Source organism: Haemaphysalis longicornis, unplaced genomic scaffold (genome assembly GCF_048455015.1).
Source record: "Haemaphysalis longicornis isolate Haplotype H1 unplaced genomic scaffold, Haemaphysalis longicornis Haplotype H1 scaffold_10, whole genome shotgun sequence".
Classification (NCBI taxonomy): domain Eukaryota; kingdom Metazoa; phylum Arthropoda; class Arachnida; order Ixodida; family Ixodidae; genus Haemaphysalis; species Haemaphysalis longicornis.
Window position 1 is genome coordinate 26,319,477 of NW_027526204.1, and position 144,179 is coordinate 26,463,655.

The 144,179-nt window shown below is 46.2% G+C and overlaps 3 protein-coding genes across 4 annotated transcripts in view; all 3 read left to right on the plus strand.

The window, feature by feature from the left end:
* The first annotated feature begins 22,911 nt into the window (after window positions 1–22,911).
* Window positions 22,912–33,640, plus strand: LOC144158318 (uncharacterized). Of its 2 annotated transcripts, none has more exons than XM_077689139.1 (6): window positions 22,912–23,217; window positions 24,898–25,003; window positions 25,080–25,277; window positions 25,777–25,844; window positions 27,464–27,542; window positions 33,214–33,640. In XM_077689139.1, the coding sequence occupies exons 1-5, from the start codon at window positions 23,176–23,178 to the stop codon at window positions 27,509–27,511; spliced, it is 462 nt and encodes a 153-aa protein (XP_077545265.1). In that variant the 5' UTR covers window positions 22,912–23,175; the 3' UTR covers window positions 27,512–27,542; window positions 33,214–33,640. The 2 variants fall into 2 exon arrangements, with proteins under 2 accessions (XP_077545265.1, XP_077545266.1); XM_077689140.1 differs by having other exon boundaries at window positions 24,934–25,003.
* A 26,859-nt stretch (window positions 33,641–60,499) lies between these two features.
* On the plus strand, window positions 60,500–63,438 carry LOC144158321 (uncharacterized). The gene is made up of 2 exons (XM_077689142.1): window positions 60,500–60,542; window positions 61,748–63,438. Exons 1-2 carry the CDS (start codon window positions 60,534–60,536, stop codon window positions 62,315–62,317), a joined length of 579 nt encoding a protein of 192 aa, XP_077545268.1. The 5' UTR covers window positions 60,500–60,533; the 3' UTR covers window positions 62,318–63,438.
* A 79,243-nt stretch (window positions 63,439–142,681) lies between these two features.
* LOC144158320 (uncharacterized) overlaps window positions 142,682–144,179 on the plus strand; it is a 3,516-nt gene continuing 2,018 nt past the window's right edge. Inside the window, exon 1 of the mRNA XM_077689141.1 lies at window positions 142,682–142,735. Coding sequence (XP_077545267.1) covers window positions 142,727–142,735 — 9 coding nt within the window. The 5' untranslated portion in view covers window positions 142,682–142,726. The remainder of the gene's footprint in view (window positions 142,736–144,179) is intronic.

Below are 144,179 nucleotides of genomic sequence, written 5' to 3' on the forward strand. Positions count from 1 at the left end.
AAGTATATCTCGTCTCAGTGGGAGCCACGAGCTTCCACCCGTACAGATGTGTCGCGAACTGTCATTTTATTCTGATTTGTCTCCATCTTGATCCTGGAATATGTTTGAATGGAACAGTGTGAGCTCAACATCGAACAAAGAGAGAGCTCAAGCCAAGTAATCATGTTCTCATTGATCATAGACCGCCCGTTATACCTTGTGAATGCAGTATTGTGCACCAAATGTGTTTGGGGCAAGTAACTATCAAGGAGTGTGACCACCAGTTTCACACTTAAAGTAACCAGCGGCTGATAGTTCTAAGCATCATGAAGTTCCTGTTGGCTCATAGTGAGGACATCAATGTTTGCGTAAGTTGCCACTGTCCAGAGTATTTCCAGAAAATATAGTGAAGCCTGCTATCAACACATTGTTGAAAAACTTCGCAGATACCAGAAATGATGGCATTACCTGACAGGAGGGGCATGGTAAAGTTCCACAGCAAAGAAAAGTCAACAGAAATGTGCAATGCGTTAAAAGGCAAGTGCAAGGCATATGGCCTTCGCCTTGTATGTAGTACTGCCTGTGGAATGGGTTGCTAAATATCTCAAAGACCTGTAGTGAATGCTTATCTTTTTGTGAATTAATGTTAAGTTGCTTGCTCCTCGAATTTGCATGGTACCGAGGCTCCAACGCAAAACAATATTTCTCATAACACTTCCAACTGTCCAGCTGTGTGACCTCTTATCCCGAAAGTTTTGTTTTAAACTGACCCTCATGCTCATTTATACTAGTTACGCTACTGGTTCAATATTACTACTAGTACTACTACTACTATCACCACTACTAGTTCAATACTAGTTACCTACTATAGGAAAGCTGTAATGACGCCTTCATCTGTCATCAAAATAGCTTTAAAGCAAAACCATCACGCGCCTGCTCGCTCTCTGCAAGTGGCGCAGCGTAGAGGTTTGGTGGGGTGACTACACAGGAAGAGTGCAGAGACCTTCTCCTAATATGGGTGGCTGTGGAAAAGTGCGAAGAGTAGAAGGAAGAAGGTCGGAGGCACTTGATTACTATTACGAAGGTCGCTCGCCCTCTGTGAGCGGTGTCGCGACTAAAGTTAACAGCTTGGCACTTTGTTCTTAGCCGACCAAGCGGTCGACGTGCTTGGACCAATACGCTTGACAATGAATGGTGATTGGACACTCCGCGACACTGTGGTGAAAGCAATAGGTTTCCCAGGACGCCTGCGTTGTACCGAGAGTTTAATGTGGTTTAGTGAAACTGCGTGGTAATTTCCGACATCAAGTACATCAGCGTTCCTTGCTGTGATTCAGACGTCTGAGCCGTTGTTTAAAAGCAAGCCTGAAATATAGTTTAGGTGTAATTACCTTTCAAAGTTACCTAAAGCAGCAGCTATCTTTGGGAGGTTGAAGGAGCATTTGTTAATATTTTAGTTTTCATTTTAGCTGATTTCTAAGAAAGTAAAATATTAAAAAAATTCAAAATCATTGTATTATTTGTCCTTAGAATGGGTATAAAAGATTTGTTAATCGTCCATTACTTTTCAACAAGCTTGAAAACCTGGCCTCAATTGGCTTGGGTGTAAACGACGTTGTTTTCGGATACCCGCCCTGCCCTTACGCAACACTGCTATTATGCATAACTTTATTTCAGAAGGTGGCTTGGTTTTAGTTTTCCTAAAATAATTTTGTTGGAAAAAAAGTCGCCGAAAAGAATTAATATGGGGTTTGTTTTATACTAGCACATTTTCCGTTCATAAAGAAAAACAATGTCGGATGAAAATACGCTTTTATTCAGATTTTCTCTGTGACGCTGTTAGAGTGCTTGGCGCCATCGCAACCATTCATATAAGAAGACGGCAGTCGTATTTCTAATCGAGCGTAAAGAAAGAAAGGGGCAGTGTGATCTGATTTTTATGCGCGTAAATGATCTTCAAGGGGTTAATTAATCCGCAGCCTTGCGCTGCGACGCCTGATTGTCCAGGGGGTTTCGGCGTGTAAAATCCACGAATTTTCATACATTTAAGGGGGCCCTAAATAGGCTTCTGAAGGTCGCCATTTCAATCGCGCCATCACTTGAGTACCCCTTCACGACAACGTATACCAAATATTACACCTCTACGTAAGCGTGAAGCAGGGGCCCCAAAAACACGGAACAAAGATTCTTTCTTTCTTTTCGTGCTTACCAAGCGCTTCCTCGCCGCCACACGTACAGCAGATTGCTTGTGACGCAGCCTCTGTGACGCCCGAAGCACTGAACAGTACGGCGGCGCTATTGGTGTGCCATTTTAAAAGCTGTAGCCTATCAGCGTTCTCGGCTGTGGAGGAAACGCGGGTGCACGCGGCACTCTTGCGTCGGCGGCATGCCTTATCCACCGGCAGCACGGCGACCGCTCCTGCACCGCTGCGCCACGAACGAATGTCCATCGTCGCCATCCGTCCCACGACCTTAGCGGAGTTTGTAGATATACCGCATCCTTTAGAGGGTATTTATTTATTTATTTATTTATTTCAGTGCGAAGATGCACTAGGGAAAGGATGGGGGAGGAGGGGGGGGTACAGAACTATGACAAACAACAATGGTGGTACATAGGTGGGAGTGCATAGTATCACGACACAGTGTAACAAATGAAGTTTTGTGGGGCACTCTTGAATTGGGAATGTCTTGAGATGGAAGCAGTGGAGTCGGAAACGTGGTTCCAGTCAACGCTGGTTCGTGGAGTTAAATAATCATTATAAAGATACGAAGGAACAGCAACTTTGTTTGCAGGGTCTGAGCGGGATAAAATATGTGTAGGCGGAAGCATCAGCTGTTTTTTCAGGTGAATGATGTAGAAAAAAAGTCCCCTGCATTTCCCCGCGGGGGAGAATGTGAAAGTGCGAATGCACGGTTGTCGGCCCGCTTGCGGCGCTTGCGCTCGGCACCCGCAGCCCACCGCCTCGCCGCCTTCCCTTCCATCTCTTCCATCGGGTTTGTAGTATGACGTGTACACCACGCAGTTATCAAGCCGCTATAACGCCGCTGAGTCGCCAACGCAACGCCGCTGACGACGTAGTTTGAATGCGTTAAAGATATAAGGAGCGTTCCTAACTCTGAAATCAGCGTGGCTTCCGTGGCTTAGAAAAAAAATCATTCCACCTCTTGCCACCGTAGCGTGCGGACGCGGAATCATGAGCTCCGTTGGAGCGGCGACAGCGGCCCAGGCCGGCCGCGGAAACAGGGTAGATGCTAAGGGAGATAGTGAGTATCAAGTTATTTTGCCTCAGTTGCCTACAGGACGTATTGTTTCCAATACGGTGTTTCTTCACGGCGACGTGAAAGCCCGACCGTTTCGTGTAGAGGACTTCCGAGACATGCTCGCCCGTGTTGGTATGCTCCCCGACGTGATTGCGCTGGGGGCGTACCAAATCAACCACGTGTGCGCGGTGACCTTCAAGAGTGCCGAGGCCACAAAGAAAATGCTAGCGGCCGGCGAGCAGGAGGTGAAGGGACGTCGGTGTCTCGTCATCGACCCGCAAGACCACCAAGTGAGGCTTAAGCTACACTGGCTGCTGCACGGCGTTGATGACGAGGACGTCCGGGCAGCACTCGCTACCTTCGGCAAGGTCATCGAGATCACCAAAGAAAGATGGCGAGTACAAGGTGTCCTTGACAAAGGGTCTACGACGAGGGTGGTGACGCTGAAGCTAACATCTGGCGTGACTTTGGAAGATTTGCCCCATCAAATTCGGGTGGCTGGGGAGCTGGCCCTCCTCGTCGCACCGGGCCGGCCGATGCAATGCCTTCGCTGCCAGGGAACGGGTCACGTCCGCAGAGACTGCAAAGTGCCACGCTGCTCCCGGTGCCGGCGTTTCGGCCACTCGGAAGCGCAGTGCGTTCGCACTTACGCGGCGGTCACGGGGCCTGTGCAACGCGAGGAACTTGACGAGCACCTCATGGACGTGGTCGAGGCGGAAGCGGCCGCGGAAGGCACGGGACACCAATCGACAGCGGAGGAGACTACAAGCACAACGGACTTCTCTCAGAGCTCGGAGCCTAGGACGCAGGAGGAAGCCGCACCGGCGTCTCAGCCACCAACGGGGGACGCCGAGCAACCGGCCGCAGCGGCGTCTCAGCCAGCAACGGGGGACGCCGAGCAACCGGCCGCAGCGGCGTCTCAGCCAGCAACGGGGGACACCGAGCACCAGCCCGCGGATACGCTAGGTGGTACAGGAGGCACAGTCAAGCGCAGCCTTGACAAGTCGGGTGTAGGGAGCGGCCACGAAACCACAACCAGCAGCGAGGAGCCGCCACTGAAAACGAACCAGGGGCGACGGCTGTTATCCAAGCCTCGAACGAACGTCCATCGCGGTCGGGGGCCTCCATAGACGCAGCCATTGCAGCAACTTCCGCCAGATGCTTTGGTGCCGTTTAAGAACGCGTAGCGTAGTCCTCACGTGTCAGGTAAGCACCATGCGCCCGGTCTGTACGTAGCCTTCAAAGGTGAACGGTAATGAGTGGGTGCCTGAGCGTAGCAACATTAAATGTCCGGGGGCTGTCGACACGTCGAAAGCAAAGTCAGGTTTACCGTCTGTTAACAGAGCAGGACATTGACGTTGTAGCCGTTCAGGAGACGAAAGTCGAGGGGAAGGAGGAGACCGAGGCCATGGTGCGTCTTTTCACGTCGAGGTAGTATGCTTGCTTAAGTCATGCTGTGGGGATCTCCGCGGGATGTGTATTGTTGCTGAAGAAACTGCCGTGTCTGGTTGTGGAGGGTGTGACGTCGTGTCGTTCGGGCAGGCTTGTTGTGTGTGATTTTAGCCTTGATAATGTGAACTTTCGAATTGTCTGTGTATACGCTCCAAATGCTGTAATAGGGAGGGAAAAATTTTTTGGGACTCTCAGGCAACACGTCGATACAGACAGAATGCTCATTATAACAGGTGATTTCAACTGCGTACTTTCTAGGCGGGATAAAACAAGTAACAACGCGTATAGAAATGCTAGTACTAATTTGTTATCCGAAATTGTTGCGGATTATGGACTCGTTGATGTCGGGCAATGTCTAGACGGGAAAAAGACGTCCGATTCACCCACTTTCAAGGTTTCAGCCACGCGAGGCTGGATAGGATTTACGTTTCGCTGGATTTATTACAGAAATGCCAAAGCTATGATGTGCACGCGGTTTCCTTTTCTGATCATTGTTTGGTTAAGTGCAGGATTGGGGGCAAGAAAGAAGAGTCCCCCTTTACATGGGACCTATGGAAATTAGACTCTAAACTTTTGGAGGACGAAACATTTACGACATTTGTTAGAAAGAAAACTGCCGAACTAGATGGAACACATAGTGACATCGGGGCGCTGTGGGAGTTAAGCAAGCAAGAGATAAAAATAAAAGCCATACAACGGTGTAGCTGTATTAAATATGAAGAAACCAAAAAGGAAAGAATGCTTAGAAACATCCTACAAAAATTAACGTTAGAGGAGGGCAGAATGCCCGGGGTGTTTAAGGACGACATAGCACAGATAAAGCATAAGCTTGAACTTATTGACGAAGAACGCTATCGCGGTGCCCTAGTACGCGCGAGAGCAGAGCAATGGGCAGTAGGTGAGGCGCCCTCAAAGCGTGCGCTCGGAATAGAAAAAGCACATGCACGACGCAATCAGATCAAGGAGATAACTTACATGGGTAAAGTAACGAGTGAAAAAAGCGAAATTGATAATGCTTTTTATGAGTATTACCAAGCACTGTTCGCTCTTAAGGCGGTGGACGCAGAAAGCTTCAAGCGGGATTTCATAGACGGGCTGTCTCGTTTTGAAGACGAAATGAAGGACTGGCTTGAACGACCTATTTCGGAAGACGAAGTGAAATGTGCTATTGAAAGCCTGAACCCGGAAAAGTCGCCGGGGCCGGATGGGTTAAGCGCTGCTTTTTATAAGATGTTTAAATATGAAATGGTACCTGTGCTAACGAAGCTGTTTAATGCAGCGTATGATCTTAAAACACTGCCCCCATCATATTCCACGTCCCACAGAGTCCTCATTCCTAAGACAGATGAAGCGGAGAAACTTAAATTTGTCAAGTCGTACCGGCCAATATCATTAACAAACGTCGACTACAAAATCTTTATGAAAGTTCTGGCACAAAGGCTTCAAAGTGTTGTCCAACAAATAGTAGGGCCACATCAGACGTGCGGAATTAAGGGTCGCAATATTTTTACAAATATCCATAAAGCAAGGTGTGTCCTTGAGTGCTGCGACGCCCTGCACACGGGAGTGGCAGTCCTGCAGATTGATTTGGAAAAAGCGTTTGATTGTGTGTCACACGAGGTATTGTTTTGTATTTTGGATCATGTGAACGTTGGGTTTGTAATTAAAGAGGGCGTCGGCCTGGCGTACCGCAATTGCACTACGCGGCTGATCGTGAACAAAAAGTTGGGAGCCCCAATTGAAGTGCAGCGTTCGGTGCGCCAGGGCTGCCCCCTCAGCCCCCTATTGTTTTGCATATACATCGAAGCCCTGTGTATGAGTATAATCAGAAATAGTGTCATCGAAGGCTTCCGACTGCATAAGTCGGAAGTTAAACTTTTGGCTTACGCAGACGACGTGGCCGTTTTTTGTATGAACGAAGAAAGCGTTCAGTTGGTAGTTGACACTGTCAAAAAGTTTGGCATGGTGACAGGTAGCTTTGTGAACTGGGCAAAGTGCCTAGGATTTTGGCATGGGGAATGGTCATCAACACCGCCAATCTTCGCTAATATTAGTTGGGTCACCACTCCAGTGAAGTACTTGAGCGTTGAACTGGAATATTACAGGGATAGTGAACCATACTGGCGTAGCCAGACAATGTTGTTGAGGGAGAAGGCCGAGAAATGGAAGGCGGCAAGGTTGTCAATTTTCGCAAGGGCCACGGCATGTAACTTATTCTTTGTAGCGAAGATTTGGTATATTATGCAGGTACACCATTGTTCGCGAATCAACGTCCAAAGGCTTAACCGGGTATTTGCGGTGTTCGTTTGGGGCTCAACATGGGAGAGGTGCAGCAGAACAAACCTGTTTCGGAGAGTCCGAAATGGTGGCTTGGGGCTGGCGCACCTTTATGTGCGACAGCTGGTAAGCCGGTTTTTGTTTTGGCGAGATGTTCGTGACCCGTTCTTGCAGAGTGTCATGCAAGTACGGCTGGCGCGTGCTATGCCGGAATATGTAGTATCAACATGGTGCATGCCAGGTGGCGTGTATGGGTATTTTAAGGAAATAGTTATGACGGCCCGTTTTCTATTCGCGCGTTTTTCTGGCGAGTACCTGTCTTCTGTGACACGCAAAAAACTGTATAAGGACATTTGCGATGTTGTTTTCCCCGTCCCTATGTATAGATATAATTACCGTGCTGGGCCAGGCCAAAATGTGCTAAAGCGCGTCAAAAGAATGGAGGTTCACTCTGGTGTGAAAACCTTTTTCTTCAAATTACAAACAGGCACCTTGTCTGTTGGAACCTGGATGCAGGATAGAGGGATATCTGTGCCTTGGGGAACTCAGTGTTCAATTTGTAAACAACCAGAAACGATAGAGCACGTTTTTTCGCATTGTTGGGCTGCGGTATTTTTGTGGGATGTCCTCCAGAGGACCCTTCATAAAGACTTCCCGCTGAGCCCCCATGGCATACGCTATCTAGCGGTCGAAAACGATGAGGGGGCGCCCTTGGAACTCGTTATGTTGGTGGCCTTGCATAGCATATGGCGCTCGCGCATGGCCTGGCTCCACGGTGATGTGGACGCCCGCCCTACGCGGCAATGTTTTCGTGAGTCTATATCCCAGTACGTAGAAGTCCAGAAGGGCAAGGCATACACTCCTGAGTGGCTGTCAAGGATAGAACCCTTGACTATGCTTAGGGAATTTTAGAGAGACATCAGCCTCCATATAGGTTGGTGGCTTGTCGCTCGAGTTTCTCATGTGAATAAGTTTGTTTTGTGTTTCTGTGTTGTGTCGATGACCGGCATTAAAGAAAAAAAAAAGGCTTCCGTGGCTTAGTCGGTAGAGCGTCGCGCTGCGGCCGCGACGTCCTAGGATCGAAACCGGGCACCGGATGCTGTTATTTTTTTATATAGTGTAGTGGCCTGGCTGGCGCGCCGAGAGAGGGTGTTGCGAGCTGGAGAGTAGGCGAGGGGGGAGAGGAGGCGCTACACGAGCGCCCTCACGCGTCGGAAATCCGGCGCCGTTGCTAGGCACGCTAGCTAGCTCCGTTGCTAGGCTGCGGGCGGGCGGACGGACGGCGGCGGACGAAGTAGGCTCGACTAAGAAGTGCATTCGCACTTAAAATATTTTTTGTAAAAGGCAAACACTGATATTTGCGACGAGCCGAGAAATGAGGCGGGCCACGAGCCGATTTCATTGAGGTGGCACTGGCATTACAGCTATAGTTCGACAAAATGAAACTAGTCGCGCGATTCTCGATGGCTTCAATGGATTGGGCGAGCGTGATTTTTCCGGGGTCCCAGATAGCGCAGACGTACGCTAATTTTGAACGAAACAGTGACTTATAAAGTGGTAATTTAACATCCGATGGCCGAAGCAGAAGTTGTGGCGCAAATATCCAAGCATGCGGTTGGCATTGTTAGTTAGTTATTCTGCACGCATATTCCAAGGGAGATCTTTCGTGATATGACTCCCGAGATATTTGTAAGAGTGAACGGAAGAGAGGGGAATATTATTTAAATGATACGCATGCGGGTCATTATTCAGACGAGTTACTCGCATGGTTCGACACCAAACTCTTCAAAGGTGGCAGACCGTGTTGGAACGACGGATACGATACGTCTCGGTACCGTCCTGCCAAGTCACTCCGGATTACGGTAGGGCTCTCCGCGGTAGGCGGTACCGTACCAGGACCGTTTTTCAGATCTGCTATAACTTTCTGTTGTCGTAAACGAGCGTGGTTTGTTTGGAAGTCCTTATCTGGTCTTCAAGCGCTCGTTTCTGCTATTGTAAAACTGACGGTTAGGGTATTTTTTTTTGTTTCCTGCAGGAAAAAAAAATACCTTAACATAAATACCCCATAAAAGTGGTGCGGAAAGAGCCCCGCCGGTAGCGTAGTGGTTATCTCACCAGACCGGTATTCTGGAGGTCATGGGTTCAGATCTCACCCGGCGGGCATTTGTTCACCACTTCCGTTCTCACTCAAAAAATTCTTCTTCTGTTTCTATGACCCACTTTGCTTTCCTAGGTTTTCTTGACTGCCAATCCTTATTTTCTGATTTATCTACACACACACACACACACACACACACACACACACACACACACACACACACACACACACACACACACACACACACACACACACACACACACACACACACACACACACACACACACACACACGCACGCACACACATGCGCACACGCACACGCACGCACACACACACACACATATATGTGGGTGTGTATGTGTGTGTGTGTGTAGGGGGAGCAAAAAAACTATGAAGATTGTAGAGAAAACAAGAAAAGAAAACTTCGAACAACGTATACACCACGATTGTTTTCTGCGTTTCAGAAAAGAGACATGCCTTCGTCAGGGCAAACTCTCGCCTGGCTGGCACAGTTTATATAGGGGTAGGTCCCCAAGTGAGAGTAGAGAAGTACTGGAATTAAGAAAGTGGATTCGTTTGCGAGTATATAGGCGGAGATATTGAGGGGGAAAGAAGGTTGTATAGTCTGAGCGGCGAAGTCGATAAGAGGGAAGTAAGCGGGGGGTTGATATTCCGGGAAATTCTTGGAGAGGACGAATGAGAGGGGTTTGTTGCCCCTGCGCGCGGCCTACGCAAAGGTTCTCAGAAACGCCGGAAGGAGGACAGGCGGTGGATGGAGTCCTTATCATAAGCTATCTGCGAGCCCGAGGTGACAAGAAAAGGTGAAGCAGGGGGAAAAAACTAGATAACGATAAATACTAAACAACGGTAAACTTAAACCTACGCTTTTTATAAAACCGACAGGCGGCAGTATCTAGATTATAAAATCCATCACCCGAGACACTGCAAACAAGGCATCTTTGTAGGACAAGCCACCAGGCTTAGAAGTGTATGCAGTGATGACAGTGACTACGTAGAGCACCTAGACGAACTCAAGGCCACCCTTATGAACAGGAACCACCCCAAAAGCTCGCTCGATGAGGCGTACCAACGTGCATCTAATCTCAAAAGGGGTGACGTGCTCAACAATTCGCGACAAAACGAAAGCACCAGGCCGCCTGCCCTGATAACTAAATTTTCAAATGCCCTCCCTAACTGAAACAATATCCTGCGGAAATACTACCCCATTTTACCCAGTGACGACCGAATTAAAAAGGCGTTCTCGGAAGCACCAAAAGTTAGCTACCGGAAAAAATTCCCCGCCTTTCCCCGAGGGGAAGAATGTGAAAGTGCGAATGCAGGAGTTGAACTTGCGCGGTTCGGTAATGTTCGCGAAAGAGAGATCACACACACACACACACAACTACAAAGAAAGAAAGATGCATTTATTCACAGACACCTATTTGTGTTGTCGTTGTACTTGATTGCTAGAGCGGATCTCAGATCTCAGTTTTGAAATTTCGTGTCAGTACTCCTTTAAGCGGGTGCATTAGCCCTTCTCACGCCCGATTCCTGGCCAATCCCCCACGTGGGTATGTGCCATGCACAGACGCCTATTTGTGTTGTCGTTGTACTTGATTCCAAGAGCGGATCTCAGCTTTGAAATTTCGTGTCAGTACTCCTTTAAGCGGGTGCATTAGCCCTTCTCACGCCCGATTCCTGGCCAATCTCCCACGTAGGTATGTGCCATGTCAGCGGCCAGGCAGCGCGCGCCCATCTCCCCCGTTGCCAAGGAAGACGAGGAGATTCCTGGCCAATCTCCCACGTGGGTATGTGCCATCTCCCCCCGTTGCCAAGACGAGGAGCGCGCGCACCCGCAGCTGTTGCTATGTGGACGGACGGCGGTCAACGGAATTCAGGGACGCTTATAAAGTGCATTCGCACTTAAAATAGGAATATAAAAGATATTTTAGTGCATGCTAAAACGAACCTTCATAGCAACCAGTCATAGCCAGCTGCTCCCGCCCCAAATGCAAGACTTCAGGCACCTGCAGACAGAGTGTATTGTAAAAAGCACAGCCAGTAATTAGGTTTACAAGATAATTTAAAGTTTTACGTGCACTTCATTCAACATTGTGTTTATGTTGGAATGCTGAATGTGTCACAAACAGTATATTCGGAGAGTCCGAGATGGTGGCTTGGGGCTGGCGCACCTGTATGTGCGACAGCTGGTAAACCGGTTTTTGTTTTGGCGAGATGTTCGTGACCCGTTTTTGCAGAGTGTCATGCAAGTACGGCTGGTGCGTGCTATGCCGGAATATGTAGTATCAACATGGTACATGCCACACACTAAACTTTTTTACACCCTTTTTGGCCGAAAAGGGTGTAAAAACCTTGTCCTATGGCTAACACCCTTAAAAGGTGTTTTCGCAAAAAAAGGGTGTACGGACAAAAAAAGGGTGTAACAACAAAAAAAAGGATGTTGGGCTCAACACCTTAAAAAAGGGTGTTGAGGACGCTCAACACCCTAAATAAAGGGTGTTGAGCATCCTCACACCGTTTTTTAAAGGTGGTGGCATGCGCAGTACCATGGTGCTGCGCGTGTCATCACCAGGGCCTTGGAGGCTTGCGACCTATCACCATGGTGTCCCAATGCAATTCATGGCGACAGGTGTATGTCTGGAGGCTCTGTAAGTAAATGAAATGTAACAATTTATGACTAATGGCACAATTTTAAGTTATATATACAGTGATCCCTCGTGGCGTCAAACTCGGATATCTTGAAATATCGGTTAACTTGACATGACACACAAAAAAAACGTAGTAGTCTGAACCAAAAAAGAAGAAATAATAGAACTTCACAATTTCATGCACCTGACGATCACAACATTGGTGCACTAGAGGGACCACTGAAAACCGTTATCAGTGTGCTCACTACACATTAGCATTCAAGTGATACAACTAGACAGAACTGGACCCCCACTACAATTGCAATCATGTTTTCTGGTGGTACCTTCCAAAAACAATATCCCATGTGATGTGCACCCGTAGAGAACTTGTTGTGGTATTTGTCGTCACAACTTTTTTAAAAGGCAGACAACCACATTTATAAGTTCAATTGACCATAAATTGCACAATTTCTTTTGTGTCAAAAATCTTGAGACTCAAGCTGAACGAAACCACGTTTTCCGAACAAACTTTTACAATCGACAGTAAATGTCGCAACATAAAAAAAAGAAACAAGAATGTTTGCAGAATTCTGTGCATGAATCCTGAGACTAAAACTAATTCACAACCATAAACTATGATTGAGGTGTCTATTAATAAACATTTTGGCAACTTCCCTTAAAACTTTACAGCCAAGCACATACCAAATATCAAGATACAAGCAATTATGAACTCCCTTCCCTCCGAATGCAATGAGGTGGACACAGCATTCTGAACTATAAAAAACATTTATCTTTGACCCATCCTATAGCCGGTATTCATTGAAAAGTTTAGCTGTCAATTTCTTCGTTTGGCAACACTGAAATAGCCACGAACATGGCTGATCGCGCGGCTCGTGCCACTGCGGCCGCACGCCGAAGAGAAATATAACACCGACGTGTGTGGCCTGCTCCGTTTCAACCGATTCTCAACAGTGGTGTCATCAAAGTTGTTATTAAAAGCACTCGCGTTGGAGTCAAGGCATTTCTTTGCGTTCGGCGGGCTAGAGCTTGGAATGTCCAAACCATATCATGCGCTTAGCACGGACAAGTACCGCCAGAATCCAAGCACACCGTTTAGGGTGCTTGGATTCTGTCGCCGCAGGAGCATCCTTTTCTGCCCAAAATATCATAGGTAGGAGCTTTTCCTGCAAAAGCACCCACCTAAAGGGGTACAAAAAGGGTGCATCATCCTCGGTTCACAAATGGCGCTGCAGATGTGCAGCCACATATGGCACAGTATGACACACAATTACGGTATGAAACATTCGTGCTTTCCAAGCTCGGTTCTATGAGACATTCCATTAAAGCTCAATGTCAGCTGACAATTTACTTGAACTTTTTGACCCACCGATTTTTGAAACATCCATTTATAAAGTCTAATATTACAGCCAAATCGCAGTACAGAAGTTGTATCATTAGAGGATGTTGATTATTCGAAACGGTGTTAAAAATTCAATTTGATGTTCATTTTGCTAAACTGCAGCGCACATCCTTCGAGCTTCACTGCACAGCATAAACGTGTTATTCAGTGAAAGCAAGTAGGCGTGCAACACATCAACTGCACAAGAGTTTTTCGAACCTTAAAACCCTTGGCTTCTCAGCATTGCATCAAACTTTCAATCACGGTAGCTACTCGCAATGTTTAGTGCCTTATTCTTGAGCTGAGCAGAAAAGCTCAATATTAAGGCAGACCAAATACAATATGTATACTTCCCTACGTACTGTGGCTTTATTCTACCCATAAAAGTTGGGTCCCCACTGCCACTTATTTTATTTTACATTATTCTTTTTGCTTCATGAAAAATGACCCCACATAGCAATACCAAGAACTGTAAACATCACAGAACAAGCATATGAGTTCCCATGTTGAAATGTGATGACATTGTTGTTATAGCAGTATTTTATCATGAGTCTAGCTTGTGCATGGTGCCTTGCATTATGTCCCTGCTGGTGGATGTGGGGTCATTTTTCGTGTTGCAAATGAAAAGCGAACAGCCAGTGCCCATTAGTTTCGTCTAGTATTACGAGGTGCTTCATGGGAACCATCAAACCCGTCTATAGCCCTTTTTAGAGTTGACTAGAAGTTAAATCAGCAATATTATCGATAAAACGTTTAGCATCTTTTTTATTAGCAGCTTTAGTGTTGCTACTTTCCATATTTCTGCTTTTCTTAATGACATTTTTGTTTCGCTGAGAAGGTGCATAACCAATGAAAGCTTTTCTGTAAACCTTTGGTAGCTATGCAATTGCTAGAAAATATTTTACTAAATAAGGCAGCTTAAACTTAGAATACTTGCATTTAGAAACATTACAATCAATTTTATTTGATCATACATTTCTGGCTGTTTTTACACAAACCTGCACATGGGATATTAAGTGCACCGCAAGGAGGGCTCTGGATTAGCTTTGGCAACTTTGGGATATTTATTGTGGACTTAAATCTCCACACATGGGCATTTTCACTTTCTGCCTCCACCAGAAAAATGGCCACCAATTTAGAGAGCTATTCTTACTAGTATTTGACGTACATTTTAAAATTTTAAATTTGATGTACATTTTAAATTATTCTCTACAACAGCACCCAGCGGGTGCTGTTATAGAGCGATTGTGCACTACACCAGACAATGTACTACACTGTCGAGAACTTTGACATCTACAAAGCAAGCTAATACTGGTAAAATGTTTCATACCATGATTACTGCGTGTTCAAAGCTCACGTGTGAAGTACAGATACTGGTGCTTCAGCAAGAACTGAGGATGAGCACCCTTCCTGGTTCTGAAAAAAAATAAACATGGAAAAATGCTTTAAGCAGGATTAAGAAACAGGGTTGAAAGAAAGTGAGCAAGCAATTCTTTCAAAATATGTAAAGCCATGCAAACAAATATTTATTTCAACTTCATGTCTACAAAAGACAATCTCATTAAGGCTGGTAATGGGGTCGTGGGTAAAAAAAGAGCAGAGAGCACTTATATAACGGCTACAGGGAACCTTCAAGCCAAAAATTGCTTTAGCACTTAAACTAATCACTGTTCAACAAATTCATGAAAATTGAATGGATGAAAAACCAGCGGTAAACACAGGACACAGTTAAAAGAGAACAACGGGACAAGCTTATCCCATCGCTCTGTTCCGTAATCTGTGTTTTCCGCTGGTTTTTCATCCATTCAAACATGTACCAACTAGCACAGTCCGACGCCTTGGTATCATAAAAATACGAATTGTCACTCCTTACAGACAGTTGGAAAAAAAGAAAGTATAAAGCAGGTGACAAAATTAAAATGACAGGAGATTGGTTAACTTTTAATTTTAAGGGATAATATAAAAAATAATGGCATGAATGAAAGTGAGCAGCAACCAAAGGACCATGATGCTAGGCCGACATTCCACTTTGAACCAAATTTTCCGCTTTCAACGCTACATAGGCCAAACATGCAGTGAGGCAACCCTTTAGGCCCACAAAAACATACCATAATCTTTAAAAAAGCTACAATTTAGTTGAGAAAAACTGACCACAACAAATTGGAATTGACAACTAGATACAGTTGTCACACCCAAGCAAGCCGGCAAAAGATGAACAGGTATCTAGCTGTCTTACCCCCTATTTGTGGCCTAGCTTCTGATCCGCTGCAGCAAACAAAAAAATTGTTCATATGAAGAACGATTACTCTTGGTCAAACATAGACAGTTCTAAAGAAGGAGCCAAGTAGGTTCCGACACGGGAAAGGCTTCGGACAAAGTCCTTGGTTAGAGTATTATATTTGTTTCCATCAAACACAAAAAAATGCATGGTAAAGCGCTGACATTAACTTTCTCTACTGCGGTTCCTTCATGGTGACATCACTATAGGAACCAAAAATACAATAGAGTGCATTAAAGGGGCCATTGGGACAACATAGAATTTCGTTTCGTTCGATTGATTCATTGTGGGGTTTAACGCGCCGACGCAACGCAGGCGATGAGGCCCGCCGTAGTGGAGGGCTCCGGATTAATTTTGACCACCTGGGGATCTTTATCGTGCGCCGAAATCTCGCACACACGGGCTTTTTTCGTTTCGCTCGACATATTTCCCATTTTATAAGTGCCCCCACCACTTGACCAGCAGCAAATGATGCTGCATTCACTGAGAAATTAATTTAGTTTAAAAGTCTGATTCTCCCACCCTATCGTGTGTTTTTGGGATGTCAGCAATGAAGCCATAAGTGCGTGTAATCAAACAAACTACGGCGTCACTCGGGTCTGCAGCCTTGCTAGCCATCAGTCCTCTCAGGTGGAGCTACCATACTCATGCACGAACCGTTGTTTGCCATTGCTTTGTTTTTGACCGCGTCTGCACCTGGCTTGTTTTCGTTACTGTAGAAAGTAATGGTTTTGTGAAAAATGGGGTATCCTCGACAAACAGGGTCAGGTAAGACAACATCGCCTATGCCAATCGGCCAGTGCCGTGCAAGCCAACTCCAAAGCGGCGGAGTGCTGTCCAGCTAAAACAAGCATAGTGCACGCCGTACCAACAGCAGTGTGCATCGGTACTTGTATGTTTACTAGTATTTTTGTAACTTTCATTGTTTACTGTACCATTTTTACTGCTGTAAAATGAATATGCACTACATTTAAGCGCAAATAGCTCGTTCGGCATGCTTATAAGGCCTGCCCCATTTGAGTTTGCTTTTGCCGGCCACAGCCAATCGCACAGCTGGGGACATATGACATCATAGGTAGTGCTGTGGGGAATGAGCTAGTGGGTCGCATGGCCATTCCCTTTTTCCTAATTATATAGCTTATTCGAGTGAAGTGCGCGTTAAAAATGGTGTCAGTATGATTCTAACGAGGCAATGTGTCGAATGAACGAAACTTGTGTGTTGTCTGCATGGCACCCCTAAGCAAAGGCAAGGCAGCCAATTTTTTTATTTAGGCTGCCTTCATGCACACATTGGTGCTCTATTACTGCCAGAAACTCATTACGGGACTTCTGACATATTTACAGTTGCAATAAAAATCAGAAATAGAACGAAAAATCATTGGACACTCCACAATGTCCTAAAAACAAAGGAATAAATGCGAGTGAGCTACCTAAAACACTGCGACAGAAGATCATATTCATCAAGGCGACTAATAAAAACCTTGCCTAGTGCATAGCCACCACGCAGCTCATTTGTTAGGAGCTTATGTGCGTCCCCACAAGTTGGCTGTGTAAACACACTGACACCTAACAGAGTCCAAGGTTCGACGAAAACTCGTCAGGGGAGGGTGATTTATTGATGAAATACAAGCAGGCACTCGCGTGGTCAAAAACAAATACACAAATAAAGACGTTTTGGGGCCCCTACTGGTCCCTTCATCACAATGAAAGGGGGTAAAAGGTCGCGATTATTTATAGGTTCGGTGGCGCAGAGTGCGAATGTACCATATTTACCCTATTCTAACGCACCCCCGATTCTAACGCGCACCCAATTTTCCTGGCAAGAAAACCGAAAAAACTTGCACCTCCGACTGTAACGCGCACGGGACTTTGTGACCCAGACAAACGAATGCGAGAGAAACGGCCGATTTATTTCCCGAAGAAATCTTACTCATCTCACTCCTCGTCGCTCTCCGGTGACCACAACATCTCGGCCTCGGTGCCTTCAAGCGCGTTCGCGATGCCACACTTCTGAACGAACGTTCAACCATGGCCTATGGGATCGTGGCCCACGCCTCGCACGCCCATCCCGAGAGCTTCTCCAGAGGTGCACACTTCAGCCGACCGGTCGTTTTGAACGCGTGGGAGGCGCTGCTGCCATTGCTGTTATCAAGCGCGCAAGTTAAAAGATTTGACGATTTCTGTGAACACTGATAGAAAAACCTAGGTGCCTAGACTTGCTGCGTCCGAAAAATCGTTGCTAAAAGCTTTGGCGCCATCTTGAGATGGCGATGGGTTGGACGAAATTTCTGCTGTTTCAGCAGTTTCGATTTTGTATCCGATTCTAACGCGCATGCAATTTTTCGGCAAATTTTTTCGGAAAAAAAGTGCGCGTTAGAATCGGGTAAATACGGTATATCTCGGGGAGATTACCCTGCGACCGGTTAATCATGCTTTTAGTTGGTTGAATATGCACTGATTCTAAAAGTAGTCGTGTCGACAGGCGCTTCTCTGATGCGAATATAGTTGCGGAATTTCAATCGATGACGTGGTCAGTAGCCAGGTGACGATCCGCCAAGGCAATTCAGCTTGCATTGCCTTTTTTTGACATCGTTCTGGTGCTATTGAATTCTTTTAAAAATTTCCAGTTTCACCTACGTAGGATTAGGAACGGAAAAGAGATGCCGACCTGTCCAAACAAAACGTACTGACATTTCGGCTTTCAGCACGGAAGCCTTGTTCACAATAAATGCATCACCAGAAGTGGGTCGTTTAAGTGGGCTTGAATAATGGCTGCAAAGAGCGTGCGTAGATCGGGTTTAGATTTCAGTCGTTACGATTGACTGTGTTAGATGTGGTCTGAATGATTAGTGATTCCAGATGTAGCCGTGATGCTGTCACTTTGTCTGTAGCGACGATTCTTGCATTGTCCCAATCAATCTTGTGGTCATTCACGACGGCGTGTTCGGCTAAAGCATTGTTGCGGATGCTTTTATTCTTTACGTGACGTGCGTGCTGCTGCAGACGATTCTTATAAATTCGTGATTCTCCGATATACACGCCGCTGCAGTCTGCACAAGGTATCTCGTATACCACACTGAGGAAGCGCTCCTTGGGCAAGCGGTCCTTGACTCTCACGAGCTCATGGCGCATATAAGTATAAGTTGAAGGAGTGGGAAGCAGTGGAAGTCTAATAAATTTTCATAAAAAACGAGTTGCAACAACAATCAAGATAGCTCAGGTAGGGATATCAGTAACAGAAACTAGGTGAAACCACAACCAAGATAGTTCAGGTTGGCACATCAGTAACAGCAAGATTCAATATGATGTAAAGGGGAGGAAAAATACGGGGAAGGGGGGTCGGGGGAAGTAATCAGTTTCTGAGTTTTACAGAAGGGCTACCAGGACCCAAGGGACAGCAGGCAGGGGAAGATGTAGATCGGATCACGGCAGAGAACGAAGACGGCAGATCAAGACAGAAGATCAAGAAGAGTCAACGTTGAGCATGAAATTTCACCATCGAGGAAGCAGCTGCATAGGCATATGTTTGCATATCAAGATCACATGTATGAAGACCGACATGTTGACTCATAACCGAGCTTCCACATAATAGTTTCAAAAATGCCACTGATTGCCTCCCGTCCCCTCCCTTGACTTGGTTTCGCGTGATAGATCTCTCTTCTTTGTTCTGTCTTTCTTCTTTTCCTCTCGTAAAAACACTCTTTGACTTCGGTCCAGTTTTTTTATTTTTAATTGGCGTCACCCGTTATACATATGTGGTACGGGTTGGGCTTTTATTTTATTTTATAGCCCTTTATTTTGTCTGTCTGTCACCTGCAGACCTACCCCTATATAAACCATGCCAGCCAGGCGAGGTTTTGCCCTGACGAAGGCAAGTCTCTTTGCTGAAACGCAGACAACAATCGTGGCTTGTATCTTTTCCAAAGTTTTCTGATGTATATATATTTATATATATATATATATATATATATATATATATATATATATATATATATACAGTAATACCTCGTCAACTCGAAGTCATAAAAACCAGGGAAAATTTCGAGATAAACGGATTTTCGAGATAAGCAAAGTTGCCTAATCGCCGGGAAAAATGAGCGCTCTTCAGAAAAATCACTACTACTTACCGGCTCTTCAGCGGCAGCTTCTAATCTTTCTTCTCGTGCAGGTTTAAAGAGAAAAAAAATAACATACAAGAGACTTTAACCGGCTGGGTTTTGCCGCACTGCCATTTTATTTAGCAAAGAAAAACTGCCTAATGCTCGTCTGCTTTGCGGTCGTACTCGGGCCTAGGAAGGCGTCCTCCAGCTGCTTGACGCATCGCATCAGTCGATCTTCCCCACCGCTGCACTCGACCTCATTTCGAAGCAAGCGCAGCACATTTCTCGTCTCAGAAGATGTCGGCACCTCTCGAGGTGCTTCGTCATCACCGTCGTCTCCGCCGTCCCCTACGTTAGCGGAAAGCAGCGACGTATGGCAGGCGCGGCTAAATAAGAAAAAAAAGTTTACGGACTTCAGGCGTGGCAGCATCGCGCGAATCTTGTGAAATGGTCCGGCGGCGGAATTTTAGTTCCACTCCCAGTCAAGATTTCGAGTTACCCGCAATCCGACCCAAAAATACTTCGAGATAAAGAGAAAAATATACATTGGACGTATAGGAAAATGTTCGGTGCCGCGGAAAATTCCGACTTAGCCGATTTTTCCAGATATCCGAGTTCGAGTTAACAAGGTATTACTGTATATATATATATATATATATATATATATATATATATATATATATATATATATATATATATATATATATATATATTATATATATATATATATATATATATATATATATATATATATATATATATATTTATATATATATATATATATATATATATAAAATTTAGGGAGGAGTAGAACTTTGAAGATGGTAGAGAACACAAGAGAAGAAAAACTTCGAACAAGGTAAAAGCACGATTGTGGCCTACGTTTCAGCAAAGAGAACTTGCTTTCCTCAGGGCCCTGAGGAAAGCACGGAAAGCAAGTTCTCTTTGCTGAAACGCAGGCCACAATCGTGCTTTTACCTTGTTCGAAGTTTTTGTTCTCTTGTATATATATGTATATATATATATATATATATAACCGCTAAAATCAGCCCCATGGCGTAGCGCTTGCTGGCTCTTCAGTAACTACCGATATCAGTATTAAATACTGCTCGCAAGCTGCAGCGACGAGCATTGTAACACATACTTCGTCAAGAGATTAAGCAGACAAAATATCACAGCCACTGTCTTTTGTAACTTTGGCTGCCTCCCGATGTTTCTTCAAACATGACCAGAGGCTTTCATGCCGAGACAACACTTCGTCACCGGCTACCCCGTGCTGTGGTCACACGTTTATGCCGCCAAGCTCCGCTTGCTTTCGCGTTTTCAAGGCATTAATGTTGGCTCCGCTCTGTCTCAAAACTATACTATCTGGATAATCTTCCAATAGCGAGTGTTTTTATGCGCCATTTTGATACGTGGCGTAAAAACATACAAAGACACTATGTACAAAAGAATTTACAGTTATGACACACACAAAAAGGTTAAAAAGAAACAAAAAGAAACTTGAAATGATGCGGGTGGCTTTATACACTACACTCTAAAAAAAAAGAGAGTCCAAAGGGAGTCGTCGCTGCAATGACTCCCTTAGGCTCTACTAAGACTCTCTTTTACGCTCCACGACCCTCTTTAAAACAGGGAGGGGTCACGGGACTCTTGCACTTTGCAATGGTAGTCACGGGTCAACAGCATTTTTAGCATATATTTATTGACTGATTGAATTTCTACAGTGATACTTAGGTTTGTTGCTACCGTATTGCAAGATTTAGTGGCGCAGATACAAAAACATGAAAAGTAAGGGCACACAGGTGTGTGTCCCGTGACTTTGTCCGCTTCTGCGCAAACGGTACAAAATTTGATTTTCTAGGACTGTAAAGCATAAAAAATCTAACGCTGTTTATGGAACACACAAGGTTGAAACGCCAAGCTTTCTACGATACAAACGCAAAGTCCACAATGCAAAGTGCTGAGCAAAGCCAATGGGGGTGATTATGATTTTTAGAGTGTAATTGGGTCATCTGAATATGCTGCTTCGGTTAGCTCAGTGTTGTCATTGATTTGGACTTTGGCGGATAGGAGTGTGGACTTTTCATTTGTATCGGAGAAAGCTTCGCCTTTTTCATCCTGCTCCTCTTCGTCTTCTTATTATTCTTTTTCAATATGTGCCCTCCAAATTTGTAAAGTTGGGTTTCCTACTTCGCGTTTTATCAACGACACCACAATTTGCCCTCCCATTGTTTAAAGTTGGCTTTCCTGCGCTGAGTTTATCATCATCATCACCACCGTAAGCCCTCCCATTTGATAAAGCTGGCTTTCCTGCAGTGCGTACAGCCGTAAAAGCGCCATGAGTGGGCATAGAGAGGTTCACTTTAACAATATTTTTGAATATGTCGTATCAGAAAGCAATCATCTACAATACATACCATACCTGTGGTAGCCAAATTATTTTGTTCTTACAATTGTCGGTAACTATGGGCGAATGGAAATGCTAAAGTGCGCAAAGACTAGCAAATATTTTAACATTGCATAGAAACCACATGTAACAATAACACAATATACTTAATATATACGAATTAAAGTCTTTACTGCAATGCTGTTCAATGTTGATGAAATAAGCAGAAAGTATGATTGACATTGCTTCTGTATATGATTTAAATGGGTTGTCTATTTTTTACGTTAAAAACATTGCCAACTGTGCACCCGATAACGCTCTGCGAATAAGAACACGAATAAAACTATGCTTCGTAATATATATTGCTACGCAACTAAATGGCCTTCTCAGGAACCCTACAAAATAGGCGGGAGAATATCAGGACGTGTGGCGTGTACGTAACTAGCTTTTGCGCCACAATTCTGCCGCTCTACAATTCAGCCTCTCTATGCACGATGTTGCGTGCCTGCTTTCTTGCAAAGCTTCGTTGTCGTGCAACAAACCCTACTTTACTGCAGATGTTATTCTCATTTGCGTTTTACCAATTAAGCAGTATGTTCACTGCTTCATGTGCCACTAGTAATTTTGTACATTAAGTACATATCGATGTAAGGCATCGCACTTGCGCGCGTACAGAGCTCTGGGTTCAGATGTCGTGTAAACTTACACCAAGCTGCCCGACCAAAAAGCAGAATTCAAGTGTTAGTCATTCAAATCCTTACTTGTAGTTGCTTTTATTCACTAAAAACTACTTCATATTGCGACAATATTTTTATTTAAATGATTAATGCATGTTGCTCACAATTATTATATATTTGAACCTGTGTGCGAGCGTCGCCTCTTTCAGTGCGTTTAAAAAAGCCGCCAAGTAGTCACGTGACTGATTTGCGTTCGTTTTATAAAAACTTCTGTACATTACGTAAAACGTACATATATAAAAAAGTTCCTGCCAGAACCAGATTTATTTTGTCTAGCGTTTGCTTTAAAACTCAATAACAAGAATACAAATGCAAATATTTTAGACAACGCGAATCAATAGAATCCACTGCGAGCCAAGTAGAGTAAGCCAGTGAGTGGCGCGAAGGCAGCGGGGCGAGTTGACGCATTTTTGTCGAATTCGCGTATCAAAACCGCTGCGGGATGGAAACGGCGTGACACCGGTATGAAATTTCTTGTGCGGAATTCATTGCGCACCGCCTGAAATCGTCTACTAGAGTTCTTCAGTTCGGCAAGTCGACGGCGTGCTACGGTTGAATGCGAAGCCGGAACAAAGGCTGTGTCATCGTGTTTTTTCACGTGAGTACTGTCCCTACTAATGATACCAAGTGAAATAGTTGTCTCGGTTAGCTTTCCGGACACATGCCGAAAAAGTTGCATATGCTGTGCTTGTTTGCTTGCTGCCTGGCGCCTCGTAAGCATTGTGAAATCTCTCCTTCGCCCCCTCCTCCCTATTTGAGACTGTTCTAAGCTATCGCGCTCGCGAGACCGGCTGCCGCCGCCGCGACCGCCCTTCCTCGCGGCTGCTCGCGGTCTGCGGGCCGCGATATGCGTCGTGAAACTGCCGTACTCCCTGTTCTGTGGCCGTACTCGCTCGCCAACGCGCCCCTACAGCGTACGCGTTGACCGTGTGCTGGCGGCGTTGTCGGGAAAAAAAAGTTGGCAAGAGGTGAGGACGCAGGAAATGTAGTTAAACAGATGAGAATTTGCAATGTGCAAGGGGGAGAAAATAGTATGCAAATGCAGGACACGGAGAGAGAGTTCGGGCCGCGCGCCAGCGAGCGAGTACGGCAGTTCCACAACGCCTGACGTTGCCAAGCTTCACGAGCTAATGACGAAGCCCGTCTTTGAGTTCACGTAGAGTTCACAGGGGCACATAATTCATATACGTGGAAATTGGAGGTGAAAGGCGGACATGTGGCCTCGCAGGGAATTAAGTCTCGGGGTGTGTGTGTGGGGAGGAGGGGTATTTTACAGCGCCTACGAGGCGCCTGTTCTAACTTGTTCATGCCGTCCGTATTCTTCAGCACACCCTCCTTTTGCCCTCGTCCATTAGCCCACGTCAAGCTTGTCTCTAGCTCTACTGTTGTGTTCGCTGTCTAACGGCTGCTTTTTGCACCGTCGGTCGCAGAAAACCATTTGACTGTTGGGCGGAGCGGTACAATTCTGTAATACACGGCGCTAGTTTGCAATGGCAGGCTATTCAAAAGTGTGTCAAGTGTTCCCTTTTTATTTTGTAGTTTTCTTCTTTGACGTTTCGTGAAATAACAAACCGAACTACAAAAAAAAAAACAGTACATGGGGGGTGTAAATCGTTTTGAACCCTTTGGTGCAGCGTCATTTTTAACACTGGTCTGCCCGTATAGGCAAACTTGTTGGGACCGTTTAGTGTCCTTTTTATGGGGAAAAGCCATTATGAATGGCATATTGGCATGTATTGTCACGTTCGCGCGATATTTGCAGGTAAAGAAAATAGGCCGCAATGCAAAATGAATCCTTTAATATAGGCATCAAAAGAAGCCTGGAGCATGCTAAATATTCTTTTGAAGGTAGGTTGTGCTTTTTATGATCACATAGACGGACACAAGAAAACTACGTACAATTTCACGAGTAGACGGCGCCATCTTCTCGTGAAAGCGGACGTTTTTCTTGTGCCCGTCTCTGTGATCGTAACAAGAGCAATTTTCCTTCAAAAGCTTACACCAATTAGCTCGACATAAAGCTGTGCAAAATATTACATGTCCTGATCACACACTCAGAGTGTACTTTCTGTATTTAGTGAGTCGCCTGTTTGCATCATTATTGTCTGCCAGACATGTTGTCACTTGGGCATTACTCCAGCGTGCAGACCAGTGTTGCACAAGTAGACATGCTTCAGCGCTCTTCCTGTCACCCTCATCTTTTGCGCAGTCTTTCAACTAGCCAGCAACCAAGTCTTCATCTTCCCTCTCGTTATATTTTGTATGTACTGTATTTCAGAGCCATAAACACATCAGCTTGTCTACATTAATTAAGGAGGAGGTGCTCAAGCAAGGAACAAGGTTCGGGTGGAGGCCGATCGCGGAACCAGAGGACTCTGAAGCTGGTGAGCTAACCAGGACTGGAGATGGGCCTGCGGATTCTGTGTACCAGAGGTTCCAGACGAGCGAGTTGGCTTGCAGACAACCGGGCTCGGTTCTACACCTGGCCGCGGTTGGTGGCCACGGCCCAGGATGGATCACCACACCTGCCACGCAGGGTGTGGTGCTGCCTGTGCTGCTTTGTCCGAGCAGTACATGCATTCGGGGGCCAATGCTCTGCTGCAACCTGGACCAACGATGACCCGCGGCACACATCGCTGAATGGGGCTTCTCGTGTTGGTGAGAGCATTTCCGTTTTTCTCTTCGCTTGAACTGGATTTGGGGGGCTGCACGTTGACCCTTGTGTCCTTGTTTGGTGCTAAGTTTCCCTTTCACCGTTCGCCATTGTAACTCATTCTGTTCCCTTTCTCCCGAGTTCCGTGTCAACGTGTCACACTCCTGCAAGGCCAAGAGAATCTTCACATCAACAATTAATTTTTCCCGAAAGGTTAGAGTGTCAAGCACCATACACTTGGCTGTTTGGCATGGAAAGACCCAGGATTTGAAACATGTCATAACAGCAGGTAAAATCTTGCAGGGCTGCAGATTTTCATCGACATGGCTGTGTGAGGTTATGCGGGTTTCTAGTAGGTTTCAGGGGATATAAAATTTGCTTGTGCCTGCTTTGGACTGTCCCTTGAGACTTCGAATTGCTTGTGCGGTTGACGTCTGTGTAAAATTGTAATTTGTTGCAACTGCTCCTGCCCTTACTTTTTGCCTTCACCTTTGGCTCTATCAGGTATGGCTGCTCTTAATCCTCAAGTCCTGTGGATGTCCATGCTCACGGGGTACTTTGCCTTTTTGGAGGTTTGTATTACACTTGTCTCTATCTTAGTTCTTTCAGTTCAGCTCGTAACCACCATTTGCTCTCCTAGAGATCGCATAAATATTGTTGATTTCAAATTAATTCCAAATAACGGTTAGCTACTGTTATTGCAAGAAGGCATCTTTGGATGTTAAAATGCTGTGAAAATTGTTAAAAATTGAACCTTGGTGTCACTTCTTTTTTATTCCCAGAAAGGTTGTGTCAGATTTGTGCTTTTTGTTTACGCACCAAAGGCTTCACATAAAAAAACCAAAGCTTCATAATACTAATGGGTCATTCCACGCGAAACGTTCTGGCCCAAAAATTGGCCGCCGCCAATTCCGTTGAGAAAAGCAGGTGAAAGAATCCTGAAATACTATGAATACGTCGAAACCTTCATACAACAGCTGTAGAAACCCTAACGAAGATTTGAATATTCAGACAGATTTGATCAGTGGACAAAGCTTCCTCAAGGCAATATTACACTAAAATAATGCCGAGCACGGCAAACACTAGTTCGGAAAAGTTTTTTTTCCACCCTCCGGTTTTGTGAGCAATGTAACCAACATAAATGAAAACATGCAAACCAGTTATTCTCGATAGCACAAAGGCAAAGGAGACTGGGAGAGGGTAAAATAGGGGACAGAAGAAAAGGAGGGCTGGTCAGCCTTAAGAGCAGAAATTGACAAAGGGAGCAATAGAAGAATGGAAACTTGAAGGGAACAGTGCAACAACGCCTTCCCGGAGGGCTCAAATTGGTGCGAGGGGCCAAATATGGCCTACCGTCGAAACAAAATCTAAGTAAAATTATCAGGCTAGATAGAAGTTGTTCCAGACGGATTTCACTATGTGCGGTGCGGCTTCTGTCTTCACTTGCGGCAACTTTTGCTATGTATATTGCACATCTGATATGTTTAATCATTTTTGTGGGCCACAACACAGGAAGAAGCAGTTTTCCTCCCTTCATTGACCAGGGCAGTAGTCTGATGTGAAGTGAAGTTTAGAAGCGAACACATGCCCAGAAAATGCTAGGAAAACACCTAAGAGGACGTGGTGGAGAAGCGCCACTCTAATGTAGCAGGGCCGGCAGAAGACTCTTGTCTGTCGACATTTTTTAGTGCTAGCCCATATTGCATCTCTCATGCCAAATCCTCAGTGAGAAATTTGAAAATATTCTGTGTTGCTTGCATATTTCTGACTAATGTATTTCTGGCTTGGAAGGGAGCCGAGTGAGTACTGAAAAGCTAGTTCTTTCAAACTAAACAAAGCTGTATTCAGTCTTTATGGACCCTTTACTGCATGTGTTATTGCTTGCTTGCTGCAGAAACAGTGCTGACGTTGTCATCTGTGTGTTTACAGCAATTCCGCGTTTTTCACAAACTTGTAATCCAGTTCCACTTCTAATACTGCTAAATGAAAGTAGTGCGGAAGTAGAGACCCTGATAATAAAGCAATTGTTAATACACCGTGAAAATATGAGGAACGTAGCAATTACCACATTGCATTTGTTAAGCTGGAGCCCTGTGGATATTTTTCCTTATGGCCTCCTCTATACTCTTTTGTTGGTCCCCCACATCTTATTAATTTCCATGTCAGTGATATGTATTTTTTTTATCATTAGATGCAAGAGGGGTGGATACACTGTCCGGCGGCCTGTTTTGCTGAATGAAAGTGGTGTCGAAGCCTTCAGAGAAGCACTGGTAAGTACAGCAGTAATTACTTTTAATGAAATCACTTCGCAGGAGCTTTGGAAAAACTGAGTGTTGCTTCTTTGTGTGGTTTTAGAATTTTTAGAAAAACGGTTGTGTCAGCGAAATTGCTTAAATTTCTTGGAATCGTTCCCAGTCTTCAAAAATCATCTATCGATTTCTCTATAATCTCGCTCCGAATAATCTTCCAAAAAAAAAACCCGGAGAAGCAGACAAAAAAGGCATATTGTGAGCTACTAGCTACCAACCTTCAAAACAACTACCTGGTCTGATAACCACGCCACCACTGTGACACCGTGACACACCTCCTAAATTTCCCATACGGACCGTGGCATCAATGAATATCTTGATGTGTGGGTGGGTTTTGTATTTTTAAGTTATTTTGGCAGTGATAACGCTCGTTTCTCTTGAAATGGCCTTCCAGATCGGCCTAGTCATGCTAATACTACAAGCAATTAGGTTAAAGCTCCCATATTCAACTCATAAAAAGCTCTCACACTGTTGCAATTTCAACAACTTCAGCCAACGTAGTCATGAATAAAATGAGCCACTAGAAAAACAGTTGTCTTTAGTAACAGTTTTCTAAGAAAAATAGCTTGGTTGAATTTGTCTCATGACAGCTGATTAAAGCTAGAGTTTAAAGGTAATTCTTTTTCTGTGAACGAAGCGATGCTTCCTACTACTAAAACCTGTCCCGAACATCAAAACGCTCGAGACGGCCCGGAAAATCCAGAAGCTGCCGTATGCATTGCGATGCTCGCTAAGTACACTACTTCTGGCGTTGACGCTGATATGTGCTAAGAATAGACTTCGGAATATGGCACGCAGACAGGGCGGTAACTTTCTTTTTATCGCAGAAAGTCTACCAATTTTTGGGGTCTAACAAAACATTTTTGTGTAAACATATTGATTAGGCACATTCTGCATCAGCTCAAAATGCAGATTATACGATGCCCTTTCCAACAAGAGCAGATTCGCAAATTAACAAAATCAGTTTTTGGCCAAACGTTGCAAATATGGATAAGTTGTGTATTACAATTCGCAAATAGTTTAAAAAGTTTGGAGTATAATTTTTGCCAAACATAAAAAACACATCTTGGAAAAAAGTTTAGTTGCCCAGTACAATTTGTCAGATATGAAAAACATGTTACCATGTGTGGTGCCCTCGTTCTGCAGTGAAGCCCTACCTCTGTTTCAGAATATGCAATTTCGGATAGTTTACTGAAAAAAATCGGATGGTTTGGCATTATTAGAGGCACTATTTGTCCCCACATGATGTAGAAACATCTTGTCAATGGTTGACATCGCATTAATGGTAAGGTAAAAATTCGGGATAGGACAAAAACTGCTTGGGGCTGAAAACAAAACTCGTTCACTGTCAGTTTACTATCAAGCACCTGTTGAAGCTTTCACTTGCTGGTTGTTAAAATCTTCTGGCTCACTTTTCTAACCCTGCTTTCAGGAATGAGGTACGATGCACTGGAGCAGTGCCCAGCTAGCTATCCCCGAGTAACTGTTGCGTGACAAATGAAAAAGGCGTTCAGCTCTATGAGCCTCCTGCATTGCACCTCCACCTAACATTTTAGAAAACAAACAATACCAAACTTGTGGCAGACTGTCAGAATATGTAGTTCTACTGAGGAGCAACTCTAGACCTCCGAAAATATCCTCGTACAGAATCAAAACTGAAGCCAATTTTAAGCTCTCTCCTTGCCTTAAGTGATGTCCGATGACTTGAGGTTATCAATTGACTTTCAACTGGAACTCTTATTGCACAAGTAAGGCATGGGTGAAGTGAAATCACAAACGCCATGCTTTTTTTGAGGAAAAGTAGTGGGCAACGAAGGCGTTAAGGCAAATCGGGTTGAAGTTCTCTGTCTAGTAGTGCCAAATATAAATTGCGCAATGCAGAAATGAAACAAATGACAGGAAAAGAGCTGAAAATGCTAAATGCACTTGTCAGACATGCGGAGACATCCACGAATACTTTGACTGAAAAAAAGCTACCCGTCCTCTAAACCAAAGCTCACTAGTGCATACCTGGTGTCATTTTCTGGTAGTTCTCACCTTTAAACGCAGTCGGATTGCAAAGCTGACGACATCATTTGATACTTGACTTCTGTGAGCCATTTGATCAAAAAATCTAATGGTAATGCAGCGTAACCACAAGTGACATCCTTTTTTGTATAGCGCAGCAGCCATGGCACCTATCGAAACAACACATGCTGCTCAACCCTCAAAAACACCGTCAGAAATCTCAGTGTAGCCAGAGCAGGAAAATTAGAACTGATTCTAAAACTGCAGTGCCTAGACTAACCAGTGGGATGCGTTAGTTGCAAGAGAAATGACAACATGGATAGCAGGAATATACAGCATTGATGATCGGTGATCGGTGCTTTATATTGCCGATTTTGTGATGTTGTAGTTGTTTCTCATGTACCACGGTGGTTAGTCTAGACACTACACGTTTAGGCAACCTTGAGATTTTCGGCAGTTTTTTGCAAGGTGAGGTGTGCATGTTTTCTCAGAAGGGAGCGTTGCTGCTGCGCTTGATAAAAAAGCATGCGACTCGTGGTCATGCTGCATTACAATGGAATTTTCTTGACCAAAAGTCTTCCAGCAAGCCAAATACCAAATCATTTTGCCAGTTTTGCAATCCGATGGCAGTGACAGATGATAATTACCTGGAAATGACACCAGCTTTCCACTACTGAGCTTTGGTTCAAAGAAAGGGTTGTTTTATTTTGTGAAAGCTTATTTCTGAAGGTTCCCCGCATGTGTATCAAGTGGAGCTGGCATTTTGAGCCACTTTCCAGCAGTTTTCATTCTGATTGATTGATTGTAGGGTTTAACGCGCCGACGCAACGCAGGCGATGAGGCGCGCCGTAGTGGAGGGCTCTGGATTAATTTTGACCACCTTGGGGATCTTTAACGTGCGCCTAAATCTCGTACACACGGGCGTTTTTGCTTTTCGCCTCCATCAGAAAAGCGGCCGTCACGGCCGCGAATCGAGCAGTTTTCATTCTGTTTGTGTGTTGCAAACCTGATATTTCGTGCTACTACGCAGTTACCCAACTTCAAGCCGATTTGCCATAGCACCCCCGTCGCCCTCTACTATTCCTCGAAAAAAGAACGCCTTTTGTGATATCGCTTCACTCATGCCCTACTTTTGCGATAACAGCTCCAGCTGAAACTCAAAAAATAACACCAAGTCATCGGATATCAGCTCAGACAAGTAGAGATTTCCAATCAGCCTTGAACACTGCCAGCTGTTCACTGGCCAGTTTTGTTAGTACGAGGCTATTTTTGGAGGTCTAGTGTTGCTTCTTACTGCGACTGTCTATTCTGGCAGTCTCCAAAAGGTTTGATATGGTGCCTTTTTGAAAATGTTAGGCAGCACTCTTTTCGCCGTGCGAAAGCTTGCTGGGCACAATTCTAGTGCATCGCAAGTTATTCCTGCAAGCAGGGCTACCATAGCGAGTCAGAAGGTGACAATAAACCGCAAGTGGAAGTTCTGGTAGATAAGTGATGATCAGAATGTCAACAAAAATGCACCACTGAGATTGGTTTTAAATTCCAAGTGGATTTTTTGGCATCTCTTGCTTGCCGTGAATCTGGTGCTTGCTGTAGTCCTTAATAAGATGTTTTTACATCACGTGGGGACTAAGTTGGGCCCCTAATAATATCAAACCATTTCAGAGAACCATCCAAAATTGTGTATTTTGGAATGAATGTTCGGCTTCACCACGAGACGCGGGCACCATGCGTGCAAGCACCACGTGGGCACCACGGGGACAAATTAATTTTCAATAGTGAATTTTTTCTTGGACAGGATTTTTTAATGTAAACCTTCAAAATGCGTATTCTAAATTTTTTCCACTATTGGTGGTTTGTTATACACAACTTCTTTTTTTTTCATTTTTCTTTACGGTGACAAAATTTTGATTTGGGTTTTTTTTTGCGATCATTATTTATGCAAACATTACACAACTGGTGCTAGCAAGGGCGTTGAATCATCCGCATTTTTGCCACTGCACTATGTGCCTAACCAACACATTTAGCAAAAAGAATGTTTTCTTGGAGCCCTAAAAACTGGTCAATTTTCTGCGGTAACAAAAGAGTTGAAATCAACCCTGGTGTAAGCTTTACTGCATGACTATGAATTTGTGCAGAGAAGCCCCTCTAGTGCATGAGAAGTTCGAGAACAAAAAATTGGACATCCAAAGTCAATAAATTGGGATAGGGAAACTAATTATTGTGGCATGTCCCATCAAGGCTGTAGTGTCAGCTTTACTGCATCGCTCACAACTCGTGCAGAAAAGCCCATCCAGGGAATTAGAAACTTTGGAACAAGTTTTGTGCCAAATTTAATTATATGAGGAGTTAAAAAATCAGGGTACAGAAACTAAACGCGTTGACAATAATTCAAATAGACAAGTGGTTTAAAATTTTTTCTTGTGGCCACTAAAAACATGAAGAAACCGAGGCATGTAACAAGGCAGTGGTGCCCTTTGTACTGACAACTTAGGTTTCTTTTCCATCAGTAATAAGTGTGATCTAGATAACTACAACTGTAAGCATTATTTAGTGCTTCATGCTTTCACTTAAGCTAAAAACTGTTGAAGGAAAAAAACGAAACGGGGTGCAGACATTGCATGCAGAGTAGAAAATATAGTCAGCGTATTGAATAACTTTAAAAAAGCGTCAAAGTTAATCAGTGAAGCGTAGATAGAAGGTTCAGGCAAATTGCTATCAAGCCTAAAAGCAAAAGAAAAGCGCAACAAGCACCACACCCAGCGGTTTTTGCCCAGGGAATGGGGGGAATCTATGATGTGTCGTTCCCATCTGGAAAGTCGATGTATCCAATTTGTCCCTTGGCGTTTTGCATGTACCCACTCATTGCGAATCATGCAAGTACAAGCCTTTCTTGGGCCAAGTTTGACTTCTGCAAAGAAGCTAAAGCACTGATTTGGGAGCTTTTAGATGTTTATTACATAAAAAACAGGCGCACAGTGAACCTGTATTGCAATGTGCTTGAATATTTAGAAACTTCACTATGATTCCTTTGTTACCATTGTGCGGCCCACTAATAAAGGGTGTCATTTTAGACGAAGCACTCAATAAACTTAGTTGCAAGCAAGTGCTTGTCCTATCATCTTCTTTGTCATGTGCTATGGACTCGACTTTTTAAGAACTATGTACCAACTTGCCTCATGCTTTTTACTGAACAGTTTGAGTTAGACTTTGTACCCCTCCAGTGTTTTGCAGTGTGGAGCATGCCCTTTGTGCAGCAGGTGTCTCAGTTCACTTACTGCTTTGTTACTCGTGCTGCCTTTAAGCTTTACATACATATTTTCATACCATCAAAAGGGGGGAGTAGCAGCCTTTTGCACTCATAAATTCTTAGTCTCCCTCCCTGGAGCTTTCAGATCCTCTTTATGGATGCAATAATTTTTGAAGCCTTTGCATTTCTGGGGTGTCCATATGTGACTTCATACATTATACATATGTTCCCTCATACAAAACATTTCATAACAAAAGCCAAATGGTGAAGCAAGGCACTGGGCAGTTAGCCTGTTGTTGATGATTTTACTGTGCTGGCTACAATTTCATTTTGCTTTTGTCTTATCGTTCAATTTCTTTTCATTGATATTTCTGGCAGGTCCGAGACAAGGCCTGGTCCGAGACGCCAGGACCCGAGGACACCTTGCAACGCTTGTGCACGGCTTGTGAAGATTTCTGGATTGACTTTATGGACTTGTGTAAGAAGTCTGCCTTAGAAAAACAGCAACAAGGAAAGAAGCCTTTAAAAATTATTGCAATTTATTTCCACACCAGTTTAACCTTGCACCAGCAGGTATGTAAAGCTGGTTAACACAAAACTTGTTTTTGTTATTTAATATCATGCCTGTTAGTCTAGCAAACCTGCGTTGTGACAAGCCATAGCAAGCAGTAAAACATGCTTAGTGTATCTGTATTTTTAGGCTATTTGCTGGTTATTTTGTGGTTTAAAACAGCTGTGATACCCTAAGCTGGCTTTTCATTCAAATGTGTATCACTTTCGTCTTTAATAAAATAATTTTCAAATACTTTTGGTTTGCTTTGCTATACTTGTATAAAACTGCTCATGAAGCTGCATGCATGTGGGCTAAAATTGCACTTGCACGTATACTGCAATGATTCCACCAGCAGTATTACCGTATAAACCGGATTATAGGTCGACCCGGTATATAGGTCGACCCCCTACCTTGAGGTGGGAAAAGTTGACAAAAAAAATAATTTGGCACAGAAGCGCGCTCACAATGTCTATATTTATTTTCGACGCCCGTCTGTCACTGCCACTCACTATGCCTGCCGAAGTCACTCGTCCGAGCTCTCAGAGTCGTCCGAGGCTGACTGCTTCGCACTGTCATCTTCCATGCCATCAGGCGCGTTGCTGATGGAGCACTTCCTGAACGCTCGTGTAACCATGTCGTCGGGCAGCGACTGCCCATAGAAGGACACCCAGCTTGACACGGTCGCAACCGGCCCGTATAGGTCTTTTTGTTGTCGCCGGCTATCCACTCATTGTACAGTTCGCGGAGCCGGTTCGCGCATGGCCTCCGGAGCGATCGTGAGCGAAGTTCCCGGACGAAGTCCGCCACTTTGTTCTCCAACTCGGGGTGCACCGCTTGACGTCCACACAACGATCGGTTTCGGGGGTTGCACGCGCACAGCTTAGCTTTCTGGCTCCGCCAGTACCGCACACTTTTCTCTGAAACGCCTAAGTGGCGTTACGCCGCCATATTCCTATTCTGCTCGGTGACTCAATCGCCGTCAGCTTAAACGCCGCGGTTAACTGGCATCGACTGCCGCCACTCATCTCGGAACAGAGACGTACAGAAATGTACGCACGCACGCGTAATAGACGAGTAAAAGACGAAAAACTAGAGAAAAGCGAAATCAAACAAAGGCCTGATAGAGCGAGAGAGCAGTCCGACACGAATGGCGATTGGCGACGGACTACGCTTGCACATTGTTGCCAGATAAGGATTTGCATTCTGCCAATGACCGCTATATAAGACGAGGGGTGACTTTTGTGCGGATTTTTTTGGAAAAAAACTCGACCTATATTCCGGTTTATACGGTACTGACCATCTCTGGGAAGGTCACCCATACACTTCCACGACTCTGTCGCCATAAGCATCACGGGACTCTTTAAAAGGGGGCGTCCTCACAACTCTTGTTACAGGGTCGCGATGATCATCAGGCAGGGGTTCCGTGACTCTCTTTTTTCTTTCGTGGCAGTCAGTGCTGACTCTAAGGAGGTAGTCGCCCATATTCTACTGTGACTACTGCGACGGGGTCCGTGTGACCCCCTTTCAATAAGAGTAGCGTGACTCTGCCAAAGGGGTCGATGAAGAGTCAAATCTGTGGCAAGTAAATACCCCCCAAAGAGGGTCACAGGGACTCCTTTTTTTCTTAGTGTGTACCATTGAAAATCCTGGAAAATCTTTTTCAATCTTAGGATAGGAAGCGTCGGTTAAAACGCTACGTTTATTGGAATACCAAATTTGTTCTTGAAACACGGAGTATATTTTATCAGTGGCCTAATATCACGCCTTCGATACCGCCGCCACTATGCTCGCGTAGTCATATCGACGATGTCCCTGCTGCTCATCGCCGCACCGGTTATTCCTCCGCGCGGTGCAAATGGTGCCTTAATGTTTCGAACGTGGTTGGTGTCGTTTGCAAGGCTGTTCGCCCTTAATATGCTAATAAACTAAGGATGCGACGACAAACTGCATAAGAAAAACAAAGCATCTCATGTATTAAGAGCAACCTCAATTCGAAACACGCGCACTCATTCACGCCCGGTTGCGTAACTTCGGCGGAGTGACACAATACCTGAGCTATTGCCGTTCTTACCTATCACAAAAGAATGGTAACTAATGTGATTGATTGATTGTAGTGTTTAACGCGCCGACGCAACGCAGGCGATGAGGCGCGTTGTAGTGGAGGGCTCCGGATTAATTTTGACCACCTGGGGATCTCTAACGTGCGTCAACATCTCGTACACACGGGAGTTTTTGCTTGTCACCTTCACCAGAAAAGCGGCCGCCGCGGCCCGGAATCGAACCTTGACCTCATGCTCAGCAGCACAACGCCTTAGCCACTCAGCCACCGTGTTGGGTAGTAACTAATCTTGCACTAAGGCCTAACACATTAAAGAAGACTGCACTTAACTTACTAAATCTCCACTCTCACGAGTGCGGACGCACAACTCGTCCTCCTTCCCGCCTTTAGGGAACCAAAGTTGGTGACCCGTCGCGGTCACCTTTGAGTACTCGCAGCTTACCCGCCAAGGAAACCCCCGATTACCTGCAGATCCTATCGACTCGCAAGAGGAGACTACGTAAGGCCCGCCGGGCGACGTGACTCCACTAATAAAAGGCACCCGCTGCCGGACGGAGCATAAAAAGCAATGTGGCCATGCCGCCGACCGTCCACCGCCTCAGCGGGCGGCCAACTTCGGAGAGGCGCCGTAGACTCCGCCGATGTGGAAAGGGGAAGAAACGCGAGTGCGGCCGCTTTTCATTTCGCCTGAAAGGTAGGGAACCCCGTCACTGTGGAGCAAATACACTGGGACCGCCGCAGACATCCGCTGGGGAATCTCGCAGTGCAACCAATTTTCAGACCCGCTGCGGTGGCCCCGTGGCTAAGGCGTTGTTTTGCTGAGCACGAGGACGCGGGTTCGATTCCCGGCCGCGGAGGCCGTTTTCTGTTGAAGGCGAAAGGCATAAACGCCCGTGTGTACGAGATTTCTGCGCAAACCAAAGATCCCCAGGTGGTGAAAATTAATCCGGAGCCCTTTACCACGGCGCACCTCTTTGCGTGGTTGCATCGGCGCGTTAGATCCTACAATGAATTAACCGACCAATTTTCGGGAAAAGTGCTGACCGAGCGTCAGCGCAGCTGAGGGGCGACTAACACAAGAGACGCAGTGAAAAGTATAAACGCTTGTCAGGAAAAAAAGCGGCATCTACAAACCTGGGAATTAAGGTTTTCAACCTTATTTTGTGCTTAAGTGGATTAAAACCAAAACTTGATTGGTTTTAAAATTATCAAAGTGTGAAGTCTGTTCGTGAAACCGTTGTCCTTGCTCTGGCCCGATTTCTCAAGTTTAGGGTTTTGCTCGCCGAACCTACCCCTGCATTGTTCTGTGGCATGCCGCAGTGGAGGGGTCCAGATTAGCCCTGTTCGCATGCACATCGTAAGTGCACCAAAATATAAACACGCTGGTATTTTGGCGTTTTGGTCACCACAGGGGACTTTGGATGGTGTGAGCGGAAGCCAGCCCCGGCAACGTTGTCTACAGAATTTTGCAAAGACAGGGTGCGGGGCCCACGACATCGTAAGAACTATCGTAGGATAGCCGAAAGGTTGGGGCGAAATTAAAGAAATGGTGGTGTGTGAGCTTCAGAAAAAATTTCCGCGCGAAACACTCCTTTAGTCGCTTAGTGTGGTTACGATGCTCCTAACATGCGCAGTTTACCTGGAAGTATAGACCATACAACAGCGAAATGAAGTTTCAATACGTAGAAACGACAATTTTTTTGCTGCGTTGGTTTTTTGTGCCGCAAATTTTACATTGAATAAATGTACCCACCATATCATACCTGCTTTAGTTTTTTAGTTGCTGCTTTCGTGCGTTGAACTAATTAAAGACGAAACACCCTCTGGTAGCTTTACCATTGTATACAGCTTATTATTGTATTCCAGATCTAAATTGGCTGTCAATATACTTACCTAGAGTTAAGTTATTGCGAATAATTGGTTGATTACAAGGTTAAATACGCCGACTCTCCACAGGCGATTAGGCGCGCCGTAGTGGAGGGCTCCAGATTAATCCCGACCACCTGGGGATCTTTAACGTGCGTCGAAATCTTGAATACACGAGCGTTCTCTCTTTTCTCCTCCACCAGAAAAGCGGCTGCCGTGGCCGAAACTCGAACCCGCGTCCTTAGACTCAGCAGCAGAACGCCTTAGCCACGTAGCCACCGGGGCGGGCAGTTAACTTATTGAAAATAGAGTAACTTTAAAGAGACGAATATGAGAGGCCGGCATTGTTATTTTCAAAGCAACTGCACGTTTAAAAAAAAAGGATATGCCTTTTTTTGGACTGCTTGAGATTTTGTTCTTTACCATTGCTTTGGTTTCCATAATATTGCCGTCCATTCTGCGCCAGTAGTTTTATATCAACTAGCTTTTGCCGAGCAAGTCTGTGGGTGCAAGTGATTCCTTGAGGCAATTTTCACAGACTTCAAACTTCCATCAGCGTTCGTTTGTCTTTTGTGTCATTTTCATTAAGATGTTTTTTCCAGGCAGCTCTGGTTTGTGACTTTGACAAACTCATATTGGGTCGCTGGCCGCATCCTAGGCCCATAAATAGATAGATAGACAGGTAGAAACATTATTAGCCTCGGGTTGCTTGGACACGAATAAGCCACCTAGGCCCAGGCAGCCGCTGCGGACTCTGAGGATGTGGGCTGCCAGTTCCCGTTGTTCAAAAACAACCAGGCAGCCTACTATCCTTACCTCAAATAACGTATCTACATTGGGGGCTTATTCTTGCGTCAATCGCAGATTCGATTCCAGGCCGCAGCGGCCACTTTTCTGATGGAAACGGAAAGTAAAAAAAACTAACACCTCCCCTCGCGGGAACCCCTGTGTAGATGCGACGCATAGGTGGTTCACGTTGTAGCGTTGGACAGCGGAGGAACGGCGCTGGGACAATGGAGCGGAGCGGCGCAGGCACCGTGTTTTACAGCGCGCATAACGGTCAGGGGACGCGCCGGCGCCAGTGGGTCTGCCGCGGCTATGCCGCAACACAATCCAACACAATCCACTTTCATTCAATGCAATCCAATCCAAGCCAAGCCAAGCTGAGCCAAGCCAATCCAAGCCAATCCAATCGAATCCAATCGAATGCCCCTCGCGAGAGAGTGTTCGCTATCGGAGAGGAGAGGGGTGAGCGGCGGAGAGCGCAGCTGGGGCGGCGAGGAGAATTGGGGAGGGGCGAACGCCGACGACGACACCGGATGCAGGGACAAGGCGAGTGAATGAGATGCCTTCGCATCTAAAAACGCCGGTGTGTTCGAAATTTCAGCCCACGTTAAAGATGCCCAGATTATGAAAATCAACCCGGAGCCCTCCACTACGGCACGCCTCATCGCCTGTGTAGCGTGGTCGCATTAAACCATAATCAATCAATGTACACACTTTGTGAAAATACTGTGGGCCACGGCGACCATAGCCGGAGCAGGCCCGTGGGCAAAGGGGAGCGCTGTGGTTGCCGCTGCCTGCGGCTTGATCGGCTAAAGACAGCGAGGGTAACTTTTGCTTTTGCTTTTGTAGTGTGCCTGGAGCGATAAGTGCAGTATGTGGCCGGCTTCTTAGAGCAGGTACACTTCGCTTCAGCACCGGCAGTTCTGGTAGAACTCGCGCCGGAAGAACTACAATGGCAAGAGCGAAAGTTCTCGCCGCTCTCTGCAGCCGCGCAAACAGCCAACAGTGGTAACCGCTACGCCCCTGCTTGGCCACGTACCTGGTCTGGCCAGGGTCGCCGGTACCTACATAAGTTTGACAAAGGCTGTACACATGTAAATATGTGCTGATGCATGGTGGCTCGTCGGCACTAGTCGTCCAACTTTCTTATCCCTTCCAGTCCCCGTGTCTCCATATAGAGACGTGACTTTTGTCGTCATTTTCTTCGTGAAAACGAAACGCGTTCATGCTGCAGAGCGGTGCGGCTGATATTCTAAACCTACGGAAGTGAAAGGTAACACCATGTGATGTGGAATGGGAGACCCACACTCATAAACATCGTTTCAAAATGTACGCCACCACGTTTTGTGGGAGCTCCGGTGTGTTGCCGTCTTAGGTTCTCTTTTACTGCGGCGTAAATAATTTATAGAGGTTAAAAACACCTTTTTGGTGCGTAGAAATTATTAATTCACCTCCTTGATTGTAAACTTCTGCACGATATTTATTATTTTTATAGAGAAAAGCAGGATTCAGTAATGCGCTCTATTTATGAGGATGCGACGCCATTTGCATAATAAGTATTATAAGAGACTGAACTTTTTTTCTTACCTCTAGACACTTGACACTGCTAAACCTGCAAGTATGGAAGTTTTCTGCAGTGAATATAATAATTCGTCACCGAATGGGTTATAATCATAGGTCGGTAAGCTCACTCACGAGTACACTTACGTCCCCCAACCCACTCACCACTCATGAGTGATGAGTGAGCCTCACCATCGTTCTGCACTCGCGAGTGTGAGTTTGAGTGAATGCGAGCTCCATGCGCTGTGAGCGCCACTCACCACTTGCGAGTGCGAGAGGAACTCGCGCCATTTGCGTCTATTACAGCGGTGAGCGCTACTATTGCGCTTGTTCTCGCTGTTGGTTATTCGTCGCAGGAGCCTCTCGCTGTGATGGTTGTTAAAAGCGGGATTCCTTTTAGTTTCGTAAATATGCCGTCCCTGAGCTCCTGCTATGGTACCCTATAATTAATTATCTGTAGGCGCGTTAACTTGACAATTTGATTTGGATGGCCTTCTGTCGCTGTAATGCACTAATACTGTTCGGTTTCATGACTCATGAAGGGCGTGTTAAGGAAGACAACTATTGGTTAGTGCTAGCGCGAGTGAGTGAGTCTGGCGACGGTGAGCGGTGAGCGTGCGCGCGAATGGATGCGAGTGGTTGAGGGCGCGTATTTAGCGTGAGCGCGAGTGAGTACGAGTGGTGAGAGCGACTGGGGAGCGTGTGTGTGAGTGTGTACGTGAGGAAAATATATTTTTCGGTGGGAGTTTGAGTGAGTGGCGCCCTGTTTTGCTGAGGTATGCTTAAAATGAAGCAGAGCTATCTTAGCATGACCATTCTAGATTCGCAGGCCTGCATAAACGCCGTAAAAGCCCCTTCTCGCATTCAAGCCAATTCCGGTACTTTATTCGCTATCTTTATCACTAATATGGATCCTTCAAACTTAGTTTCTGGCGTCGTTGGCTGCCACATTAGCGATAGCTGGCCAACCTTTCTAGTGTTTGACGAACACTCTGCACAGAAAACGAAAGCGGAAGTGTGAGTATCGGCTTTCCAAGACATGTCAATCCCCTCACGCTTACGAATTTCCGCAGCGCTTTATAGCAACGTCACATGGAAAGACGTTTGCAGCAAACTGACCCTAATAAGGTTTACGAAAGCTTTAAGCTTTTTGAATATCTTTAAATCGATTTATGCAGAAAATTTCAGCCGTATTACAGCCCGTTCAAAAAAGGCCCGATAACCTTGGATAAGCAATGAAACATCTAAAACTGGTAAAAGAGGGGGTTTATAGGCGCTTTCGGTTTTTCAGAAGTCCAAATGATTTACATTCTTTCATGTCATTCCGTTGTAAAGTAAATATCTGCTTTAAACAAGTGAAAAATAATTGTTTTTATAATTTATATACCTTGAAACAATCAAATGGAGCGAAAAGCTATGGCATAATTTGAATTTTATGCTCGAACCAACCCGTAAGCAAAACGAAACCAAAATGAAAGTACTGCTTCACGGGGCGAGTTGGACCAGAGCTGAACTTGCAAACGCTTTCAATGACTTTGTCGAAGCCCTAAAAAACAGCACTCATTGTTCGCGCAGCTTAGATTGCATGCATTCACGGAATAGCAAACGAGCATGTTTAAGGCCAACAGACGCTCTAGATATTCACTCCACTTTCGTTTATGTGCGCATGACCAAATGAACCGACGCTCATGACTTGCCAATTTTACAACTGTTCTCTATATCGTCGCTTGAGGTCGTGCAGATGTGTGAAACATAACTTTCACACAGGCCATATTCCCACTTGAAGTCTGCGCTCAGTTCAAGGGCGCAAATCGAAATAACTTTTCAAACGACACACTCCTTTCAATTATTCCAGTCTTCCGAAAATACATCGAAAGGCATGTATAGGAAAGAATGACAAGGTTTTGTGACAAGCATGGAATAATATCGACAAGTCAATTCTGTTTCAGAAAAGGTCCGTCAGCCTAATTAGTAATATACACAGAAAGAATGAATTTTGCATCTGGTTGAAAGCAAATTACTGACACTTGGCATCTCTATAGATTTTCAGATTGTTTTTGATCGCATTAATCGTAACACCTTAATAAGAATACTGGAGCTTTATATTTGTGGAGAGTACTTTTAGACTTAACCACAAGCTCCTGGCAGCACCGAAAACACAAGGTTACTATTAATAATAAGACGGCCTGCACTCAACAATTAAAATGTGGCGTATTTTAAGGTAGCATTATTGGACCCCTGCTCTCTAACCTCTATATAAGGCTTACTCAATATTGCCGATTCAGCGGAATTTATAATTTACGTGGATGATACTAGCGTATTTCTCATGTCAGAAAAGGCTTTCAATATCTAGAGCCAATGATGTTCTAAATGAACTCCCAAATTGGAGTCTTGGAAATTCTGTAGCCGTTAACTTAAAAAAAATAAAATCTGCCGTTTTCATGGGGAGGAACAGGATAATTGAAGTACGTATAGAATAATGATTGGTAGCTTTTCTATTTAAAAAAGGCCGCGTATCTGGTCCCATCGTCACACATGTCGGCGAAACACGATGGTCGTTTTGTCGACATTTGCCAAGTAAATAACTCCCTTCGCTTTCCCGCTCAGCTCGCATGCTGTTCCTTTCCCGTCGATCTTCTCCCAAAGTAAACACTCCAGAGGTTTGCAAAGTTGATTTAAATCTACCCCGTTCCCCTGCTCTAGGCCGCGTGCCTCGATGCCAGCGCTGCCATACGGAGGCGACGCGTGCGCATTGAGATACCCTACTACAACGTTTGTAGAACCACGTTGCCCTGCTCCGCGAGTGTTCCAAGCGGAACGTCGAACCTAACCAGTGGAACCTTTCGGGCCTCTTGCCATTTGAGTTCTTAAATGACGCCAGAAGCTATAGTAGCGCAGTCAACAGAAGGCGACAATTTTCTGCAGTTGATGTAGTATTGCATTTGATAACGTAAAAACCAAGAATCCAGGAATTTTTAGCAAAGCAACGCTGCAAATATCACTTATGTATTGATTTTCAGCCTTTTATTTGCGGTAATGTCTTGCTCTTGTTCAACAGTGTTGACAAGAATGAACATTGACACCGGACTAAGATGTTCACATTTGGCTGTGGGTATATAAGACAATTGCGCAGTTTCTGGTTCACTTAGGACGGGTGGCTGAGTCGAGTCACAGACAGAGAGACAGGCAGCCAGATATACAGACAGACCAAAATTTCGGCGTTTAAGTAGCCCAAAAACGACTACTGTCTTTAATAGTTCCTATCGTGAAAAACCTGGGAGTGATTTTCTGGGGTCACCTAAATGCAGAAATTTTGGTCTGTATGTCTGTCTCTCTGTCTGTGACTCCATTCAGCCACCCGGCCAAAGTGCAAAAAAAAACTGCGCAATAGTCTTAATTCACACAGCCAAACCGAAACATCTTAGTCTGATGTCAATGTTCATTCTTGGCAACATTGTTGAACAAGAGGAAGACATTACGCAATTATAAGGCGGAAAATCAAAACATAAGTGATATTTGCAGTACTCCTTTTTTAAACGATATCCGGTTGCTTTGTTTTTGCCTTAGCAAATAAAATACTACATCAACTGCAGAAACTGTCGCCTGCTGTTGGCCGCGCTACCTGGCGGCGCGTAAAAAAATCACACGGCAACAGAAGCGAAAGGTTCTACAAGAGAGGTTACACATTCCACTTGGAACGCCCGTGGAGTAAGGCAACGGGGTTCTATAAACGTTGTAGTAGGGTGCCTCGATTCACGCGCGTCTCGTCCGTACGGTGGAGATGCGCGTAAATTGAGGCACCGGACCACGGCCGGTCTTGATTCAATGGAACGCGGTAAAGTTAAATTTACTTGAGCAAACCGCGTGTTATCTTGGGAGGAACGAGACGGGAGAGAAACAGCATGAGAGGGGAGCGGGAAAGTGAAGGGAGGCACTTATTTGGCATGGGCGCCGGCCGGCAATGGTCTTTCGTCGACATTTGGAAAGAAAGGATCAGATACGCGGCCAATTTTTTTTTTTTTTTTTTTTACGAAACTCTGCTGGGACAACCGTGTTAACTCAGTTACGAGCAAAATTCCTCCGGTTGCTGGCACTTCTTCAAAACTACGTTCAGTTATGCAAACGGGCATTAAATTGCTGATCTATATTTCCCGGTTTTTGTCGCATTTAGAGTACTGCCACCGTGTTTGAGTATCTACCACTACCTCAAACTTTACTATTCTTGCTTCAGAAAAAGGCCGTATGAGCGATTACTAATTCTACGTAAGATGGCCAAGGCGACATAGTTTTCAGGCAGCTAAACATTGTAACAGTGCAATGCATCTACAGCCCTTTATTAAAACAACGGCAGAGAACAGCAAATAGACAACATAAAAACATTTACCAAAAACTCTCTAACCTAACTTTAAAAGCGAACTACAACACACGAAGTACTAAAGAATGGCAAACTCCACTCGCATGCACTAAGTAAGGCTCTCAGATGTTGCGGCATACACTACCAACTCTTCTAAACACAGTTCTTATATTCCCACAAATTAATAATAGTCGACGCCTTCCACGTATTGGAGATGAAAAACTGCCCCACCCCGTTCACGTTTTCTTTCTTTTTGTTACCTTGGCTTTTTGCGTCTTTTTTATATTTTGCACTTAATGTCGTGTAAATTGTTTGTTGCCGTATAATTCAAAGTGTTTTGTTCAATTCTTTGGTCTATCTTTTGTTGGGCGTACACCGCGCATTTGCTGTGATTTTTTTTGTATTGCCTGTAAATAAAACGTTGCCCTCATTTCTTGTTCTTTACAATAATTTATTTGTTTAGGGATTCCCATCCTGCTAAGCACCCTTGTTTGTTTGACTGTAAAATAACACCCGACGAAGGTGCACGAAAACACGTCAAGCCCAATCCTTTGGAGCTTTTTTTCTCTGCCCGGACATTTGTAACACGCCTGATGTCGAATAAAAAAAATGATCGATTGATTAATCCACCTAGTGGCGCAAATCGCAAGTTTCCAGGCGAAGCGAGAGAAGCAAGCGAATTGCGGGTATTTCAGATAGCTCGTGGGCATAGCAATCCGTAGTGAAGAAAGCAAACGCAAGAAGACGCTTAAGAATCCGATAGACATCCCAAGCAAGCAGCTGGGCTCTTCCCATAACCCTCCACGCTCACATGAATCACTCTCTGGTATACTTACTTAAAAACTTCATGCGGCTGCGGAACACTACGTCATAACGTGGAAGTTATTCGTAGAGTTACTCGTCGGCGCCTTCGAACAGCACACAAGAAGAATGCGATGGTGTCAGTAGTGCCATGGAGAATTACATTTCATTTTAAAGAAAAGATTTACCAGTACTTTCGTCCAGAGATTTCATAGAGGATACGCAAATGACCACTTGTCCGGGGAGAGAGAGAGAGAGAGAGAGAGAGAGAGAGAGAGAGAGAGAGAGAGAGAGAGAGAGAGAGAGAGAGAGAGAGAGAGAGAGAGAGAGAGAGAGAGAGAGAGAGAAACAACGCTTTTATTGCCCCAAGGGCTAATTCGGGTAGGGGTGGTGACCGAGCGAGGAAGGTACCCGGTGACTTTGGCAGCAGGGGCGACGATGGCATCTTGCACCGCCGAATCCGAACTGCCCAACACCCTGGCCCAATGCTCACCGTCTCGATATGGGGGAATGGGTCGTGGGGTCATTCACTCCCCCGGCGGCACACCCCTCGGAGCGCATCGGGTGATTCACCAGGCCCGCCGTCGGCGCTGCGCACAAGGCCACGTTTTTAGTGGCACTGCGCCAAGCGATGAGCCGTCGGCGACGGCGATGCGGCCGAGGTAGCCGACCACTATCACAGTCTCCCGCGCCTGCACGCAGGGTTATCTCGGGTAGCGTGACTCGTCTCGCGCCCGGCGAAGACGAACGGTGTGTTCGCCGTGAATGAACCCCACGTTCGCTTCATTCGCCCCGGTGAACGCCGCGTTCGCCCGGCCTCGTTCTGCGCACGTTGTACGAAACCGAACGGCTTTGAGACGTGGTAGGCAATACAGCTAAATCAAAGGTTAACAAAGTGAAACCAAGACTCAACCAAACAACGCCAAGCTTTATCTTTGCATGTTCAAGGTTAGCTGAGCTATCAGCAGTAGTTTTTTAGTTATTTCATTTCTTGTTTTCTTGGGGCGCCAGGAGGTGATAAGAAAAGCCGTTCAATAGCAGCTTGACACGGCAAAAAGAAACTCTGCACAAACTGGAGCCCTTGCTTTTAAACAAAAGGCAAAAATAGTAAACCGAGCTATTATTTTTGAATCGCGGAAATGAACAGTGACAGTGACAAATGCGACTCTTCTCTGCATCGCTCTGTTGTAGAAGATATTCGGCTGGATCCTAACCACAGACAGCTTCTCCGTAAAAGTAACATTTGCTTTTTATGAATGCCTTTAACGCTCCTCACAACCAACCACAGGGGCGTAGCCTGTGGGAGAGGCACACCGAACCCTTGTCCTCCTCCGCGCCCCCCCCCCCCCACCCCCGAATCGTTTGGTGCCAGGCTGGGGTGCGGTTTAAGTAGCCTGAAAAACCGCCTGAAATCGCCTGCAGGCGTGGAACCTGCAGTTTTAAGGACATTCTTTTTTATATAAAGCTGAAAACAAGGGCTACGTCAACGTCTGATCCCTTTGCCCGCTGAAGATGCTGTGCATGTTAACATATACAGCCCGGCTGCATTTCGCGCCGGATACACCGAGCAGAGCCGGGAACCTGCCACGAGCCGATCGAGGCAGTCCCGCTGTTACGCTGGCGGAACAGCACGGCCCTCGAAATGGCGCAACAGCAGAAAAAAGCCTCATATAGGCATACGTGAGGTCTGGAATTTAGCGTGTCATTCCTTGCGTTTACACTGTTACAAAGTATAATCCCATGAAACAGCATGTCACTTAGTCAGAGTCAGAGTCAGTGTTCATTTCAACTTTGGATATGCTGATATACTAAGGGCACAGGCAAAAAGCCAACTTGGGCTTGAAGGGGCCTGTGTCCCTTATACAGTTCAAACAGCGGTTGCAATGGTCATTAATGTACAGTAGACATACGATTTGGCAGATTAATGCAAAGAAGATAAAAGGGAACTTTTTTTACAACAGCAGTTTTATGGTACAATTAGCCATAATTGTACTTAACGGAAACAGGCACAAGTACGTTCGGAGAAAAAAACAATTTTCTGGCACACTTAGTCATATTACATACATTGAATTGAAAACGTAATGAGTTCGAGATAAAAAAACAATTAAAAACACTTTAAAAGCAATTTCCTGGCATCCTTAGACCTATAAAATCTATTAATCCAAACCAAACAGGCATAGGTACATTCCAATAAAACAGCCAGTGACAGGGTAGCGCAAAGTCGAACAAAATTTCTCAATGTGTCTAGCAATAACAGTAATCATCATCACAATAGACAGGACTCTAAAATAAATCGGAGGTTTTTCAAGCGCGAAAGGAATTCAATGTGCTCGGTAGGGTATATTTAAGCATTTGTCGACCGTAGTTGGTGCGTGTGTAGGGAATACTCCATGTGTGCGTGCAGCGAGTATCGTAGACACGCGGACGGGTAGTTAATCCAGCGAGCTGCGTTAAGTATAGGTCGTTGTTTTTGATATATAGTTTGTATCGCGTGACCAATACTAAATTGTACAAGTCATGTATATGAATCATGTTTAGTTTGTCGAAAATGGGGCCTGTGTGCTCATCATATGCTACATTTTCACTTGCCCTTGCAGCCTTTTTTTGAAGTCTATGGATTTTATCCCGATTTGTAACGATTGTGGTGCCCCATACAAGAAAACAATACCGTATTGTTGAGCAGAAAAGAGAATTATATAGTAGTAATTTTATATTTTCTGGTATCAAAAACCGTAAGGGGCACAACACGCCAACACTACGAGAGAGTTTTGAATAGATGGCGTCAACATGAGCATTCTAGAACGTGTGTTCGTGAAAGACAACTCCAAGATTTTTTACCGTTTTAACGAGCTCCACATTACATGCCCCAATTGTTAAACGAACTCCAAGTCAATTGTTTTGTTCCTGGGTCAAAATAACACTGCTTTCTTTTTAGAAACGTTTTTGCTTAAGGAATTACTTATACTCCACGTATTTAAATACCTTAGAGTGGTGTTCGCCTTTATTTCAACTTCATGTAATGTTGGTTCTTGGAAATACAGACTGGTGTCATCAGCATATACAATTATTTTACAGCTTTTGTCAATGTTTACGATATCATTTATGCATAAATTAAGCAGCAGTTTCCCGAAGATGCTCCGTTGTGGTACACCACCTAGCAAAGTCTTAAAAGTTGATCTATAGTTGTTTATCATTACTTTCTGATTCCGTTCACGCAAATAACTCTTTATAAGGGAACGAAACGTACATCGAAAACCATAATTGCCAAGTTTTAAGAAAAGAGTTTTGTGATTCATTCGATCGAATGCTTTCGAGTAATCAATGAATACTCCCAAAGTATAAGTTAATATCTCGAAATATTCTAGGATTATATTATTCTGTAATAATAATAATTCTGTAATAGTATTTTGTTCAGTCAACTATCAACCCTTGATATGTTTATTGTTCTACCGAGATCGCATTTTATTGACTATTGCAGTTCTATAATTTCTGCTGTATGAAAAGCATTGCTCCTCCCATCTTGTATTTCCTCCACATCAACAAAACTGATTGATTGATTGTACGGTTTAATGCGCCGACGCAACGGAGGGAATAGGCCACGCCGCAGTGGAAGGCTGCGGATTAATTTTGACGACCTGGAGATGTTTAAAGGGGCACTGACACAAAATTTTAAAGGCGAGATAACTTCGGAGATAGATTGGTGGGGACACATATACATCATCTGCAAAATATCAGTGGTGAATACAGCCTAGAACATATTTAAAATCAATTTTGAAGTGTGCGAAACGCAACCGAGCGGCCAGCAGAGGACCACGCGCAAGTGTAAATAAACAACATCCAAACACGTCACGAGTTTGTGTTTGCCGCTTCCGCACTGCCGGCTCGCCGCTCCAATCGGAGGGCCGGAGGGCGGAGCTTCTGCTCTCGAGAACGAACGACCCGATCGTTGGCGGCGGAGGCGCCGTGATTTCGTCAGCTCATCGGGCAGCTGGCCGCGACCAAAGTTCTACAGCGATTCCAGGCACTCTGTTTCTATTACTGTTTATTACCATTGGATGCGGAAACGCGCCGGAGGCACGAAAAGCCCACTGAGCAAGCCGCATGGTCGCTGTGCAGGCGGCGGTTACGGCCGCGAAGTGGCCCACGCCGGCGCAGGTAGCTCGAGTGATAGCTTGTTACCGCTGCACGAAATTGTCCCCAAGTCCCGACCATGGTGGCTTACATGAGAAAGGAGTTAATGATGCCATAGCGGGTTGCATTAAAAATTGTCATCTGCACCGATTACGAGAGCGGCACTCGAATATCCGCCGCAGTGCTAAGCCAAACACATCTGTAGGCGGACCTGTAGGCAGACCGGCCGGCTGCTCCCAGCGCGCGTCTTGCCACCCACCGTCTCGAGTGTCGCGCGTCGTTCGTTAGCCGCAGTAGCATTTGCCCTCGCAGCGCCTACGTCACATCCACGGTCGCTTTTTAATTAGGCGCCTCACGAGATCAGTACGGGGGGGCATTCGCAGAAACTGCCGTCGATGCGGATTCGACAGTGCTACGGCGGCTCTGCTCTGTAACTGTGATATCCCTCCGACGGTCACGTGGTCAGCTTTGTTCACACAAAATCCATCGTTTCGCGGCACTCGCTGAAACCGAAACTGCGACTGGCCGCATTGAAAATGCCTCTAATTAAACAACCGTCGCACGCTGAAGCAAATGAGGTTTCTACAGGTTATAAGTAGGTCACTAGCTACTTATTGCAACAAAAAAAACAAGATGCAAAATTTTTGTGTCAGTGCCCCTTTAACGTGCCCCGAAATCTCGTACAAACGAGCGTTTTTGCGTTTCGCCTCCATTAGGAAAGCGGCCGCCGCGTGCTGAAATAGGACACATCAACAAAACTGTACAATTCTCTTTATTGCGGAGCTTTCTCTTTTTGGCCTTGACATTGTTGTTTCCTTGACCTCCCTCTTGGTTAGAATCTGCATTCTGTATTTCCTTAACCGGAATTTTGCTGAAGCTATATCTGTTCGATTTAACGGATAGAAATGAACTGAAATTTAAGAAACGTGGAACAAGCTCAACTTTCAACAGCAGTGCAATAAGGTGTTCCGATAAGCGTAGGTTTGCTATTCACGTTAGTAACACAAAAATAACAAAAAGGCGATTACTTAAGGACGAAGGCGCACGTTTGCTAGCTGCACCGCCATAATATACAAATTTGCCGCAGGCACATTCCAGTGCGATTTGAAGGTTATCGCGGGAAAGCTACTCTTTCAAATGAAGCCGACAGAACACCAGCTTTAGCAAATCTTCAATGTCAGTTTCGTTATCTCCGGTGTAGATAAAAGGCAACCAAGTCTGCGTTTGATAACAACGAATGTAAAGCTTGAAACCCAAAGGTTGCAAGTCAGTCGTGCGCGCCATTGTTGTAGCATGGAACAGCCAACAAGGAAGAGAAGAGTGCGAATTCTTGAGTTTCATGGTTCCGAAACGAAACCGTATGACGGTGGCATGCGTACGCCGCTCGATGCTGGTGCGATGACCTTCAAATTGTGCTCGACTGTACTTCATATTTAATAAGAAAACTTATTAGTCCCTTTCCTAAAGAAAAATCTAAAACACGCGAATCTTGATACTAAACACCCAGTGCTGGCCTTCACTTCCGCCTGACGAACTTCGGGGACCGCGTGCCACTCACGATCACACTCATGATCACAATAACGAGCGGGTGCCCGCATAACCGCCTGCTCTACGGACGAACGAATTAGCCGTGGCCTACCCATAGACCGGCGATCGAAAATTTCGGTCATCGTCATTATAGTCATCATAATTTAGGCTCCCTAAGGTGGGCTTTACTGGTAGCGTTCAGCCTACACAAATGGCATGGTAAAGTCAGTTATTTCAAGCTTCATTTGAAAAAATCCTCCGTCGCATGCCCCCGCGCGAGAGACACTAGTAAATGCAGAGCATTGGGGGTGGTCACGTGGCGTAGGTTGTGGTAGTTGGCGGTGGTAGTTGTAGTTCTTGTTGTCGTAGGGGTTGGGTAGTTGGGTTGCAAGACGAGAGAGAGAGAGAGAGAGAGAGAGAGAGAGAGAGAGAGAGAGAGAGACGAGAGACGTAAGTACGTAACGTGTTATTTATTGCCATCGTTTGCACCCCACCCTCTCTGCGGGGCAATCGGTTGGATCTTTGTTATTATTTTGTTTCTTTTCTTTTCTTTCTTATTATCCCTCTCGGGAGGACATGCGCCATCGTCGAAGTTTATAAGCGATGGAAGCAACACCTCCAACCAGTACCGCGACGCGAGCCAACGTCAGCGTTGCAGTACCAGTTCAAGACATCGTGCCACTATCTTCATCGACGGCGGCAGAAGACAAGGCGGCGAGACGGCGCGCTGTCGACGCCGAACGCAAGCGTCTGAAGCGCGCTGCCGACGCCGAACTTCGTGCACGAGAAGCCGCGGCCAAACGTAAACGTCGGGCCGCGGATGCTTCGCTCGGGCAACGAGTATATTCGTAGCGCGCGCAGTAGAGGGAGAGGAGATAGCACCTGCTGCTGCAACGCCTCTTTCAGCGCCGGACCACGCGCATGCGCGCCCGCACCTGTTGTTGAGAGCGAGGAGGAGCGGGGGAGGGGCGCACGTGCTGGCTGGCTGCGGACGCCGACTTACGGACGAATAACAACGTGAGTTAAAGAAATGCTCTGCATTTGAAACAACGCGCAAGTAGCCTTGCCTACATATTTCGTCGTCTCAAGTTTTGGTCGACCGCGGCCCCCCCCCCCCCCCCCCCTGCTAAACATTCCTGGCTACGCGCCTGAACAACTATCGGAAGAGCAAGAGCGGGTCGCGCGTCGAAGCCACGTGTAGCCTCTAGACGTCTCCAGTGAGCTAAAAACATTATAAATGAATTAGATAATTAGGCCAACTAATCAACCAATTCATTAGTTATGTTTAGTAATAAAATTGTAAAAATGTAATGGCAGAAGCAATACGTGTGGAAGGCAATATAAATGTTTCCGTTGAAACACTCTCGGCGAAAAAGGAAGGAAAGCGTGTTGACGGTGTAGTGAAGATAGCGCCCATAGAGGGACTACAAGCGTGCAAATAAGCCAATGTGTCCGGCTAACCGTTCCAGGACAGGTGCGCGTTTTCGTGGCAGAAATGCCTGAACGTTAAACATTGTCATCATCATCATCACTAGTATATCGGCGCCCACTGCAGGGCAAAGGCCTCTCCCATTAATCTCCAATTACCCCGCTCCTGTGCTAACTGCGACCAATTCATCCCCGCAAACTTCTTGATCTCATTTGCCCATCTAACTTTCTGCCGCCCCCTGCAACGTTTGCCTTCTCTAGGGATTCACTCTGTTACCCTTAATGACCAACGGTTATCTTGCATTCGCATTACATGCCCTTCCCACGTCCATTTCTTCTTCTTAATTTCTCGTAATATGTCCTTAACACGCGTTTGCTCCCTGACCCACTCCGCTCTCTTCTTGTCCCTTAATGTTACACCTATAATCTTCCGCTCCATTGCCCGCTGAGTCGTTCTCAATTTAAGCTGAACCCTCGTAGTGAGCCTCCAAGTTTCTGCCCCGTACGTGAGTACCGGTAAGATGCAGCTGTCACACACTTTCTTCTTCAGGGTCAATGGTAGGCTGCCATTCCCTAAACAAACAAAACTAAAAAAATATATTCATGTGGCTTTCTCGTATTCATTGTCGCTATACTTTCGCCTTCATTCATCTGTGGTAGTACTAGAGACTCAAGTAATTTTTTATTGTTACATCTCCATCGTCACTTGCCGCTAACTACAGCATAGCGAGAAGTAGCCGTCGTCCTTCCGCCGCCGCAGTCGGTGGCATACATAAGGTGGCGAAACTCGACTGCATCACTCGCAGCAAAAAAAAAAAAAAAAAGGCGAAGGGGCGGAATGTCCCGGACACAGGTCCAGGTTTTCTTGACGAGCGATTGCTTCCGAGCTTTAACAGTCATTGCAAGATGGTTTTTTTTTTCTGGTAATACCCCAACTAACTAGAGTGATTAAAGAGCCATCATCTGCTTTATTTGACGAGACGTATAAATAATCTCCCACACCTATTTTCCCGTTGATCACGGTTTTCCCAACATCTGCCCAATAAAACATTATGCATCCCTTCGTCTAACGACGACGCTGGTTGGACGCGAAGCTATGCATGAAGTCTATGGTTCTCGTCTGAGGTTTCTAAACCCCTCAATCTATGTCGAAATAGAGCAATCGGATAGACGCCGGCTTCAGAGCGCGGTGGACCCCAGGTTCGATTCCGGCCTTGGGAAGCGTTTTTTCTTCCACACCATCCTACCGCCGCCCCCCCCCCCCCCCCTCACTCCCCCCGATCCTTCATCATCGTGAGAGAAATTTGGCTTTCCTGCAGGGCGTATTGGCGTACTGCAGCACACGTGAGGACATTAAAGCTTAGATTTATAAAGCGCTTTTTGGGCACTACAGGCGCCAAGATTGTGTGTCTCAGTTTATTTTTTATTTGATGAGTTCCTGTTACTGCTGAATATCGGCACAAATAATAGTGCTGGCACTGATAGTATCCCAAACGCATTTTTCATACGTTACGCCGAAGCGAATGCTAGGCATTTAACTTTCATTTTTCAGAGCTCCATTGAAACAGGAATTGTACGTCCGAGTTTGGGCGAGTTGATACCCCATTGAAGGAATGCTTACAGCGTGAACTATTTGACGACGGACGAAAAAGAGTGGCTACACGAACAAGCGCTTGTCCGCGTAGCCACTCCCTTTGGTCCTTCGTTTAATTGTTCGTGCTGTAAGCGTTAAAGGAATTGTACCTCAGATTTGGAAAAATGCGAATGTTGTACGGTATTTAAATCTGGGGACAATCAATTAATTTCGAATTATCGACCCATTTTGTTAATCTGCACATGCTGTAAAATCCACATCAAATTATTCACAAACGTGCAGTAACATATTTAACTGAAAACAACCTCCTCTCCTGAAATCAACATGGCTTTCGCCCAGGCTTTTTGACAGTCACGCAGTTAATGGAGTTTACGCATGACATCGCTTCGACTTTAAAATGCCGTGGTTAAGTGGACGCCATCTTTATTGACCACTCAAATGCTTTTGATACTGTTTGCCACAAAACAACTTCTCAAGTTATAAGCCTTTCTGCACGCCACTCACGGCTTTCGCTTGTTACCTGGCTCTCACATTACCTAAATTTAAGGCAGCAGTTGGTCGCATTTCACAGTTCGCAGTCGTCATCTCTCCCTGTCACATTGACTGTGCCACAGGGCTCGGTCCTTGGCCCACTCTTTTGCCTACTTCATCTGAACAATATTGTTGAGATAACAAAAAACACACCAATCAAACTCCGTCTGCACGCCGATGACTGCGTCCTCTATTTTTTTTCCATTTTTATTACCCTAAACACCCTTGCGGGCATTACATAGGGGGGGGGGGGGGGGGACAACAGATTTGCACAATGCACTCTAAGCAGCAGAACGTACATTCACTAGAAGTGTTAAAAAAGTACACCGAAGATTACAATAAACAGGTAAAACGCATAAAAAAACACGCGGAAGCATTACACCCTCATTAACCGAACAAATGTCAAAATAAATACCAGGATGTCAAACTAAATACCAGGGGTAGGTCCGATCAAAAGTAGGACCTAGGCAACACACGGGAATAGTCTATATTTTATAGCACACACTGAAACAGTTGAACAATTTCCTCGGTGAATTTTTCGTGCTTAGTAATTGTGGCAATACGCTCTGGGAGGGCATTCTATTCACTAATGGCTAATGGTAGGAAAGAAAGGCGGTGGAGGTCGGTACGTGAAAATTCAGACTACACTTTGTTAGGGTGGTGTACACGTGCGGAAATATGTTGGGCTGGTTTTATTCTTGAGGCGGTGAAGTTGTTAGGGTGATAGTACAGCTGATGAAAAAATGTAAGCCTGGAAATTGTGCTTCTTGTTTCGAGCGACTGAAGACCGAAATTGCTTTTTATGAATGTAATGCTAGAATGGGGCGTGTATTTTCCTGATATGAAGCGGGCGCTCTTGTTTTGCAACGATTCTATTTTCGTGGCCAAGTACGATTGTAAGAATTCCAGATTATTCCAGCATATTCAGATTTTGATCCTATATAGAGGTAAATGCGAGCAGTTTTGTATCTTTATTGGCTTGACGTAAATAACGACAAATAAAACCAAATTGCTTATACGTGTCACTTAAAATTTAATCTATATGAATTTTCCAAGACAGGTTGCTTGTGAGGTGGACTCCTATGTATTTAAACGAATTGACAGGTTCAACAATCCCGCTTTTAGGTGTATAAGCAAATGAAACACCCTTTTTTGCGTGTGGTGAAGCGCATTAGTTTAGTTGTTTTAACATTATTGTTCATTTGCCAGTCGGAACACCCCTTTTTCAATCTGCACAAGTCGGTTTGAAGTTTAACGCAACTAGAATGGTTCGATACACGCCGATAAATTACACAATCATCTGCGAATAAAATAAGGGAAAAATTAATGCGAGCACAGATGTTTTATGTAAATTAAGAAGATTGGGGGAACAAGCAAAGACCCCGGCGGAACCCCTGATTTGACTAGCTGAAACGAAGAGTGTACATCCTCTATAGTAACTACCTGTCGCCTATTACGAAAATATTCCTTAGCCCACCTAATAACATTGCGTTCTATTTTAATATTTTCCATTTTATGAATGAGGAGATTATGTGGGACACGATCGAATGCCTTTTCAAAATCGATGAATATGGCATCCGTCTCGTCAAGTTGATGAAAGGAGTCATCAGTATCACTTGTAAGCTGAAACAGCCGGGTTTCACAAGAGCACCCGCGCTGAAATCCGTGCTGATTGGGGTAGAGAATGTTGTAATTTGTCACGTAATGCATTATTTGGGACGATAGGATATGCTCAAGAAGCTTGCATACTACGGAAGTTATAGATATTGGCCTGTAGTTACAGAATTCATTTTTATCCCAGATTGGTACCACATACGCTAGTTTCCAATCCTCAGGTATTAAACCAGTATCAAGAGACTGCTGGAAGATAAGTACTAGGATTAGTGCGGAGTACTCTTTTGTAACTTTGAGTAGTTTAGTGCTAATGCTATCAGGACCGGGACTTGAATACGTTGGCAATCGCTCAATCGCTTTTATAAGTCTTTCGGATGTAACTAGAATACAAGGCATGCTGTGCGGATGACTAGTGAATAGGCTTTCAGAATGTTTGGGACTCTCGTCCACAAAAACACTGCAAAAATAGGAGTTGAAGGTATTTGACACCACTAGACAATTTGAGTGAGATTCGGGGACAAGCTACGGCATTTCTTTTGAAGGTGGCGGAGAAAGAACCTTCCAAAATGTTTTAGGGTTGGTTTTCATGAAGTTTGGTAAGTTGACTTTGAGAAATCTGTTTTTGGCGTCTTCGATAAGCTTCTTGCACACTTTTGCATAATCAAGATAATCGCTCCAGTCGTTGTCTTTTTTCCTGCGCCTGGCCTGGACGTACAAGGGCTTGAAAAGGTAAAAAACGCGACTTGGACAACGACAGTAGAGAAGGACGACGGGACAAGCGCTCACTTTCAACTAACATTTATTGAGGCATCGTCTCATATTTATACATGTACCAGGAGCATGCGCACTTTGGAACACTACGTAGAACGAATCAACCAGAGAACATAATCACAGTGACATTTTCAAAAATTCACACTCACTGGCACGCAAAAGAACCGAAGTATCACTGACGCATTTATCACCTTTCTGCTTAATATGGAACGCTTCTAACAGCTCTCTCGCCACGGAATTTTTACTCCTACCGAGAATCCTAATCTGGTCAAACAGAGGTCTGCACTCTTTCAAGGGACTGACAGGCCTACAGTCTTTGCAGTGTGCGGGTAAATGCGCACGCGTATCATTGTTAAGAGAAGAACTATGCTCGCGTGCCCGGTCATTCACACACCTGCCCGTCTGGCCGATGTAGGCCTCCCCGCATAAAAGCGGTATCTCGTAGACTACACCGACGTCACACGCCACAAAGCGCTTGGCATGCTTCTTTTCGCACTTTTTCGGTTTTGGCTTGCCGGAAATTTGCGCACACAGGCGGCCAAGTTTCTGTGGAGCAGAAAACACCACCGGCACTTGGTACCGTTCTGCCACTTTTTTCAGGTTGTGCGTAACCTTATGTATATAGGGCAGAACAACAGGCTTCACCTTAGGTTGTTCTGGCCGCCTCGCACCTACTTGGCCTTTGGCTTTCCGCAGCAAGGCTTCGGCAACACCCACCAAGACATAGCTTGGGTAGCCGACCGACAGAAGTCTCTTCAATTGAGAGTCAAAGCTCTCTTGAACAGCATGTGCACACGACTTCTTCAGTGCAGATTCTAAAACCAGAGACGCTATGGCCCTTTTGACAGTCTTTGAATGAGATGATGAAAAAGGCAGGAGCTGTTTACGGGCACGCGGGCGATAGACCCAACAAACATGGTCGGAAGAAAATTTAAAATTGATATCCAAAAACTGCAGGGTGTCATCACTTGGAATCTCGTGTGTAAATGCAAGACCTTTCCCATGGCGACTAAAGTTCTCTAAAATCCCTTCTGCGGCTGCAATGTAGTTAAAAGAACACTGTTTTTTTAAAACCACTAAAAAATCGTCGACATATCTAAAAACACGCAGAACAACATCCTTGTCAAAACTTAAAAGCAAGTCCCGGTCAACACTAGCAAGAAAAATATTGCATAAGACTGGCGCAACGCATGACCCGATACAAATTCCTTGTTTCTGAATGTACGTGCGTCCTTCGAAAGAAACAAATGTTGCGTCCAGATAAAATTCCAACAACCGCATAAAACAATCCACCGACATACCACAAGAATTCTGGAACTTGACCACGCCGTTTACATCGATGCATTGCCTAACAGACGCAAACAGTTCCACGTGCGGGACAGAATAAAATAAATCTTCGACGTCAACCGAAAAGGCAAACCCTACCGTGGCGTCATTCTTAATATAATCTATGACTTCAAGTGAATTTTTGGTGATAAACGGGTCGTCGAGGTTAAGGCTACCAAGATGCCTTTGTAAAAACTGGCTTAAATGCGACTGCCAAGCACCGCGCTCGCTAACAATACACCGGAAGGGCATCTTATCTTTATGTGTCTTAGCAGTGAAAAACACGCTCAAACAATTATTGTTTTTACAACTAGTAATGGCCTTTGCTAAAACAACTTTGGTAACTTTGGTGACCAAATATATAAATAATGTTTTTTTCCTATTTTCGTACCTAGAGCTTAACGTCTCAAATGGCACTTAACATTGAGAAAACGGTATGCGTGGTATTCACAAACCAGAACGAGCCCCTGTGTTTTTCGTACGGCCGGAACGTGAAGCATGTTAACGAATTTAAGTACATGTGTGTAGCATTTTCACCGCACCTAAAATGGCGTAAACATATAAACCTAGTCTGCTCGAAAACACTTCGAAAATTGGGCGTTTCGAGCGAACGTTAAACGATGCAACTTGTGAATGCAAACTAACTGCATACAAATCCCTGATACGGCCTGCACTTGAATACACCTCCGTGGTCTGGTCACCTCATTGCGCGTGCGATATAGTATTACTGAAACTTGTTAAAAAAATCAATGAGGTTCACGTATCACCGTTATGATCAGAATGTTTCGCCTTCACACGCTATTCGTCTATCACGAAAATCACTTGAACCCAGACGTACTTGTGAGCGAATCGGCACTTTACAAAAAATACTGAAAAAGGTAATCACCTTTGATAGGCCCATTTCCTTTGCTAACTCCGGTGCGAGCACTCGCAGGCCAGACCCCCTGAACATCACGCCCTTCATGCCTTTTGTAGATTGCTTTAAGGTTTCATTTTTTCCTTTCACAGTCTCTAATAGAATAACCTACGTGTTTCTATCTGGACTTTGCATACCCACAGTTTTCAAATAAACTGCCAAACAATGTCTTCTGTTAGTTTAGAGTGTATTCACTGTTCAGGGCGCCTTCCTGCAATGTCTCGCACTGTGAGAGACCGAAGTACTTATAAATCAAATAAATAAAAAAATAAAAAAAACCTGTGATGCTCTAATCGGGTCTGGACAATGTGTTGCAGACAACGAAGTACATCGTCATTAATTGCAGAAATGTCGGTTTCAAATAGTGAGAACCTTGGTGCAGGTTCAGAAAGCTCTACGAGTTAAAGGAAATAAATTTTGTTGTCTAAGCAAGCCTCGACGCTAGAAACTGGAGAAGCACCGCCGCTTTCAGTTAGAACTGTCAGTGTTGTATACAGCGCGGCGAAGCCTACAGAACTGGCGACAAGCTAAAGCAGAACGGAATGTTTTGTAGTTAGCTTTAGTGTTCCTGGCGAGGACGGGCTGGTCGGTTTAGCTTCCGTCGAATAAGCCTGTCTCTGAAAGGGCAGGTACAGACCATTCTGAGTTTGATTGGCGAGAATCCTTCAGGACAGAAATGCCCCTGAGCTAGTTTGTCGCCACGAAGCAGCAAAAGCCGCACCGTGTTTCCGCCTTTCAAAGCAGTAGAGAACACGATCAATTTTAAAGTCGTCTCAAGCGACGTTCCACACTCATAATTGAAGGACCGCTGCTGAGCACGAAGTCGCGTGTTTGAATACCGGCCGCGGCTACAAGCAAAAACGCGAAAAGAAAACGCCCGTGCGTACGAGATTTCGGCGTACGTTACGATCCCCAGGTGGTCAGAATTAATTCGGAGCTCTCCACTACGGCGTGCCTCATTGCCTGCGTTGGGTCGGCGCGTTGAACGCTACCATCAATCGACGAATAATTGAAGGAATACTTTTCAGCATTTGCAGTATACAAACCATATCAGTCATTAGAATTGGAAAATTCCGGTCAATACTCCTGTAGTGCAATTCATTTAAACAAGGACTCAGGTTTGAAAGAACCCTATCCACAGATTTTAGAGAAGCTTGCAAACTCTGGCAAGTGCCATGTGGTAGGAACGGTTAATATACTTTCTCACTGAAGGTTGACAAAATACCTTCTGAAGTACATGGTACAAAGCAAACAGTTGCTCTCGATCGCAGCGAGACTGAGAAAAAACGTCTCGCGATCAGTATCAGAGCTTCGGAGACGCTTACTGCCCCTCTCTTCGAACGTCGTTTCATCATTGCCTCTCACTGCCACTACATGTCAGGACGGGCACAGATGTAGCGGCAGAATATTATTTTTTTTTTACTTATTTATTTTGTAGTGACAGACATATTATCTTGCCGAGCCTACCAAACACAGAAGGCTGAGTATTCATTTTTAAAGGGATATGTTTACTTTAAAATCTACAGCCGTTCCCCCAAGTAGTCAGTACCTCGTCAGCGTTTCGCACGTTGTTTTATTTTGTTTTCTCCGCGTGCACCTGCGCATTTTGCCAGGCTCTCAAACCAACATCAAATCGCGCAAAACGCGCAAACACGCAGAGTCGAAACGAGTTCTTGCACGGCATTCTTGAACGCGTTCTTTCCGTGTCATCAGCCCCTTTGAACGAAAGGTAAACACGCCTGGCGGAGGAGTTTAAGTGGATTGATTTTTTTGTTTTTTCAGTCAATATTTTTTTTTCTTTTTACGAGGCAAACATCCGCCATATATAAAGTGCCGGGGTTTTTAGAGTAGAACCAGTTCTTGGATTGACCACAGCCAGTGATGATCGCAGTGAGTATGCACAGCACATCTTTCCACGCTATGCAGTGTTCAGTGCATGGCAATGCTTGAAGCTGTCTTGTATTGAAGCCGCGTGCTTAAAGTTTTTGTAACTTTGCATGCCCCATGTTAAATTTGTCAGCAACAAACCAGTCAAAAGGCACTATCTATATTCACCCATTTTTCAACAACTTCTACTCAGAAATGTAAAGCCAGGACCTGTGGTTGTAACTTTGTTACTGTGAGGTTCGCAAACAAAATCCCTGCATAAAAACTGAAAATTGTTATGAGCACAGGTGACACTATGTTTTAAGCCAATTACCGACCAATTGGTAAACTGGACGGAATTTGCTACTTAGATGAACGCGTCTGTAAGTGTTATGCGGTGCTTCAAGCTGGCCACCGCTTGATTTGAGATTTGGCCATCAGGCTTCTGCAAGAGGTCATCGGGCGTCTCTACTCTGGACGATGATGCTGCCGCCATTGCCACCGGGTGCAAAACGTGTCCTTAGAAGATTGTAGTTATTCCTGTAGTATGACCGTATATGCAGTGTAACACCTCGTGCAGGGATTACTCTGAAATATCATGACAGCAAAAGTCTATAAGCCTTGCCTTACAGAGCCGCAATCTTTTTGGAACCCGAAATATTTCTTGCGATTATTGTTTGCCAAGTAATTTGCCGTTAATAAAATAAACGAAATGCGTCCCCTTTCATTATTAGGCGGCCCTGTATTGTAAATACGTCGTTTCATTGATGTATGTTTATATACAGCGGTCACAGCTCATCACTGAACCTAGCTAAGAAATTTTTCGGTTTAATTGTCCGAGCGCGCTCACGCAATTAAACGCATTTTTTTAGGAATTTTGTAAAGACCAGTGTTTTAAGTAACATATAGTTTCTGACTCTATGCTTTCGTTCAATTGAAGCCACCACTGTCGTGTAAGTTACACTAATAAAAATGATCACATGTATTTGAATGTACAAGCCACTAGGCTTGAATGTGGCTGCAATACGTGGCTTGAATACGTGTCGCTTGAATACATTCAAGCCAATACGTGGCTTGAATGTACAAGCCACGTAAACCAATTATGTACTATGCAGTTGGGGGAGCATTTGCGCTTTGCACTGTCATTGGTCTTGCACAGAAGCTTCTGATGGAGATTATAGTCTTGCAGGTATTTATCCTCGAATTCGTGCATACACTTCTCCTCCCAGATTAAAGCTACCCTGCTGTTGGTCTTGGCAACCAGAGCCTTCGCCGCTGCGTACTCGCCCTATTACGACTACCGGGTGAGCTACGGCCGGGGATCGCCCTTCGGAGCCTACCCCCTGCCTGGAGCACCAGCGGTCGTGTCAGCTCCAGTCACCGGCATCCAAGGATACCCCGCCGCTCCCGCCACCTTCGCGGCATACCACGCTTCGCCGACGGGGGTTCACACGTATCACTCCACGCCGGCGGCTGTCCGAGCAGTTCCTTCCTACTCAGCGTACTCCCCGGTCCCAGGTTATAGTCGTTTCCACCAAGGAGCACACACTGTGGTTCCTCAGGTTTTCCAACCGACCTCCCACGCCGTACCTGCGGCAGGTGTTACTAAGTTCGCTCCGACGTATTCCAACTACCCGTCAGCGGCTTTCCCTCCAGTGCCAAAGGTGAACAATGTGAACCCTTACCAGGCAGCCCCAGGTGTGGTCTCGCTTTCGGCTCCGCCTTCCGGCTATGTCTACCAGCCCACCCCGGTCCTCTCCCACCCGTATCACCCGGCATTCCTTCCGTTCCAGCTCTGACAGGTGTTTCTTAGGTAGCAGCCTACAAGGCTGGCCTTGCTTTCACCACTTGCACACCTTACCCGCTGTGACTCGAGTCTAACGGAGAGTCTTCCTTCACGCTGGACCATTATTTGAAGGCGGCCATGCAGAAGGCCCTTTGCAAATAGTTTTTTGAACGCTTTTTTAGTAGTGAAACCATCTTCCTCACTATACTGTGTGTAAAAAAGAAACTTCAAGCTTCAAGCAAATTTAAGCAGTCAATAGCGCAACCACAGTGGATGGGTAGAAAGGACGCACGCGTAAAGAGTGCTACTGTCCTTGGGCGTCCTCCCTGCTGTCGTCTTTATTACCGCTATTTACTCCTTAAATATACTCCAGGCACCTTAAAAACAGGAATTTTCTTTGTAGAAATTGCAACAGCCAATCTTAGGTGGGCTGCACTAACTTTAGGTGTGTACCTGTATTTGGTGTGTACGCAGACTCACGGAGAGCCTGTACGTAAACGACCGTACGATTGCCTAGAGATACCGTACTTAGGAAATGCGCACAAAAAATTAAAACATCACCAAGGTAAAGGTTTACAATGCCTTCTCATAAATACACCTCGTATCCGTAATTACTACGTAATGTTGTCTCTGCCACTGTGCCATTGTTTCAGCTTGGGCTGACCATGACGGTAACTGCACAATTTGCCGTGACGTACCCTGAGGCTTCTAAACCTCGTATCCCTGTCCAAGGGCAAAAAAAGACGCATGACATTTTGGCTTGCCCACTGGAACACGCTTGTAGGGTTGAAACGTCTAGTACCACTTAAGCGTGTTCAGCCGAATAAAAAAACAAAAAAACATACCTATGACTTGCGATAAGTACCAACGTCGTTCTTTAAATGAAATCGCCGACACACAGACAAAGAACGCTTCAAAAACCACTACAATAATTTCTGGCCATTCCGTGCTTCGAATGTGGAGAACCTGTGGAGTTGTAAAATCACCGGACCTTCGCAACGACGGTTACAATGAGTTTCTTTCCACTGTGATATACACTCAGTGCCATACTCCCAACTGTACGCAAATTTTCGCGTAATATGAAATCAACGCACTTGCGATGCTTGATCTTAGGTGGGGAAATATCGCAAGCTACGTCACCAACGCGAAGCACGTAAACCGGTGCATTTTAGTGGCGATACATTCACAATAAATCACACAGAACGACCAGGCGGGTAGTGTTATCCCAACTAACCCACGGTGCGTGAACAGACTGCGGACCTATACCAACTTCTTGTCGGTTTTCGAAGGTGTAGCCTCATTGTACAATTGAACGGCTGAGACACTTTGCTTACGCCCGATTTTCTCAATGGTCTTCGCGCTCATGTTGATTGATTGATTGTAGGGTTTAACGCGCCGACGCAACGCAGGCGATGAGGCGCGCCGTAGTGGAGGGCTCCGGATTAATTTTGACCACCTGGGGATCTTTAACGTGCGCCGAAATCTCGTACACACGGGCGTTTTTGCTTTTCGGCTCCATCAGAAAAGCGGCCACCGCGGCCGGGAATCGAACCCGCGACCTCGTGCTCAGCAGCGCAACGCCTTAGCCACTGAGCCACCGCAGCGGGTTCGCGCTCATGTTGTATGAGGCCATTTGCGTCTAGATCCGCTAACGCCTTATTCTTTCCACTGCCTTCGCTCTGCCTCCTACCTACTGCCCCGCGACGCATTTCGTTTCCATCTGCCGAGTTAAAACGTGAGGGCCCTGGGCTAAGGAACGCGTCACGCTTCGAAAGCGGGTGGAGCAACGGTAGGTTAGCTTTGAGTATACGAAAAAAAAGTGTTAAAGAGCGTAATACAGCTTCGCTTAAAGGGACACTGAAGTGAATTTGTCAAGCTCCCGTTTTTGCTTGCACTGCGTAGACTGGCTCAAATTAGCACACTTTTCATCGTTTATCCGGTTGACAAATCGGTAATTATTTTACAAAGTGTGAAAGAAGAAAAACTACCATGCGCGGTTTGCGGCGGCCGCACCAACTAAGCTGTGACGTTGGGAAGAGCGGGCACCGTGGTTGGACGATGCCCAAGGTGAGCAACCAAACAAGTTTCGGTTTAGGTTTCGGTTCTGTAAAATACAACCGGTGGCGTTGTTGGATGGGCATTCTCAATAACTCAGTAATCATCGTACCGCGCTTCTGCCATGTTGTCAGCTGTAAAAATGCATAAAGATAAGCCTCCCAGGATGGCTTGGAATCGTAGCATTCACTAGCCAAGACCTACGCAGTGCATGAACGGCCTCCGCGTACCCGTAGACGCCCAAATGTCATGCGGTTTTCCCCTATATTTAGAGCTTGCCTCCCTCATGCCTGTATCGTAAAAAGCGTGTTCGCACCAGGCCAAGGGTCTGTTCATTCTGGCCTGTGCCCACTGCCTGCAAGCAGTCGGTGCATATGCCAACAGCACGCCAACGAGAACTCGCTAGCGCGCCAGTGCCAGCCTGCGCGCGTTTTGGGAACTAGTTCGTGGAGCAATGAACGTTGTGGCCCAAAACAAGGTGAACTCAATATAGAAAACATCGGCGGAAAACCAAAAAGTTAACTTACAAAAAAAAAGCACGTACCCGAACTCGTGACTTGCAAAATACTTTCGATTGTACAGCTAGCGCCCCAGACAACTCGGTCACGGGGCGGGCTCCGTAGCCCTTGGTAATATAGGGTATATATTGTACAACCAGTTTACACTTTTATTTAGTTTTGGCATTTCAAGCTGCTTAGGTGACTATTTGTTGTATCGCGCTCGTGCAGTAAGCGTCGCCCGAGTTTCCACAATAGCTCACGTCTAGCAATTGCATTTCGTAGACGGAAAAGCGTTCGCAGATGCGTAGTCGTGCTGCTGACCGCTGTGCTTGTTCGCACAGCGCAAAAAAGTGCTTCCCGCACCCTAGTTTTACGCTGTACGGTAAAAATATCAGTTAATTTATTTCCTTAGTACCCATATTGACTTCGCTGACTCTTCTCCCGCCTTCAAGAGGCCTTATATTTTCCTACTGGCGTACCAGTCAGCGAAATGTCGCATGTGCGCTTGTGCAGCGCTTGTGTGAAGCGACCTTGACTTGGAGCTAGATACAGTGTACATACTAACCAAGTAAAGAAACGCCGATTATTCCATTCACAAACGTGTCCTGGCTTCGTTTCAACTGAGCGAACGAATGCGACGACCCGTCGGCGGCCGGCGGACTAAACGGTGGGCCGACTGACTCGGTCGCGGAAGGTCGGCGAGCCGTGCAGTACGGCAGCCAATTGTCAGCTCCTCTCCTGCTGACGTCACACGAAAACGCCACAGAAAATGGGCTAGCGTAAAGAGAGGTGGACAGCATTTTAGAATTAATTTTTCTACTAAATAAAATCGCGTAAATGCGCCCAGGGTGGTCGAAACATGGCCTGGGGACTCCGGACTACAATTTGCGCAAGTAATCCCGCAGTGTTTCCATATCACTTCAGTGTCCCTTTAACAACATGCGGAATTTTGGGTAATGTATTATGGTTACCAGCTCTTGGTATCCACTCTGTTACCCTAACTGTTCACCTGTTCTCGGTTCGTCTGACTACATGGCCAGCCATGTCCATTTCTTTCTCTTTCTTCGGACTATGATATTTTCTGCTCTAGTTTGCTCTGTAATCCACGTAGCTAACTTTCTGTTCCTGAGTGTTACTACTATTAACATTCGTTCCATGGCCCGTTCAACCGACCGAAGTTTGCTTCTAGTGGTTTAGTAAGGTGCCAAGTATCAGCTCCGTATGTCACTCACCGGAAGTGTGCTATGGTTGAAGATTTTGAGTGACAGAGGTAGCTCAGTTTTCATTATATGGGAGTGCTTGCCGAGTGTTCCCCAACCCATATCAATTCTGCGCCAGATTTGTCTGCCGTGGTTGCAGGCCAGCACTAACAATATCTACGAGGCAGTTATATTACTTCACTTCTAGAGTGTTATTTACTAATCTGAAGAGGGTGTCTTAGTCATGCCTATTCTTCATTACTTTTCATTTATTCATATTTATATTTATTTCCATGGCCATTCTTTCTGATTGTAGTTATCTCAATGGAACCGAATGCAACAAATCGTACCAAGACGAAGGGAGGTTTCTTGGCACCCACTATTCACCGCGAGATCGACATGTAGGTGGCGGCAGCGTTGTGCTTCTACTGTGGATGCTCTGCTGAGCGGCCCGGGAGAGTGCACGCTGTGGGCGTGCTTCGTGCCTTTCTCGCGTCGTATGTGGGCACGAAAGGCGCAGACAAGAGTGGTATGCTGTAGTTCGGTTCTTCAACGTTCAATGTAAACCATAGCAGCTTCAATAAGAGTTTTATAGTGCGCCAAAAAAGAGGCGACCAATGGAGAATCTTAGAATGGGCGAGATAATAGAAATGAACTTGTACGCCGTGGCTTTTAGCAAGCTTGATATTGGCAGACTATGGCTTTGAGCCTTCAAAAAATCAATAATAGAAACAGATCGGGAATCCTCGATCTCTGGAATTTAGTTTACAACAGCAGTTTTATTCGATTTCGTTGGTAGCATGGCTCATTCTTGCATTTGTGGAGTGCCCTGAAATGGTAACGCCACTTAACTGCCCCGACATTTTTTCAAAGAGTTTACAATATTTTAAGTGCGTTCTAAAGGCAACATAACGTTGATGAATTTTAACCAGTGCAGAGATATCAATGCAACCGCTCTAACAGGTCTTTGGCACGCAGCTTTAGTTTGAACTTTTGGCGAGTCTGAAGGCAGGTTTGATGAATAACGGTGTCGGATCACTTATTTAATGCTTTCGTCGCAAGTGACATTGCGAAATAAATTGCTACCGCGCGCAGTACAATCAACATCTCCTATTTAGCTAGACTTGCAACGATAAGGTTTAAGTACGCTTACAGGGCGGACCAAGCTTCTGGGATCTCCCAGTTAGCACAGATTTTCTGTTACTGCTGCACTGTTGACCATTTGCGTTCCTTTTAAAATCAAATAGGTGCCTAGAACAGCGAGATGTGTTTGCATTCGTGCGTAATTTCACAAACCATCAAGATGGCGGATGAATTTGCCCTGTTGTGAATGTAGTAAAACATTTCTATTTATTTCTCGTTACGAAACAGCGCAACGGGTTCCGGGTGACTACTTTGTGTTGTAAACTGAACGTCGTTTTTGTCTTGGTTTTTTATTTCTTGAGGATTGGTTAAAAAAGGCATGCATAAAAGTTCGTGCATTTGGGTTTTTTTTTGAGGTGGGGGGGTGGGACCGGGGGGGGGGTGGTTCAGCCAACGTACCAAACGCGGCGAGAAGAGAATGCATGTAACGCGAACAGCCAAACGTTAGTTATCAGTATTACTTGTAATTGAACATGCGCTAGGCGTCGTGTTCTATAGCGGTGAAAAAGCAGTACTTCAACAAGTAGACGCCAGTGTTTCAAAACTGATTAACCCCGCTTGAGGCCCGGGATTGTCCAGGAATTGTGGCTCGCCTTTTTCAAAATTGTATTAAAAGCGATCATTGTGGGAAAAATGAATAAATCCAGCTAGTCACGGTACACACCCTCCCCATATGTGCGCAACAACGTGCATTAAATTACGGGATATTTTCCCCTTCTTTAAACTTAGGTCCACCATAAGAGGTTCAGACGTGCCCATATTAGGCATTTAACTTATCCTGAATGCAACACGTTTCTGGACAAGGTGCCGAGTAAAAAAACAGCGCTAAAAAGACAGGACAAGAAAGGACACAGGACCACGGCGCTGACTAACAACCTTATTGCAGTGGACAAGGTGATTCACGTTGGAATTTCAAAATGGGATATTAAAAATGGCCCACGAAATGCCCCAAGACAGGGGCGAACTCACAACTGCTTAATTTTACCAAGAAATCCAGCCGAAATACGTTTGCGCGTGCAAAGAAAGATGTTTTAAATAATACGTAAAATTAGCAAAACAGTATAAGCAACGTCTGTCCAAAAATGGTACTTATTTCCGAGCACGTACGGAAAGAATCTGATCGGACAGGCGCTTGAGTGTGTAAATTACGTCACAGGTAACGTACGGGCGATATCGCACGGCTCTTGCGCACTGTAATTGTTTTCGTTTGTTTGCTCTTTCTTTAAGGACGCAGCGCCATTTTACAAGGGCGGGTATGAACAGGCCTTGTCGCTTCTTACCAGTTCCGTGCATTAAATTTTATCATTTAAATAACCACCTCGCCACTTTCAAAAAGCACCCTTTGACATTCCTGAAACGGCCGACGACTGCACTCATCAATAATAAAAGTGGGATTTGTCGAAGCAAGTTTTATAACAGCTTTCACTCGTATAATACATTTCACCACGGCGAAGATGTTTTGTGGAATTAAACCAGCGCATTGACCCGCAACTGCCCCTCAATATTGCGTTTCTAGAGGAAATACGAAAGTAGAGGTAAATATGTTATTAGTTACTGCAACACAAGTACACATATTGGTTGTTTTATCGGGTTCAGCACGCGTCTTGCGCCGAACAAGTAGTCGTCGCGAGAGCGCCATCCCCACTATGAGCGGTTCGTCCCGACTGTGTTCGATCTCCTGGCGAATAGCCACGGCTGCTCACGTCGCGTTGGCCGTAGCAGGTGACGCATTGGTGGCCTCTTAAAAGGTAGCACCAGCCGACAACACTGCTGCCGCCACCCGAGGCCGGTCCACCCACCGAAGGACTCCAGTTGCCACCCGGCACTGCACAAGAACACCTTGGCTGCGTCTGCTGTCTACGCCCTAGGAACCCTTAAAGGCGTCACCGAAGTGGTGACCCACCGGGCCGCCTCAGCGTATGCCGCTTTTACGCCACTTAGTGGTCCTCTTTTGTCTTCACTAATCATTGCTACATGTAAAGAATCATGGCCAGAGCTTTGCATGCAGCGCCTTCCATGAATGGTCTTACTGAGGCTTGAACCACACAGGCTGGGGCAGTAGTTTCATAGCAACTTACCCAATAGGGCCACTGCCTGCCGCCTTTATATTCTACACGCTTCCACAGCTGTAATCACTGCTAAACGGGTGCTACCACTTCCATAGTAGCGAGGTCTGACCCGTTACACTTTACGACCAGAGCACCGTCCAGACCAATAAAATTTTCGTTGCCTACACTGCACACTTCACTTCCCCGACCGCGTGAATGACAAACCTAGCCGCCTAGACGCATCCCACGTCAGCTTCTGGATGTCATGTCCAGTGTGTTTATTATGACAGTGTCTAAATCAACAATGTGTATTTAGATAAAGCGTTTATGTTATTATATATCGATTAAGCGTTTGATAGAGCCGATTAATGGCCTTGTAAATTTGCCGCCTCCGCTGTTATGGCAGCTGTACAAGCAAATGGCGGCGTCTTATTGTTACGCTGGGAGTGCTCGGCAGGCCCCCTCGGTCAGTATCGCCTTACTCCATACAATGAAGTCAGGCGTATCTGATCAACGCGTGAAACAGCGCGCTTTTCGGCGACGCCCCTCATTTCTCCTGAAACGTCGTGATCGAGCTGCTCACTGTTTATATTCGCGACGCGCTAGGCCCTGTCGCTGGAACAATTCGCCCATTTTGCTGGGCTTGTCAGTCTTCGGAGTGAGGCCCAGGCGTCCAGTTCACGCATGCGTAATCCCCTGCGCCTTGTCGGAAGCGGCTATCGTGGAGTGGTGAGTCCAACGGTTAGGCCCGCACAAACAGTTCTCGGGATGGCCTGGAAAGTCCGAACGAAAGGCACCAGGTACCAACATGTCCATTTGGTTCAGAACTTTGCAATTTTGCCATTACCCCGGACAAACCAAACAGCCCGTTAAGTAACTTACACCAACCGACAAGAGATACTCCATGAACACGCCTGCATACTTGCTAGCCAAGTCATCAGACGCTTGATACTCTGGCGAGAACATGCCTTTTTACAAATTCCTAAATATCTCTTCAGAACTTTTAAACAGATTTTGGTGTCTATGCTGCAAATGAGCTGTAGTGAAAGGTCCGGAGCACCTCCGGTGGGTGTATTACATTGCACCGATTTCCTAAATGCCTTTGTCATCCTCAAAGTCATTTTCGGCTCATCGTTTCCCGTTACCACAAGTACAGTGAAGTTCAGTAAAAGCGCGAGTGAAAATCTGAATCCATATTAAAGATCTTATTGGTCTATTCCTCCTAAATCTGCTACGGCCCGACAATGATATTAATCGTGTATGCTGTTAATAAGCTTGCTAGACTGAAAGAATAACTATCAATGTTTTCTCACCCTAAATAAACCACCATAAGCCTAAAGAAACATGACCTAAATAAACAACCATAAACGAAAATCACAATGTTCAGGCCGCAAGCTTGGTGAGGCACAGACCTCTCCTTGAGTTGATCAAGGTTCCTTCCGGTCAGCCAAAAGAAACAAGTAGCAACCAAGCATGGCCATTCACTCAGCGAAAGCATTCACAGGAACATAGCTGGTTCCAAAGCCATTGGGCTGAGAATTCTTTTCTTCTTGCTTTCAATGATGGCACAATACTGACGTGCGTAAATTTGAAAAAGTCCGACATTTAAATTTTGGCTTTATACCCCTAAGTTGCATAGTATAGGTGTGCAGTGAAGGGCCGCGCATATGTAACTGATTGATTGATTGTAGGCTTTAACGCGCCGACGCAACGCAGGCGATGAGGCGCGCCGTAGTGGACGGCTCCGGATTAATTTCGACCACGTTCGCTAAAATTTCGTACACACGGGCGTTTTTGCTTTTCGCCTCCATCAGAAATGCGGCCGCCGCGGCCGGAAATGGAACCCCCGACCTTGTGCTCCGGCAGCGCAACGCGTTAGCCACTGAGCCACAGTGGTGGGTAGATAATTTAACTGAATCCCCATGCTAATAAATTCGGACAGAGAGGACAGGCATGCAGAGCTCTTGTTAAAACATTTATATCACATTTTTCTTCCAGTAGTATGCTATAAAAATAAATTGAATAATAAGAAGTTCTCATGCTTCATCAACCTCGACCATGACAAGCGCTGCTGTTGGTTCCATGTCTGTGCCGTCCAGGCCTCGAATTACAGGCAGGAGTTTACTGGCAATCACTGTAGTAGAAGGCAGATATGGGGCCGCCTGTTCAAAAGGGAAGTTGGCCTTATCCCACCCAAATGCGAAGCCACGGCCCAACCTCTGGCAGCTGTGTGCAGAAGGCAAATACATGATCAGTGCACAATGCCGTCTCGGGTGCCTTTGGGTGCCAGGAAATGGTGGCTTTCTCTTCTGCAAAAACACTAAAAAATAGGGGGTGAACAGGGTTCTACTTTGTAGCCATCGGAATGTAACTTACAGCCAGCGGGTAGCAGCCTTGCAGGGAAGTCGACGAATGTTAAGAGGATTGGAGGCGCTGCGGAGAAAACTCCGTCTGTGCTGCTTGTACGCAGCTACCATTACTGTACGACCTAGCTGCTGATTGTGCGTCCGTTTTCAGTTAAAAGATTGTAAACTTGCTAGAGTATGTTTGACTGCACGCACAAGTGTACTGAACATGCTAGTCGACGGGCCCAATTGTCTCCTCGTACGCAAGAGCATGGCCACTCAATATCCCCTTTTGCTGTGGTCAGTGGTTTCTTGCTGCGAACAAAAGAAGGCGTATGAACAGAGAACTTGGGAGGTGGGGATGGTGCTTATCGGCACAGAATGAGCCTTACACATGTTTACACTACCTCTTGCGAAGATGGTATTATTTCTGCTCTGTGACACTTTCAGCTTGCCGTCCTCTGCTCAGCATGCAAGTAGATTTTTTTTCCGGGACTGCTGTTAGGTTTACCAGTCGGTGAACAAATTACATTGCACGCAATACCTTAAAACTGTCGCGTGCCGCTGTTCAAGTGGAATGCCCCATGAAACTCGGAACTGTGCTAATATGAGCTGCCGTCCAAAGAAGACCTTGAAAATGCCTTACTCTGGAACATTTTTCCGGCACTAGAGTGACAAGGGCAGATAGCAGTAGCCCAGCTTCAGGACCGTCGTGTGTTCACTTTACTTCACCACAGACGATTATAAGGTAAAAGGGAAACGCAAGTTTCCAGCAGCCGTGCCGACTCAGTTTCCATGCTGCCATATTGTTCCAAAGAGCACAAAACTCTGCTTTGCTCCCAACGTGATCCGTTCATGAAAGCGAGCACTTAGGAGAACCAGCGTTAGTGGCAAAAGAGAAAAAAGCGAAATTAATTGCAATGTTGGATGCACAGCCAGTGGATACTAGCGCAAAAGCAGCTTTGGGCGAGTATGCAGATGATTAGAAACACTTGGAAAATGGATCGAAAACGGAAAAATATAGGATGGAATTTGGCCTGATTGGATATATCGGAATGACAAAAGGAAACGAAAACCGTAATAAAGTGAAAGTACAGAGGCTAACCGAACGCTTGCAAAAACTTCAGCAAGCCGGTAATAATTTAGAAAAAAGCTCAGCAATATCGGGACAACTGAGCTGTGGGAGCTTTAAAGACCCTCTCGGTATTTCTGCATGGAGAAGATATGAATGCGGAATTTGTCATGCGAAAGATAATCAACTTTGATAAGGAGCGGTCGACTTGGCAGGAGCCCAAGCTGCATGAAGGTGTGATGGGGAAGGTGACATCTTGTAAAGGTTACAATCATAATTGGGGAAGAAAACTGCGGGGGCTGCTGCGTCGCAGCACACTACAAACGCTGGATCTACTGGAGGAGATACTGGAGTAACAAGTTTAATAAAGGAAAGGCTCCAAGCGGAGAGAAAATGCTTTCGGTCACAAAACGAGCCATACCAGCGTTACACAACACCACGTGTTCTGGCTACATGGCCTGCAATCCTTGTGGCTTTTGTAACTGCTGAAACGTTTATGCACTTATTCAAAGCGCCTTAACGCATGTATTTGTGTAAGTTTAAATTGCATATGTATTTTTAAACATCTTTTGAAAATTTTAGATCCGAAGCCGCCAGGTTGCTCTCAGTGTGGCTGACTGATCCTCCATGCCCAGAATCAACGGCAGCGTTCAGTAAACAGACAAAGTGATGGAGCTTCCTGTTTGTATTTTAATGATGGTTGGAAAAGCGCTACGACGACGAGGACAAGCGTGTACGTTGTTTGATAATTCTGCCCGAGTCAGGGCAGTTTCTGCTGCCGAGATATTTGTTTTCAGTTTCTAAAAACACCAACGGTAGCGTTAAAAACAGAAAGGAAGGACACGCTCGGGGAGAACTTAACCTCTGACCTCCACAACATGAAGCCAGCATTCTACCTCTTCCCATTCTAAACATGGCGCCTTCATAGAAAATGGGTATGTTGTATTATAATACCAGTGAATACAGCTTACTGCGTCTAGCTATTACGAAAGCAAAAATAGCCTGCAATTCACACATTTTTTAGTTGGGAAGAAGTTTTTAAGTACCGCTTTGTATCTTGCATATACACAAAATAAATTGCCGCGCTAAACTATGTCACTGTTGCCAGCATTATTTTTGGAAGGACACGTACGGCTCACAGATTTAAAAATTTTATTTAAAGAGCTTTAGGGCGCTGTCAGCAAAACTGTTTCCCGTTGAGGTGTTTTAAGGGATCTCCTAGCACTTGGGATAAAGAACATATACACGACAAAAATTCGTTGTCTGTAGCTTTAAACAAACAAATGCTCAAACATTTCCTACAATTAAGCAACACATCCTCAGGACAAAGCTTTGTGTTTTCACTGACATTCGAATCTTGCACACAATGACCTTGAGCATGATTTGTAAGATATTCCCAATCCCTACACCTCTGCATGCCCCACAGCCCAGGTAAAGCTTTGCCATAATTGCCATTGCTTTTCCTCTGTTCTCTTCCACTGGCAGAGTCTTTTTACTGTGCTTGTTCCTGCACTCGTGTACTAGCATTTTGGTGAGCCACATCCCAAGTTATCAAGGAGCCCGAATTTCAAGCTCGCTTAGTTTATCATTTTGTCTCATTCAACTAAAAATTATAGGAACAACAAGTAGTGAACTAGCATATGTTAGGGCTTTCTTGCACGGTGGTTTGGGTACAAATCCTTACGCGATTGTTTTGTTTTTGCCACTAGTGTTTTGCCGCAGCGTGCAGTTATCTTATTTATTCATTTATTCATACATACTCTTAGCTCGTGAGGGCTGGTAAAGGGAGTGAAAAAATAACGCTGGGATAAGCAACCGACAAGTAAAATACGCCACAGCGTATATCGAACGCCTTTTGCATTAACCAGTTAGGTGTAATGAAACTGTGGCAAAAGAACATAGCCCAGCAAACACACGGGACACCCACTGTAAAAGCATGACTGTCAAGTCACACTGGGACATCTGGTAACTTTACCTAGAGACAAACCTTGATGACGTTCAGGGTTACTTTATTTTAACATGTTTAGATTAATTAAAAACGCAGGTATCATTTACCTTTCTCAAAGCAGCATTTGGTTTTTATGGTACGGCCATTCACGCAGGCGGGCTGGGACACTTGCTTGAGTATTGAAGTGTTGGTTAGTTTTCCCTCTATAATATGCAAACAAGACCGATTTTATACACAAGAAGCCCTTGGCCTCCCCATTACTTGCAAAGGAGATGTGGCACACCAAAGTTAACATGGTTAAATAATTTCTTCTTTTTGCAGAAAATGTTAATTTTATTTACACTTACTTACACGCTGCCGCTAAATTCAGAGCTCTCTTATCAGGAGATAGCTGCTTGTATGTATTTGTTAAATCATGGACTTGTTTTTAAGGCAAAAACATTGTCAACATTTAGTAATGGCATCTGCATCGGCTGTATTGCCGGTATGTTTACTGCTTTACTTCCTGATACTTTAGTCGCCATTCTTTCCCAGCATAGTTGATCTTAAGTACAAATTTGTTTTTCAATACACAAGGATGTTAGCGTTGCCACAGTTTAGTAGTCCAGCTATTTTTGTTCTGTGTGTGTGTGCGCAGTACTTGACAGGGCGCAATCATAGCTACTCAGGTGTTGGACTGGTATCACCTAAACCTCAACAGACAAATGTTTTATCAAAATTACAGACTAGAGACGAGGCTTCCGAAAGTAGTGACACAATATTTTACTGGCTTTAAATTGTCTTATTTCCTGACGTGAGAACATAGCTGGCTGCTATCCTATTGACCACGTCGTCTAAGCACTGCCTCTAGATATCCACGGCTTGCTTGTACACGTGATCGGCTGAGGTACACTAAGGAAGATCGTCCCCACGTAGCCGTAGAATCCTGTTGTGTTGCTGTCAGAACCAACGGCACGCTGCTCATGATCAGCGTGTTTGACTGATATTCTGTGGCACACGTCAAGAGGCGTGATGGAGCTCTCAGGAATACTGAGTGTTAGGCTTCTGTGTACGGGATGCACATACAGTGAATTTTCAAAGGAACACTAAGTGTTTAGTCTATGCAGGTGTTAAAGTCATTGTGATGCTACGACCAAAGAGAAAGTGGACAGTGGTATGTTGGACATGTACACAGTATGAAGTGCATTTGTTTTTTCTATGAAGTGCAATTGACAACTTAGAAAAGGACGTTAGGCAATGACACGATAAACAAAATATTGCTGAATTGGAGACAATTGGCCAAATATGGCCCACTACTCTGGTATATGCAGCTGGATGTACTGGACACACGAACCACTCACGGTGTAGCAGAGGTCACGTGTGGTGCGATCGGTTACGGCATTCACCGAAGGGGAAGGTTTTCAGGCTTGGCAGCGCCTCGCACGGCGGGATCAGGCACAAGTTGACAGAAGACGCAAGGGAAAATCTCAAGGGCCAGACAGGACGAGCCAGAATGTCACGGACAAGTGTTAGCAGTAAGGCAGTTCGAGCCTTAGGAGCAAAAATCAACTGAGGCACGCCGAACACAGGTTTTGTCGCAACGGGAACGCAGGCTCAAGCCAGATTGGAATTACACGGCAGGGCCCTGAAGTCACTTGAGCGATCCGGGAGACCACGCCCAGGTGTTAAGATGCCTTGGCGGCTGGTGGCAAAAGCCTCGAACCCCGTGGCTCATCGCCTGCATGGCACAGATATATGCCACTCGAATTATGCCAAATTCAGACAAATGATGCATCACCTAATACGCTGTACTGAGTATTCAGCACTACCAGACTTTGACAGTTGCATACTCGGTCTTGAAATCTATATGTCCCATCCTGTCCACTCTTTGTAAGCACTTATGAAGGCTCGTGTTGCATAATTGCACTTAACAAGGGGTAACATACCTTACTCATGCCTGTGCCCCTTCAGTACCGTGAACATGAACACAGTGAACACAGCTCAAAGACGGGACGGAGAAAAAGACAAACGCGAGCAATGCCCGTCACAATCCTGTCTTTTTTGTCGTCCCGTCTTCGCACCGTATTTAGTGTGTTCAATTATTAATAACTAGCCTAACATAGCGCATAAGAACAATTCAAAATGTTTGAATTTGAAGTTTGAATATTTCTCACCCTAGTCTTGAGAAGGCATTGGTATGTATTTTACTGGCAATTTTTTTCCACTAGTGACACGTTCTGCAACAACAACATCTCCCAAATAAAAGCTTCCAATTCCCACTTGCATGGCTTGTTCAAGCGAAGACAATCCTTCCTTTGCCCAAACTCTGTGTCTGGGGAAAAACAGGGCAAGGATGGCATGTAAATTGAAAGAAAAAGTGCAAAATACCGCCCCTTTAAAGAAAAACAAAAGAAGACATGGTGGAAAATGCCTAAATAACAGGAATGAAGAAAGAAGCAGTCACCGCGTCTCTGTTTGAACATTTCTTTAAGCAAACTGGACACCAACTAGCCGAACTTTCCGTACTGCAGCAGAGAAGTTCCGAAACCACATGACCCACTGTGAGTACGGCGCAGCACCCTGACAGAAAACGTCAAGACGCTTCTCTGCATTCTGCCTGTGTGCCCATTACCAAAGCCTCATTGATATCATTCGGATACATAAATGGGACATTCACAGCAAAACATTTGCTCGTACGTTCGTGCGTACACCACATAATCCTTCACTGCAATTACATCATGCTCGACACGCCTAACGCAAAACAGCTAAAACAATACGGGACTAAACATTATTGAGAAGTACACAGTAAACTTTTATACACCGAAAGGGTGTGAAAATTGTGTCCAATGCCTAACAACCTTAAAAGGGTTTTGGCAAAAAAGGGTGTATAGATGAAAAAAGAGTGTGGAGTTCAACCCCCTAAAAAGGGTGTTGAGAATGCACAACACCCTAAAAGAAGGGTGTTGAGGATTTTCTGAGCCTACTTTGAAGGTGATGGCATAGGCAGTGGAAATGTGAATCGGCGGGGCGCGCAGAATTCAATACAAACAGTCAATACGCACAAGTTACAGTTGGAACAAAGCTTAATCGAGCAAGAACCCCAACGGGATGGAAACGTTACAGGGAGTGCGTACTTACTTAGTATTACATGTGCAATTTTTGTGTTTATATCCAGGCGAGGAAAGCCCCTGATCTAGCCGTGGGGTTGTCGCAAAAAACAGATATTTTAGCGCTAATTTTTGAAGTATGAGTTTTATATGAGAATACACAAATCAACACGCGGTTTAGAAAAACTTTTAAATCACGAGGTAGTTTCTGTGTACCATAACTTGTAGAATTTTATTAAATACCAAACAAGTCTTCCAGGCCACCTCAACACCCTTCAAAAAGGGTGTTCATTATTTCAACTCTCTTTTTCCCTGAAGGGTGTAAACCTACAAATTAAGGTGTTCGAAAGTAAGATAAAGGGCGTAAAGAAAAAGTGTGTAAGACAAAGGCTGTAAGAAAAGACCGCCAGCTAAGAAAAAAAGTGAAGAGACCTCCAAATTTAGAGGCATTTTGTACCGGTTTACACGTGCGGACTGAAAATTTTCTGGAAACGGAGGCTGTCTTGTACCTCACGGTGTTTAAAGCAATATGAATTGGCATCATTTATTACCAGATAAGCAGTTTAAGCTAGAGCTAGTATCTGTGACGTTAGCAAAAAACAATACAAAAAAAAAAGAACAGCGGCACCTGTACATGGTGAACCACCGCAGATACGGTGTTATAACATTGAAGTCGGCTTTCGAGCTTGTTAGAGCGTGAGAACAAGGGGCGTATGCGCATGCGCACCTCCTACTATAGCATTTCAAAGGTACTAGTCTTTTTTGATTCTAAATGGCAAAAAATTCAAGCAGCTTGCAATAGTGGCGCAAGGGTGGAGAAACAGCTTGGCTGGTTGTCGACCTAGCTGGTTTCCCTCTTGGATCCCCTGGCAATGCGGGCGGAAGGGGACACACGGGAACAGCCTTGTAAAATCCGGTTAAACTTGGCCTCACACCTCAGCGGTCATCCTAGCTTAGCAAGAAGATTGCAAAGTTTAGCAAACATAACAAAACTTAGCAACACCGAAAGAAACCAACTCGACCCTAGCTCCACTGTTCCTTTTTTTTTGGCAACTGAACACCTATTTCCCACCGTTTCAACAACCTACAGAAAGCCAAGCGTGTTGCAGTCGGTAAACACCCTTTTCGTCAAACGACTATAGGATTTTTAATTTCGAAAATTAAAATTTGTGTTTCACGGGCCAAACATAAACTTCGGGCATGAGGTGCAGCGCAAATGGAAACGAGCGATGACTGCACACGCGCAATTATTTTTTTTTTTGCGTTTGAAAAATGTCTTGCGAGTGGAGGAGTATATGAAGGGATGTCTTCCTCTTTACAGTGCTATTATGTATCCAAGCGTGGCGTTATTCGATGAACAGCTAAACACCTTTTCCACAGCGTTTCAACAGCTAAAGAAAAAGCAAGGGTGTTGAAGTTGATCAACACCCTTTTTTGTTACACAAAAGGGTTTAGAGCCAGGAAAATGGTGTTGAGATTGAAGAAAGAGGGTGTAAAAGCCTCCCAATACCCATTTTACACTTATGCTACGCTGTTTTTGGCTAAGAGGGTCTAAACAAGTTAAGTGTGTATAGTGTTCTCTCTCGCTCGCCCAACATACCATGAAATACAAGGTGTTTGATAGCTACCTGTTCGCATCGGCATTCGCGCACATGAAGATGGCAGGCAGCTAATTGCCTCGGGACTCCAAAACAAAAGCTACTTGCATAGCGTAGGTCCAAACACAGAAAACACGGCAACGAAGACTCCGAAGCCTGTACAGTGGCTGCTGGACGCTTCGGTGTAGCGATGAAACCAATTTTCCTGGCGTATCAGCCAAGGCTGACCGTAGCCATGACAACAAATACAACAATTCGAAGCGCACCGGCTGTGATGTCGGACGGTCACGTGGGGTACGTCTAAGCAGCCACGTTGGTCTTTCACGCTCCCTGGCAATAGATACGGAGTTCGAGCATTTGGATGCACCCACCGCAGCCCTTAAAGGGACACTGAAGTGATTAGTAAACATTGCGGGATTACTAACGGAAATTGTAGTCCGGAGACCATAGGCCATGTTTCGACCACTCAAAGCGCGTTTACGCGAATTTATTTGGTAGAAAAATCTGTTCGAAAATGCTTTCCTCCTCTCTACACCCTCGCCTATTTTCTCTGGCGTTTTCGTATGACGTCAGGAGGACATGAGCTGGCAATTGGCTGCGCTACTGCACGGCTCACCGACCTTCCGACAGAATCAGTCGGCCCAGCGGTTAGTCCGCCGGCCGCCGACGGGTAGTCGCAATTCGTTCGCTCAGTTGAAACGAAGCCACGACACGTTTGTGAATGGAAGAATGGGCCTTTCATTACTTTGTTAGTTTGTGCAATGTATCAAGCTCCGAGTTCGGGTCACTCCACAAAAGCGCTGCACATGTGCACATGCAACGCTTCGCGAACTGGTACGCTAGTAGGAAAATCTAAGGCCGCTTGAAAGCGGGAGATGAGTCAGCGGAGTCAATTTAGGTACTGAGGAAATAAAATCAACTGAAACGTTTACCGTACAGTGCAAAACTAGGAAGCAGGAAGCACTTTTTTGCGGTGAGTGAACAAGCACAGTGGTCAGCAGCACGACCAGCCATCTACAAACACCAGCCACAGTGGCTCAGTGGCGAAGGCGTTGTGCTGCTGAGCACGAGGTCACGGGTTCGATTCCCGGCCGCGGCGGCCGCTTGTCTGATGGAGGCGAAAAGCAAAAACGCCCGTGTGTTCGAGATTTCGGAGGACGTTAAAGATCCCCAGGTGGTTAAAATTAATCCGGAGCCCTCCACTACGGCGCGCCTCATCGCCTGCGTTTCGTCGGCGCGTTAAACCCCACAATCAATCAATCAACCATCTGCGAACGCTTTTCCGTCTAAGAAATGCAATTGCTAGACGTGAGATATTGTGGAAGTTTGGGGGGACGCTTACTGCACCAGCGCTACACAGCAAATAGTCATCTAAGGTACTTGAAATGCTAAAAAGTAAATAAAAGTGTAAACTGGTTATACATTATATACCTTATGTATCTAACCTCGGCAGCGCTGGCGCGTGGTCGAGTGGTCTGAAGCGCTAGGATTATTGTTTTGCAAGTCGCAAGCTCGAATCCCCGAGTGTACATGCTTTTATTTGTAAGTTGATTGTGTCGTTTCTGGCCTATTTTTTTTTCTAAATTGATTTCGCCATTTTTGGGCCGCAACGTTCACTGCTCCACGAGCGAGTTCGCAGAACGCGTGAAGACCGACACTGACGCGCTAACAAGTTCTCGTTGGCGTGCTGTTGCCAGAAGCACCGACTTCTTGCGGGGAGTGGGCACAGGCCAGAATCAGGATACCCTGGTGCGAACACGCTTTTTACGATACAAACCTGTGTGAGGCAAGCTCCGAATATGCGGGAAAAACGCATGGCATTTGAGCGTCTGCGGTGACGCGCAGGGCGTTCATCCACTGTGTAGGCCTCCGCTAGGTATTGCTGCGATTCCAAGCCGTCCTGGGAGGCTTATCTTAGGCATTTTACAGCCGAAAACATTGCAGAAGCACGGTACGACGATTACTGAGACATCGGGAATGGCCATCCAATTATGCCGTTGGATGTCAAGCATGTTGTTTTACAGAACCGCAACCGAAACTTGTTTGAATGCTAACCTTGGACATCGTCCAATCAAGGCGCATCTCCTCCTGTCGTCACAACCTTTAGTTGGTGCGGCTGCCACAGACCGCGCATGGTAGTTTTTCTTTTTTCGCGCTTTATAACATAATTACCGACTTATCAACCGGATAAACGATGAAAAGTATGGTAATTTGAGCCAGTCTCCGCAGTGCAAGCAAAACCGGGAGCTTGACAAATTCACTTCAGTGTCCCTTTGAATAGCGAAAACTACGTATATGGTCTCAACTACTTTAAACCCGCACCCAGGATGCAGACATAACATTTCGGTTATATATTAATTTTGTTTGAAATAAACAATTAATAATATAAACACAGAGTAGTTGCGGATGAGATCAGCCCCCCCGCCCCCCCCCCCCCCCCCCCCCCCATCACCCACAGACGCTCACACCTGCCTCTCTGTAGGGCTTGAACGTACAAGAAATTGAGCTATTTTGCTATGAGGTCTGTGCGACGAGTGTACTATCATTACATTTGGGTTATGGCCTATCCGTGTATATAATAACTCGTGCCTTAGGCGTGAAGGCACGAAATTGTATCCCATCAGTCGTATTTCTTTTAGGGACCCCATTACTCCCTGTAAAAGCATTCGGATGCCACCTAAAGGATTCTGAACCAAATTCCTAATTTGGCTTGCCCGATGGACTTGCGCGGGTAATAACGATGATTTGAACCATGTGGTAGCCTCGTGGATAGTTCCTCAAATACGAAGCACGACTACCTGCCTGCTGAGTACGCCTTGCGAAATATTTTCTTGTTTCAGGATTTTTTGTGTCGGCACCACCTCACACATATTCACAACAAAGTTACAGCGCTCCCCAGCAAAACAAACACATTTTATGTTTAATTTTTACCCCGCTCGGTGACTGAATGAATTGCCTTCCCGAACCTTTGGCATTCATTCAGGATAACAAGTGATTCGAAGCTGCGTTACTTTCACATTCCTTTATCTATTCTTAGGTCCTTTCTTTGAGAAGCGTTGTTAACATGTTAATATGCGTATATTTTCTGGATTGTCCTTTGGTCTATATTTTGTGTCTGCTTCCAGTTCTCTGCAATCTTTGACTTGTGAATTCGTTTCCCACTGCCATCTATAACAACCTCAGTGACTTTGAGGGTATTCGAAAATATGTCTGGGGTTTGCGGTTTGCGAAGCCTTCTCCATGTGCAAAAACGCTTATATTTTACGGATTGTCTGTTTGTCATTACTTTATGTGTGCATCCAATTCTGTGCAATTTTTGAATTGTAAATCCCTTTCCCCCTCCCATCTGTAACGTCCTTACTGAGCTTGAGAGTATTCGAAAATGAATGAATAGATAGACTGTAGTGAAGAAATGTAATTACAGTGAAACCTCGGTAATTCGAAGTCGCATAATTCAAACCAACAGATAATTCGAACTGGTTCATTGGTCCGGGCAAAGTGACGTGTACTTGAACGGGGGAAAACTCATGCGAATTGCAGCGTGAAGCAGGTGCCGTGAATAATTCGAGTGATATTGCCGTTCGCACAGACTACGTTTCTTGACATTCGAAGCCTAAGGCCAACGTTCAATGCGTCACTAACCTCCGCAGCTTCCCAAGCACGTAACCGCGTATTTGCTCCGGGTACACTGAAGCCGCTGGCATAAACCACATGACCTTCGCTCTACGGATCCTAGTAAGTAACTGTGTGCCTGCCTCTTAATGTTCGCCTCTCGAACTGACCATTACGTATGCCGTACTTTCGCAGCACGTAATTGTTGAAAGTGCGCTCCGAAGAACATGCAATGCCGTCCCTTTATCACTCATGCGTTTGTAATACTGGCAGCGTGCGCTGTACCGCCAACAAAAGGGACCCCCGATAGTACGGACTCCGGCTAATTCGAACACATGCTCTATCCCCTCGGAGTTTGAATTAGCGAAGTTCGACAGTGTTTAGCAAAATTTAACATTTACCCAGGAAATCATAGGAAGGTGGTGACGGTAATTCTTCGCGTAATTTGTTGTTACCACACCCTGTTGACATGTGATATAAACCGCTGAACTAGGCCATCCGCCGTTTAATTTCGCGCGTCCAATTCGCATCGCAGGCCATGCTCAGTATACGCCGCGTGGTCCTGGGTCATTTCGTATATAAATAAAATGAGTGTTGCCCGCTGTGTTTGTATATTCAAAACGTTGGTGTTGTGTGGTTGAGCGAAACAATCATAACAAGAGTAGGGTATCGCCCCAAATGCTGAATCAAGTTAAGAGGGCCTCTTCATATATTTCCAATTTCTTACAATCGAACTTATGCATGGCGCATTTGTCATCAAAAATCGCAGACTAGCTACAGCAACAGTGCTTTGTTCATCTGTAATAACTTTTTCAGCCCCGTCTGCTGGTCTTTTTCGGTGGTACATATCAGCTTGTATGAGAAATTCATCTACATTAAGTCACCTTTGGGCTTGTTTTCATAAATTCAACTGGTGGCGCCGCGAGAATGTGCGTGCGAAACACGAAATGCTGTTCTAAAACAGTGCAAGGGCGCGCCGCGGCACACGTACCCTCCGTTTTTCGCCCCACATTACGGTAACGCAGAGAAAGTCCAACTAAAAGTATGTATTTGTTCACGCGACATATCCGCGCCGTACAAAGCGCCGGTGTTCGGGCGGTTGGCAGGTTCTCACAGATCTACAGTCACAGACAAGTCGGTGAACGGTCGGCATAGGGTCAGCCGAGTATGACAGCGTCTCTACTAATAGAGCCAAAGGTAGTCCCGTCCGTCACGCAGAGAACGCAGGTCTGCAAGACGCCTTTTCTTGCGCTCCTCAAAGAAAATGATAAAAGTCGTTGAACCGCTGCGGTCACCCACATTCGAGTTCAGGTTTTTAGTCACACCAAACCGCTCCCTCCCTCCCATGGTGTTCTCTTTGACATAGACGAACGAGATAAAGCTACGCGCGCGACGTGACTGCAATAACGAGCGACCATTGCACGTGCCCGCATTGAACGTCGTGATAGCCGCGTCGGCCACCCTCGCCCGCCGTGCCGCTCGGACACTGCCCCTCTCTCCACGACGACCTAAACTGCGACATAAAAAACGAAGGTCGCCGTACAGCAGCCGCTGTCTCTAGCATACGAAAGCGGTTAGCTAGGTAAGGACCGACGTCTCTGTCGGCAACTACGCGAAATCCTGCGCTCCATCTTGCCGCGAAAGGGTGTGGTGCAAGCCACTTACGGGAAAGAGCTACCGAGAGGTGCTGTAGCTGTGACTTAACGGAGCGGGGCTGTGTGACTTGTAAGAGAAAACGTTTGCTTGAAAAACACCACATCTAAGAACCACCACACGGAAATATATAAACTTTCTTCGAGTTGCAGAAACAGCAACGTACTGTCACGGACGAATGAAACGCGACCACGAAAATATTAACAACGCACAAATGTCGGAATTTACTTCCAGGCGAGTCAAACTGACGAGTGGCCTAATTGCAGTAACAAAGTTGGAAAATGTGGCTTTCCAAATATGCCAATAGCGCGCCGTTATTTGACATCCACGAACATTATTATTCTTTCTTGTGTTGCTCAGGTTCATATTTTCGTTTTCGCATTTCACTTGTCCTTGACTATATTTTTAAATAAAGATTTCAGCGATATTCCGATGCCAGTCAAACTTCGGTACTTCAGTTTGTCCTTGCTTTGTCTTCCTGGGTGATAAATAGGTCCATTCATCCCCCTCACTGCCATTCAAATAGAAATAGAAACTTCTTTCTAATCACCCCGAGCGTAAAACAAACTAATCGCCTTAGCGAAACAGCTCCTCTTGCACCAGCAAAATTTAACGTAGGCACTTTGAAAAGTAGAACCACTATTACGAAAGTGATCCGCGGCTTGCTAAGCTTAGCAGGAATGATGACGAAGGTAAAGCAAGCGACGCTTCACCTTCATCCCGTCTCTCTGAGAAATCAGCAAGTGTGTTTTGCCACCAAGTATTACGCAGCGACCGAAAATGTCTTGCGGAATGCTCAACACTGCAGTTTGGAACCATTTTCGCGGTACCTATACCTGACGGATGCAAGAAAGGTAACTGTCGTGCACTTTTTACTATTCAACAGAACCCCAGGGATGCGAGTTGGATCCTAGCCACGGCGATCGTTTTCTAATGGAGGCTACGCACGAGAACGGTGGAGTAAGGCACATTTTCACACGGGGAAGATCCCTGGGCGGTCAAATTTCATTTAAAACAACATTTAAAAGAAAAGCTCTGCTAGGCCCTCGTCATTCCTCTCCCAAAAAGATATTCATTTTCTCTCCCACAGATAGTTGTGTACGTGTTTGTGGCGCATGACGATGCTCTGTTTGACGTCCCCTTGTGTTATTTGTAGATTTGATTGATTGATTGATTGATTGATTGATTGATTGATTGATTGATTGATTGATTGATTGATTGATTGATTGATTGATTGATTGATTGTAGTGTTCAACGCGCCGACGCAACGCAGGTAATGAAGCGCGTTGTGGTGGATGTCTCCGGATTAATTTTGACGACCTGGAGATCTTTAACGGGCACCGAAATCTTGTACACGCGGGCTTTTTTGCTTTTCGCCACCATCAGTAGAGCGGCAGCCGCGGCGGGGAATCGAACCTGCGTCCTCGTGCTCAGCAGAACAGCGCCTTAGCCGCTGAGCCACCACGGCGGGTCTTGTGTTATTTGTAGCAATCGTGTTAGTCCTGCTTTTTCTCAAGTTTTGACTTTAAACCTATATATTTGACATGCTCAAAAATAAAATTGAATTGTAAGTCAGCTCTTGTGATTTTCATTTTTGTGCGTCTTCTTCATTGTCCATTTTCTGCGGTTTGCCTCTGATAATCAGGAGCCATCCGCTACGGCATGGATCGTCGCTAGTATGTAGCTTCGGCGCACTCAACCACGCCAATTTCAAAAAGATAATAATATTTTGGACCACGATATGCTGGGCCGGTACATGCTACAGCGAAACTGTTTTAACAACACTCAAAATTTTGCGTAGGTGCAAATGAGGGCGAACCTAAACGATGTAAAAATCACCACATCCAGAACCAGGCTCATCTTACATGACAAGGGTTACAATATGGTCTGTTAGCCGTTAAGTTGAATTCAATATACAATCAGCGTCTTCGACTTTTGCCACGCATGCGCACTTGCGCGTGTATAACCATGCACCAGCACACTTTTCGTACATAACAGTCATAATTATCCCTAGTGACCGCACCCCACATCCAAGTGAGTCCCCGCTAATTCCATAGCGAAAATATTGTCCACAAATATAAAATTATTTACCTTTTTATAGAACATCATAAATAGTACCCCGATCGCTGACCCTTCTGCAACAAATAAATATTTATACTACTACTACAACTACTACTACTACTACTCCTACTACTACTACTACTACTACTAGTACTACTACTACTACTACTACTGTCTCTAAAAAGCAAAAAAAAAAAAAACACCCGTGTGTTCAAGATTTCGGTGCACGTTAAAGATCCCCCGGTGGTGAAGGTTAATCCGGAGCCCTCTACTACCCCGCGCGTCATTGCCTGTGCAGCGTCGCTGCGTTAAACCCGACGATCGAACTGCTATAGATCATAGTGTTTCTTCAGCTACCACAACACTAAATTTTTGTCGGTGTGGCTGCCCTCGATTGAGATGCCCCTCCGAAATTTGAAAGAATTTTTGGACAGGGAGTTTATTTAGCGAAACAATTCCATACTAAAAGTAGTACCATAGCTAACATTCCACATCACTGAGCCAACAAAACAGCATATTCAACGAAAAACATTATTACACATTTCTCTAGAAGTCCCACTTACTATAGCAAAACTGGTGCAGTAAAGCAGTGTACCCAATATAAATGGTACTATAAAACAGTATTTAAAGAAGTGCGGTTGATTTTCGCCACAGAAAACAAAATAGGCGAGTTGAAATAAATGTTTTGAGATAAGAAAATTCAAAAAAAAGGCTGCCGTTGAGCCTAGATCTCCCAGACCAACAGTAACGAAAGGTTTTAATAGATGCCGCTTGCGCAATGGAAACGGGGAAAACTAAATTGACTACCATACTTACCGGATTCTAACGCGCACTTTTTTTCCGGAAAAATAGGTCGAAAAATCGCATGCGCGTTAGAATCGGATACGAAACCGAAACTTCCGAAACAGCGGAAATTTCGTGCCACCCATCGCCATCGCCATCTCAAGATGGCGCTAAAGTTTGTAGCAACGATTTTTCGGACGCAGGAAGCATAAGCGCCTAGGCTTTTCTATCGGCGTTCACACAAATCGTCAAATCGTTCCAGTTGCGCGATTGATAACAGCAATGACAGCAGCGGCTCTCACGCGTTCAAAACGAGCGGTAGGCTGAAGCGTGCGCCTCTGGAGAAGCTCGCGGGATGGGCGTGCGAGGCGTGGGCCGCGATCCAATCGACCATGTTTGAACGTAGTTCAGAAGTGTGGCATCGCGAAAGCGCTTGAAGGCACCAAGGACGAGATGTTGTGGTCAGCGGAGATCGACGAGGAGTGAGATGAGTGAGATTACTTCGAGAAATAAATCGCCTGCTCACAAAGGTCCGTGTGCGTTACAATCGGAGGTGCAAGTTTTTTCGTTTTTTTGCCAAAAAAATCAGGTGCGCGTTAGAATCGGGGGCGCGCTGGAATCGGGTAATTACGGCATTTGAGGAAACCTCTACCGTGTTTATTCTTCGACGAGCGGGAAAGGCGGACGGCGGAGAAAAGAGAGGCTGTTTCTTGGAAGGCGCGGGAGAAGGTTGTCGTCTTTCGAACGACACTCGCCGCAAAGTGAGCAGATACGCGTGCAATTTTTTTGTTTTTTGTTATTTATGTTTAGCCGCTGGTTTTACAAGGAAGCCGGACGGCCTATCATTAAACATGGGTAGCAGAAGAAGGTTGCACGATAGTTTGGAGAATGTCGCTCTGCTGCAATCCGCCACGGAACACAAAACGTATGTACGTTTCTTTAAGAAAAGAGGGTTTCCCCTGTCACCCGGCACGCACGCATAGTATGCGCGGGGATGCCCCCGAATGTATATGCCACTCGGTGAGTAGAGAGATGTGAATGATCGTTAGATTCAGAGGAAACCGTACCTCAACGTCATTGCCAAATACGAACCGTAGGAGTACACACTCTGGATGTCTAAGAAAAGAACAATTCGAGCTGCGTTCCACGAATCCTCGCTGGCTGGCTCGCAATCTTGCTCGGCCACTTGCTCTGCTGGAAAATTCCTTTGGCGCTTTGGAGCCCTTGGTGACTATTTTAATTTTAAACATTTCAATATGGGGTTGATCCGGCCTGAGCCTTCTGCCATATAAACCCCTTTTTAAGTTCGTGGACAAAAAATGGCCCTTGGCGCTTGTGTTTTAATTACGGTGTTTTCTATAAGATAAGGTACATAAGAAGGAGTGCACGCATTCCTTTAGATGGGAGAACGTGTATGCGAGCTTCTTTTCTGTAAATATCGGTCACTTGAGTGCGTTCAGTAATAGTGTAGAGTTCGCTAATTTTTGATTGATTGATTGATTGATTGATTGATTGATTGATTGATTGATTGATTGATTGATTGATTGATATTTTCGCACAAAATAGTTCCCCAGAGTGACGGCATCCCCCGGCATTTACTTTGTTACACCGCATCGGCAAGATTTGGGAGTTGAATATTAGTTCTGAGCTTACCGACCGCTATTTTTTACCGGCCACTATCAATTTTCTCTCTTTTAAAATTCAAACATTCGATTTTTACCGCTTGTTTGAGCTGGTGGGAAGAATTGGGCTGTATTCCAAGGGGCCTCCCGTGTGCTCTGTAGACGAATAATATTTTGTTGTTCTGGAAAGTCCGGTTGAATTCTGCATCTGTAGCAAGAGAAAAGAAAGTACAGAACAGCATACAGATCCGAACAGAATATATTTCATTCAAAGTACAGTGCAGTGAAAAAGGAAGCAAGATAAAAAGTGGCGAGAAGTGGTTGACTCTGTTATGCTCACTCTGTAAGGTAGGGCCGGCCGGACCTGAAGCCGTCTTTTTTGCGGCTAAAGTCCACTACATTGAAGATGCGTCCACTTCAGGAAATGAATTTTATTGTAGCCTGAGCTACACTGGCCGAGGTTGAGCAGTGTCGGGTGGCTCCTGGAGAGCCGTGCTGCGCATGCGCGAGGAGTAGTGACGCCACACGGCGCACAGAACGCTGCTCGCTGCCCGGAGTAACGCACACACCCCACGCGTCCAGCCTCTTCGCCGACCTCGGTTCCGCACGTGGCGGCCCGGTCCACTTGAGGATCATGCGAGGGGTGGCCGGGTGTGGAACCGATGGCTCGTGCGTCGCAGCAACACCGGAGCGTGCCTGTGGAAACAGCTTAGCTCTGGGGCGATTGGTGACGCTGTGCCGCAGTCGCTTGATAAATATACATGGGTCGCATAATGTGTATACCGTGCGTGTGTCATTGATGCAGCAGTAAGCATAGTAATCAAGCTAATCCTAGACAACTAGTAAAGCTAAGAATAACCAGCTGAACTTTAGCTCACGCTACGTAAATCGTAACATAGCCGAGAACTGCTAATTTTTGTGTTTCTGTTCCATTTCTTGCTGTTCTACCCCTTACGTGAGTTCACTGTCATCGCTTTCACTCTGAATAACTATTATATAATGACTGCATCACATCAACTGACATCAATATTTTCGGGGGGAATGGCGACGCTAACATTCAGTTCACACCCGAAACGCAAAACGCTCGAACAGACAACGCCGGTTTCTAGCGAGCTGCGAGTCTCTCGACTGTGTTTAAAACTTCCCACTTTCTTTTTCGGTGTGGTCTCCGTATCTCATCGGGAGTTTCAGAGCTCTCCAGAAATCATGGAAAACCCCGCAGGCTGCCCAGAACGGGTTCTGCCACCGCAGTCTTCAATGCGTCCCTGCGACGCTATCTGCACATTCGGCGAAATGCAAGCAATGACGCAAACTCGTATTTGCATCGTTACTGAACCTTTCAAGCGGATCATGGTTTCTTCTGTGTGGTAAACATAGCCTGTATAAAAATAGAGGATATTTATTGAGCAGCACCAGTTCTGCACCGAGGCAAGGCCAGGGATGATAGCAGTAAGTATTTAGTGCCAGCTTGTGTAGAAAGCAGTGCTCAGGTTACCGCAGCCATCAAAAAGTACAGCAGCCATCACAACGCTGTGACCTGGCGTTGTGGTGACTGGGATCTCATTTTTTGGCGCCATATTTGCAGCACAGTAAGAGAGGCAGACAGAGAGGATCCTTATTAGAAAACAGGGTGTTTGGGTAGCGTAAAAAGTCGCCTTCCTGTTACTCTGTTAGCGGAGGCAAGGAGAGAAGAAAGGCCCAAAAGAGAGGAGCGCAAACAGATGTACATGCTCAGAGGTGTGTTGACGAAATCAGGTAACCAACGTTAAGCGCAAAAGTGTCCGAGTGGAAAAATATAAATGTTTTGAATTAAACCGGGGTTGCCAAAAAAGGAAAAGGCATTTTAGGGAAAGGGGCTGCTGAGAACGGAAGGGCCATGGGCATAAAATGATTTGTAGTTACTGGTACTTGCACATAACCTGTACATCCTATGCTGCATAGCAAGGTTGATGTAGACAAGCGGTGCAGTGGAGCAAGACATACTCAATTTTCTCATCTGATGACAGCGGTTGCAACAGGCATAGCAACGGAGTACAATGCAGCAAACAAAATAATTTAAATTGCGTCCTTCATATTTGTGAACTGTGTTGCTTCGAAATTCAGCCCTAAAGTCCTAACACTCGTGATGTGAAAGTCCACTTTGTTATTAACCTGTAATAAAATGAGTTTCCTTGGTTTCTCTCCACCAATATATGTAATGGTGGCAAAGTTATTAACCCCCCTGCTTTGATGAAATACCGAGATAGAAGAACTTTTAACAATAGAAATAATGAACATAGACGTAAACACGTTATGGTTTCTGTAAGGACGCTGTTGATACGGTTTCCGTATATAAAATATCTTAATGGTAAAATACAGACATTTACACTATAATGTTTTGCCCGTGAAAAAAATACCCGTAAAGAAAAGTTAGCAGCTTCAACTAGCCATCTATTCTTTGCGTTGTACGAGTACATGCAAAAAAATATTTTATTCGAACAACACTAGCGTTTTATTTCGTGGGAACGTTGAACGTAAGCCTAACGGTCACATAATGTTTCAAAATTAGTAAGTTATTTGGTCCAGAATATTATCCGTAACAGACTTGAAGTAAAAATAATGCGTTTATGTTTTAACATAAATATTCAGCGTCTGCTCCTTTTTAATTATAATAGTATTATTTAAAAGCTAGCAGTAAACGTTCCCGGAAAACAATGAACTGCTACCTACCTCTTGATCATTTAAAAGCCATCTGCTGATCTTAGGTGGTCTCTGGTTTCACCAGCTGTTACTTTATTACACTCTGGTAATATTTTATTCGCTGTTTAGGGTTCCCTTCTGTCATAACCGCGGCCTTATGTGTTACACCATCACCACGAACCATTATGCAGCTAATGGTTTTACGACAAAAAAACAGTAAACGAAATAAACAATGATTCTAAGATAACACATTTTTATAAGCACCCATTCACCCAAATATGGGGATGTAATCATCACTTTGACGTTTTCGATCTGTAGATTACCAAAGCTCAATTTTTGGACTTGTGCTGCTCCTGTGAAACCTTCGATTAGTCATTTTGAATATCTTGCATGGCCTAATATAAAGAATCTGTCTCACCCTGATATACGGAAGCCGCCCAGTGCCAGAAATGGAGATAGTGCCACATCAGGGCTCACCCTGCCCTAATATGACGGCACAGTCATTGGTAGAATATTTGATGTATTGCTTACCTGCTTGATTTTTCTTTCTACTCAGGCAGAGTTTGCTTCCGAAGTTATATGCAAGCAGAATATTTCTCGAGTGAACGCCTAGTGCGAATTTATACATCGAATGATTGACCGTCATAGCCAGTCAGAACGATTAGAACCAGCAACAACACGAAGCAAAGGTGTTATGCATTGCATCTCAGTGCAAGATCAGGCAGAGATCAGGTAGATCATGCCTTATTTACAAGATCATTGCATTACATGCATTGCGTCATTGTATTACACGCATTACATGCATTACATGCATTGCAATACATCATTGCATTACATGCAAGATCAGACACAATTCTTCTACGCAGTGTTTGAATGGGCTAAGAAATTGAAAAAAAAAATTAACTTTGACAGCAAGGTCGAACAAAACAAAGGGCGCACTTCAAAGACAACGAAAACGCCAGTGCTCGTTTACATTACCATATTGTGACGTGTATGCCAAAGGTTACGTTGAATTTCGGGGTAAAAAGGCGTCCTGTAAGTCACTATTGCAGTTACTACTTGCTGTCAAGATTTCGGCAGCTGATGTCAAAGGTTTGAAGTACACCCGTCAGGTCCGGAGGATACATTTGAGGGAGAAAGAGGGCTTCGACGAAGTAATCAGAAAAAAAACTTAGAAGACGTTTTGGGTCCCGCACCGGAGCATTGTTCACGATGAATTTATTGCAGACAAAAAAATTGCCTTAAGTAGGCTTTAAAACGCGACGTAGGCAGCGTGCATACATCCGGTACAAAGTTCCGATGTTGCGATGGAGGGTGTTAGGCGTTGTCTGTATTATTAGAGATTCCAAATTTATTCTTGCGGCCACCTCCTTCTCCGTGGTGATGATGCGTGCATTTTCCCAGTCTATCTTGTGGTGCGACAGCTCTGCATGTTTGGCGAGGGAATTCGACGCCCAGTTGTTTGTCTTCACATCATAGCAGTGCTGTTTTAGGCGCTTTTGAAAGCAGCCCGTTTCGCCTACGTACAGAGAAATGCGGTTTGCAAAAGGGACCTTGTATATCACCCCGGGAAATATTTTTTCAGGAAGCTTGTACTTTACGTGGGTTAGTGTGTGTCGCAGCTTCTTCGATGGCATGAGTGCCACGTGCACATCATAGCTGCGCAGAACACGAGCGAGTGCTTTGCTTGCGCCAGGGACATAATGAATGGCATCCCACTTCTTCTTACCGGCACTGGGCGTAGTCTGCAAGGGCAACCTTTTTTCACAGATGAGAGAGAGAGAGAGAACAAACTTTATTAGTCTCTAGGATTAGGAAGGGGGGGTGGCGGAAGACCATAAGGCCTCCGCGACATCCAGTGCCCGCGACGTCACCAATAGTTGATCGGAGATGTCTGGGCTCCCCAGGGCCTGTTCCCAGAGGGTGGGGGAGGGGAGAGGGGGATATGGAGAGGCTGGACACTCACAAAGGGAGTGGTAGTGGGTGTCCAGAGCCCCACATGCTGAGCAATTAGGGGATGTGAAAATGTGGGGGTGTGTGTGGACCAGTTGGGTGCGATGGGGGAAGGTGTGTGTTTGCAGAATGCGCCACATGTGAGCTGCAGCGGGGGTGAGGGAGGGGTGGGGTGGAGGCAGAGTTCGGCGGAGGAGGCGGTGGTGCAGGGTAAGATCCCTGTAAGTTAAACGTGATTCAGAAGCCACTGGCCTAGGGGCGCGTGGGTAGCCGTAAAAGAAGCGGGAGCCCGGAGAGTCAAAGCTCGAGCATGGTCATGTACCGCCTCATTAGCGCCTATGCCAGTGTGGGCCGGAGTCCATACCAGCGCCACGGGGTCGGAGGGGGGATTGGTGAGTAGTATTTTGAGAGCAGGGGGAGAGATGCGTCCCTTAATGTAGTTCCGAATTGCCTGCTGGGAGTCAGAGATTACATGAAGAGGGGTGGGGCTCTGGGTGAGAGCAAGGGCTATTGCTGCCTCCTCCGCCGAGGTGGGGGATGCGGTGCGTACCGTGGCAGAGCTTACTGGAGAGTGGCTGATGTCGCCAACAACAGCGAGAGCAAACGCTTCACCGTCAGGGTAGGCGGCTGCGTCTACATAGTGTGTGTGGTTGGAAGGGGGGTAGTGTGTCGCATGATACTGAGCGCGGGTCAAGCGGCGGTGGTGATGGTGGGAGGGATGCATGTTACGAGGTAAAGGCCGGATTCGGATGAGGTGTCGGATGGGTGGGGGGATGGGCAGAGGGGGTTGGGGGTGTGTTGGTGGGTTGATGCGGAGGTGATGGAGGATGTGCCGGCCTGTGGGGGTAAGGGAGAGGCGGACATACTGGGCGGTGCGATGAGCATCGAGGAGTTCCGTAATGGTGTTGTGGAGGCCGAGGCTAGTAAGGCGAGAGCTGGATGCCGAGGGCGGAAGGAGTAAGGCCGCTCTGTATACTTTCCTGAGGAGGCCGTCCAGGGACTGGATTTGTGTGAGTGTGAGAGGGAAGTAGGGGAGGTGGTAGGTGAGTCGACTGAGTAGGAAGCTTTGCACTAGACGGAGTCGCTCTGTTTCAGTCATGCCGTGGTGCTTGTTAGCGACGCGGCGGATGAGATGAATTGTTTGGGTGGTGTAGTTACGGAGTTGTGTGATGGTATGAGAGCAGGAGCGGTTGGATTGCAGGTATAGCCCGAGAATGCGAAGTTGTGTGACATGAGGTATAGGGTGGCCATCGTGAAGGAGTTGGATGGGAGGAGTGGCACGTGCTTTAGTGCGAGGAGGAGCGAACACGAGCAGAGCAGATTTCGTGGGTGAGCAGGAGAGGCCGAGTGGGGTAATGGCTGAGGTGACTGCGTCTAATCCGGCCTGTAGGGTGTGTTCAATGTGTGCATCACTGCCACCAGGAACCCAGAGGGTGATATCATCCGCATATATAGAGCTGCGGAGGGAAGGGATGCGAAGTAGTGTGGAGGCAAGAGAGGAGAGGGTGAGGTTGAATAGGAGAGGTGAAAGGACTGCGCCCTGGGGCGTACCGCGGTTGGGCATTTTGAAGGCTTGGGACTGGAGGAGGCCAAGTCTGATGGTTGCTGTGCGGTTGTTAAGGAAATTGGAGAGATATTGATAAGTACGTTGGCCCAGATTGTGCTGGGAGACAGCGCGGAGGATAGCTATGTGAGAGAGGTGGTCGAAGGCTTTGTGGATATCAAGAGCGAGGAGGGCAGCATTGTCCTTAGAAGGGGGAGTACGAAGGAGGTCGTGATCGATTTGGATGAGGGCGTCCTGCGTGGAGAGATTAGGTCGGAAGCCGAGCATATTGGGGGGAAAGGTGGAGTGTGTTTCGAGGTGGTGTAAAATACGCGTGTGGACAAGATGTTCAAGGAGTTTTCCAAGGCAGGATGTGAGGGAGATGGGGCGGAGGTTAGAGAGAGTGAGAGGTTTACCAGGTTTGGGAATAAGGTTAATGTCAGAATGCCTCCAGGATTGGGGGAGAGTGCCTGCAGTCCAGTGGGAGTTGAGGTAGGAGGTGAGATGGTCAATGGTGAGATCATCCAGGTGGCGAAGGAGAGTGTTGGTGATGCGGTCTGGGCCAGGTGCAGTGCGTCTGCGGAGGTCTGCGAGAGCAGCTTTGACCTCCTCGAATGTGAAGGGGGTGTCTAGAGAAGGGTTGTCAGTACCAGTATAGAAAGGTGTGGTAGGAGGTGGGGGAAGGGATGGGGGGATGTATGTAGATATGAGGGTTTTTAGAATAGTGTCCCGAGGGTCATTCAGAGAATGGAGGAGTTGTGCGACGCGGTGTTGCGTTTGTTGGCGAGAGGTGGAGGGGTCTAGCAGGTGGCGGAGGAGAGCCCAGGCTCGTTTCGTAGAGAGCTGTCCGCGAAGGTCGTCGCAAACTTGCAACCAGTTACTGCGGGCTAGGTAGTTGGTGTGTTGCTCTATTTGAGACCGGAGAAGGTGCAGGCGTCTCTTGAGGGGGCGGCGGTGTTTTTGCCTGCGCCACCGCTTCTCGATGCTGGCGTAGGCTTCCCAGAGATTGTGCATTTTGGAGTCAACGTAGGCGGAAGGGGTAGCGGGGTCAAGAGTGGTGGAGCTATTCGTTTGAGCTTGTAGAAGGTCTTCTATCCAGTGCTCTAGTGCTTCGGCAGAGGAGTCGGCGGGTGGAGGGAGCTGTTGTGTGTGGGTGCGGAAGGTGTCCCAGTTGGTGAGTGTTGCGTGAATGGGAGTGTCGGGGCAGTGGAAGTGGAGGCGAGGTACGATAGAGACAATATAATGATCGCTGCCGAGGTTTTGTGGTAGGACTTGCCATGTTGCATGACCGAGCCAGTGGGAGATAGTGAGGTCGGGAGTGGAGTCGCGCTGGACGCTATTGCCAATTCGGGTCGGGACAGTAGAATCATTGTGTACGGTGAGCTGGAGGCCTTGTATAATGTCCCAGAGTATGCGGCCTTTACGTGTGGTCCGAGGGTAGCCCCAGGCCACATGCGGGGCATTGAAATCCCCCATGATGATGAGGGGGTGTTGTTGAGCATGTGTAAGTGCGGCTTGAAAGAGGGAGGAGAAGAGATGAGGTGAGCTTTTGGGGGGACTGTATACATTGAGGACGTGTAGACGTTGTGAGTGGAGAGTTCGGGGTAGAAGGGTAATAAAGACGTGAGGAATGTCGGAGGCCAGTGGTTGTTGGGTGACACTAAAGTTTCGGTGGACGAGAGTGGCAACTTGTGGAAAACGTGCGTCATGAAATGCGGCGTACTGTAGGAGTTTGGCAGGTGTGCCAGTCTCTTGAAGAGCAATGACTGTGGGGAGGGGGTCAAGGGTGGAGAGGTGGGCTTGAAGGTTAGCTCGTTTAGAGCGATAGCCGCGGCAGTTCCACTGCCAGAAAGTAGGAGATTTAGAGGTCCTGGTCATGGTCTATGGAGATGGGGATTTGTGCTGGGTCGACAGTGAGCGAGGTAGACGTTGGGACCTGTGGTGCGATGGTGCGCATCCATTGCAAGACTTCTTTGTGGAGCTCCTGCATAGAGGTTTGCAAGGAGGAGATCTGATCTTGGGTGTTTGTGCGATGTGCAGTGAGGAGTGTGTGTATCTCCTCCCGGAGTTCTTCATTCTCCGTCTGACGGGATTCAGTGGCCTTGCGTTTAACTGGGGGTGGGTCAGGGTTGGTAGTGGTGGGTGGAGGGGTTGGAGGTTGGGATGAGTTGTGTTGTTTGAGCGCAGCGTTTTCTCGGGCGAGACGCTCATTTTCCTGTCGTAGTTGGACGATCGTTTGGCGAAGGTGTTGCATTTCGCGAAGGATGGATGCAGTGTCAAGGGGAGGAGAAGTGGAAAGTTGGGTGTTGGTGGGAGGGGGAGGGGTGGGGAGCAGACCCTGGGGGCTTACCAGACGTTGGGCGGCTTGGCTGTACGTCTTGGGCGGTGGGCCTCCCATGGACGAATGTTGAGACCTAGGTGGTGGCGGGCCATGTGGTGGTGTCAAGCGTGGAGGTGGTTTACGTTTGGGTTGGAAACGGTTGGGACATCCTGCGGCCCCAGTGAGGTGGTCGCCGTTGCACAAGATGCACAGGGGGGAACAGGGGTGTTCTGTGGGAGGGTTCAGAAGGCCACAAGTGAAGCAGTGGGGGTGAGGGGAGGGTTGGGGGCACACATCGCGGCGATGGCCAGGTTTCCAGCAGGCGTAGCAGGCTTGTTGTTTCCGTTTGAAAGGATAGCAGCGGATAATAGCTGCTCGGTAGCGGATCCAGTACGGGACGAAGGGGCCGGTGAAGAGCACTTGTACGATGTTAGTGTTCTTGATGCGTTTAGCTTCAAGAATGCCGAGGGAGAAGTTATACGAAGTGAGGCTGTCCATGATAGTGGTGTCGTCATCTTGGGGGGGTACCTCAAAGATGGCCCCAGCAATGGTTGTGCTTGGTGGGGGAATGTGATTTAGCAGAGGGTAGGTGTTCTGCTGCCAGGTAAGGGACCGCAGATCGAGGTACTGTTGTGCTCGTGCTTCGGAGGGAGTGCTGACAACTATAAAGTTGGAGCGGCGGTGTACCCGTAGTTGGTCGTGTATGTTGGTGGGGAGACAGGCTTGCGCCGTCACGGTGTCTGCAAGCAGGGCGGCATTGATTTTAGAGAGGTCGAGACCTCCCTGTGGACGGAGGACAATTTTGATGTCGTCGTCCGGGAGGGGGTCTTCAGGGGGCGGTTGGGGTCGCTTTTTGTGCTGTTGACGGCGTTTGGAGTTGCTGGGCTGGGGGCCAGAGTCGGGGGGATTAGTGGTCTGGGGCTGAGAGGCCGATGCGGCGCGACGGCGAATGTCTTTCCAATCAGATGTTAGCAGTTCGTGGGGGGAGACTTCTTCTCCTTCTACAGCGTATTCCATTCCGGTGATTGGGTCGCAGTTGACCTGCGCAGGGTGTTGGGGGGCGTTGTCTTCAGTTTGAAATCCGGGAAGAGTGGTAGTGGCAGAGTTCTCCCGCGCGCCGGAGAACGCCGCTCCCGAAGGGGTGAGTGGCGAGGAGTTGGACATGGACTCGGTAGGTGGCGCCACGTTACCGCCAGGGCGCGGGGCGGAGGGGCCAGGCGTGGTGATAGTACGCATGCGCGGCGACGCTGAGGCTACGTGCAGCGCAGGGCGCGGAGCCGGCGTGGGCGCAACGAAGCCAGTTCTATTGCAAGGCTTATGTAGGCAGCGGTGGAAACAGCGCTGTCAAAAGCCGGAAAGGGCTGGATGGAGCACGACACTCACTGTGAATGTTCCAGAGATGGTACTGGTGGGATGGTGAGGCTCTGTGGGGTTGCAGGCACTGTTTTCCGAAGGAATTTTGATCCTGCGCGGAGCCGACGTGAAGTATGGCGTTGCGACCGCCGCCAAGCGGCGAACTCTTCACAGATGAAACACAGGCTTCAGGGTAGCCGCAGCATGACCGATCCTGACGAACTCTCTTAAATGTCGTTCGCCACGTATTCTGCCATTGTGCAAACAGTATGGCTTCGTCGGATCAGAGAAGACACCACAGAGCGCTTCTGTGAGGCGGGTTGAACGGATCTGAAGTGGAGATAACTACCAGTGTGGCTGCTCTTCCGTATACGTCAAATTCGAGGCCCGGTCCAGCGCGTTTGACAAGCACGTCTGAAAACGGCAGTTGTCCAGTGATCTCCACTTCAACACTGAACTGTAAGGCCGCATTCATGCAGTTGAGGTGTTTTGTAAACTCTAGTAGCACGTCTCTACGAAATATACAAAAACAGCCATCTATACAACGAAGGAAAACTTTAGGTGCCGGAACAAAGGAGTCCAGTGCATAGCGTTCCAATGACTCAATTGTCAGGTTAGCAGCTGTCACAGACACGAACGCACCCATCGCTGTACCGCGAACTTTGTCCGTAGTGCACTTGTCTAAACGGAAATAAGTGTTCGTTAAGCATAACTTTAAAAAATCTGGCCAGGCCGGGCAATTCAATTGGGCACCTCTCCGGTAGGGAAGGGTCCTGGATAAGAGCATCTTAGCACACCTTCACTGCTAACTCGCTGGGTACGCACGTGAACAAGGAAATTATGTCGAAGTAGAGAATAACGACAGAGTCATCAAGATTGTTGGGGCGTAACTTTTCTAATAAAGTCAGACAAATTTCGTACATGGGTGGGGCCGGTGCCGACTAGCGGAGCAAGCAGCTGGTGAAGGTAGCCGGACAGCTTGTGAAATGGGGAACAGGTAAAGTCGACGATGGGACGCCTAGGAACTCCGGGCTTGTGAATTTCTCTTTTTTTCTTTTTCATTACTTGGTTGGTGTCTTCTTTCTCTCTACAATTTCGGCCGCTGAATAGTTGTTATTTATATTCCAGATTGAAGCTGCGCTGCTCTTAGCTCTGGTCGCTGCTACCTGCTCGAGATACACGCCGTACCCCGTAAACCCAGTGGGCTATGTCTACGGCTCTTCGCACTGGAGTACACCTAGGGCGCTGTACCGACCCTGGGGTCCACCACCGTATCTGGATTCTAGGCATACCACGCCTCTACCACCACTGTTGCCGTTGGGCATGCCCCTCAGACCTCCACACACCGTTACTGCGCCCTCCGGGGCATGACGATGACCGTGGTGCAGTACCTTCTTACTCAACATACAGCACCATTCTACCTTGAGCCAACACTACCAGACGGCAGCGTCAGTGGTCAGCCCGGTGGTGGGGACACTGATACATCCCCGCTATGATCTCTGCCGCTGTGGCGATGTTGTCACCAGCCTTCGCCACTTACTGACCGGCACCCATCTTCACTCGCCGATACTTCGAAGCTTCCCTGGCTACTTCAGGTGTGCTTACAGTATCTGGCCTGGTGGACGTCCCGAAAATGGCAGCGCGCCAATCCGCACGAGCCCACCGTCATATCATCCACTGTTGGCTTCGCCGCACATCAATCGGCATAGGCACAGGGAACGTCCGGTGCCTTGCTTTGCCTGCCCTGGACACTCGGCGCCGGGTGTGTTCAATTGTCACTGTGGCAAGCTTCCCAGCTGATTCAGATTAGTACGGTGTGGCAGCCCCTCCACCCTCAGCTACATAACCGTTCGCGGCCATTCTACCGCGCCTGCACCACACGCTTTTCCTTTCTTCGGACATGCATGATAGAGCCCTCACCACCATGCAAACGACGCAGCCGTCTCGTGCGTGACCGTTTATGCATGGGCGATAGCCCCAGGTCTCCATGCAGAACAATTGGTTTCTTTTGTTCTTTCTTTCTAAAAGGAGACAGCCCAATTTCACAATGGTGCGGCCAATGCACGGGTATGCTCGGGGCTTGGCTGTTGCGCGTCTAGAATAATTAACTTTTGTCTTTTAAATAACCACCACGCCACCTTGAAAAAGCAGCCTTTCACGTTTCCAAAAAGAGACGAGTGCGCTCATCGTTGAACAAAACTGCAAACTGTAGAAACAATATTTTAAAGTGTTTACCGCTCAATCGGTAACCCCGGTGACGATGTTTCGTGTAACTAAGCTGGCGCGTTATCCCATCCCGTAAGCTGATTACTGCGTTTCTAGATAAAATTCGCAAGAAGGGCTACCTATATATATATATATATATATATGCGATTGCTTACTCGCAGGCAAGTGCACATATTCCTTTTTCCTCGTGTCTGCCCGACTCTTGCGATATGCGCAACGTGAACGAGCAGCAGACGCGAGAGCGGCATCCACACTAGGGGTGGTTCGTCCCTCCGCCGCCTGGTGACGGCTGTGTTCGATCTCGGGGTAAATAAAACGTCGTAAGAGATGGTTCAGTTTTCAGGGTAAGTACGGTTCTTCAAAAGGAGTTCAGAATATACGTATGGAAGGCCTAGCGAAAACATAATAAAACTGCCAGAGAGAGGGTATTTACGGCAATAAGTGGGAGCAATTGACTGAACGGGCCACAAGATCTCCCTTTCTGCTTGCCCTAGTGAAACGTCTCGCATATGAGTAGAGTAATACGGAATTCATACGAGGTATGATGGGGTGAGGTCTAACCCGAAACCGATATTTTTGCTGAACTCAAGGGAGTGAAATTATATGGGAGCGCGAAAACAATGGAATGAAATTATAAGTTATATTTTGCTAAACAATTTACCAACGACACTTCATAAATTCAAAGATACAGCCATTCTAAAAAAACTACTGGAGTGTTTCCTCACCGCGAGTATCAACAATAATTTACAGAACTGAATGCAGATGCTGAAAACGTATGCAAGATACAAATCCTTATGAGTGCAGAGAATGTAAACACGCAACATTTCTCGTGTTTTGTAGTGGTATCTTTTGTTATAGTGTATATGAAAGTGAATGAAATTGTGCTATGACTCCGGTACAGGTTAATTTGCGATGTATTATACGTTTATGTGTATACTGCATGTCCTGCAAAATGTCCTGTACACGCGGCTTATTTCTGCAATTTGTATTTTTGTCTGTGCAACATTTACAATTTGTATACAACAATTCCATCATTTGTACAAGTTGTATTATTTCTATGATTTGTAAAACTTGCATTGCGTTTGTTTTTGTAGCATAAGCTACACTGGTCGAGGTTGAGCAGTTTCGCGTGGACCTTAAAGGCATATGCTGCGCAAGAGTGAGGAGCATTGGATTGAATTAGATTAGATTGGATTTGGATTAGATGGGAATGAATTATATTTTATTAGATTCAATCGGAAATGGAATCCAGTTGGAGTACGAGTGTGTAGAGTTTTTGGTCTGCACATTCGTCGGTCTGCGCAATCCGCAGCAGTGACGTCATAGCCGCGGCAATCGCACTGGCGCCGCGCGTGCCCAGATATGCGCCTCTGTTGCGCAGTAGCAAGTGTGACGCTGCGCCGGAGCCGCTTGATAGCCGTTTTGCGTGGCTCCTGGAAAGTCACTGCAGTCACTGCTCCTCAAGCATGCGCAGCATGCGCGAGGAGCAGTGACTGGGCTGTATTGGACTGAACTGCATTCGATTGGATTGTATTGCATTGTATTGCATTGGATTGGATTGAATTGGACTGGAAATCGTTTTACCAGCAGCAAGCATGACAATCAGCTAATCTTAGACGATCGGGAAACCTAAGAATAAGCACCTAAGCATTATCTCACGCTACGTATATCCTGGCATAGCCGAGCTACGCCACTCCTAATTTTTTCATAGCCTAAAAGAGCTACTTTTTCAGTTTTGTTGTTTGTTGTTCTTTTGTACATTGTGGTTGTTATGTAAAACGGCTCCTGGGCCTAGTGAAGCTGCAGCACGCAGCTTATAGCTCAGGAGACCGCCCAGTGGTTGTTCTGGAGAATAAATGAAATGAAACGAAATGAAATGTCTCTCAGTAACAACGTTTGGCACAGTTCACGCGTTTCTATTTTAATTAAACGGGATATCACACCCCGTATGCCTTCCGTACGCTACGTGCAAACGGAGTTTATCCAGAACATGATTTCGTGCTTCTGCCGTATTAAAGAGTGAAGGGGGTATCTTTTGTCTAACTTTATATAGTATTCTAAGATAAATGTTTCTCAAAAACGGTATTATGTTCAAAGACAAGTGCAAGTCAGGTACTTCCTGTGTGATGCGGATCCTTATTAAACGTGTTGAAACCCCGCCCCCAACCTATAAACCTATTTAAACGACAATACATAACCATTATATTATAAATGAATGGGTATAATTGAGCTATGAGAGTACCCTACAGTAAAACAATTACGGGTCTTGGAAAATAAATTCTCCGTTCCCGGCGCTCGAACGCCCGGTGTTATTTCCAAAACCCCCTATTCTACCACGAGGTTACTGAGGTCCAACAGCGGTGTCCTTTTTAGCCATTTCGTAAAAGAGCCAAAGGAGTGTTCTAAGCAAAGGAATAGATGGCGCTTGATGCGCACACAAAGTGACTCGCTTGCATCTATAGGAAAACGTTATCTTGCTTCTCACAATTATTGGCCTTTTTATTGCGCACTTGCGTTGTACTAGGACTTTGTATTTCCATATGTAAGTGCATACGAAACATTTCAGGTGAATCTATAATTTTCTAGAGACAACAGTACAGGTGGGAGAGGAGGCGCAAGCGCTATTTATGTCCTGCCCCCCGTAGCAAAACCACATTCTGCGACGCTTCTATTTCGTTAATCCACACCTATAAACAAGACAAAAGCGTTTAGTTGACCGGACTGCTATATTAAGAGACGGTGTTGGTCAGCTGCAAAAAAATAAGAGCTCCCAGAACGTCGGCCATTTTAAGGCATGCAAGAAAAAAGGCGTCGCTACACATGGTGCGCCCCGATGTGACCTGAGACATTAGCACTGAAAACGTAGGCACGTTCACACCGTTTTGGTGCTTCCAGCAGGTCTTTTTTCTCAGAGCTGACAGGTCGAGCTCTTCTTGGCATTATTGAAGCCACGTGCAATACCTCTTTATGCTAAATGGCTGGAAACGTGTGGTTGGGTTGAAACGTGCATTAGCTTTTAACACTGCGTCTGTCTTTAGGTCTTTTTCCTCAGAACTGAGAGGTCGAGCTCTTCTTGGCATTTATGAAGGCACGTGCAATACCTCTTTATGCGAAATTGCTGGGAACCTGTTGTTGCGTTGAAAAGTGGGTTGCTTTTAACACTGCGTGTACCCCTAACCGCATTTATGGTTTACAAAACGTAAAAACTTCATCTATTATAAAGAACGGGCGCCTCACCACATGTAGAGCTAATTGGTGGGTGGTCGTTTCTTCTGTCATCCACACTAAAATAGCGCAACTGTTTATTTCAGCTTGGCGTTCACATTTGCGGTATTTCTTGACGGTCTTTGCATGCGGAAGAACACTTTCCCCATTCCGGCAGTATAACGACGCGATGCCCCGGTAGACGTCCACTCCCAGCCCCTGTCAGCGACCTCCCACCTCCACGCCTCTTGTATAAACTGGAAAAGTCAACGAAAAGAGGAGTGACTTCCGATGCGGTACTTTCTTGTGCTACAGAAATTCTTTTTTTTTCGAAACGACGTTTGGCAAGTCAGTCACGGTTAACAATACATACTGCTTTGACAACCTTTATCCATAAGCGGCACGTAGCTGGGCGTTCCTTTTCCCGTTTGGAGAGCGGCAAGCGAGTTAGTCTGTCAGTGGATTAGGCTTCAGTCCTACCACCGACCATCATAGTACAATCAAATCCCGTTATTACGAACGCCACATCAACTATTTTTTTCAGGATAACACATATTTTGAAAATCCTCTACCAAATTCCCAATATGTCTTTGTAAACATATTTCACTACTACGAATTTCAGAACACCGATTATTTCAGAATCACATATCAAAACGTATCATACTCTTATAAAACAACACTTCAAAATAATAAATTCCGAGTGTACCAAATTACTTGTGTTGGCGTGAATGATATACAACTCTCCTCATCAGCATACTAAATGCACGTTAGCTCTATCGCTATCGCCGGTGCTTGGAGGTTTTCGCCGCCATGCTAGCCAGTGGCGGCGAGAAGACAGTGAAGAATGCGATGCATGGGATGAAGTCGCATAAAAGCTCGCCGTGGACGCTGTAGTCACCTTTGAAGAATACGTGCAGTGCGACGCTGAAGTATGCAGGTCTGCTGAACTGACGACTGAAGACATCGTCAACACCGTTCGTCGGGATGACGGAATCAGCGACGAGGACAGCGAGAGGGACGACGACGACGCTGAGACAGGGCCCGCAAGCCGAGGCGAAGAAGCCGTATCTAACGCAGATGTTTTGCAGTGCGCAGCAAAAATGTGCACTTTTCTTAGCAGGTGCAGCAATGCCACCGGGGCAGTGCACGAGAACGAGGACAGCTTCAAATCGTTCGTCTTGCAGCAGTTGAGTTGCACACGTCAGGCAAAGACCAATTTCTTCAAATAAACGTGCAACAAGACTCGCGTTAGCGGCTAACGCGATTGTGCACGTGTTCCCAGTAAAGGTAGCTAGCTGCTTTTGTTACGTTCGCAATTTTTACCACGAATGTTTTATTTTTTCACTCTAAGGATTATTAAAAAAAACGAACTATTTTCAGTGGTCCCTTGAAATTCGTTGTATCAAAATTTTACTGTACTGGAATGAAAAGCCGTCATTCTTGAGACCCCCCTCATAAAAACCGAACTGCACAAGGTACCAATTGGAGCGGCTCAGTAAAACGCAAGACGGGAACTCGGAACGCTTTCAAACTATTCCTCAATGAGTTCACCTGCCGAAAAGTGAGCGCATTCCGATCGAAAGACATTGGGCGAGCATGTTTTGACTCTGTAGGCATCTAATTTAAGCGATTCTGAATTGTGCCGCGTCGGGTGCGGAGAAAATGTCCCCTGCAAAAAAAACCTATAGAACAGTTTCATTCACACCACCTCGGGCACAATAGCGACAACATCAACAACAAGAAAACCATCAGGGTCGCGTTCTGTTACTACTTAAGCGAGCAACAACGAGTTAATGAAAATGAAATCGCCAGACTAGACTCTCTGCGAGTGCCGGTCGCAGTCCATAAATAAATTATTTCTATGCTTAGGTGAATAAAACAATCGTCCCGACTTTATTTTCTCTTACGACCTATCGGAGTTGGAATCTTAATTAACCAAGTTGCAAAACACCGCTGAACTCATAATTTTTCTCGGATAACTTTTTAGCAGGCAATATGAACTTTGCGGTGGTTGGGCGTCTGTGGCAGTAACCTCTCTTAAAAACTGGTTATATTTTTGTAAACCATATCGCAAGGAAGATCCGTAACGGCAAACACTTTTTCCTACGCCAGGTAAAACAATACCGCAAAAGTTCGCTATATATTGTACTTTAATGAAACTACGGCACCAGGCTTACATAATAAGATTTTAGAAGTCGACTGATTACATTATTCAAGCCTGTTTTTATACTTAGTTAATCTCCGCCACTGTTGGAAGCATAAAGCAAAGAAAACCATCCCGAACGACCCTTGTCATATTCGTTCAACACAAAGCATATATCCTGCGACAAAGAGTCTGAAAATTTAGATTTCAAGTCACGAGATCGCAAGCAACACTAACTTCATGCGTGCCTATAACAGAGTGCGGCCTGACGAATTGATTGACTATTAAGTTTATTACGCCGCCGCTACGCCGGCAATGAGGTGCGCCATGGTGGAGGGCTCCGAATTATTTTTCCCATCGGGGGATCATGAACGTTCAACGAAGTTGCGAACACACGGGAGGAGGAGGAGGAGGAGGAAAAACTTTATTGTGAGCCTGGTGATGTGGGAGTGGCTCCTCAGTCCAGGAGACCATGGGACGCCCTTGCTGTCTCAGCCCTGGACACCAGGAGTTGCTGTGCATCCAAGCCGGCGCTGGTCGTCAGGTTCTCCCACAACTCATGGAGGGGAAGGGAAGTGGGTAAAGGTGGGAGGGCTGGGTTGTGTGCGCACTCCAAGATCATGTGTATGAGGGTACATGGGTTAGGGCAGAATTTACATGTGGCAGGGTATTGGGTGGGGTACATCCGATGTAGCCAAGTTGGGTGAGGAAAGGTGTTTGTTTGAAGCCTCCGGAGTATTACTTCTTCTGTTTTAGTAAGTTGCGGGTGAGGAGGGGGAAAATGTTGTCTTGATGTGCGGTAATGTTGGGAGATTTCGCTTCTCCCCTCCGCCAGAAAAGCGGACGCGGCGGCCCGCACGACCGCTTGCCCTGCCCTAAAGAGTGGAAATGCTAGCAGGATCTATACTCCACGCATTGCCTAAGCCTACCTCGCTCTCCTCTCCGTGTATCCGTCACGTTGCGGTAACACGATAAAATCTCTGAAATACCAGAGGCAACTGAAAGTTTATTTTCCGCTGCCTAAGATTCTGAAATGCGTAAGATGGCCTTCGTGAAGAAGCGTTCGATGTATCAACCAGTAAGGGCTCATGCATTGGACAATGTTCGATATACGACATGCAAACTGTTGGCCTTTCCAAGGTTGTTTTTTGACTTACCTTTTTTCGCACACCTCAGCATTCGCACCGAGTCCTGGAATTAACAAGACAAACACAAACCGACTGTACTAAACGAGTCCCCACTGGAGAGTCCTATATCCGGGAAGTTTTGTGCTGTTAACCATTAGTTCAAAGCAGGCGTAAACACTTCCATTTCAACAATTTACAGTGCTGTTGTTTTGAGAGCTCTCGCTTTTATCATCACTTGCCATTTCGGCCGAAGAAAAACAATTCCGAGGAAATGTTGTTTCCAGTGGCATAAGAAGCTCTTCTGTGAAACAGAGCCAAGTGTGATCGAATTTGGGTATAGCACGACATATTGATTTAATATTTCAGTTATTTATTTCAAAGCACTGCCAATTCTTTGTCGGCATTTTCGCAGGAAGGGCGGAAGAAAAACATCGAATAAAAGCATCGATAATTTATGGATCAATTGTATACGCGTTACATTGTTGCTTAACAAGTTCTAAAAACCAAGTTTTAACAGAATACTTACACTACATACAAATGAATGAAGTCTGAAAAAGTCAAAACAATAAACGTTTGAAACAACCAATTTTGGCGATAACATCGATAGCGTTATGCTGTTGTTCTTCGCAATATTCTTTTCTGTGCGCGACTGACACGAAGATACAAGCAGCAGTGGTGGTTGAGTCACGTTGTCTGGGCCACGTCAGCATTGCCGCTTCGGTGGTTACAGCAAACCGCAGCGATATGGCGCCACTTGAGCGGACAGTGTATTTAACGAAAAAGTCAATACTACTAATCAAAGAAAAATTCTTTTCATGTGGACTCTGGCCCACTGCGTTCTACAGGGGAATGAACTGGCCCAAGCAACCGCTAGAGCTCTGGTCAACCGAGCTGTGTTGCCTACGACACCATCACAGCCACCATCATCCTCACACCAGACCGCACAAGAAAGCCAAGAACAAGAAAACATTATTACGTCCAACAAAAACAGGCGGGTAACATACAGGGATATAATAAATCACTACAGGTTATCCAGATGCAAATTTCCACCGGCCCCCACCCCCTCCAGGAAAGAGGCAGTTACGTGGCGACGGCTGCAGACCAGCACTTTTCTATGCCGTGTTTCCCTCAACCGCTGCTATCAAAACCTTTACTCAAACCCCTGGACTTTGTGCAACACAAGAGCAAACCTACATCACATGATATGGTCCTTGATTGAGCTCCAAAAAACCTCAACCGCCTATAGTAGCAAATATGATGCAAATACACTTAGAAGATACAAAATTAGGACTATAGAACAATAGGAGACTGTTCTGCTCAGCTCCACACCGGAGGCACAACTCACAGCAGTCCGGATGGCCGAAGCCATCGCGAGGATCCAAGCAATCCTGGCTGACGGCTGAGCGTTTAGGTCGTCTACCCTTCCGAAACCATCTCGGCCATAAAATAAAGTCATCTCTCCCTATCGCTCTCTTTCTCTCTGTCTTTTTCCCTGTAGCTTTTAATCAAGCTCTTTGTGAGGTGCAGAAAATTGTTAGTTATGAAAAATTGAAGCGTGAGCTGTGATCGCACCCCGGGAAAGGGAAACAGCAGCGCCCGCGGAGGGTGGGATGACGGCTTTGGGACAGGGGGAGGGAGCATAGTGCCGTAAGGGGTCACGGCAAGGTGCACGAGCAATACAGGCCTTCTTGAGACGTGACGACACCAATGGGGGTGAGCAAATGATGGCGGGCCATTGGAATGAGCTTCGCAGGGTGGTGTCCAGAACACCAGTCATGTGTTGGCAGTCACGGCCGCAAAGTTCGACAGAAAGTTCTGGCGACGGTGGAGGGATGCTTTTGCGTTCACGTTCCTGCAGATTTACAAGCACCCCCCGAAAGTTTTAAGGAGAAAGTCTGGGATCTTGGTTTTATAGTGGCGTTGCAAGGTGCGTAACACCTGAGCGCGCGTCGGCAAAGGGGGTTCTTATTTGGCCGGAGTAATGGTCCGAGAAGGGGCGACGGAGTGCAGTCGGAAAATTGATGCAGAGGGCAGCGGGAGTGCACTAAAAGTGTCTGGGGCAAGCAAAACTCTGTACCGAGGAGGACCTGTATGCTAACATCTGGCCAATGCGGATCTTCAGCGAAAGCGGCTCTGCGGAGGATGCGGAAAATTTCAGCGGGGGTGTCATTAAACCAGTCCGGAAGCGGCCTATTTGGGCATCAACAGGGCCTGTGAGCTTCCTTCCAAACAGCTATGGCGGTGGAAGGAAGCTCACCTTTTATTCCCTACAAACGACTGCAAAATTGGGGGATTTTTGGACCGTAATTGAGAAAGCACGTACATTACAGTCCGGATATAGTACCGTTGCAACTGGCGATTGAGCTGCCTTGCCGCAGCTCGCTCGCCCAAATGGGTCCCTGTTCACCGGTAGTTGCGTGCAGGATTTCTACCAGCAGCGTGCACGATTTCTACCGAGTGCCGAGCCTCCCACATGTGAGCCAGCATCGCGCCGATGAAGGGTGTCTGCATTGCCATTGTAACCTCTTGCGTATATTTGGCGAAGGCCGTCTTCTGAGGCCGTGCCTATTCCGCGTGCGTCTTTTTGTCTTCTGTGGGCTACCCTTCGTTTTCCTCGTCTGTGTACTTGCGAAGCTTGTCCCAGTTCGTGATTCGGGCTCTTCCGAGCGCAGCCCAGAACCGCGGCCCCTTTATTTCTATGACGATAATGGTGTGGTAGGATCCGAGGCCGCTGCCTTCGTCCCGCCACGTCGCGTTCAGGTTACCCTTCGGCCACGCGAAATCGGTCGTCATGTCAAGGTTCACGCTCTTCTCGTGGACCCCCAGACTGGTTCACAAACTCGAATTCTGCCTCTTCCATGGTTCTGGCCAGAGCTTTACCTCTTTTGGATTCGCACTTGTACCCCCATAGCGTGTGGGGGGCGTTGAAGTCACCGATGATCAGGAGCGGCCTGTTCCCCGCCAATCTCTACAACTGCCAAACCGTTTTGACAAAGTCGTTTTGGTGCTGCGTTGGTCTGCAGTACGTGCTCATGGCGTATAGATTCTTCCCGTTGCCAATTTTCCGCGTGTGAATTTCGATCAGCGTGTGCTCGCCGCCGTGCTGTGGCGTTACGTGCTGCCTGGTCGCGATGTTGTTGCGTAATAGAATCACCGTGCCCTTCTCCGTCGGGTCCTTGTTTGTAACGTATCCCGGCTGTCGGGGTCGTCCATGTGTCTCCTGCAGCGCCACAACGTCTGGCTCCTGATCGAGCCCTTCGATGTGTATAAATAGTTCGATGCATTTTTGCCTGGTACCCCTGCAGTTTCATTGGTAAATGAGTGTGGTCACCTGTACTCGAGCAGCCCTGTTTCTATTCTTGTTCGGATTCTGAGCCATCGTCGTTTGCCAATTGCACGTGTCCTCGCTCCTTTGCTATGGATGGATTCCTTGACTGGATTTTCCCGCTCCTGGCGGAGCGCGGCTGTCTTGCTCCTGGTCGGTTGAGAGAGAGTGGAGACCTTGGCCGCCAAGTGTTCGTGCCGGACTGACAGCGCCTCCACCGGCTCTTGCATTTGTCTAAAGCCCTCTTCAATTTGCTTAATCTCCTCCAGTATGTTCTCCAATACAGCGGTTGTCTCACTGCCCTGCGAGGCTTGTTTCTGTGGTTGCTCCGACGCACTGACCTCCGCTGCGGTCTTCACGTTGCTATCCGCGTCCATGACTTCTAGGCTACTCGCGTGCTCGGCGTTAGCCGACTCCACCCGTTCTAGGCGGACAGATGGCGGGTCTCGTCACGGCACTTGGCGCATCTCGCTCGCGCCATCCGACACCTCGCGGTTGCCAGAGCTACCGCTCGTCAGCTCCTTTATCATGTTCATGAGAGCGCGTATTTGTGGGTTCTGCTTCTTGATTTGGGGTTGTCACCGTTCGAGTATTTTCTTGAGGTCTATGCATTGGCCATCGCCTGACTTGGCTACAGCGGGAGGTTGGTTCGGGGCAAGGGGAGGGAACACTCTGTAGTTCCCGATAGCGACGGGAGACCCGTTTTCTAGCCAACCTGTTTGTCGGTGCTCTTCCCTCGTTGCCGCTGACTGTAACGGGCCGGGAACTCGACCTCGATGCTCGGTACCGGGACCTCTAGCGTCTTCCGCTCGGGGCTCGTTTGCAGCTGCGCCCCCTCTTGACCGTTTCCCAGTGGCGGTTCCCCTCGGAACCGGTTGATAGCGTTCAGCCGGCCCCCTTTGGAACACCGCGGGAGCGAGATCTCGAACGTAGACGGCTCTGGTGGCCGCCCTTGCAGACCGGCGTTCACAATCGGCTCCGTGCCGACGTACTACAGCGGGATCGCCGTGTAGGACCTCTTTTCTCTTGACTTGAGTCACCGTCATCGGCTCGTCGGCGTTCCCGCTTCCCGCGGCACACAACATATGGCGTCTTGAAGCGTGCCTTGCAGGCCCAGTCGGCGGTGAGGTGCTTTCTGCTGCAAAGGCTGCATTGCGGAGTGTTCAGAGTACGGATTAGCTGCGCCACAGTCCCGGCAGATGCGGTCGTGGGGGTTAGGGCAGACGTCCATCCTGTGGCCAATCCGCCCGCCCGTGTAGCACACGTCTATCTACTTGCGGTGAAGGGTACACTCCACGAGCAGGTTCCCATAGCGTACGTAGTTTGGCACCTTGGTCCCCGCAAAGGCCATGACCATGGACCGCGTCTTGCCGATCCGGTTGGCCTGGATCGCCGTGGGGTTGTGCTTGTGCCCTACGTAGTCCTGGATCTCGTGGGCAGTGTCCTCTTACGGGATGCCCCGAATGACACCTCTGACCTCTGACTGTTTCATGGGGGGCCTCCTCGTACGCACTGACTTCTTGGGTCATCCCTCTGATGTCGATGCTGGTCACAGCTGCGTACTTGTCCGCGTTCTGCCTGCTTGGCGTGCTTGGTATAATGATGTTCTTGCGATTATGGAAGCAAATTACATCCTCTGTTGAGTCACTTGCGGCGACTTGGGCAGCCGCCGCGATCGCTCCGCTATTTTCCACTCGCGTGAATTCGTTGACACGCAGCCTGCTCCGTGGTCGCAGGGTGATCTTTATGGCGGCGTACCGGAGGTCTGGCGTCCACGCGGCCTTAAGAAGTCTCCCCCTTGTTTACTTGATTCGCCTTCTTTTGGCCCAGCTTCTTTCCAGAAGCTCCGCCGAGGTCGCCCTCCTGGCCCCAGGGGTTGTCTGCAGCTCCGGCGCCAGCGCCCTCTTGGTCGCTATGTCTTTCTTACGTAGGCGTAGCAGCCTGCCGCCGTTGACATTCAATTTCTCACTGGCCGTTTGCCAGCCTTGCGCTCTGGACAGTTCCTCTAGCGAAATTTCTTGCCCGTCCACTTCGATCTGCAGGGCGGTCGACATCCTGGGGCCAATGCCCGGAGTAATTAACTGCCGAGCTCGGTGGGGCCTTAAATAGGCCTGCCGTTTCCCCTGCCGAAGCTGGCTCTGCGTTAGGCTTAGTTGCGGGTGGGCCACGTGGGCCACAAAATCGGTTCTAATTTCCAAGACATGGACTCCCTACCGGCGGTTCTTGTATCCGCGTAGCCCTCGTAAGCTTATACATCCATGCATCGCAGTACAATCAGGATTTTGGCTTAATAACAGGCGCAATTAGCAAGAAACGACAGAGCGATCGCGGAGCACTTCCTCGTTCTTCGTGTTCCTTCTCTCCCTTTAGCCGCAAAGCCGAGCGCGTGTAGTTTATTTTGGAATCAGCGGTGGCCAGACCGAAAGCTATACCGACGTGTTGTCTCTTCGCTATGTAGCCGAGCACGTCATGTAAAATGTATTTAGAGACACCAGCTGGCGACGTCTGTCTTGTTCTGCTAGGCAACAACTTAATCCAGCTAAGTAGTGTAATCTTGAGGAAATGGTTTGATGTTCCAGTAGTAGCAATTAAATAGTGAGTAAATGGGACAAGTGTTTTCTCAAATTTTTAAAGAAAAAGTAAGTGAGTAGGTTGCCAAGAAACGCGTCCGTAGCGCTAGCACGAAAGCGAAATCTCCTTCGCCTAAATAAAGAAATTCTGCATAAACAATGCTGTGGCAAGCCGAAGGCGAATTGGTTCAAACAAATTGGTGAACATGACAGTAAATTACTACAGTCTAATCTTATTATTTCGAAATTGCTTATTTCGAACTTGCGTGCCTATTCGAACTGCCGCTGCGGTCCAGGCAAAGTTATGCGTATTAAAATAGCTTGCGTTTATTTGAGCTTATTTTATTTCGAACAAATTTTTGAGATAGTTCCAGTTCGAATTATTAAGAATTAACTGTATAATACAGTTAAGGTTATAGCAGATCGGCCTTGCTGCTACCGGCAAGGAGCATAAGCTGAAGCAGTGGTTCAGTAACACAGCGGTTTATTCGCCGCTCACTACAATTGTTGCTTGACGGCTGCAGTGGATGCCAATGGCGATATTCCAAAACCGGCTGGTCCTCCCCGAAGTTTCGGTGGCGGCGCGTTAACGCCCGACGCTGGCTGCCCTCATCACATCACAAGCAACGATTTTCCATGGCACATTGCTGTCTACAGAGTTCATTGTACAAAGGGGAAAAGCACAACGTGGCTTCGCTTTTTGGAAAACAGAGCAGGAGCGTACGTAACGCAAAACATCTGGGCGCATCCCAGGCCAAGTCAGTGTCCTGCACAGTTTCTCGAAAGTTTTCTGCCCGGACGCGTGGCCAGCAAGGGCAGAATCGTGGTACTACCGGGTGAATGACTTTCGCAGTTTGCGGGGGACAACGATCCGGAATGTTTCGCCCATGTTTTCGACAGCCTGGAGAACGTAGCGGTACCCAAGCCGCCGTCTCCCAGCATGTAGGAGTTGAATATCTCATCGCTTGCGTTGTGGACCGATGCTTGCGTGGCGAGCTTGTCGATCACTTAACGGTAGAGTCCGTCCTCATGCTAGGCGGAGCGGAAGTCCTCAGTGCTCATCATGGTACCCCAGCAGTTGTGCATGGTCTCCTGCACAGCAGCGACTAGTGCTCTTTCGTCCGGTTCTACCTGCGCCTGCGTACCACCAGGAGCACGTGAGAGCGCATTGAAAACTGCGTTCGTGGATCCCTTTTTGTACTCAATAGAGTAATTGTAGCCCTTTAATGTCAGCGCCCACCTCGCGAGTCGACCAGCAGGGTTATGAAGACCTTTCAGCCAGGACAGGGCTTGGGCATGTGTCTAGATCGTGAATTCATCTCCATCTAACAACAGGTCTAATTTGTTTAGTGCAGTGATAATTGCCAGGTACTCCTTTTCAGTTACCGAATAGTTTCGTTCCGCCGGGGTGAGGGTGTGACTGCGTCGTGGACTGGCTAACGCCACAGGCCTCAGAGCATTATTGCTCTTCTGAAGCAAGGCGGCTCCAACTCCAAACTCACTGGCGTCTGTCTGCAAAACAAAAGGTTGTTAAGGTCCGGCAGTTGCAAAGATGCGTTCGCCGTTATTGTTTGGAGCAGCGTCACAAAAGCGCTCTGCGGTTCTTTCCCCCAGCACCCCTTCGTACCTTTGCGTAAGAGCTGGGTTAACGGCCGGGGAATTTTGGCGCACTGTGGAATAAACGGCCGGTAAAATGCAGGCATGCCAAGAAAACGCTGCGAACTTTCCCCATCCCGTGGTGGTAGGTACTGAAGAATCGCCTGCAGCTTGTCCGGATTAGGCCGAAGGTGGCCTTTGTCGATCACAATACCCAACAGGTCAATCTTATCAGTCGCGAGCTCATTTTTACCGGGGTGAACCGTGATCTCAGCAGCGTGCATGCGATCGAGTACAATAGGCAATTGTTCAATGTTCTATTCAAATGATCCTGAAAAGACAGTCACATCATCGAAATACTAAAGGGCGAATTTGTCTTTTACGTCGCCGAGAACTATGTCCATCCTTCTTTGATAGGTGCTTGGACTGTTCCTCAAACCAAATGGCATGCGTACAAATGCAAACAGCCCTCGGTGACAAGTGAACGCCGTCTTTTGCACGTAGGTCGGGTGCATTTCGATTTGTAAATACCCACGACAGCAGTCAAGGGTAGTGAAGTACGTTGAAACAGATTGCATGGGTGATTTCCTGAATACACGAAAAGAGTAGGCACATCTTACAGTCATCTCATTTAGCTTGCGGTAGTTCACACTAATATGTGTCGACCCATCCTTCTTTTTCACGGGCACAATTGGAAACACCCATGGGGTTTTGGACGGGCGGATCGTGCCAAATTACAACATATATTTTAATGCCTTATCAACGACCACTATTTTCCTTTGGTTCAGCGGCCTTGGATTGTACCGCCAAGGGTGGGCGCTGCCGGTATCTACACGACATTTTAACACAATCGTTTTGCCAGGTTTTTCTGAAAGCATACCAACAAACTACATCAAAAGCACTTCGAGCCGGTTCCTCTGACCTGCTGTTCCTTGTAATTTCTGCAGCTGGTGTTGTAGAGGCTCTGGCAGCGTTTCACGAACAGCGGCCGAGGTTTCCGTGATAACCGGGACGCTCTCAGGCAGCGTCGCAAATGGAATGAAGACGCTGTCCGCACCTCGCTTGCTACCACCAGCGGCCATGTCAAGCAACTTCTTGTTATCTGCAATAAAGTCTCGCCCGAGGATCATTTCCACCGGCATGTGCGAGTGGTGAAAAACGATTGCCGTTTCACATTTCCCGCCAGCGCAATACGTAGACGTACAGCGCTCTTACTCACAACTGCGGTGTTGAATGCCATACGTAATTGAACGTTGGCATCTCCGAACCTTACGTTCTTTGCTTTGCAATGCTCGTATAGCAAGTCACCAATAAGGGAAACACTCTAACCGGTGTCTAGGTGTGCTGTTACTATTGTGCCGAGCACTTTGATTCTTATTGTTGATAGAAGCGACCCTGGCAGAACTGGGACGCGGCGAACAGAGGGTATCAGGGTGCGCTCACCAGAATTGACAGCAGCAGGTGGCTCACCATCTAGGTTCGCTTCATCACGAACCGGCAAATGCGACCAAATTGTTGGTGTGTTAAGGGCCGGGTGGCTGTCAGCCCCGTAGCCCAGGTTGGCAAGACCCGGGTGGCCCGTGGCCCCGTAGCTCGAGTTAGCAGGAATCGAGTGTCCTGTAGCCCCATAGCCCGCGTCGTCAGGGACCGGATGGCCTTTGGCCCCGTAGCCCGCGTCGTCAGGGACCGGTGACTTCTGGCCCCGCAGCCCACGTCGTTATGGACGGGGTGACCTCCGGCCCTGTAGCCCGGTTTGTTGGAGGCGCAGGAACGGTACCGCTTAGGCCTCCTTGCTGCCTGTGCTGAAGGTCCTGGTTCGTAGTCAGAGTATCCCCTCCAAGCACAGCCGGGCTCCAAGGACACCTCGCATGGGGGTGGAGGCACGTACTCGGCGGCTGAGAGCAAGCACTCCTAAATAGAACGCGCATGTTTGGCAACGTCCTGAACGCTCGAAAATCCGCGAACATGAAGGTAACGCATGAAGCGAGGCTGGCACTGTCGCAGAAGCCTCGCTACGCGGTCAGACTCTGGCGTTAGCGGGATTGCTCGGCGCTAAAAATCCTACAAAGCTCGAACGTACTCAAACAGACATTCGGTCGGATTCGGGGTTTGACGGTCACCTTCACGGAGTATACTGTATTCATACCCTGGAGGCAGGAATTCGTCGAGGAAATGGCGACAGAATTCGTCCCAGGTTTAGAATGGAGCCTGCAGGCGCCACCAACATGCCGCTGAAGAATGAAATGCCAGCGGCAGTACCATGCTGAGCATGTGGCTCTCCGACACTCCGACAGCTGCTTTGTACACGCCCAGGCGGTCTGAAAAGTGCGCAATGCTCTGCAGGTCATCGTAGCCGCCGTAGACTGGAACTTTGACTGGCGGTGCTGGTGGTGAATTTTCCAGCAGCAAGATGCGGTTAGTGATGACGTCGCAAAGGCTGGCCACTTTCCCAAGGGTGCCTCTGCATTAACCACCGCTGCTACCAAAAAAAACCTCCGTCGCATGCCCCCGCGCGAGGGACACGAGTAAATGCCGAGCATTGGGGGTGGTCATGTGGCGTAGGTTGTGGTAGTTGGCGGTGGTAGTTGTAGTTGTCGTACGGGTGCGTCGACGGCGCTTGAAGGCCAAGTACGACGAAATGCACGAGGCGTTGGAGCACGGGGAGTTTGCGAGCTTGGACGAGTTCCTGCGCGCCTTCGACGTGCGGTCCGGGGAGGAGCACTCGGAGATTCCGCGGGCTGGCGCGTCGCGTCCGTGCGTGCGTGCTTCACGCGAGGACCTCTGCCGAGAAGCGCGTGAACGCGTTCAACCCGTGAATAGGAAGGGTTCCCGACTCCAACATGGACCTGCAGATCATCCTCGACCACTACGCGTGCTCGGCGTACATCGTGGACTACGTCATCAAGGCCGACTGCGGCATCTCGTTCTCGTAACGCGGGGTCCGCCGCTCGCGGCTGACGTTTCCAAGCCGTGTCTCGCTCTCGATTCGATGGATCCGTAGCTCGACGCTGACGACTGGCGGCCGCCTCTCGTTCTCGACGCTCGGGATCGGCCGCTCGACGCTGACGCTTCGCCGCTGCCTTAGCGCGCGCAGTAGAGGGAGAGGAAGTAGCACCTGCTACTGCAACGCCGCTTTCAGCGCCGGAGCACGCGCATGCGAGCCCGCACCTGTTGTTGAGAGCGAGGAGGAGCGGGGCAGGGGCGCACGTGCTGGCTGGCTGCGGACGCCGACCGCCAACGGACGGTGACATTGTGAGTTAAAGAAATGCTCTGCATTTAAAAAGAAATCACAGCAGTGAAAAGCATATACGAAACGAAGTCACGGAACCACAGCTAAAACATAGCGCACAAGCCGGTTACAAAACCACGTTGGGCAACACTACAGCAGGTCGGCCTTGCTGCTACCGGAAAGGAGCATAGGCTGAAGCAGTGGTTCAATAACACAGCGGTTTACTCGCCGCTCACAACAATTTGTGCTTGACGGGTGCAGTCGGGCGCCAGTGGCGATCTTCAAAAACCGGGCGTTCCTTCCCGAAGTATCGGCGGCAGCGCGTTCACGGCCGACGCTGTCTACCCCCAGCTGCAGTCGCCGGTGCTCTCGACAGGAACCGTGCGTGAAGGCGTCCGCCTTCCACAGGCACACCCATGGCTCAGCCCGGATGGCAGTAGACCGGAAGCACAGGTGGCCTCCTAAGACCCGGGGATCCTTGCAGAAGGCCCAAGCTTAGCAGGATCCTGTCCGTGGGCCTTGCTCGGCGGGGCTGGTGTCCGGCGCAGTCGTCAGCAGCTGTCTCTGCAAGCAAGCAAGCAAGCAAGCAAAAAGAGCCCCCCGGTCTCGCGCGCACGCCGGTTATCAAGAATTATCCCAGCCACCGCGCATACTTCTGCGCCGGGTAATCGCTAGACTCCTTCCTGGCGTGCGATCCACGAGATATGCCGGTCGCGCTGCTTCAATGCTCGCACGTAAACACACGCACGTGTCCAAGCTTCGATTGCAAGCATGGGTTCCTACAAGGTAAACAAAAGCAATAAATTGCTTCAGTGTTGGATAACGTGTAGTCTAAAGCGGCTGAAACACCGGACCCCTAAGTGTTTAAGATGCAAAGCATCTCTTAGTCGACCCTCCGTCGTGCGGCGTCCGCACCTCTCCTCTACGTCCCCCTCTCCACGCCAGCTGTGATAACGCCGCTCTCCTCCTCGCCGCTGGGCTCGTCTCGTGCCGGCTCAGGAAGACACCGGTAACACTGTCGCTCCAGGATCCATAACCAGCTGTGATAACGCTTCTCTCCTCTTTCCCGCTTCCTCGCGGCGAGGAGAGCTCGCGACGCCGAACGTAAACGGCAGCGTCGAGAAGCGGATTCCTCGCTTCGCGAACGAGAAGCCGCAAACGTTGACCACTACTCGATAAATAAAGCGTTGATAGATAAAGACAGTTGATACGCTACTACACGTGTCTTTACTCTAACAACCAATTAACACGCTGCTACTCCACGGCTTTGCATCCTCTCAGGGTTCCCTCATGAGAAGATAGTGTAATTTTTGGGAGGCCTCCTTCGGCCTTATACAAAATGTTAGGCGTGCTTGCTATCCAAGTTGGTCTTGAAAATCGGCGGCCGCGGCGTCAACCTGAACTTCATAAGGAAGCTAGCCATGTATGGTGACAACGAATGCACAGCTTTACATATCCTCTGTGGGGGACAATAGGACCGCCTTCTCGGTTAGTCGGGCGGACGCCTCGAGCTCGGCTCTGGTCTTTTCTGTACGCGGACGTTTTTGCACAAGGCAAGTTTCACGCATACAAATGCTTCACTAATTTTCGAAGAAAATTCTTAGGTGTTAAAACCCAATGGACATTTAATATAAATAGTGACAACATGCAGAGGCCATGAGGGCAAAATACTGGTTTGGTTCATTAGAAAGACTCCTTCTTCTCTGCAGGAATGATAACAGTTTTATCGCACAGGGCAAATAGAAATTCAAATTAGAAAACAAACATGCGAAGTAGTGGCGCCTCCCAAGTGTCCTCCTGCTTATTTGTCTGTGGCGTCACAGAATGTTGTGTCTGCAGTTGCCGCCGGACATCAGAATCACTACCAAAAATGTGACCGGGCGATTGCAGTCGCCCTTAATCGTATAACTATAATGCTGTTATTCAGTTAGCATACCGATAGGTATTCTTTAAGTCATTGTTGATAATACCTCACTGTGGTGCAAATTTTGAAATGTTTTTCTAATATTTCTTGCGTTGTTTAAGGGGGCAGGGCGGGCGAGTTTAAAAACGTGTGTTCTCATTGAAATAGAGCCTAATGAGGTTTCAAAGGCTTGCCCTTTCGAAATAAACAATGCTGTATTTTGTTTCCCATGACAGCATCCTAAAGGGTTAGAAACCTCGGTGTACCAGTCCCCGCCAAAACATTCAGTGTGTTGTGCTTCACAAGGTTGTTGATTGCTACAGAGACCTCGTAAATACTGTTATTCCATTAATGGATGGAGAGAGGGACGCACTCTATTTAAGAAGACCTCTAAACGAGGGAGGTGGCCGGCAGCCGGAGCTGTGCAGCGACCTTCGTTGCCCGGGCTATGATGATCTTCAGTCTCTCCGGGTCAGAGAAGCATAGCGCTGCCTCTCAGAGCTCCGAGAAATTGATTTGAGGGAGGGGATCATATAGACAGGCCCACATATGATGTTGCACCGTGGCCTTCTCTCCGCATAGTGGGCAAAAGAGAGAGGGATAAATGAGGGGTGGATGTGATGGAACCGTGTAACGGCGATCTCGACTCGACTTTCTACACTGAGAAAGGAAAAGTGAACGTTTCTAGATATGACAATACACTTATCGATGACGAAGAAAAGGTAAAATATTTGTTTGTGTCCTAAACCACGTATTCGTGTACATGTAGATCATTCTTAGATGGACTTGGTTAGTGCGCGCAACATCGTCGCTTTGGTCTGTATTTGGTCGGCGATTTCGGTCTTTGAGTACGTGAGAATCGATTCGACGCACTCTCATTGAAGGTTGGACTCACTTTTACGGCGATTTTGACGCACTTTTCACGCAGTTGTGCCGTAAGAAAGCATTCGCGCTTTTCTCAACTTTCTTTAGGAAGGAAAGGTCTTTTTCCTATTGTCGTCATCGCTGGCCTAATGTAGCACACGATTTAGCGGTAGAATTAATTTTTTTTGGCATACTATGAATAATTTCGCGTCGAATACAGCATTGGTTCTTACAGAAAAAGCGTTGGGTCCCCTGGAAACACCAATTCAAATAAAACAAACTTGTTTTACGAGTTTGCAAAGTTTCTAAATAAAACAAACTTGGCATGTAGCATAGATAATTTCATTTGTTCTGCCACAACTTAACAATAGTATTAGAAATTTAGCCGACCCGCCGCGGTGGCTCAGTGGCTAAGGCGTTGCGCTGCTGAGCACGAGGTCGCGGGTTCGATTCCCGGCCGCGGCGGCCGCTTTTCTGATGGAGGCGAAAAGCAAAAACGCCCGTATGTACGAGATTTCGGCGCACGATAAAGATCCCCAAGTGGTCAAAATTAATCCGGAGCCCTCCACTACGGCGCGCCTCATCGCCTGCGTTGCGTCGGCGCGTTAAACCCTACAATCAATCAATCAATCAATCAAATTTAGCCGTGTAATAATTTTCCGAAAGAATAAAAATTATGTATATGTTATCCCTGATTAGCCAGCTTAACACGTGGGCTTCGAAAATATCAAAGTCTTGATCCCGGAATCAAGTTTGGCATTTCAGTGGCCACTTGGGCCAAAAGGATGCAGTTAGCCCGGCGTGCCTAAATATCTTATTCCGGCAACTAACTAGTTGTGTCCTTAAGGAGCGCCTGTCCATCTTCGGTTTCTGAACTGTGAAATGCATTTAATGTTTAGAAATAAGCAGTTATGTGAATTATTTCAAGTGATTGCTAATTCAAACATACGAAAACAATTTTGGTGAGTGCCTTTCAGAACTTCGAATTTATTACAGCAAAATCCTGCCGATGGAGGTTTTCACGACGGAGGTTTTAAATGTCTGGGAAAAGTTGAAAGGTAAAGAAGTTTTAGCCCTTGCTTCATTGTTTTGTTTGACCTGAAAACGGGTGTCATTGGATTACCAGTACTGAAACTTGTCAACGCAGTGTTTAACAACTTTGCGCTGTCAAGATGTTCCAAGCTCTTGTAGCGGCTAGATAAGAAGCAGTCGACGTACATTCCAAAGCAAACAGAATTCTGTCGGCCCGGGTCGCCCTACGAGCGGTAAGCCAGCGGCTGTCGTACTACTGTGCTGGCACAACGCTCGGGCGACATCCTTACTACGGACGAAAGATCCCGCTTACTTTCAGTGCACAGTCGTACAAAATGTTGGAAAAAACAAGTTCGGCGTGAACGCGTGTCCCAGTGACGCAACATCAAGATGCAAATTGGAAAATATAAGAAAATGAAGTACCCGAGTCTATAGACGGCCATGGGAAGGTGTTGGCGGATGCTCCTTTGAAACTAGCGCTTAGGTAGAAGACAGGAGCTTCTCATTATTTATATTTGCCCCAAATATCTTTCAGGTTTTTACAGTTGCGTGCAATGACACCACGTGCGAAATATGTAATTAAAAAGCTTGTTCAGTTAAGAAAGCAAATTCTCAGCGTGATATGAGCCCACAGTGTTCATATGACGAAGAAGAAGAAAAAGAAGAGGAAGAAGACAAAGAAGAAGAAAAAAGTTTATTTAATTGGCAGAGTTAGGATCTGATTTCTCTTGCTGAAGGTTCAAACTTACATCCGCATGTACGAAGCTCCCTCTGGAGCTGCCAAGCCTGTATTTGTTTGTGATGCCAGTTTATTTTTTACATCGCCGTGGCCTTAACGTATTTCCCCCCAAGTGGTATTTGTTAAATCATGCCTGGATTGTATTTCTGTTAAGCTATATGAAATTATTCCAGTATCCACATTTGAGCGAGACACTGAGTTCTTCTTTCAAAACTCCTTCCCTTCGGCTGCAAAACGTCTCCCCCGATCGCTATTGGCCGCTATTTTAAATGAATATTTATCCCTGTCTCCTGCTTCTTCTGTGATTCATACTGATGCATCTCAAAATGGCGAGAAAGTTGGAATTGGTATTTTTTCAAAATCTCTAGATTGGAGTTATTTGTTGCGAATCCTGGATTACACACCCATTTTTATGGCCTTATTTTTAGCAATAGCTCTCGCTCTATGCAAAGTACAGCCGCATGTATAAAAAATCATCATATTATCCCATTAGATGGCAGTAGTATCGGCATTAACTTCCTCTTCCGACTCTCCGTTGTACCGCACACTATTATGTTTTCTTCCTAGGCACGTGAAGGAGGTACGGTTGTTTTGGGTCCCTGGCCAGACGGACATCAGGGGCAACGAGCTGGCGGACCAGTTAGATAATCTCGCTGCCGCAGCTCCCATTCAATTCGAAATTCCTAATCTGGCTCTATTTGCATCTTCGTGATTAAGACGATATTGGCATTCAGACGCTACTCGTTGAGACGAACGTTTATCATTTCAAGAGTACCAACATTTACAGTTTGGGTGGAATGTTCCTTTTTGTGGTTCTCGGCAATGCGAGGTGACCTTCACTGAGCTGCGCTGCAGGATTCCAAGGCCTAATTTCTATCTGTTGAGATCAGGATTTTCACCTACGGAATTATGTGTGCGGTGCCAGGTACCTGAAACAATCGAACATTTTTTTCTCGACTGCCGCCGCTTCTATACAGCTAGAAAACTGCTTTTGAAGGGCCCAATTGAGCGTTTGGGGTTGACTTTTTCGATTCCACTTATGTTAACTTTTGGGGCATCAAACTTGGGGTTTGCAAAAAGGGATATATATATATATATTTGCATTCAAAATTTTGTTTCTGCTTCAGGTCGTTTGAATTGCTGAAGGGTGGTAAATAATGGGTAATTCGGGTTTTACTTATAAGTATGTATCCGTGTACAGCCTCTTTGCTGAAATAATTTAGTATTTTGAAGTCCCCACATATTTAACAACCGATTTAGCCCTGGCCAATCCCTCCTTTTCGGTACGCGCCCAAATCTTTGAGGGCATCATCATCATCACTATCATCATCAGCAGCATCATCATCACCATCGTCATCATCATAATAACCACCATCATCATAAGAGTTAGTTGACGATAGTTGACGTCGTCCTGGAAGCGAACCCGGCTGCCTGGGTGACCACTGAAGCTCGTGCTTCGTGGTCTGGGCAGCGGAACGCCTCCAGCCACTGCCCACACGTGGCTATTTTTGGATAGGCGTCTCCCAGACATCCCCACATAAGGAGGTGAAGGGGGCCGAGGGACTTCCAGGCAGTGCACTTAGGTGAGAGGCACCCGGCTGGCAAAATTGAGTAATTGAGCGAGAGTGGGAAACATGCGCGCTTGTAAACGACTCCTTGTGTGTATGTGTTGAATGGCGAGTTTGGCGTTTGTGCCTATCAGTCTTCCCCTGTATCGGTTCATTTCGCTCAAAGAGCTGTCATGGGAATTATTTAGGTAGGTTTTTTAGTTTAGGTGGGCAGGGGGAGTATGGGACGACGGCTGCACGCATTTAAAAAGGTGCCATTAGGCTGATTGTTGACTTCCACAACTCCCTTAGAATCGCTAAATCGCGGTTGTGATAAGCGGAATGAAATAGCTACACTTATTATCCCGGATGAAAAGACTTAGAGAATGGTTGCGTGGTATGTTCACTGTAATCTTGTTTGGTTATGTTGCTGAGAAAATTTGTGACGCTGGAGAAATGATGGAGCTGTTCCCACAGCTGATGTTTTCCACAGCAAGGGAAATGAACTTAGGTGATTTTTTTGCACTCACTGTTGAATAATATTGAAATGAAAATCTTTAAAGAGACCAATTACGCGTGCTCTTAAGATGTACCAACTTGCGTTCGCATGGAATGTCGCTGATGACAACCCCAGGACGCGTTCGGGAATGCGCTGCAATAACTCGTTTACAACACAGCCGATTCGTGTTAGCGTGTGTTCTTGCGAAGTCGAGAACTTGGCACGAATGCGGACTTGCGTGTAGAAAGAACCAAACGCAAAAACAAGAAGAATTGGAAATGCCAAAGTTGCGCTGGCGGTATGCAGAGAATTAGACCATGAGGTCTAATTATTTGTTGGAGGAAACATCTTCTGCGGAAGGTTTTTTTTGTCAATTTACAATTAACAACAATTTTGTGAGACAGCGCACAAAACCTGTATACCCTCATTTGTGAAAAAAAAAAATAAGTCTCCGCAGCTTGGAAAACAAAATTCGCCTCTCTTCGTTTGTTCCATGCGTTATATATTGAACGAACGCTGAGGGCAAAGTAGACAAGGAGAGGTGAATGACGTACAGTAAAGCAATCCGAAGTATAGACCGAGTCGCAACCGACGGGGCGCGTCGCAAGGCCGTGCTATTTTCTTGTTTCTCTTGTTGTCTTCCTGCCTCGAGCGAGGTGAGTGTTGCTAGCGGTAGATGTTACAGCTGGATTTTACAGTCCTTAGTACAGGAATTCAGGAAAAGGGATTGATTTGCTTGGCATGCAATCAACAGCGGAGCCACTTCGCTCTTTCGGTTTCCCCCAGCGGGGATGTTTATAACGCCAGGCATTGATACTTTAGTTGTACAACCAGTCAACCTCTTGTGATAGCTATTTGTAAGCAGGAAGGCAGGAATTTCTCCGAGGACGCGATTAATTTCACCTTTTTCTAGTTCTGTTACCTGGCCCAGCCAGGAAAAAATAACGACCTTTGATGATCCTTGCCAATCGTGATAACCAAAAGTAGAAGCATTTTTTAAACCACACAGTACGACGAGAAGTAAGGGAAGTTCAGAATGACTACTTGCATTGGTCATATACGAGCATACGCATTTTCCTGCTGTGCGTTCTTTGGTTTGTTAAAAACTCACTCCGATTAAGACACAAGAAAATATCGCACGGGAAAACGTTCCCTTTTGACACCCATGCTTGCAGCAGTAGCGTGTTTTCTAATCTGCGGGCAGCTTTTGGGGATGATGCAAAGCGCCCCTCCTTTCTGGTTCACTCCACCCTCGTCTCTTTACCAGTACGACACAGTGACAGTCATTTGCTTGTTTTTTTTTCGTGGTGCCCGAGTAAAGGAGAATGAAACTGCCTGTGATGTTTTGTTCGTTTATCTAGGTTAGAGGATGGGAATGAGGCTAATAATATTTATTAAGACACACTGCCGCCTAATGGGACGCGGTTCTTCACTGCATGACCCGATTCAAATATTTCCCGGTACATCTATGTCTGTTCGCGAACATTGAATGCCAAGGGAGTATGATTAACGTGCGGATGCTTTTCCAATACTTTTTACTGCTACATCACGTATGTATAACCCTGGTTTTATGACGTAGCAGATATTATTCTTCGTAGGTTCTAAGTGTTGTGTCCCAATACCATTCACCCACTTTTCTGGGTCCCCCCTCCCCTCTTCACCAACCTTGTCTCGATCTACCCATTGCACTTTTGCGGACTTCGATTTTGCCGTGTTCGCACTACTGCGCCATCTCTTACGAGTGTCGGTAGCACTGGAGCCACGAGGGCGGGGCTGGGGCGCCAATCTTGTTCGTATATCGTCGTTAAACATTCGTATCAAAGCAATTTTTTTTAATTTTCTCTCGAGAAAATTAAGTGGATTTGTACTTTTAATGAAGAGAACGCGGCAAACACCCCGTATTGTTTTACGGTTTTTTTCAAATAAACGTAATTCTACCATTTCTCTGAACAATGGCAAGAAATTTCTAGCATATTTTGCGAGTTGTTAGATTGAAAATGTTTTATGTACATAAAGTCTCCTCTAACAATTTATTGTAACTTTTGGTTGGGCGGCTAAATGGAGGGACCATCAGCAGGACATATACAGACATACAAAAAGACAGATCAAAGTTTTCACGTTTGAGTGCCCCCCCCCCCAGAAAAAACACTATCGTCTCTAGAAACCCTTCGGGAGCAAATGGTGCCGATATGGCACCTGGACACTGATGTCCGCAGCGGATGCCTTATCACTACGCCACGCAGGCAGGATGTTCGCAACGAGCAAAACGTTGCTACTACCTATGCTACAGATTTGTCACTTCGGCTTTGCGCCCTAAGGAAGTAACTGGGAACCAACATCAGAAATATGTAAAGAAGACACTAGTCTCAAGAAGCGTTCCCAACTACAAGATCTCTCGCACGCTGAGATCTGCAAGCGATGCCAAAATTGTATACAGCCTCACACTCTTAATAAAAATATTAAGGTCCCGTGAAAGTACGCAAACATGAACTTCGGAGTAATCGCCGGGATGTAGTGTATCTATATCAAGGTGTCGAAAAAACACTGCTGTGCATTCAGGCTCTACTTCATTGCGTGGGCAGGCCCTTTTACGAAATACATAAAGCGCAACGATAAAACACCCTGACTGGCTTTTCGGTTGCTTTATAAGTAAGGACACAGTAAACTACTTTAACTACTCGCTTCAGAACGTGTCCTAACAAAGCTGTTGAAACAGTTTCTCGAAAACATATCTTCCGCATACGGTAATCGTTCTTGGCTACGAAAACTACAAAATAACTTCCTGTAAGCTGCGTCCTACAAGCTGCTGCTGTATTTCATTGGGCTAGAATCTGTTAATGGCATATCCTAAATATTTTGTTGTACGCAGAAACGGCCCTGGTACTGAATAATCCAGTCTGTGGATAATGTGCGCCATACCCAAGAACAGTTGACTAATTTTATCGTGAAGCGGAGAAAGTTATCCTTCATTTCAGAAGTAACTTTACTTGTTCCTTGCCTCCACGCTGACAAGGGGAAAAGTATCCACAGCGAACAAATTATAACTAGGAAACTTGTGTACCGAAACGTACTGAGAGAAAGCAGACAGCAAAGAAGTGGCATAACGGCACAGGCGCCTCATATCAGCAGTGGACACATGCGAGGTCACATCGTCTGGTAGCAAGGTAGTTATATATCAGTGCCGCCTCTTCCACAAACTTGGTATGGGATTCGACAGCATTTTCGATGTACGCACTACGACCTAAACGATTAGCGGAAAATATTTATTGATTGCCTTCCAGACAACGTTGACTCCCATTGCGTAAATCAGCGATAAACCGCTATTCCAGGCCCTCCTTCGGGGCACCGGCAATAAATTGTGAAGAGACCATCAGCGAAGCAAGCTTCACCAAATCCAAATAACATCAGCAACTTGAAATGACATAACGTACGAATGAAAACAAAGTAATAGACAAGATGTATATCTCAAAATTACCCACCGAAGCTGCGAGTAGAAACTAACCAAAGTTCTCCGCCTTCGGGCGAGCGCTGCTAATTATAGGAAGAAGCTCATTTATAACCCGTACACAGCTTCTGAAAAAGATCCAAATAAGCAAAGTCTGTAGTGGGCATTGAGAGCTTTGGCGTGCTTGTATATTACGAGCACGCACGTGAAAATAACGCGTAGCAGCCCAGCATCCTTGCTTATGTACAATGGGGATCGGGCTGAAAGAACGTCTTTCAATGTTTTTGAGTAACCTCTGAAATAAAATGAGGGTGTTTTTGTAAATGAAGTGCGTAATAATATCCTGGGAACTACTGCCAAGTCAGCACACCCTCAATACCTGAAGGTTTCAGTTCATTGCAGGCCTTATTGCTTATCTGACGATAGAGTAGAAAGCTTTAGTATAGCGTTTGCTGCTTTTTCGTAAGGGTAGCTGTATGCTTCTTGCAGCCCTAAGCTAGTTTAAAAGTGGCGTTGTGTTCCCTCTGTCTTTAAAAACACTACCTGCGCCACCTGTTCAATGTATTGCAAAACGACTTGCAAATAGCCCAATCTGCCAGAAGAGTGCATACAATTTTTCCGAAAGCAGCAGAAACATGCACCTTGGCGTTAGTTTTGAATAAAAATTCAGCAACGTCCTAATATTAATCGCCTAGGCGCTGCGAATGAGGGAAACCACCAAAGCACTGCAACCCTTCTTTCGCTCCTCCGTCAACGACGCCATGAACCAAAAGAACGGGGTTAGACAAATACTTTACCCAAGCTCAGAATAGTCTATGATTGCTTTCCCAATAAACACAGCGTTTCGGACAGGTCATGATAGCGGAGTGCAAGAGTAATAAGCTGTTATTTGCTTCGCACCTGTGCTGAATAGTCGACTAGTTTCCTGCAATTTTCTGATTTACAGATTTCCTGGGATGCACCGGCCAGACTGTTCACGTTGGCGCAACAGAAGAAGACATTTGTCCACACATAATATACATACCCAGGGCAGGTTTGGGTTGTCGCTGGTGATAATTGATTCCGCTAAGAATAAACACGGCCAAACAACATAATACACATCCCAATCTATTGTGAACTGAAGACGTTACAATACACACACCTCGGGCGACCGGCATGGCTTGCAAGAGACAGCTTCACTGGAGTAGTCAGCGGTAACACGTCGATTTCTTACCATGGGATAGCAAACCGCAAACTACGCCATCTGCTTATAAAGCCACAAGCAAGAACTGCTCTTATGAAATTCGTAAACACTTGCACTCCGTAAAGATGAACGAGCTGCGGTGCTTTGCCGTCCCAGACAATGAGGCGAGACAGAATTTAGGCAAAATTATTAGCAAATGTCTTGAGCAATGAGCATTGGCGGCAGTCGTCTCTCATAAGGAAACTATATGCGGGCACACACTTTTATTTTCACTATACTGATCTCTAAAAGGGCGTTTATTGATTATCTATGCATTTATAGCTTCTCAGGCTGTGACCAAACCTGTTTGCTTTTTTAAAGTTTAACGGGTACGTTACGCAAAGCAGGTTCTTTCTGATTCATGGCTGCATGCATAACATTATTTCTTTGTTTCCCCTGCTCATTGAAGATAATGACTGACCACATTCTTGAACACAGTAAGGCCCACTGATGTGAGTGTTATCATCGACCGTTTTAGCAGAACTGCTTCTGCTTAATATACAGGGTGTTGCGACGATAACTGGAACACTTTAAAAAATTTTCCTGAGCGATCCGCCGCTCTGTTCGCGCTCAAACTTCACACAAAGGTCGCATTTTGTGGTCTATTTTGTTTGACACCGGGAACAACAACGGTACTTACCTGTTTATTCTGAAAATAAATAAAAACGATTTTCGCCTATGGGAAAATGGCCGCTGATTTGGACGTGCGAGCTAGCGCAAGTTGATGTTGGAACGGCGGAACCACCTGCAGAGTGAAACGCATGTTTGGGATTCACGTACGGAGCCAAATGGTGCAGCAGACGATCAGAAAATGCACCTAGAAATGAGCTAACAGACGATCAGAAAACCCGGTTTTCGGGCTCGCACGTCCAAATCGCCGCCATTTTCCCATAGGCGAAAATCGTTTTTATTTATTTTCAGAATAAACAGGTAACTACCGTTGGTGTTCCCGGTGTCAAACAAAATAGACCACAAAATGCGACATTTGTGTAAAGTTTGAGCGTGAACAGAGCGGCGGATCGCTCAGGAAAAATTTTTAAAGTGTTCCAGTTATCGTCGCAACACACTGTATAGGGGACTCTTACATGTAGAGACTGCCAGGGACGCACGTTGTTTTCTTGAATGTTAATGAATTATCGGAAGCTTGCTGCCTTTTGTTCTTGTACACGGTTTTCGACTTAGGTCGTTATGCTTGACCCGCATTCGAATATCCTAATGAGTAGAGCGCAAATGTTGGATGTAGTTCCGCTCTTAGCACAGTAAAAAAATCTAGCAGTGTATTTCGGGAATTTACATTGCTGGTACGTACAAAAAAATGTTTTCGGCGTGCAACGGACATTATTGCAATGTTCACTTGCTGACATGTTCATATAGGCGCCTGTTATACTGAAACAGCCGCTAAAGGTATCTGGCCAGTGCTGCGTTCACTGCAGTGAGGGGTTTTTACCGATTTGGCCGGAAAATCAAGTGAGCCATCATTATTAACGAGCCGCATTGCTTGGCGAGTCTCGCTTTGCATTGGTTGGGACGAACTTGCAGAAAGCATCTCTACAATTTTAAGTCGAAAATAGTGTTCTATTTGCGACAATCACCATTACAATCGTTTCAGTGCATCGGAAGAAGAAGCGAGGGTAGGCGAGAATGCCGCACAACGGCTGAGGTGGCGCTAGTAAACCACACGACAGCGACGAATGTGACGTCAAACGAACGCCATGGAATCAAGCAAACTGCATGACGACACATGGACGGAGCAGTAGGACAACGCAAGGCTGAAGCTAAATGTCGTAAAAGTGTACCGGATACAGAGCTATGACAGCGCGACGCGCATTCCAAGGGATCTCGGGTAATCACACATAACTATTTCGCTCATAACACGCGTAGGAAGCCGTAAGTGTTTCTCTCAACTTTTTTATTTTTTACCCGCTGTTTTTGCTTGTTGGACTGATGCTAATTTCTCCTGCATATCAGAGTTACAACCACAAGACAGTGCTTGTTCTCGTCAAAAGGTATTTTAGAACGCCTTGAAGCGCGAAAAATAGTTTCAGCTCACACCGAAAAAATTCCAATAAATGACGGTAATGATTTCGATGACAAAGATCAGATCACATTGCGGAGTTTGACTAGCCGAAGCTACACATGGACTATGAGGCGCACCATTATTGAGGAGGGTAAGGATTATTTTGACCACCTGGGAGATCTCTAACGAGTGCGGAAATGTCCACACAGCACCGCTTTTCGCTTTTCGCTTCTATCAAAAAAGAAGCCACAGCGGCGTGATCAAACCCGGGTCGTTTGGCTCAGGAGCCCAATGCTTTATCCTCTAAGCCGGGTGGTTGTGATGGCAGATTTGTGGTGCTGCTGCCCAAGTCCCGGATTGCCCACCCTTTATAAAATAGCAGCATGAAAAAAAAAACCCAAATTGTTCACCGCTCTATCAAGCGATTATAACGGTTGAACAAGGACCTTTCTTGTGACGAATTCTTTGGTTGGTCAGTTCTACAATGCGAGTATGTATCCACCCATTTCCTAGAATACCAGCAGCAACTCACGGGTGTGTACTCCGTGGGCCTAACGTTGGGGTTTGGGGTGTACGGCGCGAATCAGTACCTGCTGCTTGGCGTTCAGTGGGCAATTTTTTTATTGGGTGGTGGTCAGAGGTGCTCAACCCCAAGATATTACGTGAGGCAAAACGTCCTAAACCTAAAAATATGAAGTTAAAAGTAACGTCTTGTTGGGGACAGCCTTACAGGATGCAAAGCAACGCTATTGTTCTCGTGACGAATTCTTTGGTTGTTTCTATTCATTTCATTTCATTTATTTTCCAGAACAACCTCTGGACGGTCTCGGGGGCTATAAGCTGCGACCTGCAGCTTGACTAGGTCCTGGAGCCGTTGTACATAACGACAAGAATGTAAAAGAAAACAACAAACAACAAAACCGCAAAAAGTAGCTATTTCAGCTATGAAAAAACAAACTTATTGCAAGTTATACAATTGATATAAATAATACAATTTGTACAAATGATACAATTATGGTATAGAAATTGTCAAAAGTTGCGCAGACAAAAAAACAATTGCAGAAATAAGTCGCGTGTACAATTTCGCAGGACATCAAGTATACACATGAAAGTATACATGAAAGTAGAATAAATTGCAAATGAAACTATACCGGAATCATAAAACAGTTTCAGTCATTTTCATATACGCGATAGCAAAAGCTACGAATCAAAACACGAGACATTTTACGTGTACACAGTGTTCGCACTCATAAGAATTTGTGTCTTGCATACGTTGTCACCTACCGTCGCGTGCGCTTTTGACGCCGTGCTGTTTTGTCGCGTGCTGTTTTGTCGCGTGCCCTTTTGACGCCGTGCTGTTATGTCGGTGCTCTTGTGTCGCGTGCCCTTTCGTCGTGTGCTGTTTTGACGGCGCCCCGTTGTCACCATGTACATTCATTTCTGTAACTTAATTATTTACACTAACGCTAATAAAAAACTCCCGTATCTTTTTAAGTAGCGGCTGTATTTCTGAATTTATTATGTATCACGGGTAAATTGTGTTTTAGCGACTATAACTTATATTGCGTTCACAAGTAGGAGATAAACCATAATTCGCTATTTCTGTTCATAACTGAAGTATCGCGGGGTGTAAGACAGGCTAAAGTGTTTAAGAAAATTTGACGTTCACTTCCGCCAAAATACATTCATTGCACAAAGCGAAATTCATAGTTATGTTCAAATCGCATACAATTATATTTTCAAAATAAATTTCCTGTGTCAACTTGTCAACTTTTGCTATGTGTCGCAAGATTCTTTTTTTGCAAACACACTATTTTATTGATGTTTCCCTTAGTTGTCGTTCCACAAACAAAGCTGAATTAGTTAATTTGCGAGGCGAACAAGGCATAATATATTTCGAGTTTAACATTCACTGGCATGAGCATCCGACAGCGAGATACAGCTCTTGCTATCGAAGAGAGTTTATAGGCAACATATCTCACTTGCTACTTCCAACTCAAGTGACACGAAACCCTTTCACCAAGAATTTTGTGTTTATTACCACTTCAATAATGTTGTTATTCAGAATTAGGCTATTTGTTAGGAGGAATGCCGTGTTTCTAGCTCGAAAAAATGTAGCTTTTGTTTTAAAACATTATTCACAGGCAGTTTGCCTCTGATCACATCACCAACCTATCAAGAGAGAGTTACACCTTACTATTAGAATAATGACATCTTTTCCTGAAACAAGAACAGTAGTGTCGTCTGCATATATAAAAAATTGTACACCTTCGTCAATAAAAACAATGTCATTAATATATAAACCGAATAGAAGGGGCCCCAAAACACTTCCCTGGGGGATGCCGCGAGGACTGGGTACCGGAGAAGAGTCCGTGTTGCAAAGGCATACAAGCTGACTCGTGTCACTCAAGTACGAGTCAATTAGGCAAAGTGATGTTCCACGAATTCCAAATGATGAGAGTTTTTTGTGAATGATCTGATGATTTAAGGAGTCAAGCGCCTCACTAAGTCCGCGGAAAGGTCAAGTGTAAAGTCGCCATTTTCGTTGTTGTGAACTATAGTTTTCTTCATTGCAAGTAATGCTGTCTCAGCAGATCGCGCTTTTTTGAAACCGAGCTGGACATCAGTCAAAGTATTATGTTTTTGGAAGAAATTTGATATGCGCGTAAATATAATTTTTTCTAACCCCTTATAAAACACCGGAAGTATTGATATTGGTCTATAAATAATAGCTAGGTTTTTATCGCCTGCTTTATAACATACAGATACCTTAGCCCTTTTTATTGTAGACGGAAATATACCAGATTCAAGAGCTAGATTGTATATGTGTTTTTGTAGTGGTGTAATATATTGAATGACAAACTTTATTGGTTTCACTTGCAAATTATCCGCGTGTAGGGCTTTACTGCTGCTTAGGCTCATGATGGTAACCTGAACTTCAGCTTCATCCGTGGGGTGAAGAAAAATGCTATCCATTATGCCATAGTAAATACGCTTGAAGTCGGAGAGACAACAATATGAGGTATGGCGACGTTTACAAAATAATTGTTAAAGCAGTCAGCAAGGGCCCTACCACTTAACTTTGGGTTGTTCACAGTAACTACATCAGGGCACATGGAATTTTTATTTTTTCCCAGTACGTTATTTATCGTTTTCCTGATGGCGTCAGACCGTTTCTTGCCTACTGTGTCGGAGAACAGTCGCTGATAGTATAGATTTTTTGCCTGTCTCAATGTGGCATTAACTTTATTTCTAAAGGTTTTAATATCTTTCATTTTTGTTCTGATCGAGTGTTCGAGAAATTAGAGAACGGTTGTTATTTCTTATCAACTGAAGGTATTCCGGCGTGCCCACTGGCTTTCTTATCTTTTTAGATCGACAGCTTGTCTTCATAGGAAAACAGCTGGCGTAAATGCGCGTAAAAACTACCATAAATTTACAGTAAGCTGTATCGACAATATTGCTAGCAAGCACTTAACTCTAGTCTTACGTTCGTACGTCCTCCTTAAATGTTTCCAATGCTTTATCAGACATATACTGAAACGTGAAAGGCTTACACTGGACATTTATACGATTGACTTTGCTTTCACATATCATAAAAACCGTTCAATGATCACTAATATCATATGCAATAGCACCTGCGCTGTAGACAGGAGTTTCTACTGCGGTAATTAGTAGATCCAGTGCGGGTGACCTTGTGACTGTTACACGGTTAGCTGTTGTAATTAAATTGTTAAAGCCAGGTGATTGGAGCCGGATATTAAGTTTGTGTGCCGTGTCGTTCTCTGGTACGTTCATGTTGAAATCACGATTTCCTGGTAATTGCAAGTTGATATTGGCATTGTCAAATAGATTTTATAGGCAATCTAAAAATTTTGCAATGCTTCCATTTGAAGGTCGATTCAAAACCGAGAGTATTTGATTGATTATTGTTTCCTAAAATAAGTATTTCATAGTCATCAGTCTGAGTCTTCCGAAGCGCTTCGATCATGCCTGTATGGCACAGTCAGATTCATAACGCGAGAAACCCAGGTTCCATTGTGGCCGCAGGAATCGTTTCTTTCTTTCACTTCACTCACTATCATTCGTCAGCATCGTCAGAGGAAGTTGGCTTTCCTGCAAAGTGGATTGGCGTAAAGCGGCATCAGTGAGGGCACTAAAGATTCGCTTTAATATTGTAAGGGTACCGTACGAAGGCGGTGTCCTCGTGTTTTTTTGCGTTGCAGCCCTCTGTGTGGCTTGATATACCAGCCAAAAGGAGGAGCCATTTGTTGAGGTACGGAGTTTAACACGAAAGTGTGTTATGCCGGCATACACCGAGATTTTGATGACGTCATATCCGTCACGGGAATGACGCCAGGACAATTTGGACAGCAGAAACACAAGAAAAAATTTCAGTCACGTGGTTGGTGCTGCCGTCTAGGAGAGGTGAAGCTAGCGTTATAGTGCATCATGACGCTAACGAGCGCTTGGCGTAAGCTGCGTCGTAGCGACGCTGACTGTTAAATGGCGCGGACGTGACTTGGTGCGAAGAGAAGCGCCAGCGGGAAGCGGAAGGAGTTCGTGCGTTCACGTTTCAACCTACGACCTCCATCTAGCTCTCGCGTTCCAAAAGCTGAGCTCGTGGCAACCCAACCATCTCCCGTTCACGCCACGGGGCTGGTCCGAAGTGAAGTGGTCGCGCGTACCTTTGCTGAAGCGACCCGCTAGGCAGACGTCGCTCCCGAAGGACACCCACAATAGACCCGCCGACACGAAAATATTGGTCCTTCCGCTGCAGATTTCGAGGAACATTTCACTTTCGTGTTTTACCGATTTCTATGACAGAGGAATAAACCACAGTTTTTTATAAGTTTCTGAAGCAGGGAAGCGTGGACCTGTTATTTTCCAAAAAATTTAAACTAATTTGTAGCGCCTTCGATGGCTCTCGGGCAAAAGGGGGGCATGTTTTTTCCTCGTCTCGCAGGCTTACGTTACGCCTCTTTTGGCTGTCTACTTCGCTGCCAGCTCATTTTATAGCCAGAGCCATATGTTAAGTCGTCTTGGGCTTCTTCGGTTCTTTCCTGAGTTTCTGTTTTGAGTGTCAACTAAGTACGCAACCTCGACTCTTCCACAGATGGCTTCTGCCAAACGGGTTATTTTTCCGTGAACTTTCCTATTTCCCGTTCCTCCCATCGACCCATTTTAGTCACCGGTGCCCAACGTAGCTCATCCTATTGAATGTATGAAAGTATGAGCGGGAAAGGCGAGCAAGGTCCTAGACTCTGAGCGTCAATGTTACGCGGTGCGCCCCACTGCAAGAAGCATGATAGGAACTCCGCCTTGGTCGAGAAATTAAATTCACGCATTTTTTCAAAAAACTCAGTTGGAAGCTAGCGCTTGTGCCCGTCGCCTCTCGGTGTCATCTGTGTTTTTTTTTTGCGCTACACGAAGTCATAGATTACCGCTACCAACTAGCCTAAACGCAAACGCTAATCACACTATTAATTTGCTATCGCTACTTACAATAGGAAAATGCGTTTCGTAATGGCCATTGGTGAATCCTAAATAATGCGGGAGCTCGTATTTATTTTCTCTCGCGAGAAGTATGGTTAGCTTTATACGGACGCCTTGATATGGCGTTAAATGCTTGCAACATGGCGCTCCTAACGTGGTTCGCACCCACTGTGCCAACCATGCTGTTCATATTAACCATCTCTGTGGGAAGATGTGCTGGCTTTACCTGCGACACTGGCTGCCCATCTACCATTTGCGAAGGGAAGCTGGGAGGACCCGCCGCTTTTCGAGAAGCGCCACCAACGTCAGCCTGTCTTGACGTCACCTCTCTCTACACGCGCCCAGCCGTCCACTGTTTTTCCATCACCCTGTGTTGATGGATTGATTGCATTGCCCAAATTTTGTCGGCATGGGCGGCAAATTGCTCAAAACAAAAGTCGAAACGCTCTATTACGGCGCAAGATTTAGCTAAAATCGCCTGATCATTATTTTTTTGTGCGGGGTGTTGTACCCTTCACTAGAGCTTGAGGTCCGTTCACATGAGCTTTGGATGACGCAGTGATGAATAGCCTTCCCATTCAGAGTAAATACATGCTTGTATATATTGCAAAGAAGTGTGTGAGCGAAAAGAAATGTTTGTCCTTGATGATTTCATCAACGAGCCATGCTTCCAGTGTACATCCGGACTGTTATGTTTTACCTATGCTGTACTACAACCAGTAGAAGTGAATTCGCTCGGAGGTGACATTACACGCTGGGATAGACGCTACAGACCATATTTCGCGCCACAGCTGCGAAAGCTTCTGGACACATGTAAGTACTTTTAAACAGAAATTTCAGAGAGTCCCCTAAAACAGTAAAGCAAACGCTTTAGTTTGCCAACATTACGCCTATGTCAGAATAGGCGTGTGCTAAAAGCTGAAGGGTTAAAAGAACAGTTAGAACAGGCACGAAAGCGCGTTGCGCGACTTGTCCGCGCTCACTTCAACTTCCCATCCGACATAAACAGGGTGACAAACATTCTACTGAATAAGGGGGTCAGTGCCGACTTATCAGTAGACACTTGATGTTTGTTGTCGCAAAGAAAAAATGGTGGACTTAGGCTTCTCCGTAACAGTAGGATTGGGTTAACATGAATTAAACGAAATAGTGTTAAAAAACCGAGTGATTAAGTGTGAGCAAGATAAGACAATTAAATAGAAATTCTACTATAACACTTCCACATTGAAACAATAACGTTTTACATCATTAACAATTGCAACCTACCCCCAAAATAAATTGGGCAATTTTCCTATTTTTTAGGGTGATTGAATGGTGCTTGATCGATTGTGAGGGCTTAACGCGTCGACGCGACACAGGCGATAAGGCACGAAGCAGCGGAGGGCTGCGGATTAACTTTAACCATGTGAGGATGTTTAAAGGAGCCATGAAGAGAAAACACAAGTTTGGTTCATTCAAAAGATTGTCTCGTTAGAATCATACTGACACCACTTTTAACGTAAACTTCGCTCAAATAAGCTACATAATTAGGAAAAACGGGAATGGTCATGCCACCCACCAGCTCATTTCCCGCAACAGAACCTGTGATGTCACACGAGCTAAGCTCTGCGATTGGCGGAGGCTGGCAGAAGCAGACGCAACTTAGGCAGAGCTTACAAACTAGACGAACGAGCGATTTGCGCTTAAATTTAGGGCACATTCTTTACAAAGCAATAAGAATGATGGGACAAACAGTGGAAGTTACGAAAGCACATGTAAACATAGAAGTACTGATGCGTTCTGCTGTTCGTACTGCGCACAGCATGCTTTGGTTTAGCTGCACAGCACTACGGGGCTTGGGGTTGTCTCAGACGACACTGGCCGATTGACGCAAGTACCGGTGTCTTACGTGACCCCATTTGTCGAGCGAGTACTGTTTCAGGGAACGAATATTTTCTCCCGGAACAAAAACAAGCCAGGTTTAAATGCGGGCAAAAACAAACCAAACGCTTGCCACGGTATGGTGGCGCCATCTAGGTTACGGAACGTGAAGAAACGCGGGAACAAACCAACACCGCTGTACAGGGTGGAGACAACCTTTGAACGGTCCCGTGCCGCCGCAATTGGGCCAACGGGCTCAACGCGTTATTCTTTTCGTTTCCCACGAGACCTAGCAACGCGATACAGACAATATGATTCAAACTTCTTCAGTAAACCGCGTTGTGGTGATAATTTTAGCGCGGTTTTGACACAATAACTTGCTTCGGCGGCGAGCGAGCAACCGAAAATGGCGGCGCCAGCGTATACGTGTCTCTACCCTGTACGGCGGATGGGTGAATGAAGGTACTCTAGGCTGCATAGCGGTCGGTTTCAGTGACGTCACTTGGGACCACGAAAACGCACGATTGAGCGGGAAAATCAAACTTTTAACCTAAATTGTTTAATTTCTCAATGAATAAAGCACCGTTTGTATCCGGACAAGCGCTGGGGGCACTATAAAACACGAAATCTTTCGAATAAAACCAACTTGCATTTTCTCTTCATGGCTCCTTTAACGTGCTCCGAAATCTCGAACACGCGGAAGTTTTCACTTTTCGTCTCCATCAGAAAAGCGGCCGCCGCGGCTGGGAATCGAACCCGCGTTCTTGGGCTGAGCAGCGCAACGCCATAGCCACTGAGCCACCGCGGCGGGTAAGTGTAAGGGTCTCCTAAATGCTACTGTGTTACAGTTAGATCCTGTTGGCAGCCTCATTCTACTATTAGGTTCTTACCGGCTAACACAGCACAAACACCTGCAGTACTGATGTGCAACTTGCTTTTGTATGTTTGCTTGACGTTTATGTGTTTACGTAACAATTCACCGGGCGTCTATAGGGCGCTCTGGGTATAAAATAATTCTCACGCTGTGGAATAAAAATATAAAAAATGTTCATAAATATAAACGTATTCAAAAAAATATAAAAAATGAGGAATAAATATATAAATATTATAAACATAAACAAACATAAAAACACATATATAAGTAACAAAAAATAATAGAAAAAGATATAAATAAACCATTAATATTTTTTTGCGCCATTGCTTCAGAAAGTAATATGACGCCGACTACTTTTAATAGCAGCAGAGGGAGAGCGAATAACCTTATTTTGGGTACACTACGGAGGGAGCAAGTAATTCTTCCTTTTCCTCAGGTGGTGGGCAAAAGCCAATGGGCCCCAGTGGCACCATCGGTCTGCTGGATCACTTTCTTCTGGATGTGGCATTCACACTGAGTAGCGTAGTCTTCCAACTCATTGGTCACATTATTTCGATGAAAGGGGCGTTAGTCGCTCCCCGGTTTATTCTACGATTTTATTCGCGTCTTCGTCCCCCATGTCACATTATTTCGATGAAAGGGGCGTTAGTCGCTCCCCGGTTTATTCTACGATTTTATTCGCGTCTTCGTCCCCCATGTGGCCGCGTTGCCGCGCTATGTCATTTTGTGCCTTGTTATAGCCTGTTTAACTTGAACTACAAGGTATTCCACCTTAGTCTGTTGACTAATCCAGGCGGTTGTTTTGTTGCCATTCAGAGTGACCCCTAGCATTGTCCTTTCAATATCCCGTTGTGCCGATCTGAGTTTTCTTTTAGGTACTTCAGTAAGATCCCCAGTTTGCGTCCCGCACGTCATTACTGGATGAAGGGCATGTAATAAATACCAGCTTTTTGAGTGACAGACGATGCTTACTAGTCAAGACATCGAAATTCTTACCAAAAGCAGTCCGCTATGGTTATTCTGTGGGTAATTTGCTTTTCAGGGTTTGTATCAGCAGCTATATGACTTGCCCAAAAAACAGACGTAATCGCTTACTGTTTCCAAGACTTCATTACCTATCTTCAATTCACGTTTCTTGGCATGCTGATTTAACACTGACTTCTATTTAACGTGAGTCGAGATCGTTGGAAGAGAGGATATTCCAGCAGCGGACATAACCAGTTTGCTGGTGGTGATGAAGATATTGTATGTTATATCAGCACACGTCCAGAGCATATGTGCGACATCTACCCGGGTTCACGCCATTCACAATGTGAATCGGACATGCTGGTGTAGCACCGGTCCTGTAACGACATATTTGGATACCTGCTGGCCTGACGCAGTCGCCATGACACCGCCTACCCCTTTAAGCGTTTTGTCCTCCGGCGGTATTTCAGCCAGAAGCCGAGATTTATACAAATCGCCCCATAATGTAGAAGCAGTTCATAGCCCGGGGGTGTCTCATTTGGTGGTGATTTATTTCCAACTTTGTGTGCTTTGCGTTTATGGCTTCCAGAGGTTTCTCTAAGCTGAAAAAAGAAAGGGCGGTACACACGTTTGCGCGCCGGCCGCGTTGCGTAATTTCTGTGCTTACTAACTAGTAAACCCACATTTTATTTTGTAACGTGAGCTACAGTGGCTGGGGTCGAGCAGTTTCTCGTGGCTCCTGGAGAGCCTCGCTGCGCTAGCACCAGGAACAGTGGCGTCTCACGGCGTACAACCGGCGTGCCGGAGCCGCCGCCACCGTGACTAGAATAAATTGGAATAAACTGGATTGGATTGTAATAAATTGGATTAGATTGGATTGCAATAAACTGGATTGTATTGGATTGGAAATGCTTTTAGCAGCAGTAAGCATGATAATCAGCCAATCCTAGAAAACCAGGATACCTTAGAATAACGAACTGAACCTTAGCTCACGCTACGTATATATAGGCAAAGCCAAGCTAAGCCACTGCTAATTTTTTTGGTGAGCTCGTGCCACAGGGCAATAAAAAGTTTGTTTTAAATCTTGTCTGAAGTACAAAGCCAAATATAATTCCTGGGTGGGTTCGCAGCAACTAGTTTGAAAAATACGTATGATTTTATTGAATAAATAGATGGATCAAGCAATCAGCATTTGACTATAAACCTGAATCCCCGGTTTATGGGAAGTAAACAAGCCTCTGTGACAGACGGCATCGGTGCTACATTTGCGTTGAAAACAAAGGAGATTTATTTGAGTCACAGGGTTGAAAAATTCTTCTTTCAAGTCACGCAAACTAAAGGCACAGTCACTGCGTTACGCAGATCAAAAGACCGCGACGTGATCTCCTTCGCGGCCTTGAATGGTGCCGTCGCCAGCCAGCGCGTTGACTCCTGCGGCTGCTTGGTCGTCAATCACGTCTCACTGAATCCTCTGCTACATTGCGGTACGCAGAGAATAAATCAGAAGAAAAAAAAACACCAAATTTGTTTTCGCGAGCTCTCAAGAGAGAAAATTCCGCTCACCTTGATTCCGAAATGCTGTTTCCATCATTCGACGCCCTATTTAACTCACCGAATACCTGCAACGTGTCGTCTGTACTTAAAAGTTTTTTTCGACAATGTCTACATTTCTGCCAGCTACTAGACCTCGTTGAAGACGCCGAAATGCCAACGGGCTGTTGAAATCTTGTTCTTGCGTCGCATTCTTGTATGCATTCCCTGGGTGTCATCACCCACTCTTCCAGTGAACGTCGACATGGGCGTTTTGCTTTTACTGTGCATTTCTTGCTATTAATTGCTCTCGCATTTGCATTCCGCCAAAGTTTCCCTTGTAGGATCGTTCTGTTTCTGGTATACGCGTGGGCTGTATAAAAAGCGCAGGCGTCTTTCAGGGAGCACCAGTTGTTCTACTGAACTCAGCCCATCATGATCGGAGTGAGTAGCTTCTGCCAATACCTTTGTAGAAAATAGCGCTCAGTTGTCGGAAAATATCCTACCTCTCCAGAACTTTAATAGTTAACCCGTCTTTGTTTTTGGGAAACTAATGGGTGGTCTAGAACATGTGTTCAGGCAGCCTGTGCTTATTTAGTCGCAGTTCTTTGTATGTTTGAATCACCCATAAGGGGTTAACATCGAATATTCGAAGATGTCAAATATTAATGTAGTGAAAAAACAGGCACATAGAAGAGTGCTTCACACCAACACTGGAATACGTTGTATTTAAATATTGTACATTTTCATCACCCAAACAGTAATTTTAAAGCTTATGTTTTTCCATTATGCACATCTCCAAGCCACAGCACCTCCTGCCATCCCCTGCGTTAACCATATATATTTCTATTCTTTGTTAAAGGAAATTCAGTTAACTCCTAGTTACCACAGCCCTGGACGGCACCAAAAGCATATATCTCAATCTTCATGAAATTAACGCTGGTGAGCCGTAGCGTGACCGCACACGCTTGACCCAAAAACGTGAAGGTGAATGGGAAAACCGCTTAACGCTAACCAGACGACTGCTTGTTTAATAAGCCTTCGACCTGTAATAAGTTATTACTACTAAGAGCGGCTTATTCTGGATTTCGCTGGAGGCAACTAAAGTCGGATCATTTCATCAGCGGGCTTTTCTTTCGGCAGAAATGCTGAAACCATGAAGAATTGCTTTAAAGCCGCGAGGTAATTCTTAACTGTTCGGAGACTATACTGTTCTGCGGAAAGCCGGTGTGGCCTGAGCTCCCATAGGGACAATTTTCATTCAGCTTTCGGCTGTGACTACCACTCCGCCTTTTCGGGATGCATGTCGATTATCATTACGATTACAAAGTGAGAGTTCTTTAACAGTGGCAGATTACACCACATCTTCAAAAATTTCATTGTACCTACCATGAAGTACATTAGGTTTCGCGGATCGTGTTTTAGGCCTGAAATTCTGGTACCAGTTTTCTACGCATAACCTTAATACAGGAGCATACGCGATAACTTTAATTATATGTTTAAGGCAAACGATATTTACCAGGGATATGAATCAAACTCCAGCTTCGCGACTTTCGAAAAGTCACTCGACCGTTCAGTTTTGATTCGTTCGTGGTTTACGAAGCACAACAGAAAAATTATATGGGCAACATATATAGTTTCATCAGTTACAGTGGGGTGAACGATAAGTGTTTATGGGTTGTGAATATTGCCCTAACTAGACAATTCCCTTTTGTTTGTACACGGGGACGTCGTGAGCATTGAAGAAAAAATGTTCAGAGCCCCTATTTGTAAATTCTACAAGACACGTGCACACTACGCAACTACAAGGCGTTCTCTCTACTCGGTCGAGAGGTTAACTTGGGTGAATTCATACAGTGAACGACTTTCCAGTATGAATTCAGGCAAA

Excerpts from the sequence above, each read along its gene's own strand:
- LOC144158318 (XM_077689139.1), top strand. The coding sequence starts at position 23,176 with ATGCGAAGCCGGAACAAAGGCTGTGTCATCGTGTTTTTTCAC. Across the intron at positions 23,218-24,897 it reads GTGTCATCGTGTTTTTTCAC|AGCCATAAACACATCAGCTT; the intron begins GTGAGTACTGTC and ends ACTGTATTTCAG. Across the intron at positions 25,845-27,463 it reads GGTACTTTGCCTTTTTGGAG|ATGCAAGAGGGGTGGATACA; the intron begins GTTTGTATTACA and ends TTTTATCATTAG.